This window comes from Balaenoptera acutorostrata, chromosome 7 (assembly GCF_949987535.1).
Source record: "Balaenoptera acutorostrata chromosome 7, mBalAcu1.1, whole genome shotgun sequence".
Lineage (NCBI taxonomy): Eukaryota > Metazoa > Chordata > Mammalia > Artiodactyla > Balaenopteridae > Balaenoptera > Balaenoptera acutorostrata.
Window position 1 is genome coordinate 24,482,627 of NC_080070.1, and position 141,329 is coordinate 24,623,955.

At 47.4% G+C, this 141,329-nt stretch overlaps 4 protein-coding genes and 2 pseudogenes across 10 annotated transcripts; 4 read left to right on the plus strand and 2 right to left on the minus strand.

Moving 5' to 3' along the window:
* Positions 1–8,985: 8,985 nt before the first annotated feature.
* HILPDA (hypoxia inducible lipid droplet associated) lies at positions 8,986–10,953 on the minus strand. Its single transcript, XM_028165223.2, is given in 3 exon segments — positions 8,986–9,704; positions 9,707–9,922; positions 10,764–10,953. Coding segments are annotated over 2 exon segments (189 nt in total). The 5' UTR covers positions 9,855–9,922; positions 10,764–10,953; the 3' UTR covers positions 8,986–9,663.
* Positions 10,954–11,025: 72 nt separating this feature from the next.
* On the plus strand, positions 11,026–71,526 carry IMPDH1 (inosine monophosphate dehydrogenase 1). 3 transcript variants are annotated; one of them, XM_057550311.1, is made up of 18 exons: positions 11,026–11,098; positions 11,399–11,475; positions 36,247–36,298; positions 59,147–59,245; positions 61,356–61,404; positions 64,284–64,385; positions 64,529–64,603; positions 64,911–65,117; positions 65,269–65,356; positions 66,189–66,388; positions 67,034–67,124; positions 67,352–67,447; positions 68,436–68,579; positions 68,674–68,818; positions 69,135–69,278; positions 69,430–69,513; positions 70,084–70,100; positions 70,492–70,765. In XM_057550311.1, exons 4-18 carry the CDS (start codon positions 59,148–59,150, stop codon positions 70,716–70,718), a joined length of 1,767 nt encoding a protein of 588 aa, XP_057406294.1. In that variant the 5' UTR covers positions 11,026–11,098; positions 11,399–11,475; positions 36,247–36,298; position 59,147; the 3' UTR covers positions 70,719–70,765. The 3 variants fall into 3 exon arrangements, with proteins under 3 accessions (XP_057406294.1, XP_057406293.1, XP_057406295.1); XM_057550310.1 differs by lacking the exons at positions 11,026–11,098; positions 11,399–11,475; positions 36,247–36,298 and adding an exon at positions 54,778–55,045; XM_057550312.1 differs by lacking the exons at positions 11,026–11,098; positions 11,399–11,475; positions 36,247–36,298; positions 70,084–70,100; positions 70,492–70,765 and adding exons at positions 54,788–55,045; positions 70,772–71,526.
* Positions 31,691–31,805, plus strand: LOC114237057 (U6 spliceosomal RNA; annotated as a pseudogene).
* Positions 71,527–90,125: 18,599 nt separating the features above from the next.
* PRRT4 (proline rich transmembrane protein 4) lies at positions 90,126–100,001 on the plus strand. Of its 2 annotated transcripts, none has more exons than XM_057550240.1 (5): positions 90,126–90,307; positions 91,555–92,278; positions 92,364–92,468; positions 92,794–92,913; positions 97,692–100,001. In XM_057550240.1, the coding sequence occupies exons 2-5, from the start codon at positions 91,627–91,629 to the stop codon at positions 99,515–99,517; spliced, it is 2,703 nt and encodes a 900-aa protein (XP_057406223.1). In that variant the 5' UTR covers positions 90,126–90,307; positions 91,555–91,626; the 3' UTR covers positions 99,518–100,001. The 2 variants fall into 2 exon arrangements, with proteins under 2 accessions (XP_057406223.1, XP_057406224.1); XM_057550241.1 differs by having other exon boundaries at positions 90,285–90,336.
* A 5,896-nt stretch (positions 100,002–105,897) lies between these two features.
* On the minus strand, positions 105,898–106,494 carry LOC103003677 (chromobox protein homolog 1-like; annotated as a pseudogene).
* Positions 106,495–107,311: 817 nt separating this feature from the next.
* RBM28 (RNA binding motif protein 28) lies at positions 107,312–137,788 on the plus strand. Of its 4 annotated transcripts, none has more exons than XM_007177198.2 (20): positions 107,312–107,530; positions 109,702–109,860; positions 110,161–110,255; positions 110,689–110,764; positions 111,194–111,286; positions 112,366–112,437; positions 113,076–113,262; positions 113,435–113,577; positions 117,270–117,342; positions 119,666–119,775; positions 122,399–122,472; positions 123,269–123,404; positions 124,385–124,449; positions 126,246–126,404; positions 128,669–128,818; positions 129,134–129,208; positions 132,462–132,721; positions 133,303–133,402; positions 136,193–136,344; positions 137,020–137,788. In XM_007177198.2, exons 1-19 carry the CDS (start codon positions 107,413–107,415, stop codon positions 136,325–136,327), a joined length of 2,280 nt encoding a protein of 759 aa, XP_007177260.2. In that variant the 5' UTR covers positions 107,312–107,412; the 3' UTR covers positions 136,328–136,344; positions 137,020–137,788. The 4 variants fall into 4 exon arrangements, with proteins under 4 accessions (XP_007177260.2, XP_007177261.2, XP_007177259.2 ...); XM_007177199.2 differs by having other exon boundaries at positions 137,200–137,788; XM_007177197.3 differs by having other exon boundaries at positions 136,193–137,788.
* The last annotated feature ends 3,541 nt before the right edge of the window (positions 137,789–141,329 follow it).

Genomic DNA, 141,329 nt, shown 5'->3' on the forward strand with positions numbered 1-141,329 from the left:
AAAATCCATCAACAGGGCACCAGTTAAATTATAATACAAACCCTAACCTTAACCCTAACCATAACCCATATGATGTAATTTTTTTTTAAATTTATTTTTGGCTGCGTTGGGTCTTCATTACTGCATGCCGGCTTTCTCTAGTTGTGGCTCGTGGGCTCTAGAGCGCAGGCTCAGTAGTTGTGGCGCTCCAGCTCAGTCGCTCCGCAGCATGTGGGATCTTCCCGGAACAGGGATAGAACCCGTGTCCCCTGCATTGGCAGGCAGATTCTTAACTACTGCGCCACCAGGGAAGTCCTGATGTAATGTTTTGCAGCCAATGAAAGAATAAGGTAGCTTTATACATACTGATATGGAATGATTACCAAGACGTATTAAGTTAAAACAAGATGCAGAACAGTATATCTAGTATGCTATCACTTGGGTAAAAAGAATTTTAAAAGAATATATATCCATATATTCTTTGAACATGCTTGAACATGCCCAGAAATTTCTGGGAGGATAAAAATGTGGTTGCCTTGGGAGGGGTAGGGCATTGGTAACTGTGGTGAAAAAAAGGACTTATTTTTCACAGTATATATATTTTTGTTAGTTTGAATTATTTACTATGAGCCTGTATTTCCTCTTTAAATAAATAAATTTTAAAATAAAATGCGTTAAAGAAATATCCTATGTATGGCTCTACAAATATTTACTGAGAAGATATTATGTACAAGGTATGCCACATACTGGAAGAATCACTACAACACTAAATGTAGTCTGATTAGAGTTGTGGACATGGTCAGGGCTGTCTTAGCTACATATTTGAAGAAATAAGGGTGGGAAACTTTCCAAATATAATAAAAAATATAGACCTATATCTATACAAAGAATAAGAACATTATATATTGTAAATATGTAAGTAAAATTTTAAAATATACATATTAAAATATATATTGCATATAATTTTTAAAGTTCTTTAAATAACAATTGTTTAAAAATTACAACAATGTAAAATGTAACATCAAATTTAGAACGCATGTAGAAGTAAAATACATGACAAGAATGGCGCAGAGGTTGAGAAGGAAGAAATAAAAGTGTACTGTTGCATGGCTCTGACATTATACATGAAGTAGTATAATACTACTTGAAGGTAGACTATAATAAGTTAAAGATGTCTATTGTAAACCCTAGAATAGAGGAACCATTAAAAAAAATTAAACAGAGAGGTAGAGCTGATAAATCAATAGTGGAGGTAAAATAGAACACTGAAGAATTCTCAGTTAATCCAAAAGAAGAAAGAAAAGAAGAAAAAATGAAACAAAGAACAGAAGAAACTTAGAAAAAAGAATGACAAGATGATAGATTTAAACTCAACTTTATTGATAATTATAATAAATGTAAATAGCCTAAATACTCCAATTAAAAATCATATATTGGGACTTCCCTGGTGGCGCAATGGATAAGACTCTGTGCTCCCAATGCAGAGGGCCTGGGTTCAATCCCTGGTCAGGGAACTAGATCCCACACGCATGCTGCAACTAAGAGTTCGTATGCCACAACTAAGACCTGGTGCAACCAAATAAGTAAATATATAAATATTTTTTAAAAATCACATATTGTCTGTATAAAAAACACAGCTATGTACAAGAAATCCACTTAAAATATAAAGAAAAGTTAAAGTCTAAAAGTTAAGTTAAAAAGTCAAAGGCTAGAGTAAGATAAACTACACAGCCACTAATCATATGTCAGCTGGAGTGGCTATATTAATATCATACAAAGAGGACTTCATGACAAGGAATAATACAAGTAATAAAGGACATTTTTAAAAGATAAAGAGGTTAATTTATTAAGACAAAACAAACCTAAATGTATATACATCCAATAACAGAGTTTCAAAGGCATGAAACAAAAACTGATAGAACTAAAAGGAGAAATAGACGAATCCATAATTAGGGTTGGATATCTCATCATTCCTTTCTCAGAAATTCACAGAACAAGTAGACAGAAAAATCAATAAGAATACAGAAGACTTGAATAACTATTACCTAACTTTATTTAATTGATACTTAGAGAACACTTCACTCAACAATAGCAGAATCCACATTCTTTTCAAGTGCACATTAAACATTCACCAAGGGACTTCCCTGGTGGCACAGTGGTTAAGAATCCGCCTGCCAATGCAGGGGACATGGGTTCGATCCCTGGTCTGGGAAGACCCCACATGCCACAGAGCAACTAAGCCCGTGCACCACAACTACCGAGCCTGCGCTCTAGAGCCCGTGAGCCACAACTACTGAGCCCACACGCCACAACTACTGAAGCCTGCGTGCCTAGAGCCTGTTCTCTGCAACAAGAGAAGCCACCACAATGAGAAGCCCGTGAACCACAATGAAGAGTAGCCCCCGCTCGCCACAATTAGAGAAAGCCCGCATGCAACAACAAAGACCCAATGCAGCCAAAAATAAAATAAATAAAAATAAATAAATTTATTTTAAAAAATTCACCAAGGTATACCACACGCTGAGCCATAAAACAAGTCTCGATAAACTTTAAATAATTAAAATTACAGGGGGTATGTTTTCTTATAATGGAATTAAATTGGAAATCAATAAAAGAAAAATATTTGGAAAATGTCAAGTTATTTGCAAATTAAACAACGTATTTCTAAATAACCCATCACTGAAGAAAAAATCACAAGGGAAATTATAAAATATTTTTTATAAAATGAAAACACAATATATCAAAAATTTTGAGACGCAACTAAAGCAGTGCTTAGAGGGAAAATTATAGCTTTATATACTCATAGCAGAAGTCCAAAAATCGATTATTTAAGCTCCATCTAAAAAAGCTAGAAAAAAGAACAAATTAAATTAAATAGAATGAAGTAAATAATAAAAAGAAATCGATGAAATAGAAAATGGACAGAGAAAAATCAATGAAACCAAAAGTTAAAATTTTTTTAAAGAGCAATAAAATTTATAAAAATTGAGAAACCTGTAGCTAGCGGGATCTAAAATAAAGAGAGAAAACACAAATTGCCAATCCAGGAAAGAAGAGACATCACTACAGAGCTTGGGGATTTTAAAAGTATAATAAGGAAATAGTTTTAACAACTTAACGCCAATAAATTTGGCAACTTAGATGTGCTATACAAATGGCATCACGTAGAAATTACTAAAACTGACTTAGAAAAAACTTTGACTTTTATTTATTTATTATTTTTTGGCTGCGTTGGGTCTTTGTTGCTGCACGCGGGCTTTCTCTAGTTGCGGCAAGCGGAGGCTACTCTTCATTGCAGTGCACGGGCTTCTCATTGCGGTGGCTTCTGTTGTTGCAGAGCATGGGCTCCAGAGTGTGTGGGCTTCAGTAGATGCGGCGTGTGGGCTCAGTAGTTGTGACTCATGGGCTCTAGAGAGCAGGCTCAGTAGTTGTGGCACATGGGCTTAGTTGCTCCGTGGCATGTGGGATCTTCCTGGACCAGGGCTCGAACCTGTGTCCCCTGCATTGGCAGGGCCGATTCTTAACCACTGCGCCACCAGGGAAGCTCCTTTGACTGACTTTTAAAAAACTGATTTAGGAAAAATGAAATATATGCATCCATCAAAGATACTGAATTTGTTATTGCACTACAAATAAAACTCTAGGCCCACACGGCTTCACTGGAGGAGCCTATCAAACATTTAAGGAATAATGTCAATGTAATACAAACTCAGGAAACAGAGTAGGAAATAGTTCTCAACTTGTTTTATGAATCCAGCATTACCAAAACCAGATAAAGACAATGCAAGAAAAGAAAGCAACAGACCTCAGACCAGCATTACTTGTGAACATAGACACAAAATTCCTCATCGACACCACAGAAGGAGAGATATATCATGTTCATGAACTGGAAGATTCAATATTAAGATGACAATTCACCCCAAATTGATCTGTAGATTCAATAAAATACCAATCGAAATTCCAGAAGGCTGGGACTTCCCTGGTGGCGCAGTGCTTAAGAATCCGCCTGCCAATGCAGGGGTCAGGGGTTCGAACCCTCGTCCGGGAAGATCCCACATGCCGCAGAGCCACTAAGCCCGTGCGCCACAACTACTGAGCCTGCGTTCTAGAGCCCGCAAGCCACAACTACTGAGCCCGCGTGCCACAACTACTGAAGCCCACGCACCTAGAGCCCATGCTCCGCAACGAGAAGCCACCGCAATGAGAAGCACGTGCACCACAACGAAGAGTAGCCCCTGCTCACCGCAACTAGAGAAAGCCCACGTGCAGCAACGAAGACCTAACGCAGCCAAAAATAAATTGAATAAATAAATTTATTTTAAAAAAGTCCAGAAGGCTTTTAAAAATAGACATTATAAAAGGAAAAGATTGATTATAGGCATTTTTAAAAATAAAATTTTGAACAAGTAACACATTCACACATACAAACATCAAAAAGTATCAAAAGGGAGACGAAGAGTCTCCTTCCCACCCGTCATTGGCTCAGTTCCCATCTTTCTCCCAAAATGAAGCCACTGTTGTCATCTCTCGTTTATCCTTTTAGACAATGTTATATTTATGCCAATATAGTACATTTAACTTTTCCTACCCCTTCTTACATAAATATTCTAATTCTAATAAGTCTTATGAATATAATATTCTCCAATTTAGAATTCCTCAGATTACATAAAACTACCTGCTTTTATCAATTATTTAATTCTGCATTTCATATTAAGCAAAAGGGGAAAAGGAGTCCAAATTGACCTCATACTTTTACAATGTAGATATGCCTGATGTGTATGGACAAGGTCTAGGAGAAAAGGGTAATAAAAAAAAAAGAAACAGTAATAAAGACAGCACTCAAGTGATGAATTATGAGTTAAGTTGGTATATGTTTGCCATGTAAAGCAAATCAAGTTTGTTGGCATTACTGATATTCTATGAGCAAAGCAGCATGTAAAATAAACATCGTAAGTTATAGCCATTTTATAATTTTAATTTTGTTACAGGAAGTTTGCTTAGAAACAAAATCTCACATGTGCCCACATAAGAATTACCTCAGGGGTGAAAAAGCTCATTGTTGACATATTTTGCTGTACTGAATTTTGAGGAATCCTTGAAAAAGAAAAAAAAATCATGCTGTAGACAAAAGAGCTGCATACTGGAAATAGACCACCAATTAATTCAGTGATATTGCCTAAGTCATTTAGTTTCCTTCTGTTTCCTCTGTAGTAAAATGAAAAGACGCCGTCCAATACACTAGCCACTAGCCACATGTGATTACTGAGCACTTGAAATGTGGCTAATCCAAAGGCAGAAGTGTTGTAAGTATAAAATACTCACCAGTACAAATATACACTTAGTACAAAAATAAAAGAATGTAAGACATCTCATTAATAACTTATGTTGATTACATACTGAAATATTTTTAATATATTGGGTTAACTATAATTTGTTTAAAATACCTTTTCCTATTTTTCTTTTCAATGTGACGACCACTAGACAATTTTAAATAATATATGTGGCTTACATTATATCTTTACTGGACAGTGCTAAACTAGATCATATCTTCCAGTCCTTAATCTTCTGATACCTACCTTAAGCTTTAGGAGTGCAGCCCTTCAAACCCAGAAAGCATCACACAGCATACACCTGAAGTATTTCTTTCCTTTCCTTCCATTCCACGAGATAGCACTAGAGTTAAGGTTTCAAGCTAATAATTAATATATATTTTAAAATATTTAAATACATGCAGTTTTCTAAATATGTTGTGCTTAGTTTCATCTCCATGCCCTTCCTCACACTGTTTGCTCTACTGGGAAACTTCTTCCTAACTTGATAGCCTATTCATTTTTTAAAATTCAGATCCTCTGGGAATTCCCTGGCAATCCAGTGGTTGGGACTCGGCGCTTTCACTGCCGTGGGCCAGATTCAATCCCTGGTCAGGGAACTAAAATCCTGCAAGCCACATGGTTCAGCCAAAATAAAAAAAACTAAAAATAAAGTAAAATAAAATTCAGATCCTCTAAGAAGCTTTTCCTTAACATCCATCTCCTGCCGTAAATAACTTTACGTAGCCACTGTCCTATACACATTATTCTATAATAAAACCATGAAATATTATTTGTTTACATGCATCCCCCCTTTCATCTTGTGTATGTTATCTGAGGTAGGTAGTGATGAGATCTTAGTCAATGCCTGGCACCCAGTAGGGGCAGTAAGCAATGTATCAGTCAGGATAGGCAAAGTTAGCAAAAAACCCTATGTCACAGTAGCTTAAGACAACAAAGGTTTTTTTCTCACATCCACTACATGTTCATCAGGAACCAGTTGAGAGCTCTACTCCATGGCATCCTCACTCCAGGACCTACACTAATGGAACAGTTCCATTTGGAGCATTGCTGGTCACTGTGGCAGAAGGAAAAAGAGGGCTTTGGAGGTTTTTGAACCTGTGCTTAAATGCTCCAACCTAGAACTGACACAAGTCACTTCTACTCACAGCTTATTGGCTGGAACTAATTACATGGCCCCATCCAACCACAAGGATGTCAGGAAGTACAATTCTATCATGTGCTTGGAAGACAAGGGCAGAAATATTTGGGGAACATTAATGAGGACTACTAATGACCCTTCTAGTCAGTATTATCTCCCAGCTCACTATTCCTCGGCAGGTGGAATATATTCACTATATGTTCCCCCCCCCCACCAAAGGAAACAACCCGAGAGTTCCCTATAGTCACAACATCAAGTTCAAATTAAAGAATCTGAGTGATGCACAGTAGTTCCTATACCAGTTTCAGATGTGGCGTGAGCTAGAGAACTATAAACTAAAAAGACAAGCCACGTGCCACACACCTAATAGACACTGGTGGAACAGGGACAGGATAAATGCAGTAAGGAGAGAGGGGACAAGTGGGAGACACAGCAGCCTAGTGACTGTGATGTCCCACTCTGCAGATGTGATGAGAGCCCCTTACCCTGAGGGAAGGGAATATTTCTTGACTAGCCCCCAATTCTGCTTCTTGGGAGGGCATCCTTAGGCAATTGTTCTGTTTGAAGCTGCGAAGATTTTAGGGTTGTTGTTGCAGCATAACCTAATTTGTCCTGACTGATATGGAGATTGGAATCTAGAGGGGGGTGTTGCATACTACAAAAAAACAAAAACAAAAACAAAAAACCCTAATAGTATGACAATAACATGTGGAGGGCAGCAAAGAAATCTTATTGGAGGCTGGAAGGATGGCAACCCATGTCATATAGTGGCAAAGTATTTGGTGAAACTGTTGCCTGCAGTAACTTAGAAGTCATACTTTAATAATCTACCTAATAAACTAGGAGAAAGCGTCAGAGAACAGAATTTTAGCAGCAGGAATTGTATGCAATTGGTTGCATTGACAAAGCACTGCAGGGTGAGTTCAGAAGAGAACTGGCCAGCTTGCAAGTAGGCATAGGGATCCAGAGAGACTACGGAAATCATACAGGTTCACAGAAGCAACTGCTTCTCATCCCTAAGTGGGAATAGATAAAATGGAGAAATGTTTGGAAGTCACTCAAATGACAATTCAAACTCCAGTGACAATTCAAACTCAGCTTTGCAGGGAGGGTGACCAACTGTCCTGGTTTGCCCAGAACTGTCCGAGTTTTAACACTGAAAGTCCTGCAACCCTGCCAGGCACAGGGACAGTTGCTTACCCTACTCATAAGAAAGATCAAAACAACGGTATGGCCATCATATCTTTGTTAAAACCTCTGAGTAGTTTAAATTGTTTTAGAGCCAAGACCTCATGAAGGCTGTGGCACCCAGTAAACCATTTCAATTAAGCTAAACTGCTTGGGGAAGAGACTTCAGGTGCAGCTCTCCAACTGAAAGATCAAAATGCCCCAAAGTAATTGGGGAGGCATGAGAATGAGAAAAGACATCAAATTTAAGAAATATGTCTAGAAAAGGGCAGCTACTGGCACATGACACTGCCTGAAATCAGAGATAAAAAGCCAACTATATTTTTGAGAGTACTCTGTTACCAACACAAGTCACGTAAGCCCAGCCAACCACAAAAGACCAGGGAGTACAATCTTACCATGTGCCCAGAAGGCGGGAAGCTGGAAATATATGTAAACAGCACTAATGACTACCATAGTGCAATAAATAAAAGTGATGCCCAAACCACTGGTTTCTAAGGTAGTGGCACTTAAGCTTAAGAACACTCAGGAAGTAAAACTGACTTAGCAGAGGACACCATGCACCATTCTTACCCTTTGGCAAAAGTAAATCAAACTCACCATAAACAAAATGATGTGTACACCAACACGAGTGTGTAAATTACCATAGGCAGAGGAGGGAATGTGCTTCAACATGGGGTGGGGATGGAGGAGGGGTGAATTGAAGAATAAAAAAAAAAAAAGACCTCCAATTTTATGGAAAGGCCAAGTTGCTAGGTCTGGGAGAGCAGAAACAATCATCTGTGAGGTCCAGACATTTCACCAGCTGACCTGGAGAACAATCGGAACTGAGTAATCATTCTGGTGGATAAGAATATAGACAAAAAAGCCATAGCCTACTGGACTGATAGTCTTCTTTTTTCCAGAGACTGAAGGTGAGGGGCTGGAAGAAATGATCATTTTTCTTTTTCTTTAGATATGGACAGAGTCAAGAGAGAACTATAATGGCCTTGGCCTAGGCTCAGAAAACTGGTTAATACAGGGCAGACCCAAGCACGCCTGCCTCCAAGTTCAGAGGTTTATTTACCTTATATTTTTTTGTTTGGTTTGGTTTTTTGGTTTTTTTGGCCACACCATGAAGCATGTGGGATCTTAGTTCCCCGACCAGGGATCGAACCCATGATGCCTGCACTGGGAGCACAGAGCCTTAACCACTGGACCACCCAGGGAAATCCCTACTTTATATTTTAAACAAAGCATTTTATGTACTTTCCTGCTCCAAAGTTTTAAGATGTGAAACCTCAGATCTGCGAATTAAGACCCTTCCCTACCACTGATTTCAAGGGCAGAAGTTAACAAGACACATTGTAGAAATATACATTCAACTTTATTTCATTAGAAAAATTTATTTAAGCCACACGGTGGCCAAAATGCCCATGTCCTGAGCAGATGCTGTCATCCCACTGCCCTCTTCAGACCAATACACACACACATACATGCTATGTTCGAGGAGTGACTTAAAAATGTAAAACAATGAGAATGGGACATAGAATACTCCACCTTCCCCCTTCCTATAGCCAACCCACAAACCTCTTCAATTGTTATCAGCACACAGAGGAGCTCTCATGGAAGAGAAACTTAACACCAAATAAACTGACCATAAGACACCCAAGCACAAAGGAACTCTTGGCAGATGCTTAGAAAGTAGGGCTGAAAATAACACGATCTCCCAACAGCGGAAGTTGCAGCACAAGTCCCCATCTAAGAGAAGACAGAGCCATGCTGCCAAGGACAGCAAAGCATATGGTGGACTGGGGAGAAGAGTGAGATCACTCCATTCCACAGCCACAGGCGACCCACTCATATCTGTGTATTAAACAGGCTTTTTCCAGAGCAAGGAGTATGCAGGTGGAGAGGCCCTTCAAGGGCCTAGTGACAGTTAGTTCTCTGATAACACTGATGCTGAGCTTGCCTACCCAGGAACTGGCACAGCTGGACGTATTTAGGCCAGTGTTCCAAGGTTACAGCCGGTGGAGGGAGGTCTTATCACACCCCTCCGGATGGATGGTCTGGAAGGCCCCTGGGGACTCTGTGTTGGCTAGTTGACCTCTGGTGGTCCAGGAGCTCCCAGGAGATGGGCTCTCCAGTAAGCCCCCCAGGGACTCCATCAGTCTAACGAAGATGGAGAGCAGGGTCAGCACCACACCTAAGAGATAGAGGTTCAGCATATGCTTCATGGCTCAAAGGATCCCACTCCTTTGTAGAGCAGTAGAGCTGCCTTCTGCTTCTGGAAGGCCTCTGGATCCTGAGGAAAGAGAGCGAGGTTAATCTCCAGCCTTTTGGGATATGCGTGCCTCTGACCTTGACCCTGGAGCTAAGCAGAAGGCTCAGCCAGCCAGGGGGACAAGGACCACAGCAGAATCTCCAAGTATATTTACACTGTAAACTCCATGGCTGGGGAACTAGTCTAGCTTCTTGTACTAATTCAAGAGCATTCCTTAAAACTTTTACTTCTCCTGTCGGGTATGCACAATCCCTGTTCCACAGTCCAGGGACCAGAAACCTTCCTGAAGTAAAAACCCAGTCCTTTTGGGTGAGGGTGGGCGGAGGTGGGAATATAAGAAGACGCCCTTGAGAAAGCAAAAGCAACCTGCCTCGAAGTCTCCCTCACACCTCAGTCAGGTTCGAGTTAACCATAAACTTTTTGAAAGTCAAAATAATTCTAAGGGAGTCAAATCTATCAAGTTCACCTACTTAACAAGCACACCTTGAATACCCACAACGTGTGAGGCACCTTGGAAGGTACTAAGGCCACCGGAGGAGGCCCTGCAGACACAAACCCGGCCCTCATGCGCCTAACAGTCCAGGGGCGACAGGCAAGAAAACAGGCGGTTACTACAGCAACCCGCCAAGGGCTGTGACAGTAAGGAGATGCTAAGGGTGCTCTGGGAGGGCACGGCATGGGGTTATAACCCAACGCTAGCGAGAAAGCAGGGCTGGGCGGCTGAGTGGGGCCCCGGGTGGCGGCGAAGCGAGGCGGGACGCTCCCGGCAGCGTAGTCCCAGGCGAGGATTGCCAGGCGGCGCGCGGCGCAAGCAGCCTAGGGGATGGGGGCGGGCAGCCGGGAAGCCCACAGGGCCGCTCACCTCCAGGAGGAAGGGCCGTGAGTGGCCCGCTCGCTGTAATATCTGGTAGTGCGGAGTCGGAAGGAAAGTCGGCCAACCAGCAGCGCGAGACGACAACCCAAACGCCTCTCCGAAGACAAAAGCTCAGCCCGCAGCAAAGCGCGAAATAGGACGCACACCACGCACTTATAGTCGCGGTACGGCCCGAAGCCCGCGCACGCGCACTGGAGCCCTGACTCACGCAAGACGGCCGCCCCGCCCCTAGGCGGGGGCGGTCTGGGGTCCGGAGTGGCTCTTTGTGCTTGTGGTCTGGGCTGTTTCGAAAAACACACGTCCTGCGGCTCTGAGTCATTGAGGTGGGCAATGGGAGTAGACGTGCGGGTTAACTTCGACTGTCTTTTCCTGCTGCAGGAAACTTTTGAAGGAATCAGGTCATTTTCCCCTCATACCAAGTCGGTGGAAAATACACCTGAGACGCCCCAATCCAAGGGCCCGCATATTGTATGGGATGAAATCCGGGCGGCGGGGGATGGGTTCTTCACCGGAGATTTCAACAAAGCACAGATTGTCAGAGGGCCTCAGACCTCCACCCTACCCTCTGCTCCCAGTTTTCTCCATTCCAGGGACTGAAAAGCCGACTTTGTTTCACTTCCTAGAGGTACGAGGATTCCAGACGCCACCCCCTCAGCCTCCAAGTCCTGAGGTTTAATTTGCCATTGATATCTCTGGAATGGTGAGACCTTTTTACGACATAAATTCCGTTTTCTATGAGTTTGTCACATTAAGAAAATGTGAATTACTCACCTGGCCCCGGTGCCTGCGCTTAATTGCATGTGGCTGAGTGAGTCTGTTTGCACGCACTGAGTCTCAGTTTCCTCGTCTAAAATGTGGCCACTAAATGAAGTTTGAGGATGCTTTGCGATTGAACCAAAGAGCTAGGAGGTCACAGTCCAACTTTATGCCCAGATTTGGGGGCAGGGAAGCCATATTAAGCACCACCCTCCCAGCCCAAGAAATGTCGATGTTCTGTCGTGAGAGCACCCAATGGCGGATCTCGGGAAATAGAGTGCTGGGGACACGCTGGGAGTGGGGAGGCCCCTGGGGAGGAACGTCCACGCGGAAGGCTGTCGGTGGTTTCACTGCCTTCCTTCTGGGGAGGAGGAGGGGAGAGGGCCAAAGCTCGGGGGCTGGTGACTCTAGCAGGTCCACTGAGCTCTAGGACTGTCGGTTCCGCGTGCCTGGACTGGACGAGTGACAATCCAGGAGCTCCCTCGTCTCGCTCTGCGGGAAAGGGACAGAATGTGTCGGGAAGAGCCAAATCCCGGCTGCGACCTTTAACCTACTTTCCTGGCTCTGTCTGCTGTCAGAGAAGGAGGGGCTGGAAAGGCGGGAAGAGAGAACGTTGGAGATAGAGACGTGCAGGCAGGCAGGCAGGCACTTTGAAATTAACTTTTCTACTCAGCCCTCAGGAATTTTTGGCTTTTCATTGTACTAGAATTTCGTCTCTTTTTTCGCTGGACTCAGTGGTTCTTCTCTTGCACTGTTATTTAGGAGAGGCTCCAGCTCTGAAATCACATTACCCGGTGTCCCCCACCCTTGCTTGTTAGGGCCCTTGGGCGAATCCTTTAACCTTTAGGTACTTTAGTTTCCTCAGTTATTATATGGGATAATAACAGTCCTCACCTGGAAATTAAATGAGTTAATCGACATAAAGCACTGAGAATGGTGCCTGGCACATAGAAAACATTGTGTATGTGTTAAAATTATCTGTATCCTCTACTGCAAAACTCCCAGTGAGGGACTTTGCTCACAGTAGACTATGTTCAGTGAGTGAAAACAGGAATTCCACAATAACCCTTTGGGCTCTGCTTATTGGGAGCTCTAAAATTTTATTTTCACATAACTCAAAGGAAGAGATGGGCACCTCTCCAACAATTCCGTCCCCGATATTCACTGCCATTGTCTAAACATCATGCCAGATGGAAACAACCAGAGTTTGGGTGAATATAGCCCAGTGCTTTCCCATCTATCAACTACAAATATTATTGACCATCATCTCTGGGTAGGTATCGGGCCTACCTATATCAAGATTCTTGTCCTGTCTCCACCACCTTGGCCAAGTTAATTAATCCCTTTGAGCCTTAGTCTCCTAATCTGTAAAATGGGGGAAATAATATATAAAAGAGTTGTTGTGAGGATTTGAAATAATGCATGTAAAGTATGTGTCACATAGTAGATGATTAATAAATATTAGCTCTTGCTTTACTAAAAAGTATAAAGGCGGGTTCTTATCCTAAAATAAGCTTGTCACCTGGTTGGGTAAACAAGACCTAAGAAAGATAACTAGCAACCCAAGTCATGGTAGGGTAGTGGTTAGAAATTAGTCAGACTTGAGTTTGAATCCTGCTCTGCAATTTGCTAAGTATTGTCCTTGGGCTCTGCTTGCCTCGGTTTCTTCATTTATAAAATGGGAGTAGTAATAGTTCTTACCTACAAAGATTGTTATGAAGATTAGCTTAAATAATGGATGTAAAGTACTTAGTGTAGATTAGGGCAAGATAAGTGGTAGTTATTAATCTTATTAGCTTCTAAGGTGGACTGTTATAGATGTACTGCAGTGCTTGGGAGCCCAAAAATGGAGGAAGAGGGAGAACTGGCTGGTTGAGAAAAATGAAGTAAGAACATAATTAGGGTGGCAGTGCTTTGCTTGGGGGTCTGGAATTTTAATATTCCTCATGACTGAATGGAACAGTGGAAACAAAATAAGCATTCTCCAAGTAACAGACATGCTAAGCATTTTGCTAAATACAGCACATAAATTATTTAAGTTAATTTTCATAACAACCCTATGAGGTTGGTATTATTACCTCCTTTCTTTATGTGTTAACCATGCTTTTTCCACCAAAAGAAAAAGAGACTTCCCTCTAGCTAGTCTTTTATTCATCCTTCATATCTCAATTCAAACCTGTTTCCTCTGGGAACACTTTGCTGACCCTCAGACCCTTGCTACAGGCTCCAGTAGCATGATATACATTTCACTCACTGTTTGTTACCTTACTCTTAGTTGTGTTAATGTCTGCTACCCTTCAAGAACCTGAAAACGTCAATGCAAGGAGTATCTGGTCTGATTTTGTTTCCATTCCATCCTAGCATCTAGCACCACGTTGGAGGCTTTCAATAAATATTTGTTGATAGAAGGAATAAATGAACAAATGATTATATTGCCCAGCATCTTCAGGGAGTCCCCACTGTTCCACCAAGGAAGGGTGGCTAGAGCTCCAAGACAAACCCGCTTCAGGGTCTACCTCCTCCTTGGGAACTGCTAACCAAGGAAAGCTCCATATAAGGTGTGTCCTTATCCCCAAGCCCCTCAAAAGAAGTGATTCAATAGTTGGCCCACACAAGAGTACATACCAAGAATACATTAGCTTCAGAAATTTGATCTTATGATCCTGGGTCCATTTAAAGAACATGTGCCCACATTGCTGATGAGTATAAATTGGTACACTCTCTATGGAAATCAATTTGGCAATACCTATAAAAATAAAAGAATGCACATGCCCTTTAATCTAGAATTCCACTTCTAGGAATGATCATTACAGGCAACTCCTGCATGTGAAGAAGAGAATATGAGGCAGCCATTGCAGCACTTTTTGTAATAACAAAAGATTGGGGGAAAAAAATAGAACAGCGAGCTTATCAGTAGGGGACTGGTTAAGTCTATGACCAGTAGCAGAATTGCACATTCATACAATGGGTTACCATGAAGCCAGCGAAAAAGAATAAGTAGTTTTGCACATATGAACATGATTTCCACAAAATTAAATGGATAAAGCAAGTGTATAGTGGGTGTAGAGTATGCTACAGTTTGTGTTAAAACAAACTCACAAGATAGGATGTACAAAATGAGATACCACCTCCTACCCAGTCAGATGGCAGAAAATAAAATTACAAGTGTTGATGAGGATGTGGAGAAAATGGGACACTTATACATTGCTCTTTGGAATGTAAAATGGTGCAGCTGCGGCTGAAAACAATTTGACAGATCCTCAAAAAGTTAAACATAGAGTTACCATATGAACCATCAATTCCACTGCTAAGTATATACCCAAGAGAATTGAAGACATGGGTTTACACAAAAACCTGTACACAAGTGTTCATAGCAGCATCATTCATAATAGTTAAAAAATGGAAGCAACCCAAATGTACATCAACTGATGAATAGGTAAATAAAATGGTACAATGGAATATTATTTAGCCATAAAAATGAAGTATTAAGACATGCTACAGTATGGAGGAACCTTGAAAATGTTATGCTACGTGAAGAAGTCAGACACAAAAGGACACGTATTGCATGATTCCATATACATGAAATGTCCAGAATAGGCAAATCCATAGAAACAGAAAGTAGGTTAGTGGTTGCCAGGGACTGGAGGGAGAGGGGAATGGGGAGTGACAGCTTTTTGGGGATGATGAAAATGTTCTAAAATTAGACCATGGTGATGGTTGCACAACTCTGTAAACCACTGAATTGCACACTTTAAAAGGGTGAATTTTGGCATGTGAATTATATCTGAATAATAGGTGTTATTCTTTAAAAAGAAGGACAAATTAAAGACATCTTCACAGACTCAGATACAGAGAACAAACTAGTGGTTACCAGTGGCAGGGGTGTGTGTGCAGTATAGGGGTTGGGGAGTGGGAGGTACAAACTATTGGGTGTAAGATAGGCTCAAGGGTGTATTGTACAATACGGGGAATATAGCCAATATTTTGCAATAACTGTAAGTGGAAAGTGCCTTTTTTTTTAGCTTTTTATTTTATATTGGAATATAGCCTATTAACAATGTTGTGATAGTTTCAGGTGCACAGCAAAGGGACTCAGCCATACATATGCATGTATCCATTCTCAGAAAGTAACTTTGAAATTGTATAAAATTATTTAAAAAGATATCTTCAGATGACAAACAAAAACAGAATTAACCATTATAGAGCCTTTAAAATTTATTTATTTATTTATTTATTTATTTATTTTGGGCGCGCCACACATCTTGTGGGATCTTAGTTCACGCCTTCACAGGGAAATGCGGAGTCCTAACCACTGGACCACCGGGGAATTCGCTATAGACCCTTATTAGGGAAACTTCTGAAGCATGTACCTAAGAAGAAAACTGAACCTTAGAAGGAAATAGTCAGATGCAAGAAAACGTGAGTAGTCATTTAGAAAACATATGAATAAATCTAAACAAATAATGACTACTTAAAACCATTTTTAATGATAATGATTACTTTGGCAAAATAAAACCAGCAAGATGAACTAAAAAAAAAAAAAATGGTGAAGGTTTAAGATAGGACTGGTGAGCAGAGAAAGTTGAGCCTGTCTTCTTATATAAGAGGAAGGTAGATGTTGATTAATTTTAGACCTTTGAAGTCTTTATTAAAATGTTAAGTGTGGCTTTTCCTCAACCTTCCCTTCCTGAACAATTCAGTCTTCAAGCCATTGGGTAGAATAGAGCAGGTGTCTTGCAGTAAAGAGAAGGACCATGGCCCAGGGTGGAAAGTCTCTCTTATTTTCTGATGTATACTCAGTGTCTAAAACATCATTCGATGTATATCTGTTGAATGCATGGACTCACTCTCTCCCTCCCTCCTGGACCCTGTCAAATGTCATTTCTCAGAGAGGGCTTCCTAATCACCCTACACAAAGCAACACCCCTCACCCTCTCCATCTCCCTGACTCTGCTTCATTTGTTCTTCATAGTACTCAACACCACCAAACCTATTTTATATTTCCTAGTTAATCGTCTATCTTCCCTCACTAGAAGGTAGCTCCTTGAGGACAAGGACTTGGACTATTTTGTCAGTTAATATATACCTAAACCCAGAGCAGTGTCTGGCATATAGTAGGTGTTTAATAAATATTTATTGAATGAATGAATAATAATTTTTGTATATCAGATATTTGACATTTTTTAAAAAAGAACAGCTGCTCAATGATTGGTTCTATTTATTTGTATTTATTGTGCAACAACATTTTAACAATGATCATTTCTGGGTGATATGGTTATGGGCTTCTTTTTTCTTTTTTTCCTCAAATTTTCTCCCATATGCAACTGTTATTTATACCATTAGAAGAAAAATTTTAACTTACTAACACTTTGTAAATTAATTGCTTATGCAGCATTGTGACAATGACACATATGCAATGAGGGGAAAACAGCCGAGTGAGTTTGGATGGGGAAATCAGGGCAAGAGCCCCGGGAGCTGTAGGAAGTGGGAGGGCATGGGAGGGCTATGGCAGTGCAGAGCACCAGAGCAGGGTGCCCATGGAGGGGGGAGCCAGCCCTGAAACATGGGCAGAGGGCACCCGAGGCAAACAGTGGCTTCTTCACCCCTATCTAGCCAGGGATCTCAATTCTGAGTCTGCTTCTGGCACTAACTACCCACTGACCTGGGGCAAGTCACTTCACCAGGCCTCAGTTTCCTCTTCTGTGAAATGCAGGACTAAGGGAAATGAGCTATCTCTACGCCTTTCTACCTCACAGGTTTGTGGTTCCAGAACCTGCACTCAGAGGCTGCAGCCTGGATAGTGTGTGTGTATGTGTCTGCATTATAGAGAGAGAGAGAGAGTCCTGAAGGCACAATAGACCTCTGTCCCCAATCTCCATTTGGGAAATGCTGGATGAACCATTCACAGTAGGAAAAACAGTATTTAAAACTATAGGACTTCCCTGGTGGTGCAGTGGTTAACAATCCACCTGCCAATGCAGGGACACGGGTTCAAGCCCTGGTCTGGGAAGATCCCACATGCCACAGAGCAACTAAGCCCATGTGCCACAACTACTGAGCCTTCACTCTGGAGCCCGCGAGCCACAACTACTGAGCCCGCGAGCCACAACTACTGAAGCCCACGTGGCTAGAGCCCATGCTCCACAACTAGAGAAGCCACCACAGTGAGAAGCCTGTGCACTGCAACAAAGAGTAGCCCCCGCTCGCCACAACTAGAGAAAGCCCGCACACAGCAATGAAGACCCAATGCAGCCATAAATAAATAAATAAATAAATAAATAATAAATAGAATTTATTAAATAAATAAATGAATAAAACTATAGGACTTCCCTGGTGGTGCAGTGGTTAAGAATCCGCCTGGCAATGCAGGGATGCTGGTTCAATCCCTGGTCTGGGAAGATCCCACATACTGCGGAGCAGCTAAGCCCGTGCGCCACAACTACTGAGCCCACGTGCCACAACTACTGAAGCCTGTGCACCTAGAGCCCATGCTTCACAACAAGAGAAGCCACCACAGTGAGAAGCCTGCACACTGCAAGTTAGAGTAACCCCCGCTTGCCCCAACTAGAGAAAGCCCACACGCAGCAACAAAGACCCAACGCCGCCCAAAAAATAAATAAACAAATAAATAAATAAATAAGTAAAACTATATGGGCCATATAAGTTAACAGTGAAAAATTTATATATATTGAGAGACTGATAAGATATACTCTTAAATATTAACATTAACAATATTTTTCACTAAGCAGGGCCTTGTATCCATTAGTCACAACAGGCACAGTGCCTGCGGCCTATAGACTTTACAACAACTCTCAAAAATATTTCAGAAGTGAAAATTGGTTCAAGATGGTGGAGTAGAAGGACATGAGCTCACTCCCTCTTGTGAGAGCACCAGAATCACAACTAACTGCTGAACAATCATTGACAGGAAGACACTGGAACTCACCAAAAAAGATACCCCACATCCAAAGACAAAGGAGAAGCCACAATGAGACAGTAGGAGGGATGGAATCACAATAAAATCAAATGCCATAACCACTGGATAGGTGACTCACAAACTGGAGAACAATTATACCACAGAAGTCCACCCACTGGAGTGAAGGTTCTGAGCCCCACGTCAGGCTTCCCAGCCTGGGGGTCCGGCAACAGGAGGAGGAATTCCCAGAGAATCAGACTTTGAAGGCTAGCGAGACTTGATTGCAAGACTTTGACAGGACTGGGGGAAACAGAGACTCCACTCTGGGAGGGCACACACGAAGTAGTGTGTGCATCAGGACCTAGGGGGAAGGAGCCATGACCCCATTGGAGACTGAACCAGACCTACCAGCTAGTGTTGGAGGGCCTCCTGCAGAGGCCGGGGGGTGGCTGTGGCTCACTGCGGGGCAAGGACACTGACAGCAGAACCTCTCAGAAGTACTTCTTGGCGTGAGCCCTCCCGGAGTCTGCCATTAGCCCCACCAAAGAGCCTGTAGCCTCCAGTGCTGGATCGCCTCAAGCCAAACAACCAACAGGGAGGGAACTCAGCCCCACCCATCAGCAGACAAGCAGATTAAAGTTTTACTGAACTCTGCCCACCAGAGCAACACCCAGCTCTACCCACCACCAGTCCCTCCCTTCCTTGTGCAAGGAAGCTTGCACAAGCTCTTAGATAGCCTCATCTACCAGAGGACAGAGAGCAGAAGCAAGAAGAACTACAGTCCTGCAGCCTGTGGAACGAAAACCACATTCACAGAAAGATAGACAAAATGAAAAGGCCGAGAACTGTGTACCAGATGAAGGAACATGATAAAACCCCAGAAAAACAACTAAATGAAGTGGAGATAGGCAACCTTCCAGAAAAAGAATTCAGAATAATGATAGTAAAGATGATCCAGGGCCTTGGAAAAAGAATGGAGGCAAAGATCGAGAAGATGCAAGAAATGTTTAAAAAAGAACTAGAAGAATGGAAGAACAAACAAACAGAGATGAACAATACAATAACTGAAATGAAAAATACACTAGAAAGAATCAACAGCAGAATAACTGAGGCAGAAGAATGGATAAGTGACCTGGAAGACAGAATGGTGGAATTCACTGCTGTGGAACAGACTAAAGAAAAAAGAATGAAAAGAAATGAAGACAGCCTAAGAGACCTCTGGGACAACATTAAATGCAAAAACATTTGCATTATAGGGGTCCCAGAAGGAGAAGAGAAAGAGAAAGGACCTGAGAAAATATTTGAAGAGATTATAGTCGAAAACTTCCCTAACATGGGAAAGGAAATAGCAACCCAAGTCCAGGAAGCGCAGAGAGTCCCAGGCAGGATAAAACCAAGGAGAAATATGCCGAGACACATAGTAATCAAATTGACAAAAATTAAAGACAAAGAAAAATTATTAAAAGCAACAAGGGAAAAATGACAAATAACATACAAGGGAACTCCCATAAGGTTAACAGCTGATTTCTCAGCAGAAACTCTACAAGCCAGAAGGGAGTGGCACGGTATATTTAAGGTGATGAAAGGGAAGAACCTACAACCAAGATTACTCTACCTGGCAAGGATCTCATTCAGATTTGATGGAGAAATCAAAAGCTTTACAGATAAGCAAAAGCTAAGAGAATTCAGCACCACCAAACCAGCTCTACAACAAATGCTAAAGGAACTTCTCCAAGTGGGAAACACAAGAGAAGAAAAGGACCTACAAAAACAAACCCAAAACAATTAAGAAAATGGTAATAGGAACATACATATCAATAATTACCTTAAATGTGAATGGATTAAATGCTCCAACCAAAAGACACAGGCTTGCTGAATGAATACAAAAACAAGACCCATATATATGCTGTCTACAAGAGACCCACTTCAGACCTAGGGACACATACAGACTGAAAGTGAGGGGATGGAAAAAGATATTCCATGCAAATGAAAATCAAAGGAAAGCTGGAGTAGCAATATTCATATCAGATAAAGTAGACTTTAGGGACTTCCCTGGTGGCACAGTGGTTAAGAATCCGCCTGCCAATGCAGGGGACACGGGTTCAATCGCTGGTCCAGGAAGATCCAACATGCCACAGAGCAACTAAGCCTGTGCACCACAACTACTGAGCCTGCGCTCTAGAGCCTGCAAGCCACAACTACTGAGCCCACGTGCCACAACAACTGCAGCCCGCGGGCCTAGAGCCCATGCTCCACAGCAAAGAGAAGCCACCGTAATGAGAAGCCCGCACACCGCAACAAGGAGTAGCCCACGCTCGCCGCAACTAGAGAAAGCCCGCGCACAGCAATGAAGACCCAGTGCAGCCAATAAATAAATAAATAAATAAATGAAAAGAGGGAGAGGACTCAAATCAACAAAATTAGAAATGAAAACGGAGAAGTTACAATGGACACTGCAGAAATACAAAGCATCATAAGAGATTACTACGCTCTTATGAGCGTTGCTCATAAGCAACGCTATGCCAATAAAATGGACAACCTGGAAGAAATGGACAAATTCTTAGAAAGGTATATCCTTCCAAGACTGAACCAGGAAGAAATAGAAAATATGAACAGACCAATCACAAGTAATGAAATTGAAACTGTGATTAAAAATCTTCCAACAAACAAAAGTCCAGGTCAGATGGCTTCACAGGTGAATTCTATCAAACATTTAGAGAAGAGCTAACACCCATCCTTCTCAAACTCTTCCAAAAAATTGCAGAGGAGAGAACACTCCCAAACTCATTCTACGAGGCCACCATCACCCTGATACCAAAACCAGACAAAGATACTACAAAAAAAGAAAGTTACAGACCAATATCCCTGATGAATATAGATGCAAAAATCCTCAACAAAATACTAGCAAACAGAATCCAACAACACATTAAAAGGATCATACACCATGATCAAGTGGGATTTATCCCAGGGATGCAAGGATTCTTCAATATACGCAAATCAGTCAATGTGACACACCATATTAACAAATTGAAGAATAAAAACCATATGATTATCTCAATAGATGCAGAAAAAGCCTCTGACAAAATTCAACACACATTTATGATAAAAACTCTCCAGAAAGTGGGCATAGAGGGAACCTACCTCAACATTGTAAAGGCCATATATGACAAACCCACAGCAAACATCGTTCTCAATGGCGAAAAACTGAAAGCATGTCCTCTAAGATCAGGAACAAGACAAGGATGTCCACTCTTGCCACTATTATTCAACATACTTCTGGAAGTCCTAGCCACAGCAATCAGAGAAGAAAAAGAAAGAAAAGGAATACAAATTGGAAAAGAAGAAGTAAAACTGTCACTGTTTGCAGATTACATGATACTATACATAGAGAATCCTAAAGATGCCACCAGAAAACTACTAGAGCTAATCAATGAATCTGGTAAAACTGCAGGATACAAAATTAATGCACAGAAATCTCTGGCATTCCTATACACTAACAATGAAAGATCAGAAAGAGAAATTAAGGAAACAATCCCACTCACCACTGCAACAAAAAGAATAAAATACCTAGGAATAAACCTACCTAAGGAGGTAAAAGACCTGTACTCAGAAAACTATAAGACACTGATGAAAGAAATCAAAATGACACAAACAGATGGAGAGCCATACCATGTTCTTGGATTGGAAGTATCAACATTGTGAAAATGACTCTACTACCCAAAGCAATCTACAGATTCAATGCAATCCCTATGAAATTACCAATGGCATTTTTTACAGAACTAGAACAAAAAATCTTAAAATTTATATGGAGATATAAAAGACCCTGAATAGCCAAAGCAATCTTGAGGGAAAAAAGCGGAGCTGGAGGAGTCAGACTCCCTGACTTTAGACTATACTACAAAGCTACAGTAATCAAGACAATATGATACTGGCACAAAAACAGAAATATAGATCAATGGAACAGGATAGAAATCCCAGAGATAAACCCACACACCTATGGTCAACTAATCTATGACAAAGGAGACAAGAATATACAATGGAGAAAAGACAGTCTCTTCAATAAGTGGTGCTGGGAAAACTGGACAGCTACATGTAAAAGAATGAAATTAGAACACTCCCTAACACCATACACAAAAATAAACTCAAAATGGATTAGAGACCTAAATGTAAGGCCAGATACTATAAAACTCTTAGAGGAAAACATAGGCAGAACACTCTGTGACATAAATCATAGCAAGATCCTTTTTGACCCACCTCCTAGAGGAGTGGAAACAAAAACAAAAATAAACAAATGAGACCTAATGAAACTTAAAAGCTTTTGCACAGCAAAGGAAACTATAAACAAGACGAAAAGACCACCCTCAGAATGTTGGAAAATATTTGCAAATGAATCAACAGACAAATGATTAATCTCCAAAATATATAAACAGCTCATGCAGCTCAATATTAAAAAAACAAACAACCCAATCCAAAAATGGGCAGAAGACCTAAATAGACATTTCTCCAAAGAAGACATACAGATGGCCAAGAGGCACATGAAAAGCTGCCCAACATCACTAATTATTAGAGAAATGCAAATCAAAACTACAACGAGGTATCACCTCACAGCGGTGAGAATGGGCATCATCAGAAAATCTACAAATAACAAATGCTGGAAAGGGTGTGGAGAAATGGGAACCTTCTTGCACTTTGGTGAGAATGTAAATTGATACAGCCACTGTGGACAACAGTATGGAGATTCCTTAAAAAACTAAAAATATAATTACCATATGACCCAGCAATCCCACTCCTGGGCATAGACCCAGAGAAAACCATAATTCAAAAAGACACATGCACCCAATGTTCATTGCAGCACTATTTACAATAGCTGGGTCATGCAAGCAACCTAAATTCCCATCGACAGACGAATGGATAAAGAAGATGTGGTACATATATACAGTGGAATATTACTCAGCCATAAAAAGGAACGAAATTGGGTCATTTGTTGAGATGTGGATGGATCTAGAGACTGTCATACAGAGTGAAGTAAGTCAGAAAGAGAAAAACAAATATCTTATATTAACGCATATATGTGGAATCTAGAAAAATGGTACAGATGAACCGGTTTGCAAGGCAGAAATAGAGACACAGATGTAGAGAACAAACATATGGACACCAAGGGGGGAAAGCAGGGGGAGTTGGGGAGGTGGAGGTGGGATGAATTGGGAGATTGGGATTGACATATATACACTAATATGTATAAAATAGATAACTAATAAGAACCTGCTGTATAAAAAAATAATAAAATAAAATTTAAAAAAAGAAGAAAAAAATATTTCAGATGTGGAAAACACAATATATTGGCTTCAAAATTTTTAAGAAGGCAAAATTAAAATGAAAAAACATTTAATCAAAAGTCTCCAAAATATGACATTATCTCAACTAGACAATTTCAACTCATCTCGATAACCATCAATGTGGGATGTGGGTGTATTTTAATGTTATGGGGGGCATCATATGATAGGCATGTCGAGGGCCTGTGGAAGTTCTTAAAGTGAGTGGATGGTAGATTATGGATTCATTTTATAGTTTCCTATAGTTTCCAATTTTCTACTATAAGCATATATTGTATAATAATAAGAAAAAAATCAATGAATGTTTTGAAAAAATATTAATGAAAAAGCTTAGGAAGGGGGCTTCCCTGGTGGTGCAGTGGTTGAGAATCTGCCTGCCAATGCAGGGCACACGGGTTCGAGCCCTGGTCTGGGAAGATCCCACATGCCACGGAGCAACTAAGCCCGTGAGCCGCAACTACTGAGCCTGCGCGTCTGGAGCCTGTGCTCCGCAACGGGAGAGGCCGCGATGGTGAGAGGCCCGCGCACCGCGATGAAGAGCGGCCCCCGCTCGCCACAACTGGAGAGAGCCCTCGCACAGAAACGAAGACCCAACACAGCCAAAAAAATAAATATAAATAAATTTAAAGACTGAGTATGAAAAAAAATATTGTAAATATCTCTTAAAAAAAAAAAAAAAAAAGAATCCGCCTGCCAATGCAGGGGACACGGGTTCGAGCCCTGGTCCTGGAGGATCCCACATGCCGCGGAGCAACTAAGCCTGTGCACCACAACTACTGAGCCCGCATGCCACAACTACTGAAGCCCACGTGCCTAGAGCCCATGCTCCGCAACAAAGAGAGGCCACCGCAATGAGAAGCCTGCGCACCGCAACGAAGAGTAGCCCCCGCTCGCTGCAACTAGGGAAAGCCCGCGCGCAGCAATGAAGACCCAATACAGCCAAAATAAATAAATTAAATAAATTTTAAAAAAAAAGAAAAAAGAAAAAGCTTAGGAAGGATTTGGGGTGAAGAAACCCTGTTTCCTCATCTCAGTAAAAGCTTGTGGACGGTCTAGTCTTCTCTTCTGTAGGTAATAAGCATCAAAGGGGAAACTCACTCAAAACATGTATTTAAAAGTGTTTTCTCTTTCTGTGCTATCTACCAAATTATGTCCATCCAAGAGTTTGGGGTAAATCTGTGTGTTGCCACTCTGCTCTCTCCTTCCTTCATGGAATCATAAAATTATTACGCGTTAAGACAAAGTCTTTCCCCCTCCTGTCCTCTTGTCTTGCGATCAAGGTGGGCTCTCTGAGAGCAGGGGAGCCCAGGCCAGCTGTGACCAAGCCAGGCATGGAGGGAGCTTCATGCCACCTGGCAAGTGGCTGCGGGAGCTACAGGAGGTGGCAGGTGTCCTGCCATCTTATCAGGGAGCTGGCAGTTGGGATAGAGAACTTGGGAGGCAATGGGGTTCTCCTGATTTCTGTGCTGTTTTCATTCATAGTTACAATAACACTTCCCCCTCTTCTGGGTGTGGCTACACATACATGCCCTGTATTGACATATATGTGCACCCATGGGCGCATTCTTCCTCTTCTTGGCTGGCTGGCACCTTTCCCCCAGACACAAATGCCCAGCCATTTCTGCTGCCAGCTGACTAACTCCTTGGCTCTGTTCCAAGTCGGCTAGTGAACATGTGGGCTGCCCTGCCGCCTCTTATCCCAGCCAAGAAGGGCAGAAGCTGCCGTGGGGAAACACTGTCCAGCCAGAATCTGCCCCTCCATTCCCCTCAACCAGGATGGCCCGGTCCCTCCTGAGCCTGCCCCCACCAACCCCCTGGCCTGACGGATCCTGAAAGGCAACTAAAACTACTCAGTATCTTAGGCTCCCAGCTCTCTTCTTTGGCCCTGGAAACCTCCCCAGACCATCACCAGTGGTTCTTTTGCATATTCAAGTGTTGCTTCCTGATGTCATAGCATTCAGTGTTTATGCCTCTCAATTGATAAGCATGTTCTGTCTAGAGAACCTCTTGTACTGTTCCTAAAAATTATCACAAATATTTTGCTTATTCATTTCTCTCCACTGTTAGATTGTAAACACTTTGAGAGGAAGAGTTATTTTAAGACTTAAAGATGTATTATCTCCTTAGTCTATGCCTTGTGCAAACCGGATGCTCAGTGGTTATCTGTTGATCAATCTCCTATCACATGCAAACACTGAAGGTCAGTAAGCCCCCTGAGCTCACCAAACCCTTTAGCTAGACTGAACCTGTACTCTCTCTGCCCATCCCACGCACATCACCAAACTCAGGCTCAGCCCTGCCCAGCCCAGAGCAATGGGCCAGTCTCTTTCTCCTTTCAGCCTCAGGGTCCTCACCAATAAAACAAATGGACCGAGCTCTGTAATGTTCCTTCCAGCTGATTAGATTCTATAACTCAGTGCTTTTATGAGGTCCTGGCAGCCTCCCATTCTCAGCCTTCTGGAATGAATTCATAGCTGTCCCCTGCCTCTTCTCTCTCTGCTAAACAGGGAGAAGTCAAGAAGAAAGAAGAGTAGAGGGTTGTGGAGAATCTCCTTTCACAGCAAAAGAACCAAGCAGCTTTGGGACTTGCTCAAAATGGGGGCCACCCAAAAGAATGAGCTTGGTGTGTAGCGGGATGTAGAGCTCAGGGGGCTCTGAGTGTGCACACCAAGATGGGTGTGTGTGCTTCAGGGCAAGCGTGTGCACACTAGGAACCTTTGCACTGTCAGTGGCTCCAAGCCTGTGGATGTTCTCATTGTCAGTGTGACTCCTGATGCCCGGAGTGCCTGGGCGTGTAGCTTTCGCAGCCTCCTTGTGCAGGTCACTTAGTCAAGGGGAATGTAACTATTGGTGATATGTGTACCTGAAACTATGTGCTGGGCTCATCACTGCAGGAAGTTGAGGTTCTTTAGTTGGATTAGTGAATCACCTGATAAATAGTGGACATGGGCTGCCTGAAGCTCCCTTACTTCTTCCAAGCCAGGAAAGGAGGGAAGTCCCCCAAGCTCCAGAGGCCAGCACACCTGAACAGCCCCTTTCCCACAAAGGCTGTGCACTGTGAAAGTCACCCTTATCTCCTGGGGATGAGTTCTCAGTTATGAGACCCCTAATGGGAAGGGCATAAAGTCAAAGTCATTCCAGGATCTGGAGACAGGACTAGGGCCTGGAAGCAAGCTCAGTAACCAGTCCTGCACTTGCTAAGCCCCTGAGTCACATCGCTTCACCTGGTTTCTCACAAGGAAAAGACATTTTCACATGCCAGACACGTTGCTACTATCATCAGAGCCCAGGTTCCAACTCACCCTGCTCCCAAGGCTGGGCTCCTGTGACCTGTCAGGGCAGGACAGAGCTGGCCCTGCCCCTCCCCAAGCACTCTCCCCAAGACTGCTGTCCACCTGCTAGAGTTGAATTTTGTCCCCAGAGGGTGAGCTCACCCTCCAACCCCTTCCCAGTAAAGCCACATTCCTGCTTCCAAATATCTCTGATTTTTCTGGCTGCTTTCCCCAATTTGGGACATCTGATCACCCAGTCAGTCCCCAGAGCAATCCCTCTCTTGCTCTCTCGCTTGTCTGAAAGAGGTCTAACCCAGCTCCCCTGCTAAACGCCATGCATTTTCTGATTACTTCCCTCTTCTCACATTCCTGAAGTCCACTTGTCCTCATATGGTCCCCAATGCTGTCTTGCAAAATTAAGGTGCTAACCTCCAAGAGAGGCATCTCTCCGGTAGCTCCAAGCCAACCATTCATTCATTCTTCATTTATTTGGTGTTTTCATTTTTCTATTAAAGATTTCATATTTTTTGTATCAGTTTTCCAAGTTCTTGATATATTTTCCAAGTTCTTGATATATTTGAGCCCTTCTTCATATATTGAGCCCTTTCTTATTGTATTTATGAAAATATTTGCCCATCTATTTGCTTTTAATTTTGTTTATGATTATTTCCTCCTTTTTACACGCATTTATTCAACAACTATTTATTAAATGTCACTACGAATAAGCATTAGGTGAAGCATTTTGGAGACTAAACTACTTGCCTTTAGGACTCTTCCTCCCTCCTACCCCAATTATTCAACTTATAGATCTAGAAGTTTAATAGTATAGGCATACTCTTAGTTGATAAGGCTCTGATTTTCTTTAAGATTTATCACTTAAATTTATATATAGCTCACTTATATCATTAATAAAATTTTGGAAAATTAACTTAAAATATAGAGTTAGTTATTATAACTCAGTATTAGTAAAACTCACACGAAATTGACATAGAAATACTTATTGATTGACTTCCATTTATTAAATCACAGCGAGGAGTGCTTTCTTTCCTCTGTACGGAAGTCTATTTGGGGATCCAAAACATGACGGTTGGTAGCTCGGGGCAGTAGAATCAGAGCTGGGGGAGCTGGTGGGGCATCTCGGAGGTGAGCATTGCCAAGTTCCACCAGCCTGCTGTCCTCACTGTGCCTCCACGAAGAGATACAACAGGACTGGATTTCTCATGTAGGTGTTTCAGGGTTAAGAGCAGTGGCCTCCAGGAAAACTGGACCTGAGTTGAAACTCAGCTCCACTACTCAGTGACTAGGTGACGTTGGACAAGCTCCTTAATCTTTCTGAGGCTGTTTTCTCATCAGTTTTCTCTCAGTGGGATTAATGATGCCTACTCCAATAAGACTGTTTTTTTTTGTTTTTCTTTTTTTTTAGGCCGCACCATGCGGCATGTGGGAACTTAGTTCCCCAACCAGGGATTGAACCTGTGCCCCCTGTGTTGGGAGTACGGAGTCTTAAGCACTGGACCGCCAGGGAAGTCCCATGTTTTGAAGAATAAATGAAATTATGCAGGCAAAGCATTTGGTACAGTGTTTGGCACTGATGTGCTCAACTGATGTTAGTTATATTTTGTTATTTTTATCCTTATGTTATGTGCCTGAGGCTGTACTGGGTGCTGGGGATGCAGCAATGAACAAGACAGGGTCCTTGCCCCATTCTACCCACAGGGATCTAATACCCTGATTCAACTCCCACTGCCACACTTGATCAAATGAGATTTGAGTTTTCCACACCAAACTCAGATAGCCTCAATTATACACGTGGCCTCGTATCCCTTCCTGAACTGCCTTGTTGAGAAAAGTAACTTTAAATCAAGTAAAATCTTGAATTATAAGTTCTTTGAGGGCAGAAATTTAAATTTAAATTTAAATTACTTGTTCCACTGAAGAGCACAACATGTTTGGAAAATTAATGAATTGTAATCATCCCTTACATATGCAGAGGACTGTTAGTTGTCAAAGCACTTTCTTTTAATTTTTAAAAAAAAATTATTTATTTTATTTATTTATTTTTGGCTGCATTGGGTCTTTGTTGCTGCGTGTGGGCTTTCTCTAGTTGCGGCGAGCAGGGGCTACTCTTCGTTGCGGTGTGTGGGCTTCTCATTGTGGTGGCTTCTCTTGTTGCAGAGCACGGACTCTAGGCATGTGGGCTTCAGTAGTTGTGGCACACAGGCTCAGTAGTTGTGGCACGCAGGCTCAGTAGTTTTGGCTCGCAGGCTCTAGAGCGCAGGCTCAGTAGCTGTGGCACATGGGCTTAGTTGCTCCACGCCATGTGGGATCTTCCCGGACCAGGGATCAAACACGTGTCGCCTGCATTGGCAGGCGGATTCTTAACTACTGTGCCACCAGGGAAGTCCTATATCAGGGTTTTTGAAATATTAAAAATAGCCCTGGGGAAATGTTTAGTGTGGATAAGGCTGATTTCCTAATTCTGAAGGGTGAACAGAGAGCAATTTTTTTTCTAACCTTGTGACCCCTACACAAAGATCACAGACCCTATAATACAAATAAAATAAAAGCAAGATTTATGCCACTTCTCATAGACCTTCAGACCCAGAGGCAATAACAAAACAAAACAAAACAAAACAAAAAAGAGGATAGCAAGTGTTGACAAGGATTTGGAGAAATAGGAACCTTCATAAACTGCTGGTGGGAATGTAAGTGATGTTGCTTCTTTGGAAAAAAGTTTGCTAGTTCCTCAAGAAATTAAACACAGTTGCTGTACATCTGAAACTAAGATAACATTGTTAACTATACTCCAATACAAAATAAAAATTAAAGAAAAGAAGAGTTACTGTATGACCCAGCAAATGTATACTTCAAAAGGGTGAATTTTTGTATGTTGTTGTACCTCAATAATAAAAACAAGGTTTCCAACCCATCTCTGTGCTCTATCCATGAATCTCCCATCTCCAAAGGCAACCACTTTGAACAGTCTCTTGTGCATCCTTCCCCAAAAACCTAGATATCTATGGATATATAGATATCTATAGATATAGATGTATAGGTACATAGATTTGCAAAGGTGTAATTTAAAAATTCTATTCAAAGGAATATTATTCTGGATATTTCATATAAATGAATCCTGCAGTTGGTGATCTTTTGTGTCTGGCTTCTTTTATTTAGCATAATGCCTTCAAGGTTCATCCATGCTATAGCATGTATCAGAATTTCATATCTTTTTTTAACTGAAGTATAGTTGATGTACAATATTATATAAGTTACAGGTGTACAATATAGTGATTCACAATTTTTAAAAATTAGAATTTCATATTTCTTTTTTTTTTTTTAATTTTTTATAGCTACTTTATTTATTTATTCATTTTTGGCTGTGTTGGGTCTTCGGTTCGTGCGAGGGCTTTCTCTAGTTGCGGCGAGCGGGGGCCACTCTTCATCGCGGTGCGGGGACCGCTCTTCATCGCGGTGCGCGGGCCTTTCACTATCGCAGCCCCTCCCGTTGCGGGGCACAGGCTCCAGACGCGCAGGCTCAGTAGTTGTGGCTCACGGGCCCAGCTGCTCCGTGGCATGTGGGATCTTCCCAGACCAGGGCTCGAACCCGTGTCCCCTGCATTAGCAGGCAGATTCTCAACCACTGCGCCACCAGGGAAGCCCCCCATATTTCTTTTAATGTCCAAATAATATTCCATTTTATGGATATACAACATTTTGCTCATTCATTCATCAGTTGATAGACATTTGGGTTATTTCCACTCTTTTGCTGTTATGAATGATGCTGATATGAATATTTGTGTACAGGTTTTTATATGGACATATGTTTTCAATTCTCTTGAGTGTATAACTAAGAGTGGTAACTCTATTTACTATTTCCTGGAACTGCCAAACTGTTTTCCAAAGTGGCTGCATCATTTTACAACCCTACTAGCAATGTATAAGGGTTTCTCCATATTCTTTTTTTTTTTTAAATTTATTTATTTAATTAATTAATTTATTTATTTTTGGCTGTGCTGGGTCTTCGGTTCGTGCGAGGGCTTTCTCTAGTTGCGGCAAGTGGGGGCCACTCTTCATCGCGGCGCGGGGACCGCTCTTCATCGCGGTGCGCGGGCCTTTCACTATCGCGGCCCCTCCCGTTGCGGGGCACAGGCTCCAGACGCGCAGGCTCAGCAGCTGTGGCTCACGGGCCCAGCCGCTCCGTGGCATGTGGGATCTTCCCAGACCAGGGCTCGAACCCGTGTCTCCTGCATTAGCAGGCAGATTCTCAACCACTGCGCCACCAGGGAAGCCCTCCATATTCTTGTCAACACTTTTTATTGTCTTCCTTTTTTTATTTCCATTGCCCTACTGGTTGTGAAGTGGTATCTCATCATGATTTTGAGTTCCCTAATGACTAACGATGTTGAGCATCTTTTCATATGTATATTGTTTATTTGTATATCTTCTTTGAAGAAATGTCCATTCAACTCCTCTACCCACTTTTAAATTGGGTTATTTGTCTTTTTATTGCTGAGTTGTAAGAGTTCTTTATATATTGTTTATACAAGTCCCTTATCAGATACATGGTTTGCAAATATTTTCTCCCATTCCATGTATGTTCTTACTTTTAAATGCTAATTTGGCTAAGTATAAATTCTAGTTTGCTAGATATTTACTCTCAGACATTTAAAAGTATTATTCCTTGATACAGAGAAGATTAGCATGGCCCCTGTGCAAGGATGACACGCAAATTCGTGAAACGTTCCATATTTTTATGACCCTAGAAGGCAGAAGCGCCAAAGTCAGCTCGGGGTCTTGGGAGCTGTAGTCAGCTCGGTCAGAAGGGACCCCGGGGTCTGTGCTGCAGCTGTCTGTGGGGAAGGGACATCATTAATTCAGATGTAAATGTTCTACAACTCTCGGCTGGTCAAGTTACCCTCATTCTATCTATGAAAAAAATTTGCTAAAGCAAATTAATGCTATGAACAAAAATTACAGGGAACCAGCTTAACCAGCTTAAGAGGACAAACATTCCAAGTACTCTAAGTAGGCACCAGTTGTTTGCAAACAGTGTGCTAATATGCGAGTGACTTGTTTATTAAAGGAGGCCTATAGGGCCTCTTACTGGCAATCCTTTGCTTTGAGTTACAGTATATATGTGAATGGTAGAAAGTGGCATCTTTCTAGGGTTATTCTATTAGGTGTTTGGGGGTTTTGTAGTTTCCATGCTAGTTCTCCTGCACACCTACTCTCTCTCTCAACCCATTCTCCCTTCTGTCCCCCACTCCCTTGACGGAGCGGGATAGATGGATCCTGGAATGGGATTTCCCAGAGCCTCTGCCCAGGCGGTCTGAAAACCTTCCCCAGCCAGCCTGGTCCAGGCAGGGACTCCTTGGGTCCTGGCTGTGCAGGTGCCAGGAGGGTGGGACGAGGTGTGCACTCCTGCACACAGGTGAGTGGGCCTCCTTTCCGCCCTGTCCCCGTGGGGCCCCGGGGCTCTTGGGGTTCAACACTGCTCAGCAGTGGAGGAGGTTTCTCAACTGCTTGTCCTAGATGTGCCTTTAGTGTCATGTAAGAAGTTTTAAAATTATATTTATTTTGTCGGTTTTTTTAATTGCACAGAACACTAAGTCTGAGAGGCTGCATTCTGTTTCTCCTTTAAAGCTTTGCCTTCTTTCTGAACTTCCTTTTCCACCCAATGGAAAGAGCCCAGATGCAGCCCTGGCCACTGCCACCCCACCCCCCTCCTCCCCACCCCACTCCAGGGACTCTTTCCACGGTTAGCTGTATTTAGCTTTGAGTTTCTCTGCGTCTGGTCAACCCCTGTGTGTATATAACCCGGGCCATTGCTTGGGAAGAAGCAGGGTGCTCACCCCCTGCCAGTGCCTTTTTCTGGAGGAGAGAACTCCCCTGAGCGTTCTCCTTCCTTCTGCACCCCTCTCCCCACTACACCTTTGGAGAAAACTGAGCTATTACAAACCCCTGCACAGTGCCTGTCAAACAGACTGCAGGTGCTCTGTACCTTCCTGAATAAAGGCCCTGGAGACCACGGTGAAAAATAATATATATATATATATATATATATATATATATATATATTATTCCTTTGTCATCTAGCTTACATTAATCATAGAAGGTAAGGATTCATGTCATTCATTGCTTCTGGACAATCCTCAGCCACTATCTCTTGGCCTCTTTTTATTCTATTTTCTCCTTACAGAATGCCAGTTCGATGAATATTAGTCTTACTCATTCTGATCATCATGTCCCTTAATTTTTCCTTCATATTTTCCATATTTCTGTCTCTCTCTACTACATTCTATGTAATTTTTTAGATTTTTTTTTTTTAGTTCACCAATTTTGTCTTCCATTCTATCTAAATCTTCTGTTTAACTTGCCCATTTAGTTTTTTTTTTTTTTTTTCAAAGGATCTTGGGGTATGCACTTCAAAATCCACTATATACTGTATTTTTTTAAAAAAATATTTATTTATTTATTTATGGCTGTGTTGGGTCTTCGTTTCTGTGCGAGGGCTTTCTCTAATTGTGGCAAGTGGGGACCACTCTTCATCGCAGTGCGCGGGCCTCTCACTTTCGCGGCCTCTCTCGTTGCAGAGCACAGGCTCCAGACGCGCAGGCTCAGTAGTTGTGGCTCACGGGCCCAGCCGCTCCGCAGCATGTGGGATCTTCCCGGACCAGGGCTCGAACCCGTGTCCCCTGCATTGGCAGGCAGATTCTCAACCACTGCGCCACCAGGGAAGCCCCCCATTTAGTTTTTTTTTTTTTTTTTTTTTTTTTTAATAAATTTATTTATTTTATTTATTTATTTTTGGCTGTGTTGGGTCTTCGTTGCTGTGTGCGGGCTTTCTCTAGTTGCGGCGAGCGGGGGCTACTCTTCATTGCGGTGCGCAGGCTTCTCATTGCGGTGGCTTCTCTTATTGTGGAGCACGGGCTCTAGGCGCATGGGCTTCAGTAGTTGTGGCACTTGGGCTCAGTAGTTGTGGCTCACAGGCTCTAGAGCGCAGGCTCAGTAGTTGTGGCTCACGGGCCCAGCCGCTCCGCAGCATGTGGGATCTTCCCGGACCAGGGCTCGAACCCGTGTCCCCTGCATTGGCAGGCAGATTCTCAACCACTGCGCCACCAGGGAAGCCCCCCATTTAGTTTTTAATTGTGATTATTATGGCTTTCATTTTTAGATGTTCAATTTGATTTGTTTTTCAAACTTCCTTCATCTTTTTTTGGTAGCATATGGTCCTTTTCTCATGTTTTCAGTTTCTTCTTAGTTTTCTTTAAACATTAAAAAAAAGTTTGTTTTTTTTTTTACTCTGTACCTAATAATTCTATTATCAGAGTTGGAAAGGCTCTTATGCAGCTATTTATTGGGTCTGCTGGCATTTGCTCATGGAGATTTTTTCTATGTTTTTATAGATTTTTTTTTTTGGTTTTTTTTGGCCGTGCCTTGCAGCTTGCGCGGGATCTTAGTTTCCCAACCAGGGATTGAACCCTGAGAGCAGAGTCCTAACCACTGGATCTCCAGGAAATTCCCTAGATTTTTTTTTAACTTGAGCTCTACTTGTCCAAACTTTTTGTGTGGGAATCCTATGTAGCCTGGGGTGAGGGGGAACTCCTCCAGAGAAGCTTTGTACAAAGCTCCTTCAAAGAACCACCAATCCATTTCCAATTTTTGTTAATGTTCCCTCTTGTGTCTTCCCAGACCACGTGCGTAGTATACATTTTACTCTCAAATTCACCGGAAGCACAGAATCGCAAATTCTCACTGGAAACTGTTTATTCAAGTCAAGAATGCAGGTAGAGACAAACACATATCACTGACCCCTCCCTTTGCTGGTGGCCAGATTCCTCCGGGCCCACCCTTCCTGGAAAGCATAGCCTTGAGGGCCCTGCTGTAGCCTTTCGGTTATCGGGATTGGTCAGCACCCTCAGGACAGCCACAGCTTCACTGACAACACCTATAACAGCACACGTTTTGTTCTTTGCTTTGTATGTTTGTTTGTCTTTTGCCCCTATAGATTCCCCCCCCACCTTTTTCTTTTCTTCAAGCTTTGCTATGCATGTAAAAGAATCTTTGCTATGTTTTAGGTGTTTTGTATTGGGAAGATTGTCCTGTTATCTAATTCTTATGTTTTCTGACATAGAACTCCTAGGGAAAACTGCACAAATTGACAAACACGTGATTTCCAGTGTTCACAGCCCCACCAAAGCCCTTTATGGATCCATTTGCTCCAGAAAATGGGTTAATCAGATAATGGAATTCTCACTGCTATTAAATATCTAATGTATGATCTCTCTGGGTAACCTAGAACTTTGACCCACCAGAATGCATCATCCTTAAGCAGGGTTTGAAGAAGTGAAATCAGTGCTAAATCTTTCAAGCAGTCAGGAGGAGAAAGATTGGAGGCAAAGGTTGGTCTTTCTGAGACTCTTAAATCAATCACCCTCCACCTAATTCTCCTGTGTGGGACTCTAGGGGAAGGCGCGTGAAACATGATGCCTGGCACATAATAAGTGCTCGATAAATACTTGCTGACAGAATGTTGAATGTATAACTGAGTCATTGTGTCACAAGACAGCTCATTGATTTCCTGCAGTAAACTTCCTTCTCTATTGATGTGACCAATTCCCCAGGGTAGTGTTAGAGAATGAGTTTGTTAAAATGTTGATATCCAGAAATGAAGTGCATTTGGCTGGTATGCAACATATAGGCATTTCAGATTAATCAAAGAAAGTTTCTTGTATAGGGTGTACTTGGGTTGAATGGTGAAAGAAAAAGGTGGGCTGCTCCAAAGCTTACATATGAATTGGGAATAGTAACATCTAACATTTATGAAACACCTACTATGCACCATCACTGTTCTAAGTTCTCTCCATATATCAACTTATTTAATCATCCCAACAACAATAGGAGCTGGGTATTATTACTATGATTCTATTTTATAGATGAGGCACAAAGAACTTAAGTAACTTGCTAATAAGTAATAGAGCTGGAATTCAAACCCAGGCAGTATAGCCCATGAGTTCACGTGCTAAGCTCTTATGCCATAGTGCCTCAGCCGGGACCTAGACTCCTTTACACAGAGCCACATATTATTCCACAGAACATGTCCTGGGAAGCCTCTGAGCCTTGCCTGTGCTCGTCTCAATACTTGAAATGCCCTATTCTTTCTTTATCTGATGAACTCTTATTTATCTTTTCAGACTCAGCTGAGATTTTTCATGCCTCCAGAAACCAACTCTAGATTAGACAACGGTAAGTTACAAGGACAAATGGGAGGGGAAGAATCTATACTCTATGATTAAAAAACCAAATATCAAGTTCTCTGTTGGCCTAGTGGTTAGGATTCCAGGCTTTCACTGCCATGGCCCAGATTCAATCCCTGGTTGGGGAACTCAGATCCCGCAAGCGGAGTGGCAAAACAAAACAAATAATAGACTGATTGTATGAAGCCAACATGGAGACATCTACGTTGCCTCTTGGCTTGTGGCTCTGGGGGACTGGGCTGAGACCTTGTGTGGGGTGGAGGGCAGGGGGTAGGGGTGGGGAGTGGCAGATGGGAGGATTGGTCGTTTTAGGAGTTTTAGGAAGCACTCTTTGCTTCCTAGTTCCTAGATGCCTTTAATTAGGACTGTTTTTGTTACCGAACCAAACTTAGGTTCGCTTGCCCGCATGCAGTAAAGCCAATCTACTGACCCTGGTTGGTGGTGTAGGAAAGTGCAGCGTTTATTGCAGGGCACCAAGCAAGGAATCCAGGGTTGCTAGTGCTTAAAAGACCTGAACTCCCTGAAGGCTTTCAGGGAAAGGTTTTTAAAGACAGTGTGAGGGAGGGGGATTGTGGTGTGTGTGATCAGCTCATGGACATTCCTCTGATGGGTTGGTGGGAGTGGATATCTTCAGCCTTCTGATTCCAGCTGGTCTGGGGTCTCTGTTCTTGTGGGTGGCATACAGTTAACTTCTTCCACAAAGAAGTTTCAGTATCTGCAAAACAGCTCAAAGGACCTGGCTCGGAATATTACCTATTGCCCTTGAGGAGGAACTAAAGGTCCTTGACTTTGTCTTGACTGTTTTTCTTTCTTTTCTCACCTCTCTGATTAGATTTATTCTTTGACTAGTTTTTCTACAGACGAAAGTCAGGCAGAGGACATGGGGGGAAAGAGGGGGAGTCCTGTTCTGGGAAGGCCCCATAGGGTCCTGCTAGCTTACATTTTATCCAGGAGGGAAACTGAAGTGGCTGGTGGGAAACATGCTGTAGTCTACTCTGTGATTTGGGCGGCCATACAAAACACGCCTGCTCAAATATATTTTCCTTTTGTGTGAAATCCCCACTCTTTGGGATGAAGTGCTGTCCAATAAAAGGCACATTTTACAACCACGTACTGAGTTGGCACTATGTGCCAGGCACCGTGTTAAGCGTGTTCCACGTTTGTCTCATTTAATCCTCACGGCAATCCTAAGAAACAGGTGCAATAAGAATTATTATACATTTTGCAGATGAAAAAAACTTGCCTCTGAGAAACAACAGAAACTCACCTTGGGTGACACGGCTCAAAAAATGGCAAAGTCAGGACTAAAACCCAGGTCAGGATGCTAGAATCCATACTCTTAACTATTCCTTACACTCCCTTTCATACTTAAGCCTCAGGTGTCTAGATATCTTTTCCTCGTGCTTCTTGAGAGTGGAAGGGGCCATCAGAGGCAACAACTTCTTCCTTCTAGCAACAATAGTTACTTTACTAGGAAAGTCCTGATCGGGGAAATATCACTCTTTAATGCAAGCGCCTGGAGGATACTAAGTTTGTCCCAGGTGGGAAGGGAAATCTAAGCAGGGCCCCGACTTGCTGGCGTCAAGGAGTCCCTTCTCTGGCTGGACAGCGCCGGCTTCCGACAACCCGAGGGGCCCAGGACCCCGCACTCGCCCACCTGCTCCTGGCTCCCCTCTAGCAGGCTGGTGCTCGGGGCTCCCCCGCGGCCGTCTGTCCATCCGCCCATCCACCGGCCAGGGGCCCAGGGGCGCGCCAGGGGCTGCCCAGCGCCGGAGGAGGGGAGTGGGCAAATCCCTGTTGGCGAGCCGAGCCCTGAGCTGGCCTGAGCCGCTCTTCCCGAGAAACTGACTCAGCCGGAAACTGCTCTGGGCTGCCCTAAGGGGAAGGAGCCTGTCCTCACCTTTACCCTGAACAGAGACGTCGAGGCGGGGAGAGTCCCGCCGTCACCGATCTACCCACCTACCGCAGGAACCAGTATTCCTGCTCGCTGGGCGGGGCAGGGTAGGAGGGTTTGGAGGTGGTTTGGGGGCACCAGGTCTGCCCGGGTCCTGTAGACAGGGGCTCCAAGGCACCTCAGAGGCCACCCTCTTCTGGGTCTTAGCAGAGGGGTCTGTCTGTGAGTGCCTTTGGGTCCAGTCTTAGACCGTCCTTCTCGTGGAGGGGCCTCCAGCAGGCAATGGTCCCAGAACCCAGTGAGGCAGCTGCTCCACCTTCCTGAGGATGGTCACACAGCTACCCGTGCCCTAGGGAGCCCCCCAAACCTGGGTGGGCCAGAATCATAAATCCCTGTAGGGTGGCAGAGTCCTGTCAAACTCCTGTTCCCGGTCCAGCACACCATCCTCCCCTCCCCGTCTCTAACACGCATCAGAGGAGTCAGGCTGTGTGTGACAGGTGTCTGCCTGCACTCTGTAGGGACCTGGCTGCAGCAGGGAAATGAGTGGGCAGGAAGGAGGTGAAAGGTCCTTCTAAGCCTCCACCTGCACCCATGAGGTCAGCAAAGCTGGGCTAGGCAGGCAAGGCTAGAGTGACTGAGCCTTTCCAAAAGCTGGGAAGGGCATAGGTCTTGCCTGCCTACAAGTAGGTCAAGGACTGAGCAGCCAGGCCTGAAGCCTTCAGTGGCTTCTCAGAAGCACTGTCTCGTTGGGGACCATTTCTAGCCTGACTGATTTTGCTTATAATTTTTTTCTTTTTAAAGATGGTGAGTTTGGTGTTTTACAAAAGTGGTGAGGTGTGTGTTTTAGGTACTTGGAGTCGAGGGTGGGGTGGACATCAGGACCGGCCCAGGACATCATGCCAGAAGCTACCACGGGGACATGAGTTAGCAAGCATGTTGAGATTGGCTGTTCTGACAACACCCCGACCTTCTGCCTTGCGCAACCTGGGAACTCCAAAGTTTTAAATAGAATAAGCCAAGTCCTCTCCTCAGCTGTGGTCAGAATGCTGGCATCCAACCCTCAGCTACTTTTGTAAATATCACCTTTGCCACCTTTCCCTGTGTTTAAGTTTCTGATAGGAGCAATGAGATGTCTCCAGGTCTCTCAAGCTCAGAATGGGTGCAGTGCCACCTTGCTTTGTCCCCTCACTTCTGACCCACTGCCTCTGGAAGCTGAGGGGTGAATAATACAAGCCCTGCCTGAGCCTAGAACTCTCTCATCAGGGCTGCCAGAATGCAAAGCATGTCCATAGGTAGGACACATGAGAACCAAGACTCAAACCAGGCCTGCCATCAACGTAAGATGCCAGTCTGGGATCATGAGAGTCATAAGGAGGTGGTGTCCAGACATGGTAAGATAGGGAAGGTTAATGTGGGGCTCCTACTGTCGTGCTATGTAGGTTTCCTCACGTACACACACCCTCCCCACATCAGCGGAGACTCTTTGCAAGTGGTGGGAGTTCAGTAAATAGTTGTTACATGAAAATTTTGCCTGGGTTTGGACTTGAAAAGACTCAAAAGCAGGTCATAACCATGTCCCAACCCTTTGCACAATTGTAGGCACCTAATTCCCACTACGCTTTTCTATCCCTGGACCTTATCCTGTGTACTCCTGCTTTCTCTACCTGGAATGCTCCCCACCTTTTTCACTTGGCTAACTCCTTTTCATCCTTTAAGTTTCAGTCTAGATCTCACTTCTTCCAGGAAGTGTTTGCTGATTCTCTAAGTCTGTATTCTCTCACTCTTATGTGCCCCCATATGCCTATACTTCCTTCCTGTATTAGCGTGTAACACATGGGATTTGTAATTACCTGTTTCCTAGTTTGTGTCCTTTAGACCATAAGCCTTGAGGGCAGTGACTGCACTTTGTTCATGCCCACGCCCCTGTGCCTACCACATAGTAGATGCTCACTAGATATTTATGAGATGAATGTGTTAGGGACACTGATTCTTCTTTCACTTCCTCCCCAGAAGCTGACCTGAAGTTTAACCACCTGCCAGGTGAGACATAAGATTTACCTCTTACAGAGAGCGTTCTATTTTATAAAAAGCCTTCAAGCCCAAAGAAATAATATCTAAAGGTGAAAGCTCAGGTACCTTGGCTGGTTGTAGGGGTTTCCTCCTGTGAGGAACATGTTGGGAAGGTGGTCATCTGTTCTGGGGCTGACGCTGCTAAGAACCAATGGCGGGAGGGTGTGTGTGTTGAGATGAAATGGAGGATGTTTTTAGGTCCTGAGCAGCCCTTTGGTCCAGCGTCACGTGCAGTGATATACTGGGCAACTGGAGAGGCAGGGTGGCGTGGATCCAACTGAGTCTGCATGATACCGTGGGGCTGGCAGAGGATCTCTCCATAGCAGTAGCTATCCATGGAGGCCATGTGGAGAAAGGGGAGTGAGTTCAAGAACTTTATTTGCTTCATTGTTCTGTCAGTTTATTTTGTGCTGATTTAATCGCCAAGGTGCTGTGATTATAGGTATATATGTATGTATATACAATGTGCTTGTATGTATATACAATGTGCTTGAGGTTGACGACTGGGCACAGGCAGATGGTTAGATTACATGTGTGTGTTTCACACCTCTGTGGACACTGGTGTGTCCCTCTGCCTCCAGGTCTGTCATGGAAGTGAGGAGGGAAGAAAGGGAAAGAACATTTATTGAGTACCTGTTCTATACCAGATGCTTTATGATTTTTATCTTGTTTAATCCTCACAACTCCGTAGTGTAGATGTTGCTATCCCCATTTTACAGATGAGAAAACTGAGGCTCAGGACATTCTGTAACTTGCCAAAGGACATGGTAATAATTTGTGGTCCTGATAGTAATGTTCAATTTATGTCTGTTCTACCATTTCCAGGCTGACTCCTAACTCAGTGTTTAAGGTTTGGCATCTAGGACAGGACACAGAAGTAAAGCACTGACTGAGCCCAGTTAAGAGGAGAGGTTATGGACTTCCCTGGTGGCGCAGTGGTTAAGGCTCCACGCTCCCAATGCAGGGGGCCTGGGTTCAATCCCTGGTCAAAGGAACTAGATCCCACATGCATGCCACAACTAAGAGTTAGCATGCCACAACTAAGGAGCCCACGTGCCACAACTAAGACTTGGCGAAACCAAATAAATAAATAAATATTTTGTTAAAAAAGAGGAGAGGTTAACTGTTCAGGCTCTGGGTCAGTTCAGACTGACCAAATTCAAATCCTCCCTCTGCATCTTCACTGTGTGACTTTGACATTAGAGTGGATGCCCTTGGTGTGTCAGTGCCTTTTTTCCCAAAATGCCGCAAATTTTCCTTTATTAAGTAGTCAGGTCTGAACAACTTAATACATATTTTTGTCCTAACAGCATAGCCATTTGAAAAAACGACACAGAAGTTGAAACAGAAAATATTTTAATTCATTCTTAAATTACCACAGTTACTAATGGGATATCTATGACTCTTGGGCATTGCCTTGCTTCTCTAACTTTGGAATCAGAGTGGACACCACCAGACTCATTTCCTGTTCCACACTGATTTCATGTTGAAAAATCCAGTTTTGCAAAAAAAAGTGACGTCATTGGAAGGCATGTAGCGCCATCTACTGTAGAAGCGGTGAATTGCCTTGAGCTAGTAGTGCACATGATGCCTGACAGATGACGCGTATTTATCCCTGAAATTTTTCAAATATCCTGTGGAACCTCACTTTGGCAACTTGGAGCACCGTGACACACAGTTTGGGAATTGTGGTAATAGGGACTATCCAAGGTGAGTTGGACAATTGACTTATCCTTTCTGTGCCTTGGTTTCCTCACCTGTGATGTGGGTAACAATACCTAGCTGATGGGATTGTAATGAGGTTTAAATGAGGTGTTTATAAAGTACCTACACAATGACGCATGACACTCTACACTGGAGTCACCTGGGAGAGTTAATGAAACTCATGGATGCCTGGAACCCTACCCACAGAGTCTGATGTATTTGGTTGGGGTGGTGCCCAGGCATGGGAATTACTTTTTAAAGTAGCCCGGGGGACTTTAATGTTCAGTCAAAGCTGCGAATCACTGACCTGTCACATCGTAAACAGGCTATTTTAAAAATAAAAGTAATATTTTTATTATGGTTTGGCAGAAAGAACACAAACCTAGGTAACCAAAGTCCTGGATTCTAGAACTTTTTCCCATTTAGGGGTAGTGTGGTCTTAGGTAAATCACTTGCCGTCTCTTAACCTCTGTTCTTCCATGTAAAATGACAAAAACTTTTGTCCAGTCTTAATTCACAGGGTTATCATGACGTGTGAAGTAAAGTGCGTGAAACTGCTCTTTAAACTGTACAGCACTCTACCAACGTATCGTGGGGAAGTAGAAAATGTGATCGCTTTCCTCAACGAGTAACAAAACCCCAGGAAACTTGAAGGCCACTGTGTCTGCTGTTCTGTGCAGCATGGAGAGACCTTTAGAACCACAGCTGAAATGATGGAAACACATGGGCCCCTTCTCAGCTGGGGTGGAAGGCCCACAGCCTGCCTCTTTAAGGAATCATTACAGTACTGGAAACTTCCAGAAGGGGGCAGCCTTGTCTCAGCCCCAGACGGGTTTGAGTATAACCATCAGACAGACTCATTTTGTTTTGGAAAAGTTGAAGTGAATGTTCACAGATTTTATTTATTTGTATTAGCCACTATACCATAGTACATAAAGTTTCAATAATTACAAACTCGAAAATTAAAACCTGAACAGCAATGTAAAAACTGTAAAAGACATGAAAGCTAATTTTTACTTGCTTAAGGCTCTTTGGCAGTAGATCTTAGAAAAAGTTTCTCTAGATTTCTTTTTAATCACCATTTGGACTTTTGCTAACTACATCTCTATTCATACTGGGCTTATATATCAGCCATGCAAATTAGGTGTGCACATGTAATGAAAACAATAACTGAAATAGTTATTTCAATAGTTAGGAGACAAAGCACTAGGTTTTTTTTTTTTTTTTAAAGACTTTTTTTTTTTTTTAATTTATTTATTTATTTATTTTTGGCTGTGTTGGGTCTTCGTTTCGTGCGAGGGCTTTCTCTAGTTGCGGCAAGCGGGGGCACTCTTCATGGCTGTGCGCGGGCCTTTCACTATAGCGGCCTCTCTTGTTGCGGGGCACAGGATCCAGACGTGCAGGCTCAGTAGTTGTGGCTCACGGGCCTAGTTGCTCCGCGGCATGTGGGATATTCCCAGACCAGGGCTCGAACCCGTGTCCCCTGCATTGGCAGGCAGATTCTCAACCACTGCGCCACCAGGAAAGCCCCAAAGCACTAGTTTTAACCAATTAACAATAATACTCCATCCTTTCACTCTAAGCATACCCCAAGGTCAAGGGAAATCAAGTCCCAGGCCCCTGGAACTCACTCACTGCAGAGTTTGACTGAAAACGCACAGAGCTTCTATTTAGCTCTAAGTATCACGGTGATAATAGCTACCATTTATTAAGCAAGTACTATGTGCCAGATGCTTCATTTACAAACTATTTCTCATAGCATGTTAACAGAGGTCATGATCTTCCTCATTTTCCAGATGAAGAAACAACTCAGAGAATTTCTGCTCATGGGCACACAGCTGATGTGGGGGGAATGAGGGAGGCCTTCTGTCTGCCCAGCTCACCGTAATTCACGTGAGCTGTTCTAGTACTCATACTCAGCTGTTCTAATCCTGGTAGCTTTGGCTTGGAGACTGTCTGAGGTCTGGTCCAAGGACTTAGGCAGGACCATGTAGAGGAGGTATCCTTCCCCACGGCTCCCTGCTCTAGCACACCTGAGCTGCCCTATAGCTTTATGACCCTGAGGCTCAGAGGGTACCTGGCAGCTACTCCCAGAATGAAGGGCTTTGCCCATAGTCACAAATCAAGGGGAATTAGGGAGTGGCTGGAATAACAATATGAATCTGAGAAACAGAGTAAGGGGCCGAAGGGTTGGATTTTCAGTGCATTGCTGGGCCTTAATGGAAACTATGTTTAGAAGCCATGTGGGCTCTTCCTGAATCCAGGGAAAATATTAGCAGGAGGGCCTGCCTGTGTAGTGGCAGGGCCTCTGCACCCAGCCAAGGCTTTCTGAGGCAACTGTGAAAAGCATGTTGAAAATCTTGGATAAGACTAACCTTTAGAATAATGCGATGCTTTATATGAACCACTTTTCATTTAGCGTTACCTTGCATCTTCTGAATGATCAACAATTATCTACAATACATATAGTAGGTATTAAATCTGTTCACCAAATTTTTCCTCTTCTCTGCCTTCTGGCCACATGCTAGGATGGCATTGACTGGTCCCTGGTCCCTAGTGATTGGGGGTGGCCATAGACTAGGTATGGCCAATCTGGTGGAAGTGGAAGTGATGCTATCACTTCCAGGCTGAAGCATTTAATCATCTCTGTGAGCCCTTCCAAGCTCTCTTCCCCTCTGCAGAGCAAGTGGTAAAGCCCCAGCTAGCGGCTGCTCCATCAGCCTGAGTTTGAAATGAGGAGAGCATGGAGTAGAGGTCCCATCTGACCCACAGAGGATATGCAGAATAAATGAGAAAGAAACCTTTGTTATTTGAAGTCACTGGGGTTTGGGTTTTGTTGTTGTTCTTACTGCAATGTGACCTAGGCTATTCCGACTGGCAGAGTGGGTTTACCAGCTACTTGCTCTGAATCAAGATAGAGGAACTGGATTATTTAAGGAGCAGTATGTGTAGAGGAAGGGGAATGGATTTTGGAGACAGAGAGATTACAATTAAATATCAGCTCTGCCACTCACTATACGTATGATTTTAAGCAAATTAAAAAACCCTCTTCATACATACTTATTAGAATGGCAAAAAAAGCAAGCAAGCAAAAACCCCTGACCATACCAAATATTGGCAAGGATACAGAGCAACTAGAACTGGGGATGCAAAATGGTATGGCTACTTTGGAAAATAGTTTAGCAGTTTCTTATAAAATTAAACAACATTCGCTGTGTATCCCACTCCTATTTGCCCAAGAGATATGAATCCTTATATTTACATAAAAACCTGTAACCCTCGTCCCTCAGTATCCTCAGGGGATTGGTTCCAGGACCCTCAGCAGATACCAAAATCCACAGATGCTGAAATTCCTTATGTAAAATGGCGTAGTATTTACATGTAACCTAAAGCACATCCTCCCATATACTTTAAATCATCTCTAGATTACTTATGTTACGGAATACAATGTAAATAGTTATAAATACAGTGTAAATGCCATGTAAATAGACTCCACGTGGCAAATTCAAGTTTTGCTTTTGGGAACTTTCTGGAGTTTTTTTTTTTCCAACCAAGCTATCTACTGTTGGTTGAATACTGTGGATACAGAGGGCTGACTGCCCGTGAATGTTTTTAGAGGTTTTATTCATAACTACCAAACGTCCTTCAGATGATAAGTGGATTAACAACCTGTGGTTGAAGGAACTACTGATATAGGCAGCAGTCTGGATGAATCTCAACTGCATTATGCTAAGTGAAAAAGGTCAGACTTGAAGGGCTACATATCGTATGATTCCACTTATAGGACACTCTGGAAAAAGCAAAGTTATAGAAACAGAAAACAGATTAGGGGCTGCCAGGGACCAGGGGTGGCAGGGGTACAGCTGGCTACAAAGGGGCAGCATAAAGTAATGCGGGGGCTTCCCTGGTGGTGCAGTGGTTTAGAATCTGCCTGCCAATGCAGGCGACACGGATTCAATCCCTGGTCCGGGAAGATCCTACATGCCATGGAGCAACTAAGCCCGTGCGCCACAACTAATGAAGCCTGAGCACCTAGAGCCCGTGCTCCGCAACAAGAGAAGCCACCACAGTGAGAAGCCCACACATCGCAACGAAGAGTAGCTCCCGCTCACCGCAACTAGAGAAAAGCCCGCACGAAGCAGTGAAGACCCAACGCAGCCAAAAATAAATAAATAAAATAAATAAATTTATTTAAAAAAAACACTTCCTCAGCCAGTTTCCTCATCTATAAAATTAATATTTCTACCTGATAGTTTGTCGTGTGGAATGATTTAATATAAGTAGAGTATAGCATAGTGTTGGACGCTCAGTGGACAGTTAGCTCCTGCCAGGACACTAGATCTGGCTGAACCCCTCCATGTGGTCTTGGGAAGACCACCTCGCCCCTCACATTTTTTGTCTGCAAAATGAAAGAGCTGGATCAGATGAACTCTCAGATCCCTCCGAGTCTGGCAAGGACTTAACGACACTCCTTGATGGTTGGAAGCACTAAGAATAATAACGTGTATGTGCAGCTCTTGATATTTGTCAAAGCTCTTTCAAGTAACTTACTTCATTAGTTACCTCACCTTTTGTTTAATATGTTCCGTCACAATGACAATCAAGCTTCAGAAAAACAAATGATGAATTACCGGAAGCAGAAGCCAAGGTGTGATGGGCCGGGGAGTGGACACACACGTGCAGAGAGGCCCCGGTTCAGCGTGGCCGCAGCAACTCCCACCTGCTCGCGATGTTAGGGACACACTGCCCAGGGCTGGGGCCAGGTGCCAGGAACTCACTCCCCATGCCAGCCCCATGCCAGGGCGGCAATGGCAGAACTGCCAGTGAGCTCGGTGGTCTTGTCACAGACACCCCGCTCCAGGGTCCCTCCCCCAGCTGGCTCAGGTTTCTAGGCTGAAGGTCAGTGGTGATGTAAGCTTTCCGAACCACTTCCTAAATATGCTCTCAGTCTTGGGAGAGTTCTTTTTGTTAGCTGGAAGCTAAACAGGGCAGTATCTCCCAGCATTTTAGGACTGCAGATATAATGCCCTTTTTCCTTTCTTCAGTGTATGTAGGGAGAAGGAGCCTAGGGCATCCCAGTGCAATCTCACCCTGGCCTGGGGTCCTCAGGCCCACCTCTGTACCTTTGAGGGGGAGAACTGTTGCCTCCCCACCTCACCCCCAAGCTGCCCTTTTGGGTACTTTGGTGCCTTAGCCTCCCCCAGTGGCTCTGGGCTGAGGTCCAGCTGCACCTAAGGGAGGGGAAGCCGGTGCTGTGGGTACAGGGCCTGCCTGCAGGTAACCAGGTGCGGCTGAAGCCTGCAAGGGGCCCTGGGGATTTGCCAAGAGGCCCAAGTCTCCAGCAGGGAGCCTGGGCAGCCCTCACCCTGAGGACGGAGTTGGGGTCGGAGCTGGAGGACTTGGGGGCAGGGGTGGAAACAGGAGAGCAGATGATTCCTCTCCAAGCATCCCCTCATAGTCACAGACTGAGTGGGTGGGGCAGGAGGGAGTACAGCCTGTGGGAACCAGCAGGGTCTCAAGGCCTGGGAGCAGGGGGGAGGTGACACTCCCAGTGGTACCCTTGGATGGATTAGGCAAGTGGGAGGCTATGCCTGGGGGTGGAGGGAGGCTTGGGGAGGTGAGGTGGGCATGGGGCTACCACTCCTGTGACTGGGCCCTCCCCCTCGTCTCCCTCCCTCCCAACATCCAGGCCTCCAGTCCAAGGAGGAGGTGGAGGCCCCATTCACCTCTCTCCACTGCCCTCTGTCCCACTGCCCCCTGTGACCTGGCAGGAGGCAAGGGGCAGGGGCTGGCAGGCAGGGAGGGAGGGGGGCTCTTTCCAAACTTGGGAAAGTTGATCCCCAATGACCCTCCCTCCCTGGATGGGCACATCATCCCCTTCCCGCCTTCAGTTCCCTCGGGGCACCCTGGGGACTGAGAAGCACCCACAGTAGCCACTCCCCAGGCCACACCATGCAGTGACCAGGGTGGGGGGCCTGCCCTGACACCCTGGGCCCAAACTGGCCCCACCGGTGCCCTGCGTCCCTCTGCTCAAGCCCCAGGCAAGAGGCAGGAGTGGGTTGGGGTGAAGGCCGGGGTTTGTTGTGGCTGTGATAATGTCAGGGCCTCCCAGTCAGGAGAAAAGTGCAGTCTGCACATTGCTTACATTTTTCTTATGCAGCCAGGCTGGGAAATGGTTGGAACTAAAAGAGTGGGAGGGTGGACAAACTGTCCTCAAAGACAGGATTTTGGTGCCACCTGTGCCCCTGGGGGTGAGGGGAAGGGCATCTCCGTGGGGATCCAGTGCAGAGGATGCTGTGGGCGTGGGCACAAGGAGTTGCTGTGGTCTTGGCATAGATGTTTCCTGGACCAGTGATCTCCACCCACCGCCCCAATCCACGCTCCACGCTCACCCATGCGCCAACCCTACATGACCAGAGCCTCATCCTCACTGGAGATGCAAAAGCAATCAATAACTGGGTGACACATGGCAAAGCTATCAATCTATTTAAGCCCTGGGATAAGGAGGGGTGAGGGAGAAGAGTCATGAGGCCGGCACCGGGGTCCCGCTTCCTCCCATGGACCCCATCCTTGGATGTGGATGGCCGGCAGGCGTGGGAGTGAGACCCATGTTTGGGGCTCTGCCTCCCTCAGGACCTCTAATCTAATCTCCAGGGTGCTCCTTCTCCTCTGACCTCACCCCCCTCCTCCTCAATGTTTAGGGCACAGGTGAATGATTCCTTGACTCTGTGAAGCCTGCAGCTGCCCCTGGCAATCCACTTGGTGCTTCTCCCAAGTCCCAGGCCCCGCATCATCTCAACTAGCCTAGAACAGCTGCCCTTTGTTCTCCTTTTCACCCTTTTCTGACCCTGTTCCCAGATGCTTTGCCTCCGGGTCTTTTCTTCCCTAAATGTACACTGGAGAGGAAAGACTCCAGGTGGTCAGAACAGACTTGGGAAGGGGGGTTTGTGATGGTTCCCTAGGACCCTGGACCCTCCCTCCTCAGATCAGCATCGGCCTTTGTCCTCACAGCACCTTGGTCTAGTCTCCTCAGAGTGTCTGAGTGGGAAACTCCTGGTTCTCCCTTTCCCTCCACCAGGTGAGATTTTCTCTCCATTTCATCTGTTCTGGAGACCTACCTAAGACCTACCTGTCCCCGCTCCTCGCCCCCCCTCCCCCGCCCCCCCCCCTCCTGGGCATGGTGATCATGTGACAGCACCACAGCCAGCCAGAAGCTGCTCTGTTTCTGTTGAGCAACTGGCTGCTCTTCCCCCAGCTAGCCTGTTGACTGACTATTAATTTTGAGTTAGTGTTCTTTAGAACGTGATTCCGTTTTCTACCAGCCTTTCTCTCCATTTCTGGCTTGAGAAGTGTGTGAGTGTGTGTGCGTGTTTAGATTTCTACAGGGTGTCCTTTCAAATAAAGAAATAGTGATCTTCCAGAGTAGGACAGCTGGATTCAGGACAGAAGGAAGCTTTTGTTTGGGTGATGCGTCTCATGGCAGATACCGGTCCAGGGTGGGACCATGGCTCAGGTGAGGGGGACTACGGTGGAGAAAGCCCAGGGCCCGGGCAACAGGAGGACTGGCTTCTTCTCCAGCTCAGAGACCATCACAGGATCTGCTCTGAAGCTTTCTGTGCTTTGGTTTCCTCATCTGTCACCTGGAGATGTGACACCACCAGCCTGACCCAACCCACAGAATGTGGAGTGGAGATAATGCTCCATCCAGGATGGCCCGCTCACTGTTCCAGAAACCTCCTAGTTCACCTCACCTCAGCACTTTCGCCCGTGCAATATTCCCTCCTCGGAATGTCCCCTCTAGGCCCCCTCCCTTCCTAAATCCTAACTCCTTCAGAGACCCAGGCAGGTCCTTTTTCCTCTGTGAAATTGTCCCTGATTACTCCAGCTATAGCATTGGGTCTCTTCTTGCAACTTCTATAAACATAGTTGGCATTACCAACGAGAACGTAATTGCTTTATATTGGGGATTCTCAACCTCAGTGCTATTGACATTTTGAGCTGGATAATTCTTTGTTGTAAGGGGTTAGCCTGTGCATTTTAGGATTTCAGCAGCATCCCTGGTCCGTACCCACTAGATGCCCGCAGCACCCCTCTGGTTGTGACAACCAAAAAAAACCAATTGCAAAAGTATCTTTTCAGAACACGCAGGAGCATCCCTAACCAAAAAATGTCTTCAGACATCTCAAAATGAACCCTGGGGGCAGAATTGTCCCCAGCTGGGAACCATTACTTTATATTGTTATTTAGCTTTTAATATTTCATTTTCCAGGCTAGATTCCTTTGTGTGCCCTAATGTGCCTAGCACACTATTATACACGTCAAGTGCTCCATAATTATCTGTTGAACAAATCAATGCACACTTTACAAATGTTAGAAGTGCAAGTAGAAGTTATTATGATAGCTACCTTTGGGCCTAAGTTACGCTTTTATGGATTGGAGATATTCATATTTGCTTCTAAAAGGTCAGTCCACTTTCTTCCCACCATCAGATCTTGAGGAACAATTGTTGGCAAGGAACTTTGCTCTATCAACTGCAGAAACTTTGTTATAATAAATGGAACCCACAATAAAAATATTTCCAAGCTAAACTCCACTTATTTCAAGTGATACTTAGATCAAAATCTGAATCACAAAATAATCTGAACTATCTTTTGAAGTCCCCTGCGATGGGCTATATACCTTGTATTAGATTCTCCGCTGATGGTGTCAGGTTCTGTACGCGGGAAGAGAAGATGAGAGTTACTAGGAAGATATTTAAAGACTCAGGTGTTGAAGGAAACAGGCCCAGGGCCTTTCCTGGGCCCCACCAATCAACGCTCCCTGCCTGTGAACAAGCTGCTTACCCTGCCTGAGCCTCAGTTTCCCTGCCTGAAAAATAATAAATAATGGGAAGTAGGATTAATGAGAAAAGTATGCCAAGTGTCCATCCTAGTATCTGATGCGTATATACTCAATTAATTTTGGTCTTTGATTTGGTCTTATAGTTATCCTTGCTTTTTCCCCCCTCCTACATTGTAGGTAACTCTAGGGCAAGAGCTGTATCTAATTCCTCTTTGCACCCCTCTAACACCCAAGCACAGCACCTTGCCCATAGGTGTTCCATACATTTTTTATTTTTTATTTTTTTGGCCGCACCGCACTGGCATGCGGGACCTTAGTTCCCTGACCAGGGATTGAACTCATGCCCCTTGTAGTGGAAGCACAGAGTCTTACCACTGGACTGCCAGGGAAGTCACATTCCATACATTTTTTAAAGGTTTTTTTTTTATGTGGACCATTTTTAAAGTCTTTATTGAATTTGTTACAATATTGCTTCTATTTATGTTTTAGTGTTTTGGCCGTGAGGCATGTGGGATCGACCAGGGATTGAACCCGCACCCCTTGCATTGGAAGGCAAAGTCTTAACCACTGGACCGCCAGGGAAATCCCTCGTTCCATACATTTTTTTTAATGTAATTTTAAAAAATTTATTTATTTTATTTATATTTGGCTGCGTTGGGTTTTCGTTGCTGTGCGCAGGCTTCTCATTGTGGTGGCTTCTCTTGTTGGGAGCACGGGCTCTAGGCGTGCGGGCTTCAGTAGTTGTGGCTCACGGGCTCTAGAGTGCAGGCTCGGTAGTTGTGGCACACGGGCTTAGTTGCTCCGCGGCATGTGGGATCTTCCTGGACCAGGGCTCGAACCCGTGTCTCCTGCATTGGCAGGTGGATTCTTAACCACTGCTCCACCAGGGAAGCCCTCATTCCATACGTTTTTGATGAATGGACTATGCACCTGACTTCAGGAAGTCTGGAAGGTAAAGAAATGCAGACACACTAGCACCTGGACTGACCACCATCCCTCAGTCTTATAGCCCCATGTTAACTGCATCCTAATCCTATAAATGTATTTGATTCATAAACTTTCAAACTGGAAAGGACTTTCTACAAGATCAAATCCAATACTCTCATTTCTCAGATGAGGAGGCCCCGTGAGGATACATAACTCTTTCACGTACAAAAAACCAAAACAGTCCATTGTCCTGTGGCTTTAGGAAAATTAAGTAGTTTTTCTTTAGTTCCCGTTTCTTCAAATAGTTCCTCTGGACCAGAGTCTCTCAATATCAACTACTGACATTGGGATTGGATAATTCTTTGTTGTGAAGGGCTGTCCCATGCACTGTAGGAGTTTAGCAGCATCTCTGGCCTCTACTCACCAGACACCAGTAATATACTCCCTCCCCCCTTAGTTATGACATTCAAAAATGTCCCCAGACATCACAAATGTCCTGAGAACCATGGTATAGAAATTACTACAGGTAAAATCCCTTCATATGACACACTGAGGCCCTCAGGTTATGTGATTGTTTTAATGAATAGTTTGCTGGTAAATCTCATTTGTAGCCAACAAACTCTGGAGAAAAGACAGAACCACTCTGTAAGTGAGACCAGGTCTCAGTCATTGCTGGGACCCACTCACCATATATGTGTGTGTCATTTATTTTTCATATTCTGCCTACCTCCAGGGACCTTTGAAGTGGACCCTGACTCATTTCTTTCTCAGAACAACTGGCTATGTTCTGTGCGTTGCCCAGGAGTCTGGGCTGTGTGGAGAGGGGTCCTCCCCTGTCAGAGCCCTTTTCACATTGTACTCTCACTGCCTGTTTGTCTTTCTGCCCCAGGGGACGTTAAGGCCCACAGCAGCAGAGACAATCACCATCTTGTTCACCATGCACTCCCAGTTGGCACATAGGAGGTGCCCAATAAGCATTTATTGAATGAATATGTAATAGAAATTATAATATATTGCATTTAGTTGTGGGTCAAAAGCGTAGAACTTAGCCACAGCTTACTTAGCTTAAAATAATCATTACTTCTGTTTATTAAGAGCCTACCATGAGCCAGGAAGTTTACCTGTGTTATCTCACTAATGGCAAAGCAACCTTATGAGATACATATTGTAACTCCATTTGAAAGATGAGGAAACTGAGGCTCAGAGAGAGATTGTGACTTGGGTAATTATATAAGAATTATATATAATATAATATATGTAAGAAGCACAGATTTGGACCAAGGCCCACCTAACTGCCAGTCCCAGTCCTCTTTGATATACTACGCCTCCTGTTTACAGTCATAAACCTGTGTTTTGGCTCTTTCTGTGTCTAGAATGATCAGTTCACAAATAGGGACCAGAAAAATGACTTCATCACTGCGTATAATTTAGATTAGTCTGCCCTTGCCTCTTTGCGATACCTGCAGGAACATGGTAATAATCTTGCTCTACAAAATTGTCTTAGTCCATTCAGGCTGCTATAATAAAAATACCTTAGACTGGGTGGCTGAAACAAGCATTTTTTCCTCACAGTCTGGAGGCTAAGTCCAAGATCAAGGCACTGGCAGTTTTGATGTCTAGTGAGAGCTCACTTCCTGGTTCATAGGCGCTGTGTCCTTTCATGGTGGAAGGAGTGAGGGAACTCTCTGGGGTCTCTTTAATAAGGACACTGATCCCATTCATGAGGGCTCCACCCTCATGACCTAATCACCTCCCAAAGGTTCCAACCCCAAATACCATCACATTGGGGATTAGGTTTCAATATATGACTTTTTTTTTTTTTTAGAAGTGGATTTATTTAGAGAGAAACACACTCCACAGACAGAGTGTGGGCCATCTCAGAAGGTGACAGTGGCCTCAATATATGACTTTTGAGGAAACACAAACATTCAGTCTGTAGCAAAAATAATTGTCTATAATGGCATTCACGTGGCTGAGCTGTCAGAGAAATTGTTTTGATCTCGAATCTGGGGAGTTGGTGTGTACATGTATAAGAAAAGGTACCAGGCAGGATAAAATCCAAGATCTTACCATTGCGTAAATGCAATTTCCTTTGTGAAATAGTTGCTGAAAAGTCTGACCCTTAACTCTGCCTCCTTAAAATGCATCTTAGCCCACAGTCGTTTAGTGTTTACCATTTGCTCCCTCAGATTGTCAGATTTTTGTGGAAAAAAAAATATATATATAGTATGAGAATTGTCAACTGTTTATTTTCTATCTATTCTGTTTCCTTAAAGAGATTGCCTGAGGGCAAGGACTCTTACTTGCCAACTCTGCTAGGTGCTCAATCACTGTTGCTAGTCATAACAATTATGAAAGAGGAAAAAGTATGCTTTCTAGTCAGCAGATGAAGAAGTTTGAGCACCTGTGTGCTCAACCCCACTCCCTGGTTATGGGGTACCCCAGGCAAGGGAAGACAAGGCCCTTTTCCTTAAGGAGCCTGCAGTCTTATTTGTTCCTTCCTCAGGTAGTGGCAGGTAAGGGCTAAGGAAAATCCGTTTTCCTCCTGTCTAAAGGAGTGTGTTGAGCAGGCAAAGGGGGCAGTAGGCAAAGGAAGATGGATAATCTCCCCGCCTATCTTGCTCTAGCAAGGTAGGTCTGCCGCTGGCCGGCAGGAGGCGATTCAAAGGACCGTGCCTTCGTTCGCAAGAGGCAGAGGCGCCCCCCACACAAGACGCGAAGAAAGCTCCGGCCGCTGATAATACTCTGCGCTCTTTTCTGGTTTTCCTTAGAAGGGGCCAGGAGAAACTGGAAGGTCCGGACGGCGGGAAAGGGTGGAGGTCCTCTGCAGTTCCACTTCCGTCTCCCAGTATCCTGTGGCTGATCCGGGGATGGGAGAGACGGGCTGAATCTGGGCAGCCGCGAAGAGTGGCCGGTGGGAGAGCGTTGCCAGCGCGGAAAGCCCAGCGGACTCCCTCCCCCGAGCGACCCGGTCCCCGGGACTCGAGTCCCGCCCCCGGCACGCAGGCCCCGCCTCGGCGGCCCCGCCCCTTCCCCGGACCAGACTGGGCTGCGCTCACTCCCTAGCCCGGGCCGGGGAGCCTCTAGGCGGAGAGGCTCCCGCCCACCCGCCCTGAGCCGCGGCGTCCTCATGGAGGAGCCGCGCGCTCCGCCAGCCGGGTCGGGGCCGCTCCGACCGCCGCTGCAGGGAGGCGGAGCCGCCGATGTTCCGGAGCCCGGAGCCCGGCAGCACCCGGGACACGAGACGGCGGCGCAGCGGTACAGCGCCCGCCTGCTGCAGGCCGGCTACGAGCCTGAGAGGTGACGCCCAGGGCAGAGCGCGCGGGGCGCATCCGGGGCGGGCGCGGCGGCTCTGGGAACCAGGCAGCGCTGCGGGGGAGGGGAAGGGTAGGTCCCACCACCCATGCCTTCTTACCGCCTCAAGCTCTAACTTCCTGAAACCGGGCTCAGACGCTCCGCACCCAGCTTTGGTTGGGGGATGCAGGCGGGCACTGTGGAAAAGGTTCAGTGCTGTGTTGCACCGGGGAGCAGGTCGGAAGAACGATCCCTACAATTTTAGTCCTGGATCTGACCTCAACTACACACCCGAGCCAAGTGGCTACAACTCCTGGGGTTCAGACCGAGCCTATTGAAGTCCATGTCCAACTTTGCTTACTCCTCCTTAGCCGTTTCCTCCTAGAACTATCTTCAGAGTCTTCCTGGCAGGTGTAGGTGACCAGATGGAGGGCCTCCTCGGAGTCGAGTGAGGACACCGTCCCCTCCTCACCATTCACTGAGGTCTGATGAGGCGGCCAGTGCAGCTCACCCCAGGGTCTCTCCTAAGATTCAAAACCCCCTCTGCCCTTACCCTGCTGGGGTCTGTTAGGGTCCCTGGAGGAAGAGTGGAGGTGTTGATCTGGGTCCCAGGGGACTGACTGAAAAGGAGACAGTGGCTAATCTCTGGATTGTATCGCAGCTTGAAATGCAATCCCACTGTCCTTCCGGTCCAGAGGATTTGGACTTCTTTCCCTGTCCCATCTGTTGGTGCTCAGCAGCTTGGGGAGGTGACCTGGAAGCTGGGTTTGAGGGGGGTGGGGTGGGCGGTGGTCTGGGGGAATAAGCCCTGCAGCTCTGCCCAGGGGTTGGCCTCTTATGTAAGAACTTTTAACGGCTTAAGGGGCTGCTGGGTGAAGGCTGGCCCCTCCTGCCCCCGCAGGCTGGCTCTCTAGAATTGACTGTGGTTCTGGCAACTGTATCTTTCCTCCCATCCTAGAAATCCAGCTACTGGGGCTCAAGGTCCAGGGCAATAGAGAGAAGCTACAGGAGGTGAGGGAGTGTGCTGGGGCACACGGGGCCTTGATGGAAGCAGTGCCTTGGTTGGAGAAGGTATTGCAAAAGTATCATTTCAGAACACCAGGAACATCCCTTCTCCAGATTGTACTTCTGCACCTGTACTATCCCCACACCCCCACCAGACTCTGAAGAGCCTGTGTAAAACCTGAGACCCAGCCAGGTGGTGTAATGAGATTCAAAACCTGCTGGCTAGACCTCCATCTGCCATCACTAGCTTAAAGCTGTGGGAAGAGGACAGGGTTCCATGAGAAGTCTAGGTCTGAGGCCAGAGTTATTGCTCTCTGGCTTGAACTTGGGCAAACTATGTCCCCTAACCCAGGTCAACAATGTTATTAGCACTCCCCCACCCCACCTCTCCCCTCGGAAGTGTTTTGAAATCTTGTCCTTTCAAATAGCCCCAGACTAGAAAGAGACCTCTGGGCTCCCTGCCTGGATATGGGTGCCCCCCCCTGTCCTAAGGAAGGGGCTTGGGTCTGTTCTGTTCCGTTGCCCTCGCAGCTGCTAGGTGTGGAGCCTCAGGGGACCAACAGCCCTTCCTCGAGCTGAGGAGGCCACTGGTTGCCTGGTGTCTCCTCCCCATGGAGGAAGCAGTGGGGGGAAGATCAGGAAGAGGGAGGAGGAAAGCTGGGGGGGGGATTAACAGTTTCTGGAAGAGGACAGCCTAACGCAGGGCTGAGCTCAGCAGCTTAGAGTAATGAGGAGCCCTGACACAGGTCAAAGCAGGAGGAGGTGTGGAGCAGCAGGAGACGGGAGTGGGGCTGTGAGGTCTGTGGCCACCGGGAAGAGGACTCTCCCCACAACTCAGCCTGGCAGCCTCCTCCTCTGGTTCTGAGTTCTACGCTGGGGCAGGTGTCATACTAAGGTCAACTGAGATGGCAGAACCCAGCTGCTGTCCTGGGCCCCAGCCCTGGTGGAACCTTGAATAGTACCCTAGTTGCAGGAGATAGTGACCCAGAGCAGGTCCTTCAGAGACCCAGGGAGACCACAGGGGCAGCCCGGGTGCTGTGCCTGCAATGCTATCCTAGCCCCATCCTTCTATGGCTAGAAAGATGCCCAGGACAGCCCTGAGTGGCCAGGTGCTTTCTGTGGCTGGTCTCACTGCTCTGCCTCCAGGTGGCCAGTAGGAGGTCGTAGTGCTGGTCCCCTCAGGATGACCCTCCTCCCCATATGGCTCAGGCCCTCTGGATGAGTCTGTGAGTGCAGAGGGATCAAGTACGTCCCAGGCATCCCTAGCAAGTTGGCCCCAATCCCCACTCAGCAAAGAACCCCAGCAGGCCCTCTCCCCCACTTCTCAACACCAGAGGGCCTCCAGAGGCCCCCATCAGGAGCCTCCTTGGGGCTCCCTGGGTAGAGAGGGAAGCTTGGGCGCCTGTGATTTTTCTGGTCCCCCCACAGTAAGAAAGAGGGCACTGTGGACATCTGTGAGCCCCCTGCAGCACTCTCAGCCTCATGGGCCTCATCACCCCAGCTCTGTGGGAAGCCTCCCCTCCCCTCTGCACACAGATGGAACAGGCTGTGTTTTCCTGGCAGGGTCCCGGGGCGTCACTGGGGGGGCTGGGCATCCCAGGGAGTTTCCCTTGGGCCTGGCTGCCACCACACTGGTGAGAGGTAAACAAACCCAGCCTTGAGGGCTGGGGATGGAGGGAGTACCACAGACAGCCACCTTGCCAGGGAGAGGACTGTGTCCCTGGCCCAGCTTTCCCTCACTTCACCAAGAAATGAGCCGTAGGGACCATAGGAGGACAGAGGGAGGAGAGCGTGGCATTTGGGCCTGGGGCAGAGGGTGTGGGGGAGGGGTGGAAATCCGCTTTCTGGCTTCTGGTCAGGCAGTAGCGTTAGTAGTTCTGGTCACGCAAAGGGGGAGGGTCTGCCCCCTGACACCCCACCTCCTCCCATGTGAATCAACTTGCTACCTAATCTTACTACCTTCATGTAGAAATCTGGGTCTTGCTGGGCATCCAGGGCCACCAAATGTCTGCTTTGGGAAATTCTCAAAACTTCCCTAGCCTCTGCCCTAATTTATATGTATACATACTTGCCTAGGCCAGGCCTGTGATCCTCCCTCACCTTCCCACCATGCTACCCTCCCAAATAAAAGCAAACTTTCCCCTCTGGGGTTAAAACCCACGGTATCCACTCTACTTTTTGAGCTGGGGATGAGACAGGATGTAAGACTGAAGCATTGGATCAGGAGTCAGGTGTAGTACCTGTCTCCAACCCCTCCTGAACTGTAGGTTCTGCATCTGTAAAGCAGGGGTGGGGTGGGACACCTAATAATTGGCAAATACTAGATTGTAGAGTAAATGTGATCATTTATGAAAAACGCCTGTAAACTGCAGAGGGCTCCAAGGCCACCCAAAGGTCAGGGATTGTCATTGTTAAGGATGCCTGACCCCTAGGACTGATGCCCAGTTGTGGGGAGCGCGGGCGGGTGCACTGCCGGGAGGGTACAACCTCAAACTGCTGTGTTGGGGAGCTGTCAGCCCAAACCAGTTCCTCAGGGCTCCAGGCCCTGGTTAAAGTCTGAGCCTTAGTCTTGGGAAAGGTAAACCATGTGAGAGGTAACCCTGGGGCTGGGGAGTAGGGCCAGCGGAGACTCAGGCCGGCGGGGTCGGATGGCTTGGGGTGGCCCAGGATGCTGGCGGGCCTGGGGGAGGCGCTGCGGGGAGCCTAGGAGGCGGGACGTGGAGCGGCGGAGGGGGCGTGTCCCGGCCTGGCTCAGCCCCCTCCTCGCGTTGGATCCACACGTTCTCCCCCGCCCCGGTCCCGAGTGGCCGCTGTGCTACTGCAGGCGGCCCTGGGCGTGCGCGCAGCGGCGGCGGCTGGGCCGGGCTCCGCGGGGCTCTTTGTGCTGTTCCGGGTGGAGGCGGCGGGCTCCCGGGGGAGGGGCGGGAGGGGAGGGCGGCGCCCTGGGCCCGCCCCGCCGCTGCCGCAGCCCCCGCCCCCGGCCCTCCCAGCCCGCGGCGGCAGCGTGGCCGTGGCGCGGCGTCAGCAGTAGCAGCAGCGGCAGCAGCGGTAGCGGGGCGGCCCGCGCGGGTGTTTATGTCGGGTCGCGGTGTCTCCTGGCAGCATGGCGGACTACCTGATCAGCGGCGGCACCGGTTACGTGCCCGAGGATGGGCTCACTGCGCAGCAGCTGTTCGCCAACGCCGACGGCCTCACCTACAAGTAAGCGCTGGGGGCCTCGGCCCTACCTGGGTGCGCGCACTAACGCGCCGTGACCCCCCCCCCCGACTCCCGGCCCCGGCCCTGCACGTGCACAGCTCCCCCCTTGGTGACGCCCGCGTCCCCGGCCCGATTCGAGCGACTTGGGCGGGGGGCGGGGGGGGGAGGGCTGGGCAAGGGAAGGAAGGCGGCCCGCGCCGAGAGCAGACGGACGTGGCACAGCGACATCGCGGCCCTCGGTGCCATGCCCCGTTTCTGGCTAGATCCGGGTCCTGCCTGCCCCCTTCCTCCTCTCATGGGCATCTTGGCCGCATGGAGGGGCCTTGGGGCGTGTGGGAACGCGAGATGTGGGGGTAATGGAGACTTTCCAGACCTTGGTCCACGACACCCTCTCAACTCCCAGCGTCACCACGAGGGCAGAGGGGGCCCTGGAGCCCAGCTAAGGCAGCTGCTTGGGTGTTGCCCCCAGGAGATGCCCAGCTGGGCAGTTGGGATGGCTCTTTTTTTCCACCGTCCAGTCCAGTCTTCTTTCCACTTGTGCCCCTGGCTGCCTACAAGTTAGTACTGGTGCCCCCCGGGCATGAGTATTCTTTGACTATCACCCACCCAAGCCCACCTCACCCAGGAGTTTTGAGGAGGGCAAGACCTATCCATTTGCCTCTGGCTTAATGTGCTTTTCCGTGGGCCCTGGGCCAGTTGTCCTGTTGGCTGCAGGCCTGGCACTAGCTCTTCTTGTGGCTGCAGGACTGTGTCCATGCCAGGAAAGAGCATCAGGACCTGGGACTGGGGTGGAGTGAGGATGCTGGTGAGCCAGGAGCATCCCTGCCCTGTCTCCTGCTAGTTCCTGCTTTGCCTGTAAGCACTCCTGCTCGGCAGGCGGTTTCCCTGGACACCAGGATACCCAGTCAGTCCTGAGGAGTGTCTCCTCTTCCTTGTCAGAGTAGCTGGGGTGTGGGCCAGGTGAGGGGTGTATATAATACCTAGAAAATGCCAAGGGGCCCAGACTCCAGCATTTCTTCCCTGCCTCTAAGTGAGCCACAGAGGCCTCTTCACTGTACAGAAGAAGGGCTGCCTAGGGACAGGGGCAGTGAAGATTCTTTATTTCTTTGGTGGTCTTTGATGAGGGGGGATAGAGTATCTATGATATAGTTTCCGTGGAGTCTCCCAGGGAAACTTCCTAGGGAAATTGTTCTAGGCCTTGGGGCAAATTAAAGACCCCACCCCTCCCATCCACCCTGTAGCTTTTCCTTCCTGCCCTGGGGTGCCCGATGGCTTTGCTTAGTCTGGTTGGGGGTGTTCCTGAACACCATGGGGCATGTGCTTTTGGTTGTGTCTGTCTAGGCCCTGTGATTTCAGGGAGATTGAACCCGTCGGGGCTCCTGGGCAGTGGCACTGTGCTTTGCCTTACGCATGCAGGCCTGCATTCCCTTTCCACGCTAGTGTTGGCCACTACTGTGCTTTGGCTGGGCCCCCAGTGTCCTGGTCCTAACTATAAGGCCCCTTCCTCCCCTTTCCCATCCCAGGCCATGTCTGTTGGCTGCTCCCGTCCAACTGGGCAAACCTTTACCAATGCCTGCTCTGTCAGAACATGCCCCGCACTCAGCCCCCTGGGGTCCCTCTGTGCTGTTCTGAACCCTGTGTGACTCAGCAGCCCTGGCACTGGGCTGTGCAGCTTGCCCTGTGCTGTGTGGTGTTCATGCCATGCTGCCCTACTAAACTGTTCTCAGGTGTATTCTGTGTTTATTTATTGCCTCCCCCTCTCAAGATGGAGAAGTTTTCAAGGGCAGGCACCTTATCTGCTGTGTGCTGCATTATGGGAACGTCTAGGTTCCTAGACAAACTCTGAGCCCTGAAGACAATGGACATTTGGGGCCAACTGCCTTGGTGGCGCCCTAGGACCACAGAGCTTACGCCGCCTTTGGCTCTAGCTCTCTGGGCTAAAGTCGACAAGATGCTAGCGAGGGGCATGAGAGTGGTTCAGTCCTGACATGGCACAGGGCTCAGAGGCTCTGCCCATCTCCCCACCCCCGTGCTGCTTCCCCTGGTGTGGCAGGCCCTGCCCTTTTCAGGGACCCCTCCTCACCCAGGAACAGTCACTTTCCTCTCTTCACAGCGATTTCCTGATTCTCCCAGGATTCATAGACTTCACAGCTGATGAGGTGGTGAGTACCTTTTCCACTGATGGGGTAGAGGGGCTGTGTATGTGGTGCTAGAGGCTGATCTCTTGCTCAAGGGCAGGGTGTGGGAGAGACTTTTTCTTTCTTTCTTTCTTTTCTTTCTTTCTTCCTTTCTTCCTGTGTTGGGCCTTCATTGCTGTGCGCGCAGCCTTTCCCTAATTGCGGCGAGCAGGGGCTACTTGCAGTGCAAGGGCTTCTCATTGTGGTGGCTTCTCTTGTTGCGGAGCACAGGCTCTAGGCGCGCGGGCTTCAGTAGTTGTGGCTCGCGGGCTCTAGAACGCAGGCTCAGTAGTTGTGGCGCACGGGCTTAGTTGCTCCGTGGCATGTGGGATCTTCCCGGGCCAGGGCTTGAACCCGTGTCTCCTGCACTGGCAGGCAGATTCTTAACCACTGCGCCACCAGGGAAGCCCGACTTTTCTTTTTTTTAAAAGCTACACCTTGCCTCTTTTGCGGCTTGGGGGATCTTAGTTCCCCAACCAGGGATTGAACCCGGACCCTCAGCAGTGAGAGCGCAGAGTCCTAACCACTGGACCACCAGGGAATTCCCAGGAGAGACTTTTCTTGGGAATGTGGTGGATGTAACCTTTAGTGCTGTCAGAGAAACTGGCACAGTCAGTGGATTATGCCTAATGGGTTAGAGGCAGCTATGGGGATTTGGGGGTATCCTGAGAGGGGGGCCTGGCCTGAGGCCAGAGGGCTCACTGACAGAGCCTGAGGTGAGGTTCAGAAAGGCCCAGGGAGGGGGTGGGCATGCACGTGGGTGTGGCTGCTTTATTACTTACTGGATTTTGTCTGAAGTGCTAAGCAAAGACATCATAGAAGCCAGTAAGATTATGGAGACTTTGGAAGAGGTGGACAGACTTGTTTGTGGATCCATGATATATAAGAACTGGCAAGAGGGTTTGAAGAAGTTAGATTATGGGGGTTCCCTGGTGGCACAGTGGTTAAGAATCTGCCTGCCAATGCAGGGGACACAGATTCGAGCCCTGGTCCGAGAGGATCCCACATGCCACAGAGCAACTAAGCCCGTGTGCCACAGCTACTGAGCCCGTGCACCACAACTACTGAGCCTGAGCGCCACAACTGCTGAGGCCCATGTGCCTAGAGCCCATGCTCCGCAACAAGAGAAGCCACTGCAATGAGAAGCCCGCACACTGCAACAAAGAGCAGCTCCTGCTCACCACAACTAGAGAAAGCCCGCACGCAGCAATGAAGACCCAACACAGCCAAAAATAAATAAATAAAATAAAAAACATTAAAAAAAGGAAAAAGAGATGAGGTTTAAAAAAAAAAAAAAAAGTTAGATTGTGGACAAATATAAGGAAACAGTGCCTCCCTTAACTGGAGGGGCTCAGCAATAAACCAGGTGAATGACCAATGTCCTTTACACAATTAACATATGACAAACCTACAGGAGCCCAGGGGCTAATGCTGATGGGTGTAAGTCATTTCATGGAAAAGTTAGATTATTCTAACATGAATTAATACACATTAAAAAAAAAAAGTTTTTCTGTTGCTGTTATCATTGATATGTATTCAGGTCTGATTGTCATGAAATGCCAGAGGGCCCGAGTGTCCCTGGATCACTTATACGTTGGGGAAGCTCATGTCCAGCCTGTGTGGCCAGTGCTGACCCAGACATATTTTTCAGGGGGAAATTAGGACTATTCTGGATATTCCCCTTGTGACAGCAACCAGGAAGCCTTCTTGGTTTGGCTGTTCAGTTTCTGAGCACCCTGGCTTTGTGCCAGATCCTGGGCAGGGTGCAAGGAAGAGAGGGATGGGAGAAGCCCCCCTGGCCATCAAGGGTCTCCCTGTCCTGTGGCCTATGTCAGGAGGCTGTGGCTCTTCTCCTGTGCTAGGATCAGAGAGGAGAAGGGGGAGTTTTCTAGACTGCAGGGCCAGGGTTCTCAGCCGGAGTCTGGGAATGGACTGCAGGGGCCTTTGTGTCTCCAAAAAATTATATAGCAAAGTCTGTGTCTGAGGGTTTTGTGGGCTAGGATCCACAGCTGTTGGCCTGAATCTCAGAGGAATCTGTGATCTGGCCTTGGCTGCCACTCACAGGCAAATGCTTCCTGAATATCCTTGCAGTCCTGAGCTCTCCCTTGAGCTGCAGACCCTTAGTCACCTACTCCCCTGGATTGGATGTCTAACAGACTGCTTCCCACGCCTCCACGTTCCCAGTGCCCAGCATCTCCCACCTGGACCTGTCAGCAGCCTCCCTGGTGGTCTCTCTGTTTCACGCCTTGTCACCTAGAATCCCATCTCCACATCGGAACCCGAGTGACCTCTTTAAATCAGATCATGTCTCTCCTCCGCCTGAGGTCCTCCAGTGGATTCTCATCTCAAAATTGAATGCAAGCTCTTTTCAAGGCTGCATATCCTTGACCCGCCCCCTGCCTCTCAGCCCTCAGCTGCTGCCTCTTTCCCTCCCCTCCACTCTACTAGCTTTTTCTTTCTTAAATGCACCTCAGGGAGAATTGGAATCAGAGGCGGGGTTTCACACACAGCTCCCTCAGCCTGGAACAACAGTCCCTCTTTGGGGACTTTAACTTGATTAGTTTTCATTTGTCGCCTCCCAAGAAAGAGGTTTCCCTAATCCCCACATTCTTTCTCCAGTGGTCACTTTGCCTCGTTGGTTTCCTTTGGAGCCGTCATCCCAACTGGAATCACCTTGTGCACGTTTCGTGTGTGTCGTTTTTCCTTCCGAGTATAAGCTCTGGAAGAGGTAGCAGAGACTCATCCACCTTGCTCACTGCTGTATCCCCAGGGCCTGTCCTGGTGCTAGGTACATGTAGCAGCTCAGTGAATGTTTGTCGAATGAATGATAAAACTTTTCACATAGCCTGTGTCTCCATCTTCAGGACCTGACTTCAGCCCTGACTCGGAAGATCACGCTGAAGACGCCACTCATCTCCTCCCCCATGGACACTGTGACAGAGGCTGACATGGCCATCGCAATGGCTGTGAGTTGAGCACCTGGGTGGGGACCCCAGGGCCAAGAGGACCGAGTGGGGTGGGCGTCAGGAGGAATTGGAATCAGAGGTGGGGTTTGCAGAGTGAGGAGGGCTGGCCCCCTGGCTCTGACCATTCTTCCCTTCAACCCCAGCTGATGGGCGGTATCGGTTTCATTCACCACAACTGCACTCCAGAGTTCCAGGCCAACGAGGTGCGAAAGGTCAAGGCGAGTACCAGGCCCATCCTGAGAAAGAAGATGCCCTCTGGCAGCCTCCGCCTCACAGGCCCTCCCAACCTCCCATTGCCAGCTCTGCGGGCCGGTGCACTCCCTGGCTGGTGGCTGTGGGGTCTTGTCTGCCCTTCTCCACAGTGGGAGCGCAGGGCTCAGCCCTCGTTTCCCCACTGGCCTCTTGCCCCGTGGTGGGCCCTGGCTCCCCTGTGGCACAGCCAGGAGACCCTCGGCCCCCTGTGGCCAAACTGTACACACCTCCAGCTTTCTTCCAGCCTTTTCCTTCCCCTGTCTCTGCCCGCAGAAGTTTGAACAGGGCTTCATCACGGACCCTGTGGTGCTGAGCCCCTCGCACACCGTGGGTGACGTGCTAGAGGCCAAGATCCGGCATGGCTTCTCTGGCATCCCCATCACTGAGACGGGCACCATGGGCAGCAAGCTGGTGGGCATCGTCACCTCCCGAGACATCGATTTCCTCGCCGAGAAGGACCACACCACCCTCCTCAGTGAGGTACCCGCGGGGCAGGGAGAGCATGGCTGGGGCAGAGAGGACCGCACGTCCCGGGGCCTCAGGCCGATGCCTGTGACCAGGGACCAGAGGGAGGCCTGGCTCCCTTCTCTCTCACCTGCCAACCTGCAGGCAAATGTTCCTGGCCCCACAGGTGATGACACCGCGGAATGAGCTGGTGGTGGCTCCAGCGGGTGTGACACTGAAGGAGGCAAACGAGATCCTGCAGCGCAGCAAGAAAGGTACCAGGGAGGAGGCGGAAAATGCAAGAACCCCCCCTCCCCCAGCCCGGCTCCCTGTACCCCAGAGCCCCCTGTTCCTTCACAGCCTTGCAGGTTGCCCCTGCAACTAAGCTGGGCCTCAGGGAAGGTTTGAATAACGTCAGGCTGGAGCATGACTTCTGAGGTCTTTTTCCTGACTCAGGAAAGCCCATCCCTTATTTGGCATCTTCACAGTATATTTCCCAAAACGACTAGTCCTGTGAAACACTCATCATGAAAAAAGGGCTCCGTGTTCTTACAAGTCTGAAAAACGCTGCTTTCTGTATTCCCCATCTTGCATAAAGAATTGTATGTTACTTTATCAAAGGCTCTGAGAAGTCTTGCGGTTAAATTTATTTGACATTGAGGCTGTTGACATAATATCCATTAGGTCCCTGTGGGACCCACTGGGAAATGCTCCCCTGGCCCATACTGGATTGTTCTCTGGGGTGGTGTTGGGCAGGACACACGTTTCGCCCTGCAGGATAGCCTCGTGTTTGTGCCCTAGCTACGAGTTTTTTGACCACTGTGGCCTGTGGCCCTTCAGGGGAAAGGCTGCCAGTGCTCAGGGGCTGCCCACCGAGCCTGGCCAGGCCACAGGGCAGGAAGAGCTCCAGGAACTGGGTTTCTTTGCTTCCTGTTCCTTGGGCAGAGAGCCAGGCCCCTAGGAGCGCTTCCTGGGTGGGTGCTGTCACCTAGTGGTTGGCTTGGGTACTGCAGTGGAATCTCTGGCCTGGTCCATTTCATTCTCACTACCCCCCTACCCCACCCTCAGAAGCCTGCTCCTTCAATTCACCCCTGCGTTCCTTGTCAGGGAAGCTGCCCATTGTCAATGATAGAGATGAGTTAGTGGCCATCATTGCCCGCACTGACCTGAAGAAGAACCGGGACTACCCTCTGGCCTCCAAGGATTCCCACAAGCAACTGCTGTGCGGGGCGGCCGTGGGCACCCGTGAGGATGACAAGTACCGCCTGGACCTGCTCACCCAGGCGGGCGCCGACGTCATAGTGCTGGTACGGACACTGCCCTGGAGCAGGGGCGGCTCAGTAGAGTTGAGGCTTATGAAGACCAGCTTCACCTCTAATTAAGCCCGGGGTCAGAATTGGGAGAGTCACTGGTACTCTGACAGCTCAGAACAAACTGTGGACCCCTCTGGGGGCCCTTCGCACTCATAACTTGACCCTAACAGTTACCACTCACGTGCAGTGAGCACCTCGCACTTGCCAGGCGCTGCACTAAGGCGTTCATGCAGATGAACTCAGCCCTCACAGCAGCCCCCTGAGGTACAATCTCCATGCCCACTTGTCAGAGGGGGAAACCAAGGCTCAAGAGGTTAAGTAATTCTGTTTGGTTCGTGAGTTGGTGGCAAGTGGATACGACCACAGGCACCACCTCTTTGCTGTGAGAACCAGTCCATATTGTGGGTATGAAAGGGCTTTGTCTGCTCTGAGACTGTGTGTTAGTGGTGCTTAACCTTTGGGGGAAGGCAGGCCCCTTTGAGACTCTGCCGAGAACTGTCCAGTGTCTTCCCAGAAAAAGACAAAGGTGTATCCTCATACATCTTTGATACAATTTCAGGATTTGTCCACTTAAGACCCCCTCCCTCGGTGAGGATTCTCAGCCTCCACGCCTAAGCTTTCCTGTCGCCCTTCTCACAGGACTCATCCCAAGGGAACTCTGTGTATCAGATCGCCATGGTGCACTACATCAAGCAGAAGTACCCCCGCCTCCAGGTGATTGGGGGGAATGGTGAGTGCTGGCCCTTGCCCCCTCACTGTGTAACCTTTCTACGTCCTTTGGCGTTGCCTGGTGATGGCATCGCTCTTGGCATGGAGGGGCAGGGAGCTGAGTGAATGGGCTTTGGTCACAGCAGGTGAAGGGGAGGTGTAGACTGGGGTCCCAGGAAGCCCCCGGGCGGGGCAGGGGCAACCCATCCTCACACTGTTCCTCCTCTGCCACTCCCCCTCCCCCCGCAGTGGTGACAGCAGCTCAGGCCAAGAACCTGATTGACGCTGGTGTGGATGGGCTACGTGTGGGCATGGGCTGCGGCTCCATCTGCATCACCCAAGAAGGTGGGTGTCAGCAGGAGAGTGAGTGACTGCCACTTAGAACGCCCCGGTCGCCCTCGGCAGGCCCTGGGGCCTCAGTCTCGCTCCACAGATGCATGCAGAGTGCTCACTCAGCCCGGCCCCTTTCTGGGATGGTGGGTTCAGGGGTGACCCAGGCTCAGACTCGGCCTGTCTAGCCCACTGACTTGGGGGGAGGCAGGTGTAAGATGAGGTTACCGTGAGTTTGGGGTGTGTGCCAGTCTGCTTCTCAGATCCTGGTCAAGGAAGTCCAATCTGCGGGCCCAAGACTGGTGCATCTGGCCCCTTGGTCATGTCTGGTCACGTCTCCCAAACGCTGAATGACCCATTTGGTCTTCTCTGCCCAAAACATCTTCCCAGTTTGGTCTCTAAGCCTCTGCTTTTAACTGTCTACCTTCGCATTAGCTGACCCCTGAGGTGAGATGTGGGCCTTCTCCACAAATTAACAAATGTTAATTGAGGACCTACTGTGTGTCAGGCGGTGTTCTAAACCTTGGGGTGCAATAAGAACAAAACAAACAAAGGTACCACCAGAGAAGTTTTCTTTTCTCCTTTATCCAGCCTTGCATCCATCCTTAGATAAGTGCTGGTTCCTTAGAATTCTCACTTAGAAATGTAACACTTAAGGACCTTGGACAATTAAACTTAAAGAAATGCAAGCCAGTATCCCAAAGGAGGCTGTGAGTACCTAACTCTAGTAACTTAGTAAGGGAACTAGTGCCTGGAGAGAGGTGAGGCTGAGGCCAGTACTGATGCTGCCCCCGGGGTTCCCCGTAGTGCTCTTGTAGGTGGGGTGGTCCAGGTTCCTGGAGTGCGTTCACCTAGTGTTATTTGCTGCCACTTATTTTTTTGCCACATTAACATCCAGCCCTGTCCCTTTTCCCAAGTGGAGGTAGGGCATAAGGAGAAAGGGGCCTGTACTGCACCTGGCTCCCGTTGCTGTTGACGCCTTTATCTTGTGTACTGTCCCCAGTGATGGCCTGTGGTCGGCCCCAGGGCACTGCCGTGTACAAGGTGGCCGAGTACGCCCGGCGCTTCGGGGTGCCAGTCATAGCCGATGGTGGCATCCAGACCGTGGGGCATGTGGTCAAGGCCCTGGCCCTTGGTGCCTCCACAGGTGAGGGGGCAGGTCTGCCGGGGATCGGGCAGGCCGGTGGGGGGCGGTGGGAGGGCCATGGGGCTAGAGGCACTGACTCCCCCGACCACTGCAGTGATGATGGGCTCCCTGCTCGCTGCCACCACGGAGGCCCCCGGCGAGTACTTCTTCTCGGATGGTGTGAGGCTCAAGAAGTACCGCGGCATGGGCTCGCTGGACGCCATGGAGAAGAGCAGCAGCAGCCAGAAGCGCTACTTCAGGTGCCTGCCCCCAGCCCTGGCCCCAGGCAGAGCAGCTCCCAGCCCCTCAGGTCCACCCGAGCCTTTGACTGCCCAAGGTGGCACCCAGTCTCCACATTACAGTTCTGGAACCCAAGGCACAGGGCCCAAGTTGCAGACCTGGGATGGTGCTGGGGCCACCTGACTCGGAATCCATGCTTATTTATGCTGTAGCCCAGGGAGTGGCGGCTTTGGGGGTACTTCTGGGTGGTAGCCCCTCTGCTGGTACCCTTGAGAGGTGGGGTGGGGTCCCCTGAGCCATGGGTGGCAGGGCTCAGTCTTCCCGCCTTCTGTGCAGCGAGGGAGATAAGGTGAAGATCGCGCAGGGTGTCTCGGGCTCCATCCAGGACAAAGGCTCCATTCAGAAGTTCGTGCCCTACCTCATAGCGGGGATCCAGCATGGCTGCCAGGATATCGGTGCCCGTAGCCTGTCTGTCCTGCGGTGAGTGCTGTGACTAGAGGGGCAGCAGGTGGGGGGCATCAGGGAGGCTCCTGGCGCCCCCATATTTCCCATTTCCTTTCTCTCTCTCTCTGTCTCTCTCTCTCTCCTCCACCCTTGGTGCCCCTGACCTGCACCACTTCCCTGCCTGCAGGTCCATGATGTACTCAGGGGAGCTCAAGTTTGAGAAGCGGACCATGTCAGCTCAGATCGAGGGTGGTGTCCACGGCCTGCACTCGTAAGTGTGGCAGCCTCCTTGCCCCAGCTGGCTGGCACTGGGTCAGGCAGGTGGGGCCATGGTTCAGAGGCTGAGCCGAGGTCTCAGGGACCCCAAGGACCATCTGCACCAGGGATGGAGGCTGCTGCAGGATGACCCCCATCACCCTCTCCTACAGGGCCCAGCCCACCCTTGAACCCTGTCCTTTAGTCCCCACGCAGGCAGGCCCTCCCATCCCCTCGGGCATCTCCCCCGAGTCGGGCATGGGAGATGCGGCCTCTAGCCCCTCCTGGGCTCCCCAGCCCTTGCTTGCTCAGAAGCTTGGTGGCTGGTGGCAGGGGCTGGCGGTGCTGGGCTCTGGCTGGTGGCGGCACCAGGCAGGCAGGTGGAGGCTGGGGGCATGAGCCCTTGGCGGGGAGAAGGGCAGAGAGACAGATGCCAGGGCCGGCGCTGGGGCGACCGTGGGCGGGGGCAGTGCTAGTTGGCAGCAGTAGTTGCAGGCATGCGGCCCCGCCCTGGTCGAGAGGGCCTGTCCCCCCAGGCATAGGCGGGCATCTAACCTGTGTCTCTTTCTGCCCCATCCTCCCGTAGCTATACCTTTCTGCCGTGTAAGTAACCGCGCTGCCCGGGCCAGGCGTAGAGTAGAGCAGGGGCAGTCTGGGTGGGGCCTGGGCTGGGGCGGGGCGTTGGGTTGGGGGCGTGCTGGGGTGTAATCGTGGGACATGGGCCCTAGTACTAGCATCATGCTTGGGGCAGCTGGCGGTGGCCCCTCCTCCAGAGGAACCATCCCCTTCCGGGGTGCAGAGAGATGTCCCTGACCACAGGCCTGAGGCTGTCCTGTCTTGGACTGGACCCAGTGACCACAAGGGACCTAGGCCACAGTGCCTTCAGGGGTGGGGTGGAGACGTGGGAAGCAGAGGCTCAGATTGGCCTGACCTTGCTCTGTGAGGATGGGCCGTGCCTTCCTGAGCTGTCTCTCCACCCCGGCACTGAGGACAGTCCACCAGCTGCGGCTGTGGCCAGAAGGAGCATGGCTGTCCCTGGGCCTGGCATGGTTCTTCCGGGAGCCTTGGCCTGAGGCGGACAGAGGCACGTGGCCTGCTTCTCATTCCCTCCCGCCCCCTGTGGCTGAGAGGCAGAGGCTTCTGCAGCTCACTGCCTCTCCTGAGTCTGGGGGCCACCCGGCGGCCCAGGGCTGGCCTGGGCAAGGGGGTCTGGGGAGGTGAGGCCACCTTCCCACATACCCACTCTCAGTTTCCCTCTTGCCTTGTGCCCACAGTTATGAGAAGCGGCTGTACTGAGGATGGTGGTGGAGGCCGAGGCGGCGGAGGGGTCATGCCCCAGGGTCCCCCTTTGGGTACAGCCTCCCTCCATAACTGAGTGGTCCACAGATTTGCACTACTGGTTCCCCAGCTCCTTTCCAGGGAGAGAGGAGGGGAGGCCCTGAGGGTCTGCGGCCCCTCCCTGGGCTTCCCCCGCAGAGTCAGGACTGCTCCCAGGCCAGGCTGCCCTGGGAGCCCCCCGGGTTCCCCCTTCTTCAGTCCCCCTGAGCCCAGCCAGCCTGGGCTCTCAGGCCCTGCGCCTGCCTCAGGTCTTTCTTGCTGCAGCCTGCTCCGGCCCGGCTCCCACCCCTGGGACAGGTGGCCCCTCCTGGCTTCTCCTGTAGGGCACCTCCCTCCCTAACCCCCATCCCAGAATTGGTGCTCTCCTGGCCCTGCCTCTGGCCCCTTCCCGGGCTGCTGCCCCCTCAGCCATGTGGCACTTCTGGGCTCCTGACCTAGGCCAGAGGGAGGTCTCTGCCCCCTACCCCTGGCCCTGGACTATCCAGGCCCTGCTCCTCAGGCTGCCGCATCCCTGGCCCTGGGGAGGAGGCTGCCCATCATTCCTGACTCACCCCCATCCCCAGGTGTACCGTTCCTGCCCTCTCCTCTCAGCTGCAGTTGAAGGCTTTAACTTTGCACACTTTGGGGTCACAGTTGCGTCATTGTATGTTAAATAATCTGAATAAATCAAGAGGTTTCAACGCCTCCACCATCCTGTCTCTGTCCCTTGTCCACTGGACGGCTAGACCCTCTCCTGGTGGTAAGCTGGAGCCCAGAGCCCCATCAGAGCCGGGCCGTGGGGGGCGCCAGGCCGAGCCTCCCCGGGAAGGTGGTGAGAGTGCTGCGGCACTCCAGGGGGTGCTGGCGCAGGTGGGCCGCGTGGCGCGGGGTCTCCCAGGCCTGCGCCCACACCGGCTTGCCCAGCTGCTGCCAGCTGGCCAGCAGCTCCTGCAGGCAGGCCCTGTCGCAGAGGGGGTCATCGTGGCTGTAGAAGACTAGCGTAGAAGACTAGCCTCACGGGCGGCTGCCAGAAAGCGCTCACCGCAGCCTCGTGATGCTGAACGGTGCAGCTCGCGCACAGGTGGAAGTAGAGCATGGCTGTGGCCCTGACCACCGGGCCCAGGGCCTGCGGTCTCATCAGCTGAGACACACCTGTGGGTACCAGGGAGAGGGGGCTAGCGGCCACTGTCATGTGTGGCTCGGGACCCGCCTCCTGGTGGGGACAGCACTGACACATGGGCTGCTGTGTATCCCTGGAGTTGGGGTTCCTGGGATGTTCACATTGCCTTCTCTGCCTCTGTTGTAGTTGGGCAGCGGGCACCCAGCTGTCCCACCAGGTACAGACACCATTCGGGGCAGAAGCAAGGAAGATGGCCTGGGAATGCTCTGGTGGCAGAAAGCAGAGGGGGCAGAAGGCCCTACCTGTGGGTGGTGAAGAGCTGGAAACACCCCCATGAGTGCCAGGGAGGGGCTCCCTCAGCCCACTCTTGGCATCCTGGGCTGGTGACTGCCCTCTCCCAGGCCCTTCCTAAAAGAGCCATGTGGTCTGGAGTCAGCCTCTCTCTGTGGCATTTTCCAGCTTTGTGGCATCTTCAGGGATGAGAAGGAAAGTGCTGGACTGTTGGGTGGGTTCAGAACTGGTTCAACAATGGCTCCAGGAGTTGTTGCCAAGTGACTGGGTCATCGAGAGTCCCCAGAGGCCTTGTGCCCTGGGATCTGTGGCCTTGGTGAGCACCTAGGAGTCTGAGGTGACCCAGCTGGGTGGGAGAAGGATGTCTGGATACCAGGGGATTGTAAAAGATGAGAAGGGATGGACCAGAACGAGGCCATGTTTCATGGTTTGTCTTGCACACTGCTTTACAAAAACCATACAGGAAGCAATTTGACCAGCAACTGAGATGGAAAAGATCTAAGGATTTTTAGAGAAATGCCAAGTCACTCTGCGTGAGTTTTCCTTTTGAACTAGACGTAGTTGGTCAATTAGAGCTGAGGAATAGAATGGGTTACTTTGTAACAATGACCTTCCTGTTACTTGAGGTATGTTAGCATTAGTTTGGTCCTTCTAGAGGAAGTTAGAGCACAGTGGTCCTCAAATTGTGGTGGGTATCAGAATCACCTAGAGAGCTTAAAAACCCAGAGGCCCAGGCTCACTGAAATAGGATAGGGTCTGGGTCTCTGAATCATCACTCAGCACCAGGTGATTCTGATATTTACCAAAGTTCGAAAATCACTGTTTTAGAGGAAACCTGTGCATCCGGTTACAGTTGGCCCTTGAACAACGCGGGGGTTAGGGGTGTTGACCTTCCACGCAGTCGAAAATCGCATATAACTTTATAGTTGGCTCTCCATATCTGCATATCTGTTACACATCTGCAGATTCAACCAGCCTCAGATCCTGTAGTGCTATAGTACGTATTTACTGAAAAAAATCCCCATATAAGTGGACCCGTGCAACAGTTCAAACCTGTGTTGTTCAAGAGTCAACTGTACATGATTTCTGAGACTCTGCAAAGCATGTGTCCTAAGAAAAGAACTTCAGAAGGCACAGCACCTACTTCATGGCCTCACTGTGGCGATTATGTGAGTGAGTATGGAAAGTTAATAGGCACTTAGTAAATTAGCCTTAATAGAGGCTGCAGATAAAGGCATGCCAGGCTGGACCCAGACAACACGATCACTCTGGGTTGTAAATTCAGCCACAGTGGGGGAGGCCCAGATGGGACAAAACAACAGATGCTCCGGGTAGGAAGGCCACATCAGGTAGACGGTCAGAGGGAACCCAGAGCCACATTTGGGACAGATGCAGATTGCAGACCCCTTGGTCGGCAGAACTGCCTGTCCGCCTGGAGTCCAGCCTGGTTTGTGTGGCCCAGGTGCCCCCTCACCCTTGCCCCGCACACTCACCCAGCGCCACGTGGTCCAGGCTGCCCACCACCAGCCTGTCGGAAATACGGCACCTCAGGCGCTGGGCCACGCTGCTGTGGCGCCCCAGGTCCTGGCCCCTGAGCAGGAGCGTCTGTGCAAAGGTGTAGCCACCCAGGGAGAGCGTGTGCATCACCAGTGGGCAGCTGGCCAGTGCCCCAGGCCCTCACAGCAGCGCCAGCACTCGGGCAGCTTGCCCCAGGCCCCGGCGCAGGCACAGGAAGCGGCTCAGCACGCTCTCCACGGCCAGCACGTCGAAGCCGCAGGCCAGGTAGAGCTGCAGGTACTTGGCCTGGGCAGCTGGCTGCGCCCCCAGCCATAGCAGGAGCAGGAGCATCGGGCAGGGCCCTGGGGACCCTGGGGGGCCCGGCTTGCAGTACAGGTGGATGGAGCGGAGAGCTGGGTCGCCGTGACATCGGTGGGGAGCAGCGGGGCCGTGGCTGGTGCACCCGGGAGGACAGATGAAGAGTGGTGGGTGGCCCTCAACCACCTTTCCCCACACATCCGCTCTCAGATGGCACGACTGGGTAGCTCAGGAGAGGTCGGATTAGCCCTCTGAGGGCCCTTTAAGCTTCTGTGGTTCTAATGCCTATCAGGAACTGGGCAGCCAGCCCAGAGAGGAGGGGTCAGCACCCCAGCTGCGTGCGACTCAGCTGCCCTCAACCTTTCCCTCCACCCGCTCCGCTCACACCGGAAGTGCAGTCTGGAGAGGAGGCGGGACCAGCCCCGGGGGCTGGTGGGGAGGCAGCGCCCCGCTCCACTCTTATGAAGAGCTTTTTGCTCCTTCAGGCTTTGCTCCAGGCTTGTAGGGCTACACATGCCCCAACTCCAGCATCTCTGGTCCCCCCTCTGCTTTACCCACAGGCTGCCCCCCATCTGGAGGTTAAGGGGCTAGTTCTGTCCACCCCAGTGCACCCCCAGACGCCCTTCTGCCTGCAGCTGAGGGGAGTTTGGAGTCAGGGCATCTGGTCAGAGGGTAGTGCCAGGGTCAAAGGATGCAACCTCTCCCGGGCTCCTGCCCTACCACCCCACTCGCTGTACCTGTTGTCTTCAGGGCAGTGCCCCTCACCTGCAGGGTTTGGACTCACCTCCATCAGCCTCCTCCTTTACCTTCCTTGCAGCTCAGCTCAGGAGGGAAGATGGGCGGGGTCAGGGAGACCTTGGTCCCCAGCCTGCAGCTCCACGCCCTCTTAAGCCCATTGGCGACCTCAGCTTCTGGGCTGGGAGCCAGGGTGTCTGGCTCCCAAGGCATCCACATCCCCAGCGCAGTTGAAGTCTGGGAGGAGGCATGTGGGTTGCAAGGTGCAGTATTACCCTGGGACGGGTAGAGACCAACCTTTCCCTCTCCGTGTGCCTCTTCCTCGGTTTCTCTACTTGTGATCCTAACCAGGGAAAGAGGAGCACCCCACCCCCCCAGGCACCCCAACAGCTTCCTGTCTTTTGACCCCACACGTCAGCTGCTCCACCTCACCCTTCACCTTTCAGGGCAGGATGACCTCAGGATGGCCAAGCACAGGGGCTGCCTCAGGCAGGAATCCAACCCAGGAGACCTTGTCTCTCATAGCAGAGGGCTTTTTGCTTCTCCCTCTTCTGCCCCTTGCCCCCGGGAGTTCCCTTGGAGGCAGGATGATCTGAGGCTCCAAGGGGTTTGTCTGACATGCTGCCAAGGTAGGTAGGGAGGTTCTCCCCAGAGAAGAAATGAGAAGTCAGGACTAGGGCATCAGGGGCTGAGCCGCTGGAAAGGAGGAGGGAGCCAAGAGGGGATGTTGCGTAAGGACCTGGCTGTGACCCTGCACGTCACTCTCCCACCCCCAATTTTAACCTCTTCCTCCCCACTGCTCCCTCTTGGTGGAAAGTGGACTAATGAGAAACAAAACGTGTGTCTGCACCGCGGAGTCCGAGCTTCAGGAAATCAATTAAGGGGAGGGACTTCCTTCGGACCCCACACTACCAGAGCCCTCCCCCGTCCTCGTCGTTCTCCGGGAAGGACGTTGCTCCCACTCCTCCCTGTGGTTCACAGTGCTTCCAACTCCTTTCCATGCCTCTGGTCTCTGGGAAAATCTAGGGACAAACAGTAAGAAGGACCTTTTATGGTGGAGATGCTGTGAGGAGAAGAGGGCCGGGGCAGAGAGTGTTCTCTGCTAGGGGATGCAGGACTCCCGGGTCTGGGTGCTTTAGGAGCAGTGCGGCACTGCATCCAGCAGGTGGCGCAAGAACCCAACGACCTGTGGGACCCCAGGGAACCCCGAGTGGGGTAGTTTCCTGGGCGACCGGCAGCCTTTCTAAAAGCCCTGCCCTTGGCAACCATTCCCTGGTTGCCCGCGTCCACAGTAAAATTTGGCTTCTGAAGGACAGGATGGGGGTAAAATAATCTAATCTTTCAGAAAGGAGAGAGGCTGGCTGGGGGTGGGGAAAGGAGTCTGAAAGACCCGCCATCTGCTGTCATTTATTACTAAGCAACAGCCACTGTGGTAGGTGCATCTTACCCTCAGCAACCCTATAAGGCAGTCACACATATCCCTTTGTTATGGATGGGGAAAATGAGGCTCAGAGAGACAAAGTGTCCTGCCCAGGTCACCAGCTGATAAGAGGTACACCCAGTTAGGAAGCTGGGCCAGCCTGGATGTCCCCCTCCACTCCACTGCACCTCCTGGCGGGTGTGAAGTGTCCAATCCCCCAAGGGAAGCTGGCATGGGGGGTGCTGGGGGCCAGCACTTGTTGGGAGACCAGGAGAGCAGCAGTGAAGACTGATCCACCCCTGCTAGCCCAGCTGTCCTTTCCTGGCCTGGGTGGGGCACCCCTCTGCTCAGGGCTGCCCTCACCTTGCGGGGGCTCCCCTCTGTCAGAAGACCACAGAGTTGGGGAGGGGGAAGGGGTTTAGGGCTTCTGGAGGTTATGTGAACCCTCTGGAGAAGCCAAAGACAGGAGAGCTCTCCAAGCAGGACACAAAGCTGGAGCCCGGGGCTATACTGGGGAGAAGAAGCAGGAAAGGATTCCACTTCAGCAGATGTGCAGGGGAGAAAACCGGCTTCACCTGGGTCAAGGGACAGAGACCGGGAGGATTCAAATTCAGTTCAATGATCGAATCTGCTCTCAGTCCCTTGTGATCTCATATCTCTGCCTATTCCATGTCTCCACCAGGATACTGAGTAGGATCTCGTGCTGAACATAACCAGCAACCGACTTCTGACTCCCTGTGTTAGTCCTCCAGAGAAACAGAACCAGTAGGAGGTAGGCACACAATATTTATTTCTGCCTGAGAGCAGGAGAGCCGTCCAGTCTGAGTCCAAGTCTGAAAGCAGAAGATCCATGTCCCAGATCAAAGACTTAGGCAAAGAGAGCAAATTCTCTCTTAGCCTTTTTTTGTTCTATTCAGGCCTTCAGCAGATTGCCCACATTCGGGAGGGCAATCCACTTTACCCAGTCTTACAGATTCAGATGTTAATCTCATCCAAAAACACCAGCACGAATACCCAGAATGTTTGACCAAATATCTGGACACCCCGTGGCCCAGTCAGGTTGACACATAAAATTAACCATCACACTCCCTTACTATCCTCCCAGACCTTTCTTCCTTAAATCTACCCTGTCTGGAGAATAGCAATTCCATTCTATAGTAAATTTCCATATTAAATCCTGGTAAAATCCAGGATTTTTACTATTTTTACTATTTTTACTATGGCCTGCAAGGCCCTGTGTGATCTGGCCCCAACTATGTCAGACCTTGTTTTCTATCCCTCTCCCCTCACCCATTCTGATCCCACCACACCAGCCTTGCTGTCCTTGAATGCTTCCACCAGGCCTGAACCCTCCACTTCCCCAGAAATCCACAGGGCTCACTCCTTCACTTCCCTTGGGTCTCTGCTCCAGCAGCATCTTGTGAGACAGACCTTCCCTGACACCCTGTACAAAATAGCAAACCACTCCCTTTCCCCCTCCGCTGGCACTCCCCCTTCCTACTTTGTTGTTTTTCATAACACATCACAAACATACTCTCTGTTTATATGCATATGGTCTGTTTTCCCTCATATGTCTTCATCATCGAAAGCAGTGTTACACATAAGTACTTGTTGAATGAGTGAAGGAATAGGTAAAACACATATTCATCACCTAATACACACCAGTAATTGTAGCAATGCTGAGATGCAAAGATAGGCAGGACACCATGTTCCCTGGAGGAACTAGGCACCTAGCAGGGCAGATAAACTTGATGTTCTATCTGTGGGCAGTGGCGTGTATACATGTGATAAGAAAAAGACCAGCTGCGATTGGAGGGTTTACTCTATGCTGGGAACTGTATTGTGTCATTTAATATAGCCCCATGAAGTGGAGACTCTTTCCTCAATTCCAGAGGAGATAACAGGCTCAGAGAGACAACGTGATTTGCCCAAGGTCACCCAGCTTCTCAGCCACTGAGCTGAGATTGTGACCCCGTCACTTGCTCTCTAGCCCCCAAGTCCCTCCTCCTCCCTCCACTTTCCTAGGGGAGCCCAGGGGTGGAGAGGGAAAAAGAAGAGAGGAAGGGAGTGCTTCGTGCCCCACAGGAGAGAGGTAGACCAGGACGAGCTGGCAGGGGGCCCTGGGTGACAGGGCACCTTGCCAACCCCTGCTGGCCTCCCCCTCCACTCATGTGGCCTCTGCAGCCCCAGGGGCTGACTGGGCTCCCTCCCCTGGCACCAGCCTTCTTTGCCACAACCCCACCCTTGCCCGGGGCCTGGCTACACGGGGATCCCTTTCTGGCCCAGTGAGGCATATAACCTCGGGTTGACAGGCGTCCGGATGCCAGGGCAGCTTGGCTGGCCAAGGGTGAGGTCACGGGCTGAGCACTCCATGCCCAGCCCCTCCTCCCTCCCAACGCAGTCTCACTCCTTGCCCTGCCGGCTGCAAAACTCCCCCTCCGGCCTCCCTCCTGCACCACAGCCTCGCCCCAGCAGGCTCTGGCCTCCCCTGGCAAGGCCTGGTGTATTAGTTTACTGTGGATGCTGTAACAAATTACCACAAATTTAGCCTCTTAAAACAACACGAATTTATTATCTTATAGTCTGGAAGTCAGAAGATGAAAATGGGGACTTCCCTGGTGGTCTGGTGGTTAAGAATCCGTGCTTCCACTGGGGGCGGGGTGTGGGTTAGATCCCTGGTTGGGGAAGTAAGATACCGCATGCCACGCAGTGTGGACAAAAAAAAAAGAAGAAGATGAAAATGGATCCTCCAGGCTGTGTTCCTTCTGGAGGCCCTAGAGGAGAATCTTTTCTCTTGCTTTTTCCAGCTTCTAGAGACCACCTGAATTCTTTGGCTCTGGACCCCTTCCTGCATCTTCAAATCCAGCAGTGCATCATCTTCAAATCTCCCTGGCTTTCTGACCTCTGCTTCCATTGTCACATCTGCTCTGACTCTGACACTCCTGCCTCTGTCTAGTAAGGACTCTTGTAATCATCGGGTCCACCTGGATAATCCTTAATAACAGCCCCACCTCAAAACCCTTAATGTGGTCTCATCAGCAAAGTCCCTTTTGCTATCTAAGGTAAGAGAGTCACATGTTCCAGTGCTTAGGATATGGGCAGTATTGGAGGGCCATTATTCAACTTACCATGCCCAGCTGGGCCAATGCTAGAGGGAGTGTTTATGGCATGTTTACCTGAGCCTCGCTCCGTGCTAAATACCGTTGACACTATCCCACACCATCCCTGTGAGGTGGTCATTGATCTCCACTATAAATGAAGATCTTGGCCAACTCCAGAGCCTGTGGGCTTGCTGTGATCCCAAGGCTGCCTCCTCAGATTGTAAGTGAGCCCCTCCCTCCTGGGAACTCCTACATGGGCCCCTCTGCTTTTGCTTTGAGTCCCTTGGGTGTGCATCTTGGTCTGGCCTGCAAGCTCCCAGAGGCAGGGCTTGTGTCTTAGCTCCTGGGGCCCTGGCATGGGGCGAGGAGTAGGTAGGTGGGCAATATCGGGATGGGAAGATGAGAGAGGATTTTGTGGGCTGGGGTTCACGGATGGGCTCTGGCGGATCCCCTGCCATGCGTGCCAGGTTGTGTATCTATTTTTCTGGGCAGCGGGAGCAGAATTTCCACCAGATTCTCAGAAGGAGTTCGACCTCCAAGGATCGAGAAACCCTACTCTGGGGCTAGCCCTCACCGCCCCCCCGCCTTTCCTGGGCTCCCTTCTCTGAACCGGCCTGTTGCTGGCGCACTCGGCACCAGGGGCCAAGGCCAAGAAGGCTGTGAGGAGTCGCTGGGACGAGGGGCTGGTCCACGGTGCACACTGTGAACGGCACGGGTTTAGAGGATCCACCTGTGGTCCCTTCTCCCCGGCATTCAGTCAGTGATTCAGTATTTTTTGAGCTCTCACAGCAGGTCACTCTCTGCACTCCTCCCATGTCACCACCTGCCCCTCCCTCCCACTGGCTGTGAGGGTCTGAGTGGGAGCTGCCCTCCCCTCAGGGCAGAGCACGGCCTTGCCCAGGGGCCGGGATGAAGTGGGCTCTCCTCCCCTCAGCAACTCACTGCCCACCTCTGGCTTCCCTGATCACCTCCCAAGCGCCTGCCTGCCCTGAATCTCCTGGGGGTCTCCGCCCTCCAAGCTTTTCCTGTTCTTGCCCTGCAGACGTGACTTCACCCTCCTATGGGCAGCGGTCAGGCCCTGAAAGAAGAAGGGTGAACTTTCTTCTCAGCTCTGCCCCAGACAGGACTGGGACACAGGTCTCCCGCTTCCTAAGTGAGGCTGCTTCAGACACATTATTATTATTACTATTACTGTTATTGGTAGAGTTTGATGAATGGCTTATTTCACGTAGTAAAACAAGAAGCGTGTTATAAGCAATCTGCTCCAACCGCCTGAGGCAATAGTGTTCCTGGTTCGCTCCCTCACCCGTGCCCTTCCTCCTAGAAAAGTTTTACAAGGGGCTCCGCCAACCCCCCTCCTACAGGCAACCAGATCAGGTGGGAGTAGGGCCCAGAGCGCAGAAACGTGTAGAACACAAGCCACTGGTACCCACGGCCTGCGCTCCAGGGGGAGGGGATGTGAGGGCGAGGGATAGGACCTGAGGGCATCCAGAAGGGCAGCCCAGGCAACAGAGCCCGTCCCCTCCCTCATTCCCCGCCCAGCCCAGGTGCTGTGGTAGGTGAGGTAGAAGCGTGTCCCCAGCATCAACTTTGCCATTTACATAACGAAGGCATCAGGTCTCAGGAAACTGGGAAGAGGGCTGAGATGAGGACCGGAGATTGCTGTGAGGTTCCTCCCCAGCCACAGGAGGAGGGAGGCCTGCACGGGTAGCTGGGAGAGCCGGCCCCTCGTTCGGGCTGCTGGCTTCTCCTCTGGCGATAGACAGAGAGGGGGGTGCCTACCCCCACCTACACCCTGACCAGGCCGCTCACGGGTGCTGCTGCGGTGGCTACTGTCATCCTCCCTCAGCCCCGCAGGTCCTTCAGCTGCTCCAGTCTGTCCTCCCAGCACCTGAGGGCTGGGGGCATCACCAGGAGGGGGAGGGTCGTGGGCAGAAGCACTCGGGGCCACAGGTCTCCGCTCGGCTGCTGCGGGAAACAGCTGGGTTCTCTGGGCACTTGTGGGAAGACGTCAGGTTGTCAAAAGCCAAAGCCCAGCCCAGCTTTGTGTGGGAGGAGGGGCAGGGCCCCCAGTTCAGCCCTCAACCTTTTGCCCCATTCCCCTCTTATCCTGAGCCTGGGTGGTCCAAGGGTCTGGGCAGGATGGGAGGGGCAGAGCAGGGACCTCTGCTCTAAGCAGGGCATGTGCTTTTTCACCGGGATGTGAGAACCAGGACACTTTTCCCTAGGGCCGACTCTGTCCTATAAAACTTAAACAGATCAGCCTTGCAGATGGTATCACAGCTCCTACCAGCCGCAACCTCTTTACCTCTACCTGCTGGCTAGAGTGCACCTCGTAGCCCATCCCCGGGTAGGAATCCTCCTCTCCTAGCCACTTCCGTCTCTTACTTATCCCCACCCCCTCCTGGTACCGCATCCCCTACCAGCCTCTTCTGTACACTGCCCCCAAACTTCACCTCCTCCACTCACCCCAGAGGCCTTATTTGTCACTCCTGGAACCATAATACCATAGTAATACGGTAGCAAACACTTCCATAAGTATTTCAATGTGCCATTTCTACATATTCAAAGCATTTTGTTAATATGGACTAATCTAGTGGTCCCAGTAACTCTTTCGAGGAAGGATTGTTATTATCCCCATTTTGCAAATGAGGAATCGGATACACTGGAAAACAGTAAGGTAGAGTTAAGTCTAAGGACTGCAGAAAACAAGGAGATAGAGGCCCACAAAGCAGACATTTGGGAACAGCTGCCTTGTCAAAAGATTAAAGCACCGTTCTTCTTTTTTTAAAAAATTACACAGCAGTGTGTGCAGCAGACCTCCCTGACCCTTGCCCTATTCACTCCTAATCTTTGAGCTAAAGCTTTGTGTCTTTGAGCTAAAGACACAAAGAGATGAAACACAGGGACTCCCTGGAGGGACCCTCTGCCAAGCCTGCCCCAGTTCCCGCACCCCAGGAGCCATCAGCAGGAGGGTCCCCATCTCCGTTCCTCGAGACTCCTTCCTCTCACCACTCTGCTTCTCATTCACCCCCATTTTTCTTCATCTCTTTTGGAGAGAGCAGGCAGTCACCGGTAGGCACTGGCCTTCTGGGTGCTGGGGAGGTGTTCTGACCTCATGGGAGAGGGCAGCCCCACACAGCTGGACTGAGGAGCCCTCATCCCAGACCTGACGCCTGACTCTTCTCATTGATTCTTGCCGTGGCCCTTCCACGCTGCCATTCCCCTCCCTCTGCCTCTCAGGACCAAACCAAACTCCACTCTCAGGTGGCTGGTTCTTGGCTGCTAGGAGTATCACTGGAATATGGCCTCATTCTCAGACCTGGGAGAAGGGGCAAGAAGCCTCAGAGCATGGTTGAGAGGAAGTGAGAGAGAACAGCTGAGCTCAGGAAGGCTAGACAGGACAGTGGCTGAGGGAAGATGTTAGCCAGGCCACTGGGAGCAGGTGAGGGGGATCCTAGTGTGGGACTCAGGGAGATCATAGGATTCTTGGGTGATGGAGGTGTTTAAGGTGTTGAGGCACTCGCCTGGGTGATGTGTGTTGTGTTGGATCTGAAGAGCTCTTTTTTTCTGATTAAACAGTAGTATTTGGACAAACCACAGACAGAAAATATTTGCAAAAGACATATCTGATAAAAGGACTGTAATCCAAAATATACAAAGAACTCTTAAAACTCAACAAGAAGAAAATGAACAACTCAATTTTAAAATGGGCAAAAGATCTGAAAGACATCTCACCAAAGAAGATGGTAAATAAACATAGGAAAAGATGCTCAACATCATATGTTACCAGGGAATTCCAGATTAAAACAACAATGAGATACTATTATGCATTTATTAGAATGGCTAAAATCTGAAACACTGATACCACCAAATGCTGACGAGGATGTGGAGCAACAGGAACTCTCATTCATTGCTGGTGGGAATGCAAAACAGGAAGATAGTTTGGTGGTTTCTTAAAAAACTAAACATACTCTTACCATATGACCTAGCAATTGTGTTCCTTGGTTTTTACCCAAAAGAGTTGAAAACGTATGTCCATACAATAACCTGCACATGAATTTTTTTTATTGTCCATTGGTTGGTTGGTTTGTTTTGGCCACACCAGGCAGCATGCAGGATCCTAGTTCCCTGACCAGGGATGGAACCCGAGGCCTTCTGCATTGAAAGTGCAGAGTCCTAACCAATGGACTGCCAGGGAAGTCCCTGCATGTGAATGTTTATAGCAGCTCTATCATAATTGCCAAAACTTGGGAAGCAACCAAGATGTTCTTTAGTAGGTGAATGGATAAATAAACTGTGGTTCATCCAGACAATGGAATATTATTCAGCACTAAAAAGAAATGAGCTATCAAGCCGTGAAAAGACATGGAAGAAGCTTAGACACATATTACTAAATGAAAGAAGCCAATTTGAAAAGGCTACAAACTATATGATGTCAACCAATTGACACTCTTGAAAGGCAAAACTGTGGAGACAGTGAAAGGATCAGTTGTTGCCAGGGGTTGGGAACAGCAAGCAGTAATCTAGGTGAGACAGTGATGGTGACAGAGAGCAGTGAAGAACATTGAAGTGAGAAGTCTTTTGGAGATAAAGCTGCCTAGATTTCCTGATGAATTAGATGTAAGAGTGAGAGCAAGAGAGGAATCAGAAACAACAGCTAGATATTTGGTTAGTCAACTGAGTAGGGAAAAGTAGTAGTATTAAATAAAATAGGAAAGAATGAGGGAGACTGAAGGAAAAGTTCTTTTGGTGGAGAGGTTGACTGGTTTTTCGTGGGAAATGATTGGGGGAAAGGGTTCTTTTTTGGACATGACAAGTTTGAAGCATCTCTTAGCTAAGCAGAGAAGTCAGGTAGGTGGTTAGGTAATATGAGACTGAAGCTTAGAGGTCAGAGTTGGTATTTAAAACCATATTACCAGGTGAAATTGCCTAGGCAAGACTATAAGTGGAGGAGGCCAAGTGGCAAAGGAGGGGAGCAAGGCAGGTGCAGTGTCTCCAGAGCCAAGAGGAGTGAGTGATGGAGGGTAGCTACTGCTTCAGGAAAGTCAAGGAAGAAGATTCAGGTCTACTGCAGTTGGCAACCTAAAGTCATCGTGACTTGACACATGGCTTGACAGGAGCTGTTTCAGTAGAGCAAGGGGATGGAAAGCCGGGCTGGAGTAGGAGGTAAAGAAGTAGAGACGATGGTGCAGACAACTGGGGTTCTACCGTGAGGAGTAAATGGGCCAATTGCTTGGCTAGTGCTTCTTCCCACTGCTTTCCCCTCCCCATTGATTCTTGTGCCAGAATCACAGTTTAAAAAAATCATTGTGTATCACTTATATGTGGAATCTAAAAAGTACAACAAACTAGGGAATATAACATATAAGAAGCAGACTCTCAGATATAGAGAACAAAATAGTGGTTACCAGTGGCGGGAAGTGGGAGGTACAAACTGTTGGGTGTAACATAGGCTCAAGGATGTATTGTACAACACCGGGAATACAGCCAATGTTTTGTAGTAACTGTAAATGGAAAGTAACCTTTAAAAATTGCATAACAATAGGGACCTCCCTTGTGGTGCAGTGGTTGGGAATCTGCCTGCCAATACAGGGGACACAGGTTCGATCCCTGGTCCGGGAAGATCTCACATGCCGCGGAGCAACTAAGCCTGTGCGCCACAACTACTGTAGCCCGCACGCCTAGAGTCTGTGCTCCGCAACAAGAGAAGCCACCGCAGTAAGAAGCCCACACACTGCAACAAAGAGTCACCCCTGCTCGCCACAACTAGAGAAAGCCCACGTGCAGCAACGAGGACCCAACGCAGCCAAAAATAAATAAATAAATAAATTTATAAAAAGAAATCATTGTAGCTTTGTACTATATTTTAATATTTATGTAAATTAATACACACTACCCAAGGAGCAAGTTTTTGCCATACATCCCGTTTGCCACTCTTCTTTCTCTTTTTGTGCCTGTTATTCTTACAGATGAGCTATGGAATAATTATTTCAAATTTAAAAAAATCTCATTGATATTTTAATTGGAATAGTACTCAACATACAAATCAAGTTGGAAAGAATTAATGATCTTATAAAATATTGAGAGGTTCTATACAGAAACAAGGTTGGTTTCTCCATTGATCAAGGCCTCTTTTATTTTTTCGGCTTTATTAAGGTACAAATTGACAAAACTGTAAGATATGTAATGTGTACAATGTGATGATTTGACACATGTATACATTGTGGAAGGATTTATCAAAGTCTCATATCTCTCAGTAAAGTTCTGTAGTTTGCTTCGCATAGGTTCCTTTCATTTCTTAATAAGTTTATTTCTTTCTTTAATGCATTTTGCCTATATCGAATGGGATATTTCTCCCCATTCTTTTTATTTATTTATTTTTTATAAATTTATTTATTATTTATTTTTGGCTGCATTGGGTCTTTGTTGCTGTGCGCGGCTTTCTCTAGTTGCGTCAAGCAGGGGCTACTCTCCATTGTGCAGCTCGGGCTCTAGGTGCGTGGGCTTCAGTACTTGTGGCTCGTGGGCTCTAGAGTGCAGGCTCAGTAATTGTGGCACTTGGGCTTAGTTGCTCCGCGGCATGTGAGATCTTCCCGGACCAGGGCTTGAACCTGTGTCCCCTGCATTGGCAGGTGGATTCTTAACCACTGAGCCACCAGGGAAGCCCTCCCCATTCTTGTACAGAAAAAACTATTGATGGGGATATTTAGCTTTAACCTAATCAAAATTTTTTTCTAATGGCTTTCCAAATGTTTCACAATATAATGATATTTTGGCTTCTCCTTTACTCTTTTTTAAAAATACATTTATTTATTTATTTATTTTTGGCTGTGTTGGGTCTTCGTTGCTGTGCACGGGCTTTCTCTGGTTGCAGCGAGCAGGGGTTACTCTTCGTTACGTTGCGCGGGCTTCTCACTGCAGTGGCTTCTCTTGTCACGGAGCATGGGCTCAAGGGCTTCAGTAGTTGCAGCACACAGGCTCAGTAATTGTGGCTCGCAGGCTCTAGAGCCCAGGCTCAGTAGTTGTGGCACTCGAGCTTAGTTGCTCCACGGCATGTGGGATCTTCCCGGACCAGGGCTTGAACCTGTGTCCCCTGCATTGGCAGCCGGATTCTTAACCACTGCGCCACCAGGGATGCCCCTCCTCCTCTGCTATATTTTCTATCTCTTTGTATATTTGCTTTACTTTCCAGGGAGATTGAATCAACTTTATCTGCCTATCTCTGTGTTGATGTTTTTGTTTCTGCTGTCATGAGTTTAGGCATAATTGTTGCTTTTGCTACAAACATCTCTGGATGTTCCTTTGTATAGCATCTTGTTACTGTTTCATGGATGCAGTATCTTTTATCTCTCTAAGGATATTAACCCTGGTCTTTTTGACACTTTCTTCTTCCTGTGTAACCTGTTTCCTACAAGTTACTTTTTTCTGATTGTTTTGTGTCTCTCTTCTGCATTAGAAAATTTCCTGGATGTCTGGTAACACTTGGCCGTGATTAAGGTTGTGTAGGTGGGAGGGAAGCTAGTCAGAAACTCTGAGCTCAGAGGTTGGGTTTGCCACCATAGGGTGGGCTGGCTGCGCTGTTTCTTATGTCAGTGTCTTTAGGTCTTTCCTCGTGGACTGGTGAAATACCCCAGAGTAGTGTCTTCCAGTTTCCTGCCTAGGTCCTGCTCCCAGCACTTGGGGAGCCTGATGGTGGCAGAAAGCTCAGCATTCAGCGTTCTGCATTCCATATGGCACGGTCACTTAATCCCTTTGTTTTCAGTATTTTTCAGTATGGTATCTCCATTCACAACTGTGCTCCAACACAGACACCTTCTATCTTACATTCTTCAGAGGAAAATCCCCCAGACTCTGGCTGGCATAGGGGAGGGACTGTTGCCCAGGGGCTTGGAGCTGGAGGAGAGATGGAGGGATCTAACTCCTCATTGTGGTACTTATCTTAGCAACCTCTTCCACCTTTCACCTCTGGGAATCCAGAGGTACCTTGGACTCCCAATTTCTGTGCCTCTGAGAACCTTGCCATGTAGATCAAGTTGGCTCTCAATTTTCAACACTGCCAGCTGAGATGTCTTTTTCCTTGGGGCTGGTAAGTCAGTAAATAACCAGATGGCTGGTCTGCCATCCTGCTTCAAAAATTTTGTGACTGTTGTCTTTTTCCCTATTCTGTCTATCCTTGTAGGTTTATCTCTTGATTTAAAAATCTCTTTATGGAAGTTTTAGTGGGGTTTTAGGAGGGAGTGAAATTAGATGTACACATTCAATTACCATCTTAACCCAGAACCCTAACTTCCCTTTTTAATATATTTTAAAAAATATAATTCCTGGGAGGATTGTTATTGGTCATGGAGGATTGTTATTTTAATGTACTGGGGCATGTTTATTTCTGTCTTTCCATTTAGAAGTCTTTAACTGAACATGATTAGCAGGAAATTAGCCTTTCTATGAGGAGGATTCAAGGAAAATGTCTCTAGTGGGATAACTTTTATTAAGTATACGAGAGAAACCCAGAGGCTGGATCCCAGTATGCAGCCTCCAGGCAGCCCCTAAATGACTAGGGCGGATTCCTACTAGAGGAGGGACCCTATAGTGATCCCTGAGGGTGCATCCAGGGAATGCCCTTGGCAATATTTTGTTTAGAGACCCAGAATAAATCCCAGACTTCATCTTTGATGTTCCCTGGAGAGGGGCTCAGTTAGTGGCCTGAGTTTAGCTAACATCAATTGGGGGAATTCTATGATAAGAAAGTGAGTTCTGGATGCCTTTCTGAAATGCAACCCATTGCCCATTTGGGCCCTAGAATCATTCATTCATTCGTTCTTCACTTTGCTAATATTCATTGAGCATGTGCCTGGGCCAAGTGCTATGCTAGCCATTCTTGAGACAGATCTGCCCTAGGCAACTCTTTTTTTTTTTTTTTTAAATGTGGGCTCTAGAGCGCAGTCTCAGTAGTTGTGGTGCTCAGGCTCAGTTGCTCCGCGGCATAGTGGGATCTTCCCCGACCAGCGCTCGAACTCGTGTCCCCTGCATTGGCAGGCGTATTCTTAACCACTGCCCCACCAAGGAAGCTCCTGGGTAATTCTTTAAGCACCCTCTCCCCAACCTTGCAGAACAGCGAGGTCGGGGGATCAGGGTAACATCCAAGGCTGTTACCTGGTGACACTCATTTTTCTCTCTGTGTGGCCTATGATGAGGACTAAGTGAGGAGACACCTAAGCATCCAGCATGGTGCTCGGCACACAGTAGGATGTCTGGATTTTTTGGGACAGCTTTGTATGGTGCAAGGAACCTCCTGTGTTTTATGTTCACCTGATACTTTCAAATACTAACATTTTGGGAGGGATTTATTTATTTATTTATTTATTTATTTATTTATTTATTTATTAGAAATTACTTATTTTTGGCTGCATTGGGTCTTCGTTGCTGTGCGCCAGCTTTCTCTAGTTGCCACGAGCGGGGACTACTCTTCCTTGTGGTGCGCAGGCTTCTCATTGCGGTGGCTTCCCTTGTTGCGGAGCACAGGCTCTAGGCGTGTGGGCTTCAGTAGTTGTGGCTCGCAGGCTCTAGAGCGCAGGCTCAGTAGTCGTGGCTCGCGGGCTTCAGAGTGCAGGCTCAGTAGTTGTGGAGCACTGGGCTTAGTTGCTCTGCAGCATGTGGGATCTTCCCGGGCTCGAACCCGTGTCCCCTGCATTGGCAGGCGGATTCTTAACCACTGTGCCACCAGGGAAGCCCTTGGGAGGGATTTAGAGATTCAAGTCAGCATAAACGAGCCAGTACTACTTAAATCAGTCACTGTGACAGCATGATAGGGTCCATGAAATATCCACAGTGACCGCCCTGCTCTTTAGTTATCTTCAGCACTGGCCTGCGCGCTCTTATATTCCTGGACTTCATACTCTTTGACTTCACTGTTCTCCTCTTGCCCCTTATTGGAAACAAGTTGTAAGCCACCCAGAAGGTGAGAGACATTTCTGAAACTCTTCAGTATTTTTGAGAGATCAGTTTTAGCAAAAAGAAATGTTACACATGGATTGACACTTGGTGGTTCACCTGTGAAGTGTTGGAGGCACTTCCAACCGTTGAAAGCCACCAGGTGATGGAGAAAACAGCAGAGGGACTGGGTTCAGGTTGCCCAGCTTTGTAATCTTGGGCAAATTCGTGAGTTTCCCCACCCACCGGGCCTTAATTTACCTATCTGTGAAATGGGGACACCCACAGGGTTGTGGTGAGGACTAATGAAATAAGGGGTGCAGACGTGCTTATTACACTTTCCACTCACGGCTTAATAAACATAGTGGTTCTTCTTGCCGGGAGTGCCATCCTGGGCAGGCTGCCGTGTGTGTGAGCGCGCGTGTGTGTGCACACGGGTGTGCGCGTGGTGCTCTGGCCCGCTGTGTTTCCTGGGGAGGGCGTACGAGTGGATGTGTGTGATGGGCCGCCCTGGGAGAGTGCGGCTGCGGCGCCAGGCTGAGAACACGGTGCCCGCGCCCGCCGCGGCTGGGCGGCAGCGCCGGGTGAATGAGCGCGCGTGGGGACGCGGGCACAGAGGCGGCGGCGGCTCAGCGCTGCGGTGCGCGCCCGCCTGCCTGCCGGCCGGGTTGGGGGCGGACCGCGAGCCGCGGGCCGGGGGAGGAGGAAGGGAGAGGGCGGGCGCGCGGGGTGGGAGCGCCGGATGCGGGGAGGGCGGGCGGTCAGAGCGCGGCTGCCGCGGAGCCCGGCGCGCGGCTTGCAGCCAGGAGGCGGCGCAGCGGGAGGGAGCGCGGAGCCGGAGCCGGGCCGGGCCGCCTGCCTGGGGCCAGCGCTGCGGGCCGGGGACGGGCCGCGCCAGACCCGGGGAAGCGCGTCGGCGAAGCCGCGGTGGCCGGGACGAGCCAGGGGGGCGTCGGCCGCAGAGAGAACCGACCAGAGTCGGCGGAGCGTCGCCCAGCGGGGCGCCTGGGCCGCCGCGACCGCCCCTTCTCGGGGGACTTGTCGGAGGAGACCTGCCTGCGGGAGGGAGCGAGAGGAGCAGGTCTGCCGTCAGGGCAGCGGGAGAGGGAGGTGTGTGTGTGTGTGCGCGCGCGCGCGCCTGCCTATAGGGGTGGGTGGGTGGGTGTGTGGGAATGTGCATGTCTGGGGATGACGGTGTGTGCTGTGTGTCTGTAAGGAGCGTGCGAATGTGTGTGTAGGGGTGTGTATGCCTCTGTGTCGGTATATACTGTGTGTGTCTGTGAGGTAGGGGTGTGTGTGTGTGCCTGTGACACAGAGCAGGCTGGGAGCTCACAGAGCTTGGGTCTGAACCCACGTAGGATGGAGGGGGCTCGGCAGGACCAAGTGTGTGTGTGTGTGCACTTATGTGCAGGGGTGTGTGAAGGGTGAGTAGGTGAGTGTGTCACGGGTGCTAGGTGTGGCCGTGTGTGTGATGTAAGGGTGCTGGGTGCACCTCCATCCCTGGCTCACCCTCCCCTTCCCCTACCAGAGGTAGGTGCCTGGGGTGGGGGCCAGGGAGTTAGGAGTCTACTGCAGCAGCCCCTGGTCCATTATGCCTGCCTGGCCATCTTCCCCCCGGAAGCCAGAGATAGCCAAGCTGACCCTCCCCCCAATACTTCTAGGGTTAAGGGATGGGGAGCCGGCCAAGCCGCAGGAAAGGGGGAAGAGCCTGAAGGGACAGAGCTTCTGCCAGACCAGGGCACCCTGCTTCCCTGGCCAGAGCTGCCTTCTCCATCTCTGCCAGATCACTCACCCTGTGCTTCATCCCTCCAGGGACCAGGGCTCCCAGGGTCTGAGTGAGAAGACAAACATCTTAGAGGGGGGCCGGAGCTGGGGTGGGAATGTGTTGAGACTCATCTGTGAGGGCTAGCTTGTTCACAGTTGTATTACCAGAAGGGTGCTCAGCACACAGTAGGCCTCAACAGATATTTGAGGGAGGAAAGAGAGAAGAGAGGGAGGGAAGGGATCTGAGTCTGGGAGCCACGTCCACCCGCTCTGCTGTCAGTCAAGGATGAGGGCAGCTGGATGCAGTCAGACCAGTCCCTGTCCCCGGACTGAGCAGGTGGGGGAGGCAGGGGCTTAGTGAGAAGAAACCTTGGCTAGAAGAGAAGGGAAACTGCAGGGAAGAGATTTGTGCTGGGGCCTGAATGTTCAGGAAGAAGCTGGCAACTCTCCTTGGGCAGAAGCCTTTGTGTCCTATCCCCACCACCTGCTTCTCTGGGATCAGAAGCCTCTCTGGGGCATCAGATCCCAGGCAGCCAGAGCTCATAGCACCTCTCCTCTCTCCAGGACCTTCGTGCTCAAAGGTGCTGAAGACCTGAGTCCCCTGCCTACCCAGGCCACCTGAGGCCAGGAGGGGCCATGGCAGGGTATGGCTGTCTGGGGCTGGGGCTGTTCTGCTGGGTCCTGCTTGCCGTCCCTGTGGGCTCCCAGCCTGCCTCCTCTGTCCCAGGTGCCCATGTCACCACTTTGGCCCCGCCACCTCAGAGTGAGGCCTCTGTGCTGTCTCTCAACCTGGGACTTAACTTCAAATTCCACCTTCGGGGACCTGCTGCTGCTTGGGGGAGCTCTGTCACGGAGACCCAGGCACTTTCTCCTGGGCCGAGCCGGGAGCCGGAGGAAGAAGTGGCCGGTGGGCTGAGGACTGACCCCCTTTGGGAACTACTGGTGGGCTCTCTCGGGAACTCCCCCCCAGAGCGGGGCTCTGCTGAAGGCAGCTCTACTCCCTGGGCCTCCTCCTGGCCTCTGGAGTCCACATCCCTCCTCGCTGGGCCCACTGACCGGCCCACTGCTCCCTACCAGCCCAGGATGGGCACCGTGACCTGGGCTACTGCTCTGACGGCTACAGCACCTCCATCCAGTGCTCCCAGGCTCCACCAGAGCGAGCTGGAGCTGAAGTTTGACATGGCGCTGAGAGCAGGCGTAGCCCCAACGCTTGGACATCGAACACTGCCCCTGCTGCCCAACCTGCGGGCCAGCCTGGCAGAGATTGCTGGGCGCCTGGGACCCTTTGGTGAGTACCCACCCCAACCCAAGGAGAGCCTCTGCTGGGCAGTCTGGCAGGTAGGAGGAAGCTTCAGCCTGGGCTCCTTTTGCAGGGTTCTTTGGCACTACTGTGTCCCCACTCCGGAACTTATCAGGCCCGAGCCCCCCAGGCCCAGTTACATCCCCAAGCTCTGCCTCTGGAATTTCGGATTCTCCAGGTGAGTGTTTATTTCACTGCAGCAAGCATTTATAGAACACCTCTAAATGCCAGCACCTCCTTTTTCCCTTGACTCAAGGGCAGCTCGCATTCCTTCTCCCAGGACCTGGGATACCAGCCACTGCTCTGTGGGGAAATGCCCTCTTTGCCATACTAAGTCTGGTTTGGTCCTTGTAGCTTAGCTTCTGGTATACATGTGGCTACAATTCCTGGGACAGTGGCTCCCATAGGTCAAGCTCTGAGAAAGGACAGGATTTTCTCCAAAGCTCCAGAGGCCAACGCCGGCTGGTAGGATGGCAGTCTAGCCCTATGTGCTCCCTTTGCAGGGTTCTTTGGCACCACTCTATCCCCGCCCCCATCCCCCCAGGAGAAAAAACTCCCAAGTCCAAGGCCACTGGACCCAGCTGCTTCCCTGAGCTCTGCCTTGACTGCAACAGCATCACTAGGTAAGTATCCAATTCATTTAAACTTGACTATTATTTATTGAGCACTTACTACATGCTAGCCACTCATCGGCATTCTGGGATCCTTTTATTTCACTGTCATCACCATTCTCTTCATCACCACTATGGAGATATATATTAATGGTCTGAGAACAAGTGTTGCTGAGGATGGTCCCACACAGAGTTAAGTAATGGTCCTCTGGGATTTTTGCAATCATAGACAGAGCAGGATGTAGACAAATGTATCAGGGGCAAACGGACACAGGAACTCCTTCATGATTTCCACAGCCTCAGCACTAACCCCACCCTCTACTCCAGTCTGCCTGCCCTGCCTCCCCACCCTCCCACTCCGACCTTGGGGCTCTGTCCTTTGCCGTCTGATCTGACATGACGTGCTGTCAGATATGGGCAGAGTTGGGCCCCTCATTGGGAAGACGTTGAAGAGAAGACCTTGCGCAGACAGATGCCATCCTTGTTCAGGGAGCCTTTCAGAACACGCACATAGACAAGCTGGTGGTGCAGAGCAAAGACCAGGGGCTCTGGAATCCTGAGACTTGGCTTTGAGACTTGAATCCCAATCCACTTCCTAACTGGCTGGTGACCTTGGACAGGCTATTTAACTTCTCTGAGCCTAAATTTTCTCCTATATCTGGGGTTTAATAATAGTGCCTGTTTTGTTATTGTAAAGCTTCCACATAATGTAATGGGCACAAAGTATTAGCTCATTAAATAGTGTCTGTTAACTTTGCTTCTTTCCCCGGTGTGTCCCAAGTACATTCCAGATCTACCTCTCAGATACGGCAACCGTGGCCCCTAAATGTGATAGGACAACACATACCACAAAAGGCAGAGGGCACGCTGCTTGGGGAGAGGTTCTGGTAGGTGAGGCCAAGGGAGACATGCAAAGGGTTAACTGTGGCTGGGCATCCTCTCAGCCACCCCACACTAGGAACTGGTGCAGCAGTGGAAACCGCTGGTCCCCGAGCTGCTTCCAGCTCCAGACTTAACACTTGACTGTCGCTTCCTCTCAAGCAGACTCGGCACTCCTGGGCATGTGGATGGGGAGCCTGCCGTCTCCTCCCCATCCAGCCCAGTGTGCAGCAGTGGCAGGATCTGCTGTGGAGTTGGGGGCAGGCTCTGTGGCCTCAGGGGAAGGATGCTGGGTGGCGGTCTGCCAGCCTTAGTGACAGCGCTGGCCAGGCAGGTTTAATGAGTCTGGACAATATCAGAGGCAGCCCAGCCGGCTGGTGGCCCCGCCCTCCTTCCCCCTCCTCTCCACGGCTGCAGGAACCCAGCCTCTTCCTGGCTGTCCCTCTTGGATAAACCCCGGAGGGCTGCAGGCCTCCTGGAGAGAAGGCCAAAGAGCCTTGTTCCTGCCAGCACCTTCTTCGGGAGTAGTGGCAAGCAGTTAGGGGATAAAGGGAGTCTCTCTGTGTCTTCTCTAGGAACTTTCTAACCTCGGTACAGTTAACCTTTGGGCCTAGGGCTTCTCTTCTCTTGCATTAGGTCTGCTTCACCTCGGACAGAGCTTGCCTTCAGCCAGTAAGCGCTGAATAGTTGTGCAGGTCGTTAACATAGTAAAAGACTTCCATACCAGTTGATAACTATCCACCCTCCTTAGCCTCCTGAGCACCACTCCCCTCCCTGACCACCTGGCTGGCAGCTGTTCTGATTCACCTGAAACAGTGGTTAAATATTTCGAATGTCACCCTGACAAGGAGTACCAATCCTCTGTGATCCTGGAGGTGGGGTTGCGGGGAGGGATGGGACCAGGCCACTGATCCGGGCTGCAGCTTCCGGCATCCAGAGTAGAGAGTGATTCCCCAGCCCTTTGATCTGGGCAGCTAGTGGACTTTTCCATAAATTGAGCCGGGCCCTCTTCCCAACTCCTCCCCAGTCGGCTCTGGCTTCACCAGTTACTCACATTGACATCCCATCTCCTCTCTTGCCCCTGAGGTCAAGAGGAGCCACAGGGCCAGAGTGGGACCACCTTGTAAGGGAGGCCTGCTCAGAAGAGGGATCCTAGGAAGTCACTACCTTCTGGGGGAAACCGAGGGCCCCTTCTGTGGAAACCTCAAATGGGGAGACAGACGATGAGGTCAAGCGGACCCGTCAAAGGCAGAGGCTGGGCCTTCTTCGCCTGTCCCCACCCATACCTGGCCTGCCCTGCCCCCTGGGAGCAGTGCTCCTAGGTCAGAGCTCTCTCCTCTGACACTTGAGCTGGGCCTGTACTCTATTTCCTGGTTTTCATTCTTTTTCTGGCTTCTTAGGAATATTGCAGTTTGCTCTAGTTGCCATAATGCTTTGGGCCAGAGGTGAAAGATGGGGTCTTCTGTGGCCATCGAGTGAGAAGTGGCGCTGGAAGAGGGTGAGGCGGAGCAGCTCTCTGAGAGCTGCACTCGTCTGTACAGTGAGCGAGGAGGAGGCATGAGGGGCGACAGGTCGGCGCAGGCTGTGGGCTCCTGGCTGGGGTCTCCCTGCCTCTCTGCAGAGCCCACCAAGACCGGAAAGACCAAGGAGACTCATCCACTTTGCAGAAGTGGGTTGTGCAAGGGTATCTCAGGGGACCAATAAATGAGGGGTGAGGGAAAATGTTTGTGTATTTGATCCCACTGGTGTTAGACTGACCCTGCCCCCCACCGAATCAGCAAGCCCTCAGTTCCCAGCTGAATGATTCCTCATTTAACTCACGGCTGTGTCTTCAGTAGGTGTTTGGGGATGGTCAGTCCATCCAAATGGTGTTCTTTAAACAGGGTTCACAGAGTGAGACAGTGCGTTGATGTTCACTCATTTGACTAATAGTTGACTTTCTAAGGGAAAACAGCCTTTTGTTAGTTAAATCGAGAATTAGTTTGAGGCCAGAAATGGTCACACTCACACAGACACACACCGATGACTGACGGGTGATAAACATTAGCCCATAATGATCAGACCAACAACAGTTGTATATCAAATGCTTATGATGCACCAGTCTCTCCAAAGAGCTTTGCACACGCTGGCCATGTATCCTCATAACAGCCCTGTGCAGTAGGTGCTCTTCCCCATTTTAGACTTGAGGCATATGATGGGACAGGAACCAGGGAACATGCTGCCATTTGCAGTAGGCAGCCAGCTGTATATATGTAATTTTTTGGCAGCTCCCTCTCTGCCCTCCCAGTTGCCCAATTCTACCTTCCCCTCCCCTCTCTCCAGGGCTGCTTTCTGGCCCGCTCACTCCTTTTCCTTGTTCTTAGGATTGCTCTGTTTTCCATGTCCCCAGCACAAGCTGGCACTGCCTGGGGTAGGGATGGGGGTGCGCCTGCAGTCTTCCTGTTTTGTCCTGCTGAGGCATGGCTGGGTATGTCCAGGCAGTTGGGGCAGGAGTCTGCTTGTCAGGAGATCCTCCCCGCCTCATTCTACATCTGTCTCCCATGCATTTCCCCATCGCCAGCTGGCTCCTCCCATCCTTCACCACCATCTTTCTCCCTCCATCCTTGCCTGCAGCTGCGGTTCTGCTAAGCCTGCTAGATGCGGGAGGGAGGTTCAGCGTGAAGCATCTTCCCTTGCTGCCTGGCCATGGAAAATCCTTGGGTCTAACTCTTTTTCACCCCTCTCTAGCTCCAGGAGAGTAGAATTAGGGATCTTAGTCCTCACACTCTCTTACTTGACTTCCCTTTCCTCAAGGGATGTGGGGAAGATGTTAGAGCACAGGATGGGGCTGGGAGCCTAAGTTAGCAAACCCCAGAGCACCTGAGGGGCTCACTCGCTAAGCTGTGATCCCCCCAAATGTTCCTTCCTCAGAGTTCAAGGGTAGTCTTGAGACCCAGGGGAGTCCATCTCAATGTCACCTTCTATAAAAGGGGGTGAGAACCAAAGGGGCACTGTATTAAGAGTCTCAGACCGATGACTTTGTAGTTGAGTTAGGATGGGGACCATAGCCATGGGTAGGCCGAGGTTGGAGGTGTAGCAGGCAGGAAGGCCAGTGAATAGGGAAGGTTGTGTTTTCTCAGGGTGCTGGGGATGGGAGGGTCATATCACTCCCCCTGCTGTGTGTGTGGGGGGGGCGGGGCGGGGTGGCTTTTCCTGATGAGACAGGGAGAAGGGGGGAGCAGCTGAAAAAAGGCAGGGCAAGCTTCTTCTAGCACCAAGGTGGGAGTTGGGAGTCAGGGGTGCAGAACAAGAGATAAGCAAACTAGTATTATGAAGCGCCTCTGAAATCAAGGAGAGGGGCTCAAACTGGTGCTCAGATCTGGATTCTAGTTGCAGCTCTGCCAATTTGTAACCTTGGACAAGACACTTGGCTTCTCGGCAGAGCCTCAGTATCTTCATCTGGCAAATAAGAGGATTCATTTCTTCAACGAATATCTGCTCAGTGCCCACTCTGTGCCAGGCACTGTTTTAGGCATGGGGATTCAGATGTGAGCAAAGCAATCCTTGTTCTCACGAAGCCTCCTTCCTGGCGGGAGGATTGAACTAGAGGGGGCTTCTACAGCTCCTTCCACTTGTAAAATTCTGTGACTTCTTAAGAAAAACCCTTTTCAGTGGAATCACAGGGTAATGATCAAAGCAGGGAGCTGGGGGTGGATGGGGTGGGGGGAGGGCCTGAGAGCTGAAACTGCAGCCGGAGGAGTTTGATGTGGGAAGGGAAGGTGAGGGGCTGCGGGGTCAGTGAGTCTCAAATTTAAGGCAAGTCCTTCCTGGAAGCTATGAGGACTCTCCGATTGGCATACAGGCTACTGGCTGTAGGGTGGGCAAGGGGAGGGCTGCACGCAATGCCTCAGACAAACGTTCTTTGCCCACAGACTCCACCACCTCCACCTCTGGCCTGGATGACCCCTCTCCCGCCAGCCTTGGGAACCTTTCGGTGCAGCCAGAATGTGGGCCAGGGTCCTGCAGTATCAGAGAACTGCCTGAACGCGAAGCGCAGCCTCCTGCGGCCCCACTGTCCCTCTTCTTCCTGACCCTGGAGGCCGACTGGACAGAGGCCAAGGCTCGCTGGGGTTTGGCCTGGGAGGCCCATGTGTACGGGGTAGGCGCGCTCTTCGGCCTGGTGGCCCTGCTGGCGCTGCTGGCTCTGGCCCTCTTGCCCTGGCGCTGCCCGCCCGGTGCCCCCTGCCTGGCGCTGCTGGACCTGCTCCTGCTCTCCGCCGGGACCACCCGGGCCTTCCCGCTCTTCTACGACGCCTACGGGCACCGCGACCGGTTGCCGGCGCTGGCCTGGCTGCTGCTGCAGGACCTCCCGCTGCCCTGCCTGGCCGCCGGCCTGGGCCTGGCCTGCCTGCTTCTGGCCCGGCCGCGCCCGCCGCGCTGTCCAGCCGCCCTGGCCGCGCTGCTGCTCCTGGGGCTGGGGCTGGCGGCCGCCGCCGCCCTCGGGAGCGCCGCCCATCGCCCGCTGCGGGCCCTGCGGCTCGCCTCCCGCGGGCTGCACGCCTTCCTCGCCGCCCTCCTTTCCGGGCTCCTGCTGGCGCTGTCCTGCTGGGGGGGTCGGCGGCGGCGGGCCGGAGCACCCCTGGGAGCGTCCGGCTTCAAGGGCGCCACTCCTTTCCCGCAGGCGCGCAGTCCCTTCGGCCCGCTCGAGTCCTGGCGGCGCGCGGCGCGCACGGCCCCGGTGGCGGGCACCTTCGGGCTGCTGAGCGGAGCCCTGCAGGGCTACGAGGTGCTGCACGCCCTGGGCTACGGCGGCCAACCTGGCCTGGAGGGGCCCTGGCCCTGGTGGGCCTTCCAGCTCGGCCTGCGCCTGGGCGAGGTGGGCGTCGCGCTCCCGTTGGCGCTGCTGGGCCTCTACCCGGCGCTCTGCAGCCCCCGCGTGCCGCCGCGCTGCTGGGCCAAGCTCTTCCGCTTGTCCCCCGGCCACGCCGCCCCTCTGCTGCCCGGAGGCTGGGTCGCCGGGCCCCCGGACAAGAAGCCCCTGGGGAGCGCCATCGCGCGTGGCGACGCGGAGCTGCTGCAGCTGTGCGCCCTGGCAGGGTCGGGTCCCGACCTCCTACTCCAGGGAGGAGGCTGCCGGGGCTTCGACGGCGCGGCCGCCAACCCGGCCCCTTCCCCGGCCTCCTCCCCCTGCAGCGATTACACCGTGGACTTCCGCCCGCCCTCCCCCATCAACCTGCGGCGCAGCATCGAGGAGGCCCTCTGCAGCGAAGCCCTGCTGAAGCCCGGCCTCTTCCAGGGCCCGGCCTTCGGGGAAGCCCTGCCGGGGCTCGGCCTCTACCGCACCGCCTCGCTGGGGGCGCAGACCGGGGCCGGGCCCACTGGGAGGTCTGGGGAGGCCCCTGGTTCCCCCGCGCCCCCCGAGCTCCCCTCTCCCGGGGCCTGGCCCGCGGGCAGCAGCGCCTCATCCGGCTCGCTGTGCGGACTGTCGCGGGACAGCTCGTCCATGCTGCTGTGCTCCAGCCCGGACAGGCCCCCTCGCTGTCCGCTGGTCTGCGTCCTCAGTCCCCCGCGGCCCTCAGGAAGCAGCCCTAGCCTCCCGGCCTCAGGATCCTACCAGGCCCTGTCCCCACCCTCCCGCGACTCCCCAGAGCCTACTCCTGAGCTGCAGGCCGAAGAGGCCTTGCTGCAGGAGCAATTCCTGGACGCCTGCCGACAGATTGACGAGCTGAGCGTGGGCAGCGACACCATAGACCTGTGAAGATGTGGGCCCCTCGTCGCCCCGACAATACGCCCCCTTCTGGCGCCTGTTCTGCCCGAGACCTGCACACTGTAACCCTTCCCCAATCCCGCCTGGCTCAGATACCTCTCCCCGCTTCCTTTCCCATCCAGGGACCCCTGGATGGGTGGGTCAGCAGCCAGGCTCTGTTGATTGGGAACTAGTGCCACCTTCTCTGGAGCCCTGGGCACTGATGCCCTCAGCTGCAATTCTAGGCTGGCAGGGCTCCCACTTTCCTTGGCATTCACCAGCAATAAAGCTCCAAGGTGCTCCACTCCAGACCACCACTTCCCACTGTGGTGCTGAGTGAGAGGGGCTGTCCTCAGCAGACCTCAGGACTGGCCTCAGTCCCCACACCCACCTCTGCCACGCCCAGGAATCCCATCCCTGCGTGACTGAGACTCCGTGTCCTCCGCATGATCCTTCCCCATAGAAGGGTCCATGGCCCATCTAGGAGACTCTACAGCAGTTGGGTGGGAGGTGAGCGCTTTCAGAGTTAATTTATCAATAAAATATTTTCAGAGGAGAAAGGTCTGACCTTCTTGGAAAAGCTGAGATGAGGCAATAGCAGCAATGGTTCTGCCAGAACTGGAAGAGAAGTAGTGTTTGGGTGGGGTGGGTCCATCTCAGACCCCAGTGACCTTCACTCCTGACTGCAAGGGGTCTTGTCCTCCACATGACCTTTCCCCATAGACGAGGCCATGGCCCATCTGGGCTGAGTGAGGGTCCTGGGAGTGGCCCCTTGAAGACCCTTCTGACTCCCTGGGAAGTGGCTTTTCAGAGTTGGATCACTGCCCTGAGAAAAGAGGTGGAAACTCTACAGTCGTTGGTGGAAATGTCTGCATTCCTAAGAAACTGGCTTCAGGTCCTGATGGACAAGTGGTTAGGGACTAGTTAGTGTCAAAGTCCTTCATGGAAATGTTGATACACATCTCAAGGGCTTGATCACTTTGAGCTGGGTTTCGCAGCAATCTCCCTGCCACGTACCCAGAGGAATTCACAGAGGAAATTACTTGCTCCACCTACCAACAGGACCTCTTCAAGTTTGGACTAACAAGCCCCTTCCCCTGGAGAGCATTCATCTCCCACAGGTGCAGATCCTCCCTGGAGAAAGCCTGTCTTCGCCAAACCCCAGCCCCATCCTACCCACCAAAGCAGAACTCACAGTGCAGAGACCCATGAATACATCCGGCCACCAGGCACTCCGTAATCCCTCCCTTGTCCAGAGCATTTGGCTCTGAGCTCTGTAGTGTGCATTTGTCATTTGGCTAAAATGCAGTAAGTTCAGAGTGGCACTAAAACAGAGTCAGAGATTTGAAAACTAAGTTCTGGCAGTGTTTTGGCAGATGTCCTGCACATCACAGGGTAGTCTACAGGGGCACACATACTAGGTTTGAAGTGGAAAAACAGGAATACGAATGGTTTTTCTTCCAACTCTGCCCATCAGCGTGTGGGGATTTGAGAAGGGAAGCAAGGGAGCCAAGAGGGAAGCAGGGAGGCCAGGAGGGGAGGGGGCCCTCACCAGACCAGGTCCAATGCACTAGTGGAAGAATTAAAACACTGCTCTCCTCACCCATGAAGCTCTGTCTTGGCTGAAAGGAGCGTTCAGAGCCTGGAATCTCAGAAGGAGGAGGGAAGCCAATGATGCTTGGGGCAAGTGAGGGTCATCGTAGGGAAGAAAATGAGAGGAGGGTGGGGCAGGCACAGCTGAAGAGTGGGACTGGAGTGGTTCTGACTGTGTCTTCTCCATCACCTGGCTCAGCTTGGCTCAGAAATTCTTGCTGCATCGTCACTCTGGGCTGAGGCCCAGAGAACTGCCATCCTCCTAATTACAGGCATTTCTCACTGGTGTTGTAGTGGCTGTAGCGGCCCCAGCACCAGAGCTGCTCCGAGAAATTGTTTCCTTTCTTCCCCACTTACCCTTCCATCTGCCTCTGCTCACACTCGACTCCTCTCTGCCACCTCTTCCTCGTCCTGATCCTTGCCAGGTCCTCTCACTCTCTCACTCTCCCCATCAAGGGTCCTTGGGTTCAGGCACACACCTCTCAGCAAAGCAGTCCAAGCCCCACATACCCCCAGTCAGTCTCTCTGTATGTTTGTCTGTCCGCCTCTCTCTCTCTCACAGAAGCAGGCAGCGCGCGCGCGCACACACACACACACACACACACACACACACACACTCCTTTTCTGTTTGGAAGCTCTGAATGGGGCTGGTGAGATGGGGAGGGGGCAGGGGAATACAGCTTGTTACTCACCAGCTCCCGCACTTCTTTGATTTGCCTCAGCAAGAATCGCCTAAGCCCTTTGACTTGATCAAGAGGCTGAGACTTTGGTGAGACAACCCTTCCCTTTTGTCTCATGCCTCAGCCCTTCCTTACCCAAAGCAGTTTCCCAGAAGAGCCCGGGTAGACCAGGGTGTAATATATACGCGCTCAGTTCCAATTCTTAGTACTGTAGGAGACTGAGAAACAAACACCTTCATTCGTTCAATCTCTTTAGAACATTTTATTGGATGCTTACAATATGCTAGGTGATGGGGGTAGACAGGTGAGCTAGGTGGACAACAGCCCTGAACTTATGAAGTTGAAGGTCTTTTGGGGAAGGCAGACATTAAAGAGTTAATCATATAAATAATTACAATTACACACGTAATTAATTACCTTTGCGAGAAGTGCTAAGAACAAGAAGTATGAGGTATTATAAGAAGGTTTGGCTTGCAAGCGGGAATGGAGCCAGAGGGATGGGGCTTGGAAGAGGATGGCTGAGCACAGCCCAGGCCTCTCTTACTTCCTTTCCAGGCTCCTGCAAGTGATGGATGAGAAGAGGCCAGCAGTTTATTTCCCCTGGAAGCCACATTGCTGATGTGGTGCAGGGTACCACGACTCCTGCTATTTAATAAAGAACGCTGCATGGGTCCTGGTTAGATGGATGAGCAAATATTCCTGATTGAAGAACCACATGGCTTCCCTGTTACAAATGGATAGGAGGGGATGGGGCTGGGGCTGAGGCTGGGAGACTGAGATGGGGAGCCAGGTCTGAAAGTTGGGAAGAGTACAAAGGGTCAGCTGCATCGTTATACTCCCTTAGGGGCACAGAACTCCTCCGTATTGTGGGTGGCTGCTGCCCTCTGATGGGCACAGGGACACAGTTTCCTTTTGTTCTTTATGGAAGGTTTGGGTCCAAAGTATTTCCAACTGAGCATTGTAGGGTGTGTCGCACGCAAAGGGATGTTGGAGCAGTCTTCTCAGGATTCTTTCCCCAGTGCACACTGCAGCCGGGACTGGGAAAGCCTCCATATAGCTAGGGCCCTGAAGCTTGCAATTTAGACTTTGGGTATGAAATTTTGATCTCTAAGGTGATGAAGGGGCAAGAGATGAGGAGAAAAAAGAGAGAGGAATGTGGAATTCCAAACCAACTGTATTCAAATGATCCATCCCATTTCCTTTGTCTATTTGTCTCTCTTTATTCTGGATGGAATTAACCCATGGCCTTAAAAATCTGTTTTTTATTTCAATACTTCCTCTGCTGAGTTGTGTGTTTAAAAATAACTGTGACATTTTCTTTTAAGCATATAATAAATGCTTAAAAGCTAGGGTTTCATAAATCTGATGTTAAACGTTCTCCCTTTCCCCCTATCACTATCAACCAGTCATCCATCCAACCAAAATGTGCTGAAAGTAGATAGGGTTTGAGGAGAAAGGGAAACACTTTTCAATGTACCTTTTGTACTTTTTGAATTTTCTACCTACCCTGTGTTCAGGTTATGCCATTTAAAAGTAATTATTTAAAAAATGCATTGGGTACTTTTGTTCTGTACAAATGTTCTTCAGGGTGCTGCAGTCCTGCATACAGGTCAGTTCCTGGGCCCAATGGGATGGCAAACACTGTCTGTGTTCCAGGATCCAGGAGCACCCAGATCTCCTGGCCAGTGGGATTCCTCAGCCTTGGCTCTGTCTGATAAGCTGACCTGAGGAAAGATCTCCTGTCTCTGGGAGGACCTGGGTACTAGGTCTGTGTGTGCAAGCTGGATGTCATGTTTGTTCTGGGTGTGTTCTCACGTGATCTTGCATGGTGCAGGCTATGATTTATTTGTAAATTTTTTCTTATAAATCTATAGTTTTATTAAGACAAAAACTGACAGTGTTGGTATGAAGTTTAACATTTAAACAAAAGTTTTCACAGAAACCTAACACGTGCCTAAAAAGATTTTACAAGGGAGTTCTAGATGCAGGTCTAGATGATGTCAAGAACTGATGGACCTCATGATTCAAGACAGCATTTTGGGTTCTAGTTAATTCTTAGGATTAAAAAAATTTGTTTTGTTTTAAAGTGAACCACTGCCCCAGTATGAAAATTTAATCTCCTGAGACCAGGGCTTCTGAAATCATTCAATTCTTGAAGTGATTCAGTGAACTTGCATTCAGTCAGTGACTGAACCCTGCCACCAATGGTTTCAAAGTTCAAAAAACAGAGGCTCCAAGAGTTTTCCACCTAAGAGCACCAGCCCTTGTCTTTGCCTACTCTCCCACCTCCTATACCACCCTCTGCCCTTCCCCCAAATACTTCAGCCAGTGGCTTGATGGAGAAGCTGATATTTATAACTTCATAATTGGAAAAAAAAAAGGGTCTTCTTGTCAATTTCAAGAATTAGCACCTCTAAGACAGAATGATCTGCCTGTGTATACACTCCAGTAAGACTTTTCCTCCTCAACCAGTTTCCATCCCTCAAATGGCAGCTTTGGTAACTTCTTAACTGGCTTAGTCCTTTGTTGGGAATAGCATTAAGCTCAGGCAGGGAACACCTTGGCTTCTAAGTTTCAGGCATTCACAGCTTTTTTTTTCTTTCTATTTTTTTAAACATCTTTATTGGAGTATAATTGCTTTACAGTGGTGTGTTAGTTTCTGCTTTATAACAAAGTGAATCAGCTATACATATACATATATCCCCCTATCTCCTCCCTCTTGCATCTCCCTCCCACCCTCCCTATCCCACCCCTTTAGGTGGTCACAAAGCACCGAGCTGATCTCCTTGTGCTCTGCAGCTGCTTCCCACTAGCTATCTATTTTACATTTGGTAGTGTATATATGTCAATGCTACTCTCTCACTTCGTCCCAGCTCACCCTTCCCCTTCCCCGTGTCCTCAAGTCCATTCTCTATGTCTGCGTCTTTATTCCTGTCCTGCCCCTAGGTTCTTCAGAACTTTTTTTTTTTTTTTTAGATTCCATATATATGTGTTAGTGTATGGTATTTGTTTTTCTCTTTCTGACTTACTTGACTCTGTATGACAGACTCTAGGTCCATCCATCTCACTACAAATAACTCAATTTCATTTCCTTTTATGGCTGAGTAATATTCCATTGTATATATGTGCCACATCTTCTTTATCCATTCATCTGTCGATGAACACTTAGGTTGCTTCCATGTCCTGGCTATTGTAAATAGAGCTTCAGTGAACATTGTGGTACATGACTCTTTTTGAATTATGGTTTTCTCAGGGTATATGCCCAGTAGTGGGATTGCTGGGTTGTATGGTAGCTCTATTTTTAGTTTTTTAGGAACCTCCTACAGTTCTCCATAGTAGCTGTATCAATTTACATTCCCACCAACAGTGCAAGAGGGTTCGCTTTTCTCCACACCCTCTCCAGCATTTATTGTTTGTAGATTTTTTGATGATGGCCATTCTGACTGGTGTGAGGTGATACCTCATTGTAGTTTTGATTTGCGTTTCTCTGATGATTAGCATTCACAGCTTTTAAACAGTCTCTCACGTCCTCATTTAGGTTGCCAATGACATTTTTTGAAAGGATGAAATATTCTGGACACAGAACCAAATCATCATTAGTTGTTCTTTCCTTTGTTTCACCATTTCCCCCATCAGGCCCCAAATTTTAACAAAAATAATCCTAACCCATCTCCCTTCATTCCCACCCCATCCCTCCCACTCCAAATAATACACCACTAATAGCCAAAAACTACATATATGCTACGCTGTTAAAATGCAGAGTTAACACTATTGGGAAGAAGGCTGTGGGTTGTGGGGATGCTCTTTGAAGATCTACAGTATCCTTTGCTCTCCCACATCCCATTCTGCAAGTTTTGTCCTTCATAGAAGGCCCTTTGCTTTTCTCAGCAAAGTTCAGAATAGGTTGCCTTGAAACACTGACCCTCCTTCCCCTCCACTGGGATGGGTTTGCAAACTATACAGCATGGAGTGACTTTAAAGCACTTGGGCTGCTGTAGGGTACAGAAACTATACTGGCTCTTCAAAAGACATCTTCTCAAGCCACCTCTATGCTGTCAAGACAAGTAGAACTCCTTCTTTCCCCACTTGAAACCCACAGTCATATGTGACAGGGGCTGGTACTCAGGAGAGTTAATTCTTGTCATCTTTTTTGTCATCATCCTCTGAGGGGTAGGAATGCCACGTCAGCCTTTCCTCATAGAAGGATATGACAACCTGTGGGCACTTGACATTGGCCCTCTTGGCAGGGACCAGGTCAACCTCATCAGAGTTTTTCCATTTCATCAGGAACATGAGTTCTCCACTGGAGCCTGTAGCTCCAATAATCCGCTGCGGTTCCAAACCCCGGGCAAAGCCTCGTGGCTTTTCTGACTCTTCTTTCTTCTTCTTCGGTTTGCTCTCCTCCCCCTTATCTTCCGAATCACAATCAGCTTTGCACTTGCCTCCCTCTGATTTATCTGTCTCGTGTGCTGTTTTCTGTGACTACAGGAACTCAGCAATGAGGTCGGGGCAATCCAGGTTTTCTTCTGGCTCCCATGTGTTGTGCTCATCTGAGAACCCCTTCCACTTTAGGAGGTACTCCACTTTGCCCTTTACCACTCGACGGTCGAGAACTTTTCCCACCACATATTCTTCTTTCTCTTCTTCTAGCACCTCCTCCACTTTCTTCTTGTTTTGTTTTTTCCCCATAGTGCCCGCCAGCTTTCTGGCATAAAGGGTGACGGGGCTCAGAGCAGCGCCCACGAGCCCGAGAGGAATCGGTGCTGCGCTACAGGCGCGTCCTGTCGGGCCGGCCGGGGGAGTGGCGACCAGTAAAGCAACAAGACAGTTGACCGCGGTTGAGCCCCTCACTGAAGCGGCGTACTGCAGGCCCCGGGCAACGGCCTTCCTTTTTTTTTTTTTTTTTTTTTGATTAATGTCTGTCTACCCCCACGAGACTGTACACCCCATGAGGGTAGGCGCCCCGTCTTTTTTTAGCTCACCAATTTTATCCTTAGTGCCTGGCACATAGTAGGAGCTCAGTAAATATTTTTTTGAAAGAATGTATGATCTGTGCCTATTTGTACTTTAGTAGCTATAATTTGTCTGCGAAGTGTTAAAGGCACAGTTGTAGTTATCTGTTATAGTGTGACAGATGTCTCATATTCTCTGAGAACATGAGAATTGTCCGAATGATGTATGTGACGTACTTGCGTTGATGTGCATTCTGGCTGTGTTTTATCTGGGAGTCTGGGGTGGCACTTCAGAAAATATTTATTAAACACCCATTATATGTTAGATCCTGGGTTAGGGCCAGAGTAAAACCAACTTCTCCGGCCTGCCCTGCTGAGTTTGGTATCGATCTCCAGGAGGTTACATCGTAAGCAGTGTAGGAAATAGCGAAGCCAAATTTCTCTACAGCGGCGGGGGCGGTACTTGGAGTAGGGGTGGAACCCCGCTCAAGAAGCTCCGCCCCCGGGCGTCACGATTTTTTTCCTTCCGGAATGTTTTTTCTCCTTTTACCACGTTTTCCTCCGGACTCTTTTGAGTGAAGAGCACTTCCGGAGTCTCCCGGCAACTTGGCGTGGTCCCCTTTACTAAAACCTGTTACTTGACTCGCGTGCGCGACGCCGCGTGCTTCTGTTTCTCGGCCTTATGGCCGGGCTGACCCTGTTTGTGGGCCGCCTCCCGCCCTCGGCCCGCAGCGAGCAGCTGGAGGAGCTGTTCAGTCAGGTGGGGCCGGTGAAGCAGTGCTTCGTGGTGACTGAGAAAGGTAGGGGGCGGGGCGGTCGAGGACAAAGTTGGGGTTCCTGGGAGCCGGGTGGGGGCGAGGACACCCAAATTGAAGCGACCCGTATAGTCCTTTACCTGCCGCATAGTGAAAGGACTTGGAAGTTGAATTTCTTTTCTAAACGGACTCTGCTTTAGATGAATCCATACGGGCCGTTTCTGAAAGTCAAATCAGTGCCTTAAATTTATGTAGCGCTCTCCGTTTATTATGCGCGCTCACATATAAGATCTTATTTGGTAGTAAATAACTAACTTTTAATAAAACACCAGTAAGGCTTATTGAGAATCAGCTGATAGCCAGGTGCGGTGCTTGAGTTCCATGTGTTATCTCATTTAATTTCCCCATCAGTCTTGTTGGGTGGAGAGTTAACTCCATTTTACAGACGAGGAATCTAGGCCTTAGGGAAATTTAGTAATTTCAGCTGAAGTTCATACAGCTAGTAAGTAGTGAATTCAGAATTTGATCACCAGACCCGGAGCTCTTAACCAGTATGTTATTCATTCACCCAGTTATTTATTCCGTAAACATTAATTGAATGCCTATTTTGTGCCAGGCAACTATTGTAGGTCCTGGGGATACAGCAGTGCACAGAACCAAACCAAAAACCTTGCTCTTGTGTTCAAGATGGGGAAGACAGCCAATAAGCAAATAAGCAAAATATGTAGTGATAATGGTGATAAATGTTGAGGAGAAAAATAAGTCAGGGAAAAAGGATAGGGAGTCTCTGTAGATGTGTGTGTGTGGTGGTGGGGAAGCTGTAGAGGAGTGAGGAGTAGCCAGGGAAAGCCTTTCTGATGTGAGAAAGGGCACATGTGTTTCTCAGTGGGAGGAGCGGCCTAGGCAGAGGAAGCTAAAGGATACTGAAGAAGAGTGTGTGTAGTATATTGGAGGAATAGTGAGGAAACCAGGGTGACTGGAATGCTGTGAGTGAAGGGAAGAGAATTAGCAGATGAGATCTGGTGCTACCAGATCATGTAGGACCTTATAGGCCATTGCAAGGACTTTGGCTTTTACTCTGAGATATGAAACCACTGGTTTTGAGCAGGGAGCAGTAAATATGATCTGGCTTGCATTTTGGAAGATTCTCGCAGGCTGCTGTGTTGAGAATAGGCTGCTAAGAATAGGACAGAAGCGGGGAGACCAGTTATTAGGCTCTTGTGGTAATCCAGGTGAGAGAGAGGTCATGGTGTTGGACCAGCTGTTGTAGCAGTGAAGGTGGTAAAAAGTGATTGCAATATGGATATTTTTGAGAGTAGAGCTGAAAGAATTTGCTGATGGATCAGATGTGGGGTATGAGAAAAAAGAGAGTGTCAAGGAGTCAAGTCTGACTCCAAGGGTTTTGGCTTGAGCCGCAGGAGATATTTACTGACTTGTGGAATACTTTGGGTAGTAAGCAGACTACTTGGTCTGTCCTTTCCTTTTTTGATGCAGTAAATTACTTAAAATTTTACTACACAAAAATGTTAAACTGAAAAAAAAAATACCAAAAAGGGCAAAGGTGGGTTACAGTTGATATTTGCAACTGTTTGTCTTAAATGATTCGTTTGGAGAAAAGCGATGATGATATTGGCTTTTCCCTTCTTGCTGTGTTCTGACAAAATGAGGTAAGAGGTTTACAGCCGCTTTAGAAAGGTTTAATTTGATATTGATTTCTAGGGCTTGATAATAATGGTAATAGTGTCTGCAGGCTCCTGAAGCAATGTTTATTGTTTGAGGTTCTTTTTTCAGGGCCCCTGGCATTCATTGCTGATCTGTTCTGCAGAGCGGTGGCTGAATTATTTCTTTGTAATTTTTGAAGCTACCATACTTACCTTTCCTACCTTCTCTGGTGATGTTTTGTTCTGTTTGATGTTGAGTTCTTCTTCGGGGGTGTAATGCGTATCATGGGTCCTCCATATTCTTGAAATTATCAGGAAAGAGGGAAGAAAGGGAGCTAACAGCAAAGACACCACATTAGAAGAGGAAGCCTAACAATTTCTGAGCAAAGAGGGGACGGGGGCCACTCATGCTAACCTTGTCTCTTTCTCTTTTGAGAATTTTGGCAGACTGGCTGGCCTGGCTGTATATTTGCTAGTTTAGGGCTGTGAGAATACTGGTTTAGGGATCTTGGCTTACTGTTAATCCCCCCTTCCCCCATCCCCATACTGTTCCAGGAAGTAAGGCATGTCGAGGCTTCGGCTATGTCACTTTTTCTATGCTGGAAGATGTTCAGAGGGCCCTCAAGGAGATTACCACCTTCGAAGGCTGCAAGATCACCGTGACTGTTGCCAAGAAAAAACTGAGAAATAAGTCCAAGGAAAAGGGGAAAACTGGTGAGTTTCTAGTAGCCGAAGGGAGTTTTCCCCCAGGATTGAGGGGACAGTGGATTGGCTCTGGGAGTAGTGTCTAGGCCTAAAAGCTTCCTGAATTTCCTCTTGATGTCCAAAATCATCCAATGTATTTTGTTACTCGTTTTAGTCTTTTGTTTACTTCTGAGTCTGGAAAACCTGGTGTTCCTGGGCATTGCCATACTTAACCTTGTGTTAAATGCCATCTGTTGCTAGTAGCTTCTTTCTTGTGATGTTCTGGGCCGAGGGGATCACAGATTTACTTCATTGCCATTTATTTTTTAGAAAATTCAGAGTCCCCAAAGAAGGAGCTGCAGCCTAAAAAAGCCAAAGTGGCAGATAAGAAAGCCAGATTAATTATTCGGAACCTGAGCTTTAAGGTAAGAGACAGAGAAAACTAACAGTGAGTGTTCTGAAGGCTGTTGGAGCCAAGGCATGCTCATTGGTCGAACTCCTCACCAGGATGGTATAATTGGGCTTAATTCCTTCTGGGAACGAACTTTAGCCTTGTTGAATTCAGAAAATGGGCCTGTATAAATGAGAACTTATTAAGGACAGAGACTGTGAAGATGCCTTGGGGAAACTACTGCTGAGAAAGGGAGGGGAGGAAAAGCTCTCTGCTATCTGTCCTTTTTGCCTGTATAGGTACAAAGCAAGATGTCGTCTGTTTTGAAATGTTTGGTGTCCTAGTCTCAAAATTTAAAAAGGAGTACAAATATTCAAGCTCTTCCTGGTGAACTAATTGAATAGTTGATGTTTTGTGTTTATTTGCTGTGATAATACCTCTTTTTCTTTCTTCACTTTTGGCTTCAGTGTTCAGAAGATGACTTGAAGACAGTATTTGCTCAGTTTGGAGCTGTCCTGGAAGTAAACATCCCTAGGAAACCAGGTACTGGCAAACCTTTATTTTGTGTGGATTAGATTAAGGTTATTTTACATAATGGTCTTTTTCTGTATCACCTTTGAACTAAGCAGAAATACAAGGTTCAGGTCATACTCTGTGAACCCCAGATGATATGATATATGTAAAGTATCAGGCACAGTGCTTGACAAATAACAGTGTTTAGTCCCCTTACGGTATTGTTAGTTAGATCAGAACTACTTTTAGAAGGCAAGTTACAGTTTGAGAAAATGCATTGCTCTCCCCAAGCCTGTGTCAGGATAACCTCAGCAGGATATAGGCTTTTGCTTTGGGCAAGGGGCTGACTGGTTGATAGGATTTGGGTCTTCTTGCCAGTCCAGGTTGCTGTAACATCTTCTTAGTGTCTGTGGGCTCCCTACCTGCTCCCTCTAACTTCTTTGTTGTGTTTGCACACAGATGGAAAGATGCGTGGTTTTGCTTTTGTTCAGTTCAAAAACCTCCTAGAAGCAGGAAAGGCTCTCAAAAGCATGAACATGAAAGAGATAAAAGGTAAGTTTTCTATGCCCGTACCATTGACTCAGATATTTCTGGTGTTTAGGCAAATTAGCACAGTAACCCACTTTCTACATTTTCGAAAGGTGTTTGCCTTGTTGAGAGTCTCATTGCTAATATAGAAGCTGTTTTGGTGAAATATTCCTAGTACTTGATCTTAGGGTTAAACTTGAAAGGACCCATGCTGTCCTTCTCTTTTCTTTTTTTGGTGGTGAGTGTCCTTTTAAATCCCTAATGAAAAGCTGTCCCTGACTGATAGAGGCAGGTTGCTGTCTAGAGGATGTGGGATTAGCAGGTTCCTCCCTCTTGGTTATGATCACTATTCAGCATCTGTGGGCTTTTTTTTTTAATTATAAATTTATTTACTTACTATTTATTTATTTGGCTGCATTGGGTCTTCGTTGCAGCGAGTGGGGGCTACTCTTTGTTGTGGTGCATGGGCTCTAAGTGTGCAAGCTTCAGTAGTTGTGGCACGCGGGCTCAGTAGTTGTGGCTCACGGGCTCTAGAGCACAGGCTCAATGCTTGTGGTGCACGGGCTTAGCTGCTCCGTGGCATGTGGGATATTCTCAGACCAGGGATCGAACCTGTGTCCCCTGCATTAGCAGGCGGATTCTTAACCACTGCGCCACCAGGGAAGTCCACCTGTGGGCTTTTAAACTGACCTTGACGTTACGCTGGGTATTGATTTACCGGGTACAGTGCCTAAAGAAGGGATTGGCTTGGAGACTTCCTAACTTCTGAGTAACGTGCAGTTATTCCAGAATGTCTGTTTTCCCTCTTGCTAGTATAACTGGAAACTTGGTCTAACTGGAAGCACTGTTCTGATTATTACTCTGTCTTGTTCCAGGTGTAGTGGCTGTGTAGAAAGGCAAAACTTCTCTTCATTGATAAAACGGTTAAGGGTTAAAAGAGTAGACACCTACCAGGAGTTTTATTTTAGGACCAACAGTCTCTGAATCTGCAGTTTCTTTGTCTCCTTTGGTTCCATTACTATCTTTGACTAATAGGAAGTCATTTATAGGAAATAGGAATGTTAAAGAGAAGGCCTTTCTGATGCTACTTTTCTGTCTGACAGGGCGGACAGTGGCTGTGGATTGGGCTGTGGCAAAGGATAAATATAAAAATACACAGTCTGCCTCTGTCGCAGGTAAGATGCAGTGGTGTTGGGTAGGAGGGGTTTTATGTCCTAACTGTTTGTCAGTCTGTATTGTACCATCTGGTGATCTGGTCCTAAAACAGGATCTTTTGAATCTAAGCCCACTCCTTGATGTGGATGTGAAGAGTGGGGCCCAAGTTCATTGTCCCTACTACTTGCTGTCCTTTCCCAGCTTTTATAATAGGGAGTGATGGAACATTAAAAATAGGGAAACTTAAAACTTGAGTTTTATTTAGAAAACAATTGGCTTTTAAGCCACCAGGAGCTCAGAGAACAGAACTCACAGAGATTAAATTTCATGGCTGGGCTCCAGAGCATGCATCGTGCTGGCCATGGTGCACGATGATAGGCTGTTTGCGGAGGCTCAGTTGCTGAGCCAGGTTAACCGTAAGGCTTCTGATGAATGGGACAGCCTCCGAGGGAATCTCAGTGATGAGGGGTTTTTGTTGTTTGCTTTTTTGCTTTTTTTTTTTCTCATACTTTTTCCTATTATGTACAGTAAGAAAAATATATGAGCTTCTGTAAAACCAAAGGAACCGGGAACTTGGGGTATTAGTTACTCTTGTTTAAATAACCTTGTTTTGGATACTAGATGAATTCCTAACTTTCTTTACCAACTATGTATGTAGGTGAGGAGAAGAGGCCTGAACCTAAATGTCAGGAATTAGGTCAACAGAATGGCAGGGAAGAAGAGGATGTGGAGGAGGAGGAGAATGATGGTGCTTATGATGATGAGGAAGATGATGAAGAAGAAGATGAGGAGGAGGAGGAGAATAAAGAATCAAAGCTGACCAAGCCTGTGCACATTCAGAAGAGGTAAGTGGCTCAGTGTGTTCTGAGGCAACAGAGGAAGATTCAGGGTTGTCCCTGAGAGGAAAATGATATCTTTCCCTGCCCCCATCATTGCAGAATTGACATGTGCGGTGCAGTTGGATAGGCAGGCCCCTCTCTCATCCCAGAACCTTAGTTCTGATCTGTGCCATTGCAGAGCAGTCAAGAGGGCAGCACCTGCAGAAAGCAGTGAAGAGGAGCATTCCGATGACAACAGCGACCTGGAGGAAAGCGACAGTATTGATGGTGGAGAGGACCTGGCTCAGAGTGATACCAACACTGAAGAGCAAGAGGAGGAAGGTTTGCCTTAAATTTAAAATAAGTTACTGAGAAATGTACATCAGTTCAGCTCAGTCCTCTTTTTAAATAGGACCCTAAGGTGTCCTGTCAAATTTATGTTTAAATGCTGAAAATGAAACCTTTATATTCCTTTCTTTTTTTAAAAAAAATAAATTTATTGATTTATTTATTTTTGGCTGCGTTGGGTCTTTGTTGCTGCGGGCGGGCTTTCTCTAGTTGCCATGAGCGGGGGCTACTCTTCATTGCAGTGCACGGGCTTCTCATTGTGGTGGCTTCTCTTGTTGTGGAGCATGGGCTCTAGGCGCACAAGCTTCAGTAGTTGTGGCACGTGGGCTCAGGAGTTGTGGCTTGTGGGCTCTAGAGCTCAGGCTCAGTAGTTGTGGCGCACGGGCTTAGTTGCTCCGCGGCAGGTGGGATCTTCTTGGGTCAGGGCTGGAACCCGTGTCCCCTGCATTGGCAGGTGGATTCTTAACCACTGCGCCACCAGGGAAGCCCCTATATTCCTTTCTTTTAAAGATTATTTTTTTTAATGAGTTTGGAATAGTGTTTGAGGATTAAGATTCTTAGGGAATTTAAAACCTAGCTTAATGCTGAGGCACTGCCTTTGTCTCTCTCAATTACCCAAATTGAAAGAATAACTGGATAAACAGGATATTGCATCCTACCACTAAAATGGGTTCTATTCAATTAATTTAATTTAATTTATTTACTTCTGTACTAAAATTACATTTTATTAAATGTAACAAACTCAGGAAGGGAAACACTTGTATTTTTCCATCCATGCTGTTGTCTGTAAACAACAGATTATACGGAGTAGATTTGAAAGCCCAAAGATGGTGTTTTTTCCCCTCAGTGATTAGAGGTATTATTTTAAGTATGTCTGCAGTGTTAGCAAACCCCAGAACATCAGCTTAGTATATTCTACTCAGAATCAGAGGTACTTGAATCACTGGCACCTTCCAGGATGAAGACTGACAACAACAATAAAATAATCCATTATGATAGTAACACACTACTGAACTCAGAATTTCTTATCTGGAAAAGCTCAGTTCTTTTAAGCAGTCTTTTTTGCCTTTTATCATGGGCTTAGGAGTCAAATCATGTGGGTTCAAGTCCTGGCTTTTCCATTTCTAGTTGTCTGGTTCTGGTCAAGTCCTTGCCTCTAGTTTCCATATTACTTCATCTGTGATTGGATGTTAGAGGTCCCCATCTCCTGACATTGCGGAGAGTACCTTCCCAACAGTATTAGTTGCCTTTGTTGCTACTAATCTTATTTTTATGTGCCCCCCCCGCCCCCGCCACCAACAATCTTCTAAAAAATGTGTGAGTCTCATTAAGTTAGATGTAAGATGGCTGCTGATAAAATCTTCTGCCTTTAGTGGTCACTGGGAGGGAGGCGGAGGCAGTCTGAGCATTCCACTACTCCATTCAGTTGAGCAAATCAAGTCTCCTTTCCTCATCATTTGCTTAAAAAGAAACATTTATTGAACACCTACTAATGTTAAACTTTGGGCTGAACAGAAAAAAAAAATCCTGTTCTCTAGGAGCTTTTGATCTGGCTCCACTACTTTCAGTCACAAAGGACTGGCAAGAAGACAAGCAAAGACCAACAAAAACACTTCTGCACTTTCATCAGAGTTTTTTAAAACTGTAGATGAAACAATTTGGAACTGATGAATGAACACTTATGTGCACACCCTTCCCATGTTGTATGTAAATGCCCATGTGTTTGCTCTTTGGAAAGGTTGGAATAGATGCTTCATGTGACAGTGATTTTTAAACCTGTCATGAAAGAAAAATGTACTTTTTTTTTTTAACTATTACTACACCTTCGTTTATTCAGACAACAAATATTCAGAGTGCCTGCAGTGCTAGACACTGGGTGAACAGGAGTTAAAAGAAAATAAAACGCCACATTTCCTAGAGATCACAAGTATAGCTTGTTTGGCAGAGGGTTTCAAATCCTGTCTCTGCTCCTTTCTTAAGGTATGACTTTGGGGCAAGTTACTTAACCTCTTTATACCTCAGTTTCTTCATCTATAAAATGGAGATAATAACCGCATAGGGTTGTTGTGAAGATTAACTTATTTGTGTGACTAATGCCTTGTACTACTAGTATTGTCACTGTTACTGTTCTGTGGCAGTGGTGGAGTATAAACAACAATTTTGAACTGAAATGGGGATAAGGGACCTCCTGGGGCATTTTGTAAAACTGTAACCAAACCATATTGCTACTTTTATCAAGAATGTTGGGTTTAAACTCAACTAGTTTATTGAGGGAGGCAGGTCATTACAGAATGAGGAGCGGTCAGTAAGTAGTCCTTTAGTTTGTCTGGGTGGAGGTTTTTATTCACTTATCAGGTCTCCCTTCTCCCTTTTCTGTAAGTCTGGCGTTGATTTGACCATATGAGAAATCTGAGGAAATAAGCTTTTTCTGTGAGGAGAGAATAGTAGACACCTTAGAAGCAAAGAAGCTTTTATTCTGAAGGAACTGAGAGACCTTGCATTCTACAACCAGATTCAGCTGTCTCTTACCATTCTTTCACTTGAAAAAATTATAAGACTGATGGATAATAATGGGAGAAAATTAATTAAAAATACAGTACAAAAAATATAAATAGTGCAGAAGGGTGTAATATAGAAATTTATGTAAGATCTTAATTTATGTAAGATCTTTAAAAGTTCCTCAGGGGCTTCCCTGGTGGCGCAGTGGTTAAGAATCCGCCTGCCACTGCAGGGGACATAGGTTCGAGCCCTGGTCCGGGAAGATCCCACATGCTGCGGAGCAGCTAAGCCCGTGTGCCACAACTACTGAGCCTGCGCTCTAGACCCCGCAAGCCACAACTACCGAAGCCCATGTGCCACAACTACTGAAGCCCGCGCGCCTAGAGCCTGTGCTCTGCAACAAGAGAAGCCACCACAATGAGAAACCTGTGCCCCGCAACAAAGAGTAGCCCCTGCTCACTGCAACTAGAGAAAGCCCGCGTGCAGCAGTGAAGACCCAATGCAGCCAAAAATTAAATAAATGAATAAATAAATAAATTCATAAAAAAAAAAAAGTTCCTCACCAATCCTCCCAGTAGTCCCCCAAAATAATCTCTGTTATTTCTTTTATATCCTTCCAGAAATTTTCTGTGTATATATAAGCATATATGTCTATTCTTAAAATCAATGAGTCTCCCTTAAACCCAAATCCGCAGCCACTTAGGGCCCCTCCCCAGAGACAACCAGTGTTTCTTGTGTATCTAAGGATAGTTAATGCTTTTATAAGCAAAAACATGAATGTATTTGCACTTATATAGAATATAATGTATATTTGTGTATGCGAATGTAGATATATTTTTTTTCTTCTCAAATTTTTACATTTTATATTTCCAGAAAGTTTACACTGTCACAACAGTATATGGGAATCTCTTCTTTTCCCCACACCCTTACCACAATGGATTTCATCTGTCTTTTTTGTTGTTTGCCAATCTGTTGGTGATAAATAGTATCTCATTTCTTGTGCTGTGTTTTTCTTTAATTATGAGTGCGTTTGAGCATCTTCGAATATTTAGTTGCATATCCTTTGTTCATTTTTAATTGGAGTTCTTAATTTATGTAAGATCTTTATATATTTAAAAGCCTTTGTTGTAAGGCTTGTACTAGTCTTTTTCAGTTTGTTGTTTTTCTTTTTACTTTGGATATACAAGTCTCGAAAAAGAAGAAGAAGAAGAAGAGGAAATTACCCTCTGATGTGAATGAAGGGAAAACTCTCTTTATCAGGTATGACTTTCTATCTTGAGAACTGCTGTTTGTGTTGCTTTCATAGGTTTCTTTTCTTCCCTTCTTCCTCCCTCCCTTCTTTCCTTTCTTCGTCTTCTTCTTTTTGCACTAATTCTGTTAGCTAGGCCAAAAAGTTAGATGCATCTAAGACCATTAGCACATCTGCCTAGGAACATAGCACACAATGAGAAATGTGTAGGAGAATCAGAACTATACACAGAAGATAAATAGCAGGGGTCTTTATATCTTGTCCTCATTTAGATTTCATTCTTTGTAATTGGGGTAGGATCATTTGGAACAAATCAGTTTTTCAACTATTAGAACCATCTTGCTTCTGGCCTTTGTTTTAGGGTGAGTGCTGGGGAGGGGTGATACCACTTATCCCAAACGAATTCTCTCTTCATGCCTAACTTATCTTCTAAAGTCATGTCCAGAGTATAGTGAGGCATCCCATCTGTTTCCTGGAAAACTGAGGGAGGGAGATAGGTGTTGTATCATGTTGCCATTGCTGTTTTAGTCCTACTGACTGCAGTAGGTTGGTATTTTCAGGAGGTTGGGATATCTTCGGCATACCTCAAGCATGCTTTCTCATCCTTTCTTAAGTACCATTGTGCTAGGGCCATTTGGGTCTTATTTTAGAGATGTCTATTTTATTCTCCTGTATAGTCTTTTAAGATTGTTTTCATTATACAAGTAATTTATGTTTATTGTGGGAAATATAGGAAATGAATAAGCAAAAAGTTAACCTTAATCACTGCTTGGGGAACACCCACACACATATTCATAATATCATAAATATTTACAAAGATGATTTTAGCCTATACATGCTGTGCTGTAGCCCATTTTCTTTCTTCTTTTTAATTTTTGAATTTAATTAATTTTTTTATACAGCAGGTTCTTATTAATTATCCATTTTATACATATTAGTGTATATATGTCCCATTTTCTTTCTTTATAGCATGTCTTTCCAGGTTTTTTTTTACTGTGTTATTTGTAATTTCCATATAATTTTGTATTTGTAAAGGATTCTATGTAACAGGAAAGAAGGAATGTCACACTTAGAAGCCCACACTTAGAAGCCTGTGACCGCAATACCAAGGATACCATTCCTTATACATCTTTTAATTAAAAAAGAACTTAGGAAAGTAAAGGATGGAAGAAAGAAAACTATGTCCAGAAAACTATGTCCACGATGAGGCAAATTAGAAGAAATAATGTAGCTAGCATATGTCTTATTCCAGAACATCTTTTTTATCTTGGTTACTCCATAAGATAGAACTGTTTATGCGGTTGTTAACTAGCATAAGAGAAGTAAAATTGTAAATATTTATTTGGGACTGTTTTTCTTACCCCTGGAAGGCTGTGCATAGCTGGGAAAAGAGGAATCTTTACACTGTGTTGAAATTTAGTAGAACAAAATCTTCTTCCAACATTTTTTAATCCCATCGAGAGAAATAGTAGGTTTTTTTTTTTTTTTTGCACTTAGCTAGTAGACTTTACCATGTTTGGTTTTGAGTTATTATTTTGAAGGATTTTCTGACTTCTGTAAAATTTTAACTGAAACCTGGATTTCATAGGAGTACAGAGGAGATGTTGAGTGACATTTGACTTTTCATTAGCTGTCTGTGAGTCTTTTGGTTGTAGTAAGGGAAACTAATTTTGGCCAGTTTAAGTGAAAAGGCTGGTTTGTTGGACATTAGGGTGGCTCACAGAATAAAAGTTGTCAAAGAGCAGACCTCAAGAAGGGGATGAAGATCTGGGTGGTTCTGGGACCCTGGCTGCAGAAGGCTATGTGTTCTTTTCTCTGAAGACACCCATCCTTTTTTCTATCCCTTGTTAAGGTATAACATGTATTCTGTAAAGTGTGTTAATCTAAGTGTACAATCAGTGACATTTTTCATGTATATAACCATCTATATACATATACCTTTATACATGGATATATGTATATCCATGTAACCATCACTCTGATCAAGATATAGAACATTTTCAGCTCCCCATAAGTTTCCCTCAAGTGGGACACTGCTGTTTTGAAGTGAATCTATATCTACAACTTCTGGTCTTTGTATATGTCTGTTCAAGTTTTATATTCCTGGGAAGGAGAATTTGATTAACAGAGGAAGGTCAGTCGCTTACGGCCGATAGGCAGCGTCATGCACTGGAGGCCTGGCTAGTGGGGGCCACCCCCTGGTGCTGTCCCTGGGAAGGGCGGTTATGAGCAAGGGAACCACTCCAGTTGACGTCTAACTCACTCACCTTGTACTGGAACGCAGGATCTCACTTTTGTAACTGACCTTTCTTGTGACCTGATTGTCCTCCACAGAAACCTGTCCTTCGACTCAGAGGAAGAAGACCTTGGAGAGCTCCTCCAGCAGTTTGGAGATCTCAAATATGTCCGCATTGTCTTGCATCCAGACACAGAGCATTCTAAAGGTATTTGCTGTCAGCTGGTCAGGCCCAAAAGGGTTGAGACCACTGCCATGGGCACTGACTAGGTTACATGAGAGCATAATGTGTGCCATTCTGAGGGGTCCGCCATCATCCAGGTTTCTGTGATCCATAGAAGCACCAAGGACATCCTGAGGTTGTCTTCCATGATGGCAAACTCAGCATCTGTAATGGTGCTGCCAGCCATAATTTTGTCTCAGCTTTTTAAGCTCTTGCTTATTTACTTTAGGGTAATGAATTTCATTTGTTGTTCTTTGAATTTCAGATGTGATAGCATCTCAGGGTATTAATCATTCCACATTGCTTGAAATTGCTGGGATATTTTTCAGTTGCTTTTGTTAGAGATGGAAACGGACAGAAACTTTGTTGCAGTGGCAACAGTCAGAAGGAACACTATGTAGCAGGAGTGCTGCCTTAGTTTTTTTTTTCCCCCCTAAAGCTATTTCTTTTGAGCTTAAAGGTTGACCACTCCTCATTCTAATATACTGTTGTTAGGTAAGCACCTTTTCAACCCGTTCATAATCTTTGATTTTATCAACTGCAGTCCTTCTACTAAAGCAGTGAATTCTTAATTCATTCTGGTTCTTGATTCCTTTGAGATCTAGCAAAAACTCTGAACCCTGTCCTCAGAAAAATGCCATTTCTGACTGTTTTGGGGCTCTCTGGAGCCTATCTATGGATTAATTGCCTCCATTCTGAACCTTCTTATTTTCCAGTTTGATGAAACTTGATCATTTTTGGTTTTTAGTCAGCTATGAAGGATGTAAATGAGGTAGTATAATGGAAAGAAAACTGAACTGCTTCCTGGAGATTAGGGATCTAATCCCAGCTAAACCATAGACCAGCTGGGTGATTTTTGGCAATCATTTAACCACTGTGAGCTTCAGTTTCTTATCTGTAAAACGAGTGGGTTCAACTAATCACTTAACGTGCGTTCAGCTCTGATATTCAATTATGCTTCTTGGACCTTCTCCATTTCTAGTATATTTTTCTGAAAATGGGCAACTAGGATTGCATAAAATGTTACAAGTACTGTAGGATATTGCTTGACTTTGATGATCTCTTTTGTCTCTTTCTGGGTGCGGTAGTGTATTGGGTTGACATTTTCAGAATGGAGTCTGTAGTTGACTTGCTCAGTCTCTTTCTTGGTCTGTTAATGTTAGCTGAGAGTTAATGGTCTTGATAGGCATAGTTTCCATTATTTTTTTTTCATAATGCATTGTCTTTCCTGAGCTCATGTTAAAATTTTCTGGCACTTTTTCTGCCTCCTCACACAACCTCCTCCTATACCTCATCCTTGTCAGCATGCTATTTCACTGCCTGGAAGGGCTAAGTATTGTCTGAAGACTTTTAGGAAGGTGGTAGGATTTAACCCAGTAGTTACCCTGGAAATTCCAATGGTAAAATTCTTACCCATTCAGAGAGAAGAACTCATCCTATTTTCTTCATATTGGACAAACAGGCTAATGTGCCTGTTAGAAACATTCTTCCCCCATATTTCTTTCTATATTACTTGTTTCTTCCTATTGAGTATCTACTAATGCTGAACATTATGGTAGGTGCTACAAATGTAGAAACAGCCAAGAAACATGGCCCCTCTTCCAGAGACATTCAAGTCTTTTGGGGAAGATGCCACCTGACCAGTGCTGTAATAGAGATGAGAGTGGAGGACCGGCGGGGGGCTTGGGGGGGGCACTTGGCTCTGCCTGGAGGAAGCAGGGAAGACCTCACTAGATGGCGACCCTTGGGTTGGCCTGCCACAGGTGTCTTTTCAGTTAGTCTGCTGCCATTCATTCTTAGAGGGGCAAAAGATCAGTGCTCCAGTAGCTCCAGGAAATATGGCATTATTTTCATATATGAGGGAATAATTAAAGTTTAAAGGAATACTAACAAAATATTATGGAACTTAATTTTTTTTTTTTTGAGTTTACTATAAGGTGAACTTTTTTTTCTTACAAAAGCTGCTTTTCATCAAGAGCAGAAAATTAGGATGGGTTGATTGGCCCTGCCTCTAACCAGTGAAAGGTGTGGAAATTCTCCAGCATGAGTCGAGTTGAATTCATGAAAACAAAACAAAACAAAAAAGAGTTGAGCTTGCGGCTTTCTGGTTCACCACTATATTCATGGGATAGAGGCCAGGGACTTTTTTTTACTCCAAGAGCTAGATCTGTCCTTGTACAATGCCTTCCAGTGACTGTGATGACAGTGAGCTCTGTAATTTAATTTCAGGCTTAAGTGGTTGTTTTTTTAGTCCTCTAATAGGCATGCAGAGAGTGATGGTGAATTAAACGTTAGGCTGGAATTTCTTTAGATTTCTTGTGGATATTTCTTATTAAGGAGTGGGATGGTGAGACTAAAGTTTCTAAGAAGCCTTAGAAAAGATGAAGGAAGTAATGATAAAATTTCATTGTGAGCAGGTGTGCTATCTTACCTGTCTTTGAACCTCCAGCGCCTGACACAGTGCTTCTTAGTTAAGTCTCATAGCACTAAACAAAAGGATGCTACCAGCCCTCCACTCTGTCAGGCTGCCACCATTTGTAGTGTTGTCTTTGGATTCCTGGTGGGCCATGGGTGTTTGGGATCTACTTAGTTTTGTCGCTCTGTGCAGGTTGTGCATTTGCCCAGTTCATGACTCAAGAAGCAGCTCAGAAATGCCTCGAAGCTGCCTCTCCAGATACCGAGGTAAGGAAGACATTTCCTTTACTCTGTAACTTAGGCAGTAGTGGCTCCCAGGGGCGACATCTGATGTTTACACAAAGCTTTATTATTATTATTGTCAATGATATAATAATAAGCTAACACTTGTTGAGCATGTAGTGTGTGTTAGGCACGGAGCTTTACGTGCATTACTTTATTTAATCCTCACATCAGCCCTGTAGGTGTATATAAGGTAAGTACAATCATTATTCTTACTTTACAGGTGAGGAAGCAGGTATAATAATCTATTTATGGTTCACTCTCTGTATGTCAGTCTCTATCCTAGGCTGATGACATGAAACACTGGGACAAGAAGGGATTAAGGCCATCTGTGAAGTGGAGTAAATGTTTGAGAGAGAAAGTGTGTAGGTGATGGAGAATTTTTCTGTGTGTTCTATAACCAAGTATAAGTTGTTTTGAGATAAGTTACTCTGTATTGCCATTGTCTCTTAAATTCTCCTGAGTAGAGTTAATACTACCATTTCATTAGCTTTCTTTAGAGTACTAAAAATTTGCCAGTTTACAGATCATTTTCCTCAATTTGGGCTTACTTTGGGACTAATCAGCTCCCTTAAAACAAACGAACATGTGGCCTTTGCACAGCTGTGCTAAATACTGTTCGGCTCAGTGATCTACTTGCAACCAGCTGGGCTAAAACATCCTGGGGGTTGGGTTCCACAGCATAATTGGGGTTTGCTGTTTTCCCTTTCCTTGGTGTTCCTTGTCAGGTGCTTAGCTTCTACTCATCATGAATTTTAAGAGAGGTTGCAATCTGTTACAGAGTGGTGGGCTTAAACTGGATGGCCGGCAGCTTAAGGTTGACTTGGCAGTGACCCGTGATGAGGCTGCAAAGCTCCGGACAAAGAAGGTGAAGAAGCCGACTGGGACCCGGAACCTCTATCTGGCCCGAGAAGGCTGTGAGTGGTGGCAGGGAGATGGGAACCAGGCTTCTGAGTAGCTGGCCCCTTGCTGTGACAGTGACCTGGCAGTAGTATGTTTGGGGCACGTTTCAAATTAAAAACTCTACGTCCTCTTTAACAGTGATATATTGTTAATCCACTTTAGTAGATGTGGCTTTCTGTTAGGAAGGCTTCACCCAGTTCATGGATTAACGAGTCCCGTTCTCCTTTCTGCCTGCTTGCCTTTAGACCTTTTTGTCAGAGGATTAGCAGGGCAAAGAGGGAGGAAAAACTCAAATTACCTTTGCCTTTTGTCATCATTCCTGATAGGTTTTCTGAAGAAGTTGAAAATTATGACTAAAATTACTCTTTTGGATTACTCATGGATTTTAAATATGCACTGAGTACCTTTCCCTTAATGTCAGAAAGATAATCAGGAATTAGCTTTAATTAAGACAAAAGAATCCTTTCCTCTAGGTCACACAATATTGCCTCCTGCTGCACAGCTGCCCAGCCTGGACTAGCAAATGGGAGACCATTAGCCTTTGAGACTAGGCCCTGTGTTACGATGTAGCTGTTTTCTAGGTTGGCTTATCTCACTGCTTAGTAATGGCTCCCAAATACATGCGCAGTGAAATTCCAAGGACAGGTTATAGGTAGAGCATTTTTGCATTCTAGATGCCTAAAATGTACTTATTTCCAGAACTTCCTCTAGGCCTTTCCATCTGACTTTGGGCATGTGCATGAAACTCTTCGAGGGAAAGGAAGGAGAGGAACAAAATCACAAAATGTTGAGAGTTTTAGTCCTTGAGAGCAGCTCATAGACAAGAACTTAGCCCTGTAGCCTATTTCTGGACCTACCCAGATGCCACTATGTCCTGGCCAGCATAGTCCTCAGGGCCCTGTACAGAGAGCTTGCATCATTCAAATCACATTCCTCTTATTGCTCAGTGAAAATTCCCTTGCTGATGTCTTGGCCTTTTTCCCTCTTTCTGCAGTGATTCGTGCTGGGACGAAGGCTGCAGAGGGTGTGAGTGCTGCTGATATGGCCAAAAGAGAACGAGTGAGTAGATTAGGCACCAGTCCTCATGTTCTGCATGACTTAATAAAATCCATAAATAATAATAATTGAATGCTAGAGATGCTCATCAAAGAGCCAAGCAAGTATCGGTCACAGGTGCTGCTTACACTGTTGTTAGAAAACAAGCACACAGGTGAAAACAGCAACTAACCCAGCATTATACATAATATCATGTCAGCATTATATGCCATTATAAGAACTGGGTCTTATTCTTTATTTTCCTAATGCTCAGCAGTATTAGGCATAATACTCAGCAGTATTAAGCATACTAATGCCAGATAGTATGCTTCTGGATCATGGAGTAGATACCTAGAGCTTAGGTGTCAGTATAAATGCAGAATAACATAAAGGAAGGTCAGGGTGGCTAGAGTTAGTAGGGAAGGAGGTGTAGATGTGGGTCTTGGAAGGGAGAGTTAAGATGTCTGTTTTGACGGGGGGAGGGTGGTGTCTCCAGATTATAAAACCATTTTAGGAAAACTCTATGTTATGGGATTTCCACTGATAACTGATACTATTGAGTTCCTTTGCTGCTCGGCAATATTTGTTCCGGTAATTTTTACTTTTGCCCGTATAGCTTACTTTCAAAAAGCTAAGCCAGCCTACAATGGTAAAGATGCATGATCATTAACAGAATTAACTATGGAACCTGAAAGTGCAGAAGATGATGGACAGAGATGAGAATATAGTGACAGCAAGAGGCAGCATGTCTTTTCTCTGTACAGTTTCTAGACTAGTGTTCTCAACTTTTTTGGGTAGTGAACATCTGGAAATCATGGTTATTTGGAGGACATTGTATGCCCTTTTCTGATCACAGTGTGATAGTGACACATTTAATTCTCCCTTAGAGTGAATTTTTCTAGCAAAAAGCTCACTAGAGTATACACATTGTAATTCAGAGCAGGCACAGTTTTTCCTAGGAGAAAAATTAGACTGTTGAATTTAAGCATGATAACCTCTTCAAATAGCCCTTTTAATATTCATTTCCAGGGTATTTGTTTATTTTGTGATTTGTTAGTACCTTTACCAAACAAGAAGCAGCAGAGACTTGATAAAAGAAAAAATTTAATTTAAAACTTTTTTCTACTGAGCTAATTTTAACAAACAAATCAGGAGAAGAATGTCATCCTTTCACTTTAGAGACAGGTTGCCCTGGGACCAGTGCTTTGTGCAGCATAGTTGAGACTCTAGACGCAGTTTGTTTCTATGGCCATTGACGTTTCTTTGCCTCAAGGTGGCAGAGTTGAGATGAGACAATATTCTATCAAGAATTCTTTAAAGAAATTCCATTTCCTTTTGGAAGGACTAAGTAATTAGTTTGAGTTGATGGGTAGGTAAGGGCTTGGCATAGATGTTAACTACAGTATTATTTTTTATTTGCTCTGGGCCAGGTTTGAGCTTGGGATTTCATGTGTATTACCTCATTGCAGCCTCACATCAGTACTGAAAGATTGATCTTATATTTTGATCTACAGTTCTACTCTGTAGGTGAAATTATTGAGGCTTAAACAATTTTTTGTAGCTTCTCCAGTTAGAGATGGATTTCTAATTCAGTCTGACTCCAGAGCCCATGATCTTATCACCTCCCCACCATCATCTTGCTTCCTTGACCCTTTCTTTCCCTGTGCTGAGTATCATAAGGCTGCAGGGTGGGTGGTTTCCCTCCTTTTTTCTAGATGTGTGGTTATTGGATAGGGGTCATGATTCTTACCTGTTGGAGAATTATGAGCCTGTATTTTTAAAGGGTGGATTGTATTGTTAACAATTTGTTGTTCTTTCAGTTTGAGCTGCTGAAGCATCAGAAACTCAAGGACCAGAATATCTTTGTCTCCCGGACCAGGCTGTGCCTGCACAATCTCCCAAAGGCCGTGGATGACAAACGGCTCAGAAAGCTGCTGCTGAATGCCACTGGAGGGGAGAAGGGGGTGCGCATCAAGGAGGTGAGAGTTGGCCCTGCCCACTCAGAACTTAGGTACTCATCCTGGGTCAGATCGAGTATTTCGTTCAGGCTGTGGTGCTGGCAGATTGACAGATTTTCTTTTGGACACACTGTCAGCAGACAAGGCTGAGTTTGGTGATTTTTATGGTTTTTTGGGGTTGAAAATTTTTTTTTTTACCTCTTCTAAGAACTGCCTTTCACATCTGACCAAATTGCAGCAGAATGTGAGGAAGTCTCTGCCCTCATGAATTAATTTAGCAAGCATTTATTGAATACCTGCTGTGTTCTCAGCATTATACCAGGTGCTGTAAGGTTAGTTTTCTTGCAGAGAAAATAATCTGTGTGCTTTGCTCTTTAGAAGGGCGTTTCACTACCGTATAGGCTCTTACCCTGTAGTAAGAGTCCTCAGTGCCCCGTGGTGAGCGTAGGGGGCCACCGGGTCTTCAGCAGTTGTGCTAGACAAACTCTGGATTCACACCAAGACTTGGTTAGGCTCTGTGTGCGTACAGAAAGCTCTCCTCTGCTCCCACGACAGCCCTGCGTACCTCTGTCATAGTGCTGACTGCTGCATGTCCTGTGATGGTCTGCTGGTCATTGCTCCCCACCAGGCTGAGCTCTCGGAGAGCAGGCGTTATCTCATTGTGCCCAGTTCTTGGCATAATACCTGGCACACAGTCATCTCTTGATTAGTGTTTATTGAATCAGTAACCTAGCCAGTATTATGAATCTGCTTTGCTCTGATTCATCACCGTAAACTATTTTCCTACTCCTGGAAATCCTCTTCAAAATGTAAGGTATTGGTATTCAGGGAATTCCAGGAGAGAATATGAACATGTCAGCACGTAGCCGACACCACTCTTGGTAAAACTTGGTAACTGTTCAGCTGTTACTGGCATAGGGGTGAGTTGTGTAATTTCTCACTTAACATCCACAATACTTAGGAAGAGTCTGCACATTTAACACCTGCCATCATTTAGAGAAATGTATGTGTGTTTTACAATATTTGCATTATATTGAATTTTCTCTTTAATTCTTTCATATGTGTAAATATCGTGTCTCAGTAAGATAGTAAGCCTCTTGAGGATAGGAGCCTCATTTTATGCTTTCTTTTTTTTTTTTTTTAAATAAATTTATTTATTTTATTTATATATATTTTTGGCTGTATTGGGTCTCCGTTGCTGCGCGCGGGCTTTTTCTAGTTGTGGCGAGAGGGGGCTACTCTTCGTTGCGGTGCGCAGGCTTCTCATTGCGGTGGCTTCTCTCGTTGTGGAGCACGGGCTCTAGGCACACGAGCTTCAGTAGTTGTGGCACGTGGGCTCAGTAGTTGTGGCTCGTGGGCTCTAGAGCGCAGTCTCAGGAGTTGTGGCGCACGGGCTTAGTTGCTCCGCGGCATGTGGGATCTTCTCGGACCAGGGCTTGAACCCGTGTCCCCTGCATTGGCAGGCGGATTCTTAACCACTGCGCCACCAGGGAAGCCCTATGCTTTCTTGATTATCCTACAGTACGTGGCACAGTTCTAGGCACAGAGTAGATACCGGACACACACCAAATGCAGCATCCATGTGTATCCAATACCTAGACTTCTCTGTTACATGACAACTACAGCTTCCAGGAGTAAAAGCATGTAAACAATCAGTTTTCCCAAAATATCCTGCTGTTCCTCGGTGCCCCAGGATGCCTATTACAGCTTAAGGATTTAGGGAAAAATCACACCAGAGAGGATCTGAACTCTGAGCAAAGACGGCTGAAGCTCCTTCCTGTATTTCTGAGGCTATATGTTGGGCAGGATCTTCCCCATACCTGAATTGTCTTTCTTATCTACAGCCATCAGGCCCTTATCCTTCCCTTCTTCAGTAATTTCCTTTCTGAGTGGTTTCTTCAGTGAGGAGATCCACAGACGGCTTTTTAGCCTCAGTGCTAACTTATACAACCTCAAGTACCATGTACCTCTCAGCTTGTGTGTATTGTCGTGTCAACAGTTAGCTATTATAATTTTTCCTTGGGAAGTTTATTTTATTTACATGCTTATTTGTGGGTCTGTGTTGATGTCTGTAAGCTCTTAGAAAGCAAGAAAATATCTGTTTAACTCGTTTTGTGCTCTCCGTAGGTGTATTCTAATAAAACAGACATTCATAAGTGCTATTCCAGTAAAACTGTTGTGATGGTGACATATATGAAAACTGTTCCAATAACCTGATTTCTTGTTGAAGCTGTTAAGGATCTTTATCCTCTAATTACTGATTCTTTTTCTTGTTCTACTCGTAGTGTCGGGTAATGCGAGGCCTTAAAGGAGCTCATGGGAAAATTAACGGTCAGTCCTTGGGCTATGCCTTTGCAGAGTTCCAGGAGCACGAGCATGCCCTGGCAGCCCTACGCCACATCAACAACAATCCAGAAATCTTTGGGCCTCAGAAGGTGAGCCTCATCCTGTTGGGGGGGGGAGCATGTTCCTCTGAGGGCCATTTGCAGAAAACCCTCTGACGTTTGTATGGTGGGTAAGAGTGGCAAGGCGTTGGAGGAGTGATCAGTGATTCAGGTGATAAGGTGATTAGAAGGAACACTAAACTGGATAGACTGCTTGCAGAACTGGCCCCTTGCCTTTAAGTAGAGTGAAGTGAGCAGCATCCTCTGACTTGCAAGAAAGACGGTAGTGGTGGGACGATAGCTCAGCTCATTGCATGCAGAGATTAAGAAATCTAATGAATGACTTTCTGTCCCCTTCTGCCACAGAGACCAATAGTGGAGTTCTCTTTGGAAGATCGAAGGAAACTTAAAATAAAGGAACTGAGGATCCAGCGCAGCCTGGTACAGAACTGAAATGTTTTTTCTGTCTTTGTTTTTTAAATTGTAGTAGTATACACATAAACTTTACTATTTTTAAGTGTACAGTTCAGTTCAAACAATTTTTTTTTCAGGCCATATTTAAACTCCTGTTTTGTTCAGTTTGCGGTTCTGCCCCCTTAAAGTAGGTCTCTTCCTCGTTAGGTTCTTTGTTACCCTTTACTTTTAGTTCCCTAGAACTCTGCAGGCCACCTCTCTTCTGCTGGCCTGGCTTGTGATAGCTCCACAGAACGGGGAGGAAGGAGAGAGGAGAATCAGACTGATGTTATTACCAATCAGCAGTGCTTGTACTGCAGTGTTTGGTGATGGTACGTGTCAAAATTAATAGCCAAGGTTAAGTTTTACATTACCTGTAGATTTCAGCTATCTCTTCCATAATTCTGTTTTCTTCTTAGATGGCTCCAGAAGTGTGATGCCTGATAGTTTTTTTTTTTTTTTTTTTTTTTTAATTTTTTTTTTTTATAGCTACTTTATTTATTTATTTATTTATTTTTTTGGCTGTGTTGGGTCTTCGGTTCGTGCGAGGGCTTTCTCTGGTTACGGCAAGTGGGGGCCACTCTTCATCGCGGTGCGGGGACCGCTCTTCATCGCGGTGCGCGGGCCTCTCACTATCGCGGCCTCTCCCGTTGCGGGGCACAGGCTCCAGACGCGCAGGCTCAGTAGTTGTGGCTCACGGGCCCAGCTGCTCCGTGGCATGCGGGATCTTCCCAGACCAGGGCTCAAACCCGTGTCCCCTGCATTAGCAGGCAGATTCTCAACCACTGCGCCACCAGGGAAGCCCACCTGATAGTTTTAGTACTTTTTTTAATCTAGTGTAGTATAGAGGAAAGAACAGGGACTTTGGGAACAAGAATATTCATGTTCAAACTCAGGCTCTGCCCCTTTCTGAGTTCCTTGGCAAGTTATTACCTCTCTCAGCTTCAGTTTCTAGTTTGTAAAAATAGGATTAACATCATCTATGTTATATGGTTGATGAGGATTAAATGAGGTAACGCGTGTAAGTTGTCTCGCATACTACACAGTCAGCACACAGTCAGTACTCATTCTCTTACCCATCTTGCCGCAGGACATAGAAGGCCAGGTTATTCTTGACACCATAACTCTTACAGATCTCATTGATATTATACCTTAACTTGCGTATATACCAAACATTTGCAGTGTTTTGGTGTCTTTATGGTGTATATCATGAGCATGACTTTTATAAATTTATTTATTTATTTATTTTTGCTGCGTTGGGTCTTCGTTGCTGCACACGGGTTTTCTATAGTTGCGCCGAGCAGGGGCTACTCTTTGTTGTAGTGCACGGGCTTCTCATTGCATTGGCTTCTTATATTGCGGAGCACAGGCTCTAGGTGCGCGGGCTTCAGTAGTTGTGGCACGTGGTCTCAGTGGTTGTGGCTCGCGGGCTCTAGAGTGCAGGCTCAGTAGTTGTGGCGCACGGGCTTAGTTGGTCCACGGCATGTGGGATCTTCCCGGACCAGGGCTCGAACCCATGTCCCCTGCATTGGCAGGCGGATTCTTAACCATTGCTCCACCAGGGAAGCCCTGAGCATGACTTTTAGAGGAGCAGTATCAGTGGTTAATACAATGGCCCTGGGTTGGAAAAACCTGAGTTCTGGTTATTATTATTCAAGGCAGCTTTATTATTGTAGTTATAGAATTATTTACTGCCTAAGTCAGAGGTGATTCTGTAGCTACTGGCTTAAAAAAAAATTCAGGTTGCCTTATTTGTTGCCTACATTTATGTACATACTGATCTTTCTGTGTAAAAGTGTTCCTCTCCGCTGACTCAAGGATACTTCTACTCAGTTTCCATACTCATATTCCACAAGTAGCATTTCCTCATCTCTCTCAAAAGAGATAAGACTTTATTACATGTACTACATGAAGTTCCTTAAACTTTTTTTTAGTTTTTTACTTTGTGGATGTCTCTTTTCTCCACTGGGCTGTGAGTGCTAAAAGGTAGACACTTCATTCTGTCCATCTGTACCCTTACCACTTAGAGACTGGCACATAAGAGGCATATACTAGATCTTTGTTGTGTCAGTGTGCCTATCTAGATTTCTGAGGTGAAAAGGACAAAATAACATTATTATTACTACATTAATTTCACATGAATCTTCTTTTTCTTCCCCCACTTCAGTGCAAAATAAATCTGTAACATACTTTATGTCTTCCTTCTCATGTCATCTTTTCCTTATCTTCATTTCATTTATCTTTTCTCTAATGTTTTTCCTTTCTCTGTGTGGATTCGAGTTTCTGACCTGTCATTTCCCCTCCCTTAATACATTCATTTAGTATTTCTTGCAAGGCAGGTCTACCAGTGATAAATTTCTTTAAAGTTTTTTTTTTTTTGGCCTCACTGTGCATATTGTGGGATCCTAGTTCCCCAATGAGGGCTCGTACCCAGGCCCCTGGCAGTGAGAGCACTGAGTCCTAACCATGGACTGCCGGGGAATTCCCAGATTTCTTTAATTTTTGTTTGTCTGAGAAAGTTTTTGTTTTTCCTTCACTTCTGAAGGATAATTACACGGGTAAAGAATTCTAAGTTGGTGATTTTTTTCCCCCAAACTTTAAATATTTCATTCTGTTCTCTTCTTGCTTATATGGTTTCTGAAGGGAGATCCAATGTAATCTTTTTTTTTTAATCCAATGTAATCTTAACTTTGTTCCTCTGTAGGTAATGTATTTTCCCTACCTCTGGCTTCTTTCAAGATTTTCTCCTTGATTTTCTGCTGTTTGATATGATATGCCTAGATGTACTTTTTTCTTTTTCTTTTTTTTAATATCCTGTTTGGTTTTTGGCTGAGCTTCCTGGATCTGTGGTTTAGTGTCTGTCCTTAAAGTTTGGAAATCTTTAGCTCTTATTACTTCAAATATTTCTCTTCTTTCTTCTCATTCCCATTATACATTTGTTACACCTTTGGTAATTGTCCCATGCTACTGGCCTATTTTCTACTGGCTTTTGCATTTTGGACATACCTGTACTTTTCCCCTATTTCTGCGTGTGGAAAGGGAAATGGTTGTTTTATGTCCCCCACCCAGTAACCATCTGTTACTATTTCAGGGCCTGTGAACTACTTGCATTCACTTTCCTATAGTCTCTAACTGTTTGGGGGAAGAATTCCCCTTCTCTCACTAGCTCATTCCTCTTCTGAGTATTTCCAGCAAATAAACCTCACCTAGTAACTAAATGGCATTCTCTTGTCTTATGCAGCAAAAAGTGAAACCCAGGTCGGCAACTGGTGAGCAGCCCCAGCAAGAACAACCAGAGCTTGGAAAAAAACAGCAACAGAAAACAGCTCAGAACCACATGCATCAACAAAGCAAGGCCCCCACGGAGCAGGAGGAGAAGGCAGGATCTGTCTCGTGGACAGGCTTCCAGACCAAGGCCGAAGTGGAGCACGTGGAGCTGTCTGATGGGAAGAAGAGAAGAAAGGTCCTGGTGCTCCCCTCACACCGAGGCCCCAAAATTAGGTGAGATGCAGGATGGCGGCTCAGAGGGTTTGTTTTGCTTCGCCCTTTTTCCTCTTTGTGGCTTCGTTTGGATGAAAGGGAAGCTTAGTGTGCGCCAGTCCCGCATGAAGTATCTCTACCCCCGCACAGTCACTCTTGGACCAAATGGAGGCCGGAACAGGACCGGCAGAGGGGGCCTCAGAGGAGCCTTCCAGTGCGGGCTTTCATGCGATTTTTCTCCTCTTCTGAAGAGCTTCCTCCTGTCCTGATGGCGGTCTCTGTCAGCTGAGGCCCATCTACTTGAGGTTTCTGTTTGGGACAACAGATGAGTGCTGTCAACAGAAGTCGATCTTGACAAAATTTTTGTTAAGTATATGAGGGTTTTTGAGATCCCCTTGAGGTTTTAAGCCAAAACAAAAAGACAAGTATACAGATGTTGAGCCATAGGACATTCTGTTGCAGTATCCCTTTTTAGCATGATTTCTCATGGGCTTAGAAAGAGCCAGTGTAAGAAAAGGCACTTTATCTTTTGGGCTGAGAAAAATCTCAGGGGTCCCAATTAGAGGAGGAACTCAGGGTGGCACTTGACCATATTGTTTCAGGTTACGGGACAAAGGCAAAATGAAGCCTCTCCCTCCCAAGAAGGCAAACCCCCAGATAAACCACTGGAAGCAAGAGAAGCAGAAATTATCTTCCAAGCAGGTAAGTTCTGTAGGCCCTGAGGCTTCGGCATGGCACAGCTCTGCTGGGGTCGGCAGCCGCTTGTGCCGTGATTAGTTGTGCAGAAGGAAAGGGCTTCTAGATTGCAGTTATGTACAGGATTGCAGCTTTTTAGAGGATGTGGAGGTACACGGTCCTAAAAGTGGGGAGAAAAAACGAACCCCATGTATTGGTTACTCTGCTTCAACAATTATCTTGTTTTACCTACCCCCCCACCCCACCCCACCCTGTGAATATATTAAAGCGAATTCTACTTCACTTGTAAATGTGCCTCATGTGGAAATGAGGCGTATTGCTCAGAAAAATATCTCTGAATTCATCTCGAGCTGATCAGGCCTTAAACACACATATACACAAACACATATTATGCCATCATCACATCTAATGAAATTAATAAGAAGCTCTTAATAGCTAATATGTAACCCATATTAAAACGTTCCCAGTTGCCTCAAAAATACATTTTTTAAAAAAATTTATTTATTTTTGGCTGCGTTGCATCTTCGTTGCTGTGCACGGGCTTTCTCTAGTTGCTGCGAGCAGGGGCTGCTCTTCCTTGCGGTGCGCGGGCTTCTCATTGCTGTGGCTTCTCTTGTTGCAGAGCACGGGCTCTAGGCATGTGGGCTTCAGTAGTTGTGGCACGTGGGCTTCAGTAGTTGTGGCACATGGGCTCAGTAGTTTTGGCTCACAGGCTCTAGAGCACAGGCTCAGTAGTTGTGGCGCACGGGCTTAGTTGCTCCGCGGCATGTGGGATCTTCCCGGACCAGGGCTTGAACCTGTGTCCCCTGCATTGGCAGGCAGATTCTTAACCACTGTGCCACCAGGGAAGCCCAAAAATACATTTTTTAAGTTGGTTAGTATGAATCAGGTTCCAAACAAAGTCCACATGTTACACTCGGAATTTTTTTTTGGCCATGCCCCACACACAGCTTGTGGGATCTTAGTTCCCCGACCAGGTTTTGAACCTGGGCCACGGCAGTGAAAGCGCAGAATCCTAACCACTGGACCGCCAGGGAATTCCTTATACTTCGTTTTTAAATCTCTTAAATCTTTTTTTTTCCCCTATAATATCCAGTCTTCCTTACATCCAGCCCGATTTTTTCCATGCAGTTAATTTGTTGGATAAGCCAGGTCCTTAGCCTTAGAATGTATTACATTTTGAATTTAGTTGCTTTCTTCCTTGTGCTGTCATTTAACTTGTTCCTCTAACACCCCATGTTGCCTACAAACTGGTTGTTAGATCTAGAGGCTTGATTAGATTCAAGTTCAGTTTTCTTGGTGAGAGTATTTCATAGGTGGTGCTGTGTGCTTTCTGTTGCATTGCACCATAAGGTGCATAGTGTCTGGTTGCCCCATTTTTAGTGATGCTGTGATTCATCAGTAAGTTTAGGAATTGTCTACCTTATCCCTCCATTTGTAAAGTCCCCCATCAGCCTCCCACCTAAGGGTCTTAGCACCCACTGATGATTGCTATCTAGATCCATATTTCAATACGAGTTGCAGAATGGTAATTTTCTAATTTTATCAACGCTTTTGTGTTTTTTAAGAAGAATTCTAGAAAAAAGAATCTTCCCTCGTCAACTGTTTGGTTCCCATGAAATATCATTTGTGTAGGAAAGGCAGGGTAAATACTTGATTTTGTTTTTTTCCTTTTATCAGTTTCCAGAGTAATGAGTTGTTGCCCTACCAACCTCCTCTGATGACCAGTAAGATTTTTTTTAGTATTGTGAATTCCTGAGTTTTTATGTACTTGATGTGTTTCAGTCAGATGCAGTCATTATTCTTGTCCCATCTGAGGCCAGCAGAAACCCCTTCAGGTTGACTACTGAGTCCTTCTGACATGACCCTGTCTTTTTTTTTTTTTTTTTTTTTTAATTAATTAATTAATTTATTTATTTATTTTTTGGCTGTGTTGGGTCTTCGTTTCTGTGCGAGGGCTTTCTCCAGTTGCGGCGAGCGGGGGCCACTCTTCATCGCGGTGCGCGGGCCTCTCACTATCGCGGCCTCTCTTGTTGCGGAGCACAGGCTCCAGACGCGCAGGCTCAGTAGTTGTGGCTCACGGGCCTAGCTGCTCCGTGGCATGTGGGATCCTCCCAGACCAGGGCTGGAACCCGTGTCCCCTGCATCAGCAGGCAGACTCTCAACCACTGCGCCACCAGGGAAGCCCATGACCCTGTCTTTGATAGTGTCCTTACTTTCTAGTACGACCGGATGTCCCAACGTATCTATTTCTTCGTCAACCGTGGCATTAGCTTCCAAGGAGCCCTAGTTCTTAATAGAAAGTGGTGGTCCTGCATTCTTGATCATTTGAAGTCAAATTTTCTTTTTTTTCTTGCCTAGTTCCTTTCTTTGAAGGGTACAAAAGCATTAGCTTCTCATCCTACTCAAGAAATCTGTGTCTCTGGGAAGCCTCTGACCCATCAGGCTATCTTATAGAGCTGTCTTTGAAACCCTGTAATTCTTGGTGAGGGAAAGGACGACAAGCAAGACCATCCAGACTTGGGGCTGACTCATCTTGGAGGAGATTCGTGCGAACATTTGGGAATTGAAGGGGGAGAGGCCTTTGAAACACGGTATTTTAGTGGGGCCCTTCTCTTAGGCACTCCTGGTCTGATTTCTTACCAATGGATGATTCTTGCGGGGTCACTGTCTGGAAGTCCCTCTTGTGGTGGACAAGATCTCTGAACCTACTTTCTCCCTTGGCTGGCCTAAGAGTAAGGTAATACTTAATACTTAAAACTGATTATCTTATGTTTCCTTACCTTTCATTTGTAGGTACCTAGGAAGAAAGCTAAGGGAAACAAGACAGAAATTCGCTTCAACCAGCTGGTCGAACAATATAAGCAGAAGTTATTGGGACCTTCTAAAGGAGCTCCTCTTGCAAAGAGGAGCAAATGGTTTGACAGTTGATGATGCTAGCAGACTGGGTAAGAAGCTGGATTGTGTGTTTCTGGGTAAAGCCTCCCCGTCTCCCCCATGTCATTACTGAGGGAAGGAAACTCCTTGAGTGCACTGCCACTTTGGGGCACTGCGACTGGGGCACATCTAAACTTTGGTCCCTCCCTGGTGTGTGGTTAGATAACCACAAAGAGGAATCTCAGAAAAACATGGTGATGCTTCTTGCATATTTTGTGTGAAGTTGTGTTTATAATTCTTATCCATTTTAATTCTTTGTTGCTCAAATGGGAACAATTATAAAAAGCATTCTTGACTGCTGAATTTTTAAGATGTATATTTTGTTAAGTGTCTTCTCTAAATGAGATATTTTGTGGCTTTTTGAATAACAGACTCTCCTTTCTAATATATGGGAATCCTTTATTATTTATAAATGTTTTTGATATTCCTAACTCTAATTCAGGCATGTAGTCCTACATACTGCAGGAATCGATTAAGAAAGAACAGAGAAACATGATTTCCAACCTAATCTTTGAGGGTGGGAGAAACTTGGAAAGTAATTGAGGGCATGGGACCTGGCCAGGAGCAACACCTGATAATTGTTTGCCAAATGAGTGGGTAATTGTTGGTAGTTAACTAGAAATCAGTTGGCAGTGGCCCACAGACACTAGCCTGGGTGGTGCTAACCTGCATTTCCTCTCTTGCAGCACCTCCTCCTGAGGACTCAAGAGAGGTGGTGGGTGGTGGAGAGAGCAGTGAGCATGGCCAGAGAAAGAGTTGGAAATACAGCACAAAGCTCTTAATTCCCCAGTCCAGTCTAGTGCCATAGTAAGTGATGCTTTCTTCAGAACCATTGCTGACCTAGGGATATGGCTGTTTCATTGCAGTATCTTGGGAAACCAGCGAATGCTCAGAAATGCCCTTAATTGGTTTAAAGATGGGTAAAAGAGAGACCATGAAATACTGAAACCTTTTGGAGAGAACTAAAGGACAGAGGCTGTATCTCCAGAGTTACCTTGAGACAGTGCGACTTGGGCAGTTCGAAATATTCTGGCAGCAGCTTGGCAACCCATCAACCCTAGGATGACCTGTACTCTGTGAGGGAGTCAGACACTTTATTAAAGGTGTAAATAGAAGATCCACAGCCTGCCCGGCCTCTGATCTGTTTTCCCTTGGCCAGCTGTCTGCTCACCACACACTTTTTCCCATAGTGTACAAATATCTATAAATTAACATTTAAAAATAATCTTAACATTTAGGATAAGATAAAAATTGGGGTTCATTTCAGATAGCTTTGCCAGATTTTCTTAGATCCAGATTTTTCTCCTGACAGGTTTAGCAGCCCAGTATGTTTAAAACATCATTCAACTGCTGGAAGAGTTACTGCACAGTTCTTTTCTTTTTTTTTTTTTGCCTTTATTTTATTTTATTAAATGATGTTTGAATCACTAAATTAAAAAAATACATATTGCTGAACGTTTACAATGACAATTTTGCATTTCTCCATATACTTTATCATATAATGATATCATATGTTTTCTAAATTTCTTAAATCTATATTTAAGATACAACTATATAATAAGAATCCCAAGGAAAACAAAACTTAAACCTCAAAATTAATTGTTCATCCCATTACTATTTAAGCTGCTAATTTTTGCCCATTAAAACTCCTTTTTTTATGCATATTTAAAAATCCACATACTAGTTTCATTTTCATTTAAAAAGTCACTCTTTAATATATAACTTTCAGCATATGGTTATTTGTGAATATAATTTTGCAAAAAATTATCTTATGTCTGATAGTTTACTTTTGAAATTATTTAGAAAGCTTAAAGATGCAAAAGAAAAATAGCAAATCGGATTATATAATCTGCATACATAAAAGATTTGCATTGAACTAAATCACAGAGGCAGTTTTGGTGAATTCGTATTCAATATTGTCTTCACTTTATTACTCAAGAATATTTCTGAGCTGGATAGTGTGCCAGAACCCCTATCAGTTTTGTCAGTGAAAAGAGACAAGAGAAAATGTAATTCTGCAGGCAATGTAATAAATAAGTATATACTTTTAAAGAAAAAGGACAAAGAAAATGTAAATTTGGTCTGTCTTCTTACCTATAAAGAAGGTAGGCACAGGAGTAAATTATTTTTTATGTAACATTTATTTCTAAAGGTTTATAAGATATGATTTTAAAATGGGTATATTTTATGGTTTTTATGTTAATTGATACAAACATAGCCAAATACCTATGTGTATAAATTATTTGGCCAGTATCCGCTCACTTCATACCTTTAAGAAAGAGAATATAAGGTCATTTGCAATAATAATAATTAGCTAGTTAATAACATAAAACAAGCTAAAATAATGTTTAAAGAATGTTGACCTGAAAAAGTGTAATGATTCTCAGTGCAGGCGTTCCTATGTGGAACAAATTTTTTTTTTTTTTTTTTTTATTAATTACTTTATTTATTTATTTATTTTTGGCTGTGTTGGGTCTTCGTTTCTGTGCGAGGGCTTTCTCTAGTTGTGGCAAGCGGGGGCCACTCTTCATCGCGGTGCACGGGCCTCTCACTATCGCGGCCTCTCTTGTTGCGGAGCACAGGTTCCAGACGCGCAGGCTCAGTAGTTGTGGCTCACGGGCCCAGTTGCTCCGCGGCATGTGGGATCTTCCCAGACCAGGGCTCGAACCCGTGTCCCCTGCATTAGCAGGCAGATTCTCAACCACTGCGCCACCTGGGAAGCCCTGTGGAACAAATTAATGTGTGATTTACAATACAGTTTAAAAGTACACACACTGCACAGTTCTTTAAAAAAGTAATAAGATGAATCATCCACTTTCTCAACAACCAGATTGCTTGTATGGTGTCCTCCTCTGGGACACCTCACCATGGGTTATCTGGGCATCTTCTTAACGCTTGCCTCAGGAGTATTAATGCAAGGAGAATCATGCTCATTTCTTCACTTCAGAGCCTGATGTTTCGTGAAATGGAGTTTTCTGAATTAAACGTGAAAGTGGAGTTACAGACCGCTTGGTTAAAAAACAACAACAATAACAAACATTTCATTAACATCCAAGACTGAAGGCCATTGATCAAAACTGTCAAGTTTCAGTAGATTTTCCTGCTTGGTTATACAGCAGCCTGACTCAGAGATACTTATTTTAAATAAAGAGTCTTAAGATTGTGTGCTGGCTGTTTCTTTGCTTTTTTGGTGGGGGGCTGTGTGGAGGGGGGTAGATGGGAGACTTGGTAGTTTTGAAGACTCTGCTTTGATCCAGGGTGTATAGTCCCTTGCTCTAGACTTCGCCTGCAGCGAGGATTCTGCTTCAGCTGTCTTGAAGTGAGATCTGCAGCTTCCTCTGTTACAAAGTTAGTGCATGTGAATTCGTTCTTCGAAATACTTCCAAATGTCCTTTGCTATGTATTTGCCTTGAAAAGAGGTTTTCCAGCTAAAAATTCAGAGTGCAGAACCTCAAGGTTCCAGAGATCCCCTTCTCACCATGTATTTAATCTTCAGTCATCTGAGGAAGCAGGAGGTCAAATATGCCTCTGTGAGTGCCGGCCACCCAGAATCTTCAGTCATAGGCCCTCTGGCTGATCCATGTAGCTAGTTCTTTGCTTAATATTCCTCCCACTCACTTTCTGAGAAGTGACTGACAGGCATCTGCCAATTCTGTCATATAAGTGGCAACTCTGCCCACCCAACTTGGAAAGTTCCTGAAACTTCTCCATGGACTGCTCCATCATGGTAGTAGCCACATCATCAGACTGAGGATGCCCAAGATAAGTTTGTATTTCAGTTTGTCTCAGATGATGCTCAACTGTGCTTTCTCTCACTCAGTCCTAACTGGCGCTTAAAGGGCCAGGATGAGGTTGCTTTGTTTCTCTCAGGCAGAGTGAAAATTTCCAGACCTCCCTTTGCCCAAGGTTGACTGATTTAGAAGTTACTTGCATGCATTGTCTTATTTTGGTTCTTTCTTTCTTGTCCTGATGTCTTGTCCTTTCCAGGATTAATTGCAGAGTCTGAGACTGCTCATTGATTGGGGTGTTATTCAGTGGTCTAGACATGGATGAGTTATAGGTACATCTGCAGTTACTTTAGCTTTTGATTCTGAACCTGGTGTTTGGCTGCGGACAGGCTTCTGTGCTTATGAAGTAATATAGTGGGAAGAATGTGAAGGACGCAGACTGATTGAGCCTGGTAACCAGTTCTGAGGAGGAAACTGCAGAGTCACCAGAATACCTTTTGGACAACCCCCAAATGGAGCATCTTGATAGATGGCAAATCCAGTTTTCCTTAGGCTCGTCCACGCTGCCCAGAGCCTGCTGCCTTTTGTCAGATGAATACTTCACTGCTGCAGAGTTAACCCAGAATCTCCTTCCCTGGCCGTTTGATGGAAGGAAAATCCTTTCTGTCCTTGAGGGCAGGGGCTATATTTTACACTTTTCTATGTACCCTGCAATACTTAACAATGATTTACACATAGTAGGAGTTCGTTTAATCCCACTGAACTCACTGGAACAGAAGGCCATCTGGTCCAGGGAGCTGCGTTTGTGAAGGACAACAGAGTCATTTCCTGAGGTGATGTATGTGAAAGGGCCCCAAAATACGAAGTGATAGAAAAAGAATAATAAACTGCTGGTCACAATCCCTTGAGCACACCACCTGTGTTCTTTTTGCTGTGCCTTGTCCACACCAATTTGTCCCTCTCCACTCACGTGCTATCCAGCATTTCTCCCTGGGAACCTCATCCAACCCAGGGCATTGTGGTCCCTCCCTTGGTCCCTGACACTTTCTGGTTGACGTCTACTCACTTGACAGCATATGCGACTGTGGCTTACTTGTCATTTCTTTAGATCTTACCTCCCCAAGTAGATGGAGCCCCATGATGGCAATCCCAGCCCCAGGGCGTGGCCGATGGTGTCCTTAGTGATTGGCTGTTGAGGATGATGAAGATGAGGGGTGTAGCAGACAGTCACCTGCTGCAGTGAACTCTCCCCAGCCTATCATTTAATG

Excerpts from the sequence above, each read along its gene's own strand:
- RBM28 (XM_007177197.3), top strand. The coding sequence starts at position 107,413 with ATGGCCGGGCTGACCCTGTTTGTGGGCCGCCTCCCGCCCTCGGCCCGC. Across the intron at positions 117,343-119,665 it reads GGGAAAACTCTCTTTATCAG|AAACCTGTCCTTCGACTCAG; the intron begins GTATGACTTTCT and ends TGTCCTCCACAG. Across the intron at positions 123,405-124,384 it reads CTATCTGGCCCGAGAAGGCT|TGATTCGTGCTGGGACGAAG; the intron begins GTGAGTGGTGGC and ends CTCTTTCTGCAG.
- IMPDH1 (XM_057550310.1), top strand. The coding sequence starts at position 54,876 with ATGGAGGAGCCGCGCGCTCCGCCAGCCGGGTCGGGGCCGCTCCGACCG. Across the intron at positions 55,046-59,146 it reads GCCGGCTACGAGCCTGAGAG|CATGGCGGACTACCTGATCA; the intron begins GTGACGCCCAGG and ends GTCTCCTGGCAG. Across the intron at positions 69,279-69,429 it reads CGTAGCCTGTCTGTCCTGCG|GTCCATGATGTACTCAGGGG; the intron begins GTGAGTGCTGTG and ends CCCTGCCTGCAG.
- PRRT4 (XM_057550240.1), top strand. The coding sequence starts at position 91,627 with ATGGCAGGGTATGGCTGTCTGGGGCTGGGGCTGTTCTGCTGGGTCCTG. Across the intron at positions 92,279-92,363 it reads TGGGCGCCTGGGACCCTTTG|GGTTCTTTGGCACTACTGTG; the intron begins GTGAGTACCCAC and ends CTCCTTTTGCAG. Across the intron at positions 92,914-97,691 it reads GACTGCAACAGCATCACTAG|ACTCCACCACCTCCACCTCT; the intron begins GTAAGTATCCAA and ends CTTTGCCCACAG.